The sequence below is a fragment of the Malania oleifera genome, chromosome 8, assembly GCF_029873635.1.
Source record: "Malania oleifera isolate guangnan ecotype guangnan chromosome 8, ASM2987363v1, whole genome shotgun sequence".
Lineage (NCBI taxonomy): Eukaryota > Viridiplantae > Streptophyta > Magnoliopsida > Santalales > Ximeniaceae > Malania > Malania oleifera.
This window is the reverse complement of record NC_080424.1, coordinates 64,709,562-64,853,740: the sequence shown is the minus strand read 5'-3', so window position 1 is coordinate 64,853,740 and position 144,179 is coordinate 64,709,562. Positions and strand designations below refer to the sequence as shown.

The window sequence follows — 144,179 nt, the reverse complement described above, 5'->3', positions numbered from 1 at the left end:
GCCGACTAGGTTGGTGTCTTGAGGCAAAACCATCAACTTTTTTGGAAAACCATCAACGATTTGGGTCATATTTCATAAAAGTGTTCTATTTTGCATTTAAGTGTGTCTAATGGCTATAAATGGCTAGTACACATTTTTGACTAATGAAATAAGGCTTCTAACTTGTTTAAGAAAACTATATGACTAGCAAAAAACTTCCTTAAGCTTCTTGAATTTTAGTTCATCAATTTAGTGCTCACTTTCACTTTTGCTCTCTAATCTTGTTTGTGATTCAATACTTTAGAGATTAGTGTGAGGATTTCTTAGTGTTGTGATTAGTTTATTCAAGGAGTATTGTCTACATCAACAACATCTTGTATTTCTTCTTCAAATTGTAAGGGTTCTTGGTGAACCTAGCATGAATGCTCTTTGTGAGCAAGAAGAGATTTGTTCCCTTGATGGTGTAAAGGCTTCTCTGTCTTTAAGGAGTAAGTACAGTGGATTTGGAATCCTTGAGCTTGGCTTAAAAGTGCAGACGTAGGCAAAGGTCCGAACCACGTTAATATCACTTGTTAAGATTCTCTTCCCTTCATTCCTTTACTTACGCTTTGTGTGTGGTTTATGTTATATATTGTGATATAATCACTAGTGTCTTGCCAAGGTTTTCATTTTGTAGAGAAAAACATAAATTCACAAAAGAGTCTATTCACCCCCTCTAGACTCTGCACTAGGGACAACATTTGGTATCAAGGCACGATGCTCAATTTATTGGAGTAACTTCTAGAGCGTAAAGATCAATGGTAGATATGCTAGACACTACATTTTCTCAAGGGCAATCCATGGATCGACCACCCAAGTTCAACTGCACCAACTATCCTTCATGGAAGAATTGAATGACCATCATCATTCAATTGTGTGATTGAGAGAATCTCAAAAATGGAAACTTCTCTTTCACCAAGAAAAATGACAAGGATGAGGATATTCCAAAGTCAAGAATGGAGTTGACACGGTTGAAAAGTGGTTAATACAACTAAACTTCAAGCCGAAGAATTCTCTCTATTGTGCTTTGAGTGATGATAAGTACAACCATATTTGTAGATGTGAAACCGCAAAGGAAATTTGGGACAAGATTGAAGTCACATATAAAGGTACATCTCAAGTCAAGAAGTCCATGATATATATGTTGGTGAAAGAATATGAGATGTTCAAGATGAATGAAGGTGAGACAATCACATCCATAGTCACTCATTTCACACACTTCATAAATGGATTGAAAGCACTTGGTAGGACTTATTCAATGGAAGATAATGTGCAAAAAGTTATCTGATCTCTACCCAAATCACGACATGCTAAATCAGAGGCTATTAAAGAAGCAAAAGATCTCACCAAGGTTTCTCTTGATGAGTTAGTTGGGCAAGGAACTATAAAGGATGGAATGTACAAAAACAAAGATAAGGAGGTGCAAGCAATTCAAGGACATCCTCATGGAGGAGGTAATGCCAAAATGAAAAGAATGTTCATTTAAAAGGGCACTAGAAGTGGTAGTGGAAAACTGAACATGTTCTTGAAACTAAGTGATGATAGAATCAGCGAAATCCTTCATTTTTTAAAAAGACAATTTCCTATAAATTCTTTTTGTTTAACATATATTGAATTTAAATGAAAGTTCATTTTAGTCTCATCTCATCATATTGATACTTTGACTTTCACCTTTAGCCAAATTTTGTCTGGTTTTGCTTGTGTTTTAGGGAATGGGTTTGCTAGTATGAAGGACCTAAAATCAATAATTGGTTTTGAGAATCCATTCAATAGGGCAAAAAAAAAAAAAAAGATGAAAGATGAAAAATGGAAAAATCATGATTGGTGGCAAGTGGAGCAATGAGTCCTTAATAATTTTGAGAAGATGAATTGGTCCAAAAGAGGACGTTGATGAGTCACAAGGATCCCCGTGGAAAGTGGACCCCAAATTACAAGGGACCTTATGTTGTGAAGAAAGCCTTATTAGGAGGAGCATTACTGTTGGTTGATATGGATAAAAATGATTTGTTGCACCCTATCAATTATGACACTGTAAAAGGATATTTTGCCTGATGTATTGTGAACCTCTCGATGATTTCTGAAGTTGTGGATAGTGTCTCATGAAAATTACAATCATATTTTGATCAAATGATGGGTGGCCATATTTGGCCGACCAGTGTATCCAAAAAGAACCCAATAATGAGTTACCACTTGTTAACGCCTGAATTTAAACAAGCTCTTTCTTAAAGTTAGTTTACCAAAAGTTTTAATTGAGGTTTGCATTCTTTAGTGTTTGACAATTCATTTGAAACAATAATTATCAGCTAGAAGGATGACAAGCCACTTTTCTACTACCCAAAAAGATAATCAAAGAAGAAATCCCTTGACAACCTAAGATCATCCCCCACATTGGGGAAATGATAGAAAGATTAATATAAAGCCCTGATAAAATCCAAAAGGATGAATGAACCAATCCCCTCACAAGAAAGAAAGCATAAAATGTAGTGAAAGAGGGGAAGTACAAAAAAAAGGGGGGGGGGAAATAATTAGGGGCATGTTTCATAGGTGATCCTTGGCCAAATATAACCTTTAACAAAATTGATGATTTTGGGTCTTATTAAATATTTTTCTTATTTAATACCCTTAGCTTACGTTATGATCCAAATAAAAGTCCTGATTGGATTAACACATATTATTGTCTCAAATGAGTTGTTAGACTCGTTGTTGAGTCTGAACTATGTTATGACCTAATCCTAACGAGGTACGTAGGCAAATTATCCAAATAACAAGTACGATCAATATTTTTGCAATATTAGGGGCATAAATGTTATTTTGGAAAGGGGTTTTAAGTCTTGGTTTCCCTTTTCTTTTGAAAAATCATATCCTTAGCCTATGTTTCTTCCTCGTGTTTGAAAATCCACCCTGAGATCAGAACACTAATGAGACACTTACTACAATTCATGACAAAAGGACCAAAATAAGGACGCAAAACTCGAATCAAGCAAATTTCATTAGAGGATGACATTAGACTTTCAGCAAAAATATGGTACAGTAGATGAGCAAAGTTGGTTATGCTCGTAATTCTTCAAGAAGGAAAGTGGTGGGGTGCTTGCTTGTTGATTTCTTCTCTAAATTTAGCATCAGATCTATGAGACATCAAAATACTGTTAAAGTCATTTCCTATTAAACCACCAAAGAAACCATGTAAATAAACAGGTTTGTACCTTTCATTTTCATCCCTAATGAGATCTTATTATCTGATTGCATATTTATTCATTTAAATTCAAAATGGTTTAAACAATAAAAGTGTAGTCCTAAAAAGAATGTCATGGTTATAAAAATTCAATGAAACCCATTTTTTACATTCTCAAGATAAATAAGTCCAGCCAAATAGTTTGGTCATAAGAAGCCTGAGGTAGATAACATGCCAATATGGAGGCAGCAAAATTTAGAGGCATTTGCATCCCAAAATACAATTGATATTTTCAACATGGGATCATCACTTCATAAACTAGGGCATCAATAGCAAAGTTTGAGTTTTCAAGATACAGTAAGGTTGGAATTACAAATTTTTGTTCTCTGATCAAACATGTGTCAAGTTCTAAAGACAGAATAGTTTGTCATGCATTGCATGCATAACATCAGAAATGATAGGAAACAACATGCAAATATATCATCATGACATGCACTCACGCATCTATGACATATATGTTTTCTTGTAGAATCTTTGCATACTCATTTTTTATTCCCGCTCATTCAAGTCCTTATTGCCTATGAATTAAAATGGTAAGAATTCTACTTTGAAAATGGGGCATCAGTCCTTAAATCCAAATGGTTCTTGCAAAAATGTTTTTCAAATACTGGAGCATTAAATCTCTAAAATGCCAAAATCTGAATGGTCCCATTCAAGTTGCTCTGGCCATCTCGGATGTTTGCAGCGATTAGAGTTCCCAAATCTGAGTAGTCACATTCAAGTTGTTCTGGCCATCTCAGATGTTTGTGGTGATTATAGTTTCGAAAATCTAAATGGTCCCATTCAAGTTTCTTTGGCTATCTCAGAGGTTTGCGGCAATTAAAGTTCCCAAATCCAAGTAGTCACCTTCAGGTTGTTATGACTATCTCAAATGCTTATGGCATTAATAGTTCCCAAAGTCTGAGTGGTCCCATTCAAGTTGCTCTAGCTATCTTGGAGGTTTGCGGCAATCAAAGTTCCCAAATCTGAGTAGTCACATTCAAGTTATTCTAGCCATCCCAGCAGTTCACAACAATTACAGTTCTCAAAGTCTAAATGTTCTCATTTAATTTGCTCTGGATTTTCTCAGAGATTTGCAGCAATTAGAGTGCCCAAATCCGAGTAGTGACCTTCAAGTTGTTTTGACTATCTCAAATGTTTACGGTGTTAATAGTTCGCAAATTATAAGTACTCTCATTCAAGTTGTACTAACCACTAACACTCCAAGTTGCACTGACTATTTCTCCAAATAGTCATTTTCAAGTTGCACTAATCACTAACACTCCAAGTTGCCATGGCTATTTCTCCAAATAGTCACATTTGAGTTGTACTGACCACTAACACTCCAAGTTACCTTGATTATTTCTCTAAATAGTCACATTCAAGTTGTACTAACCACTAACACTCCAAGTTGTCCTGACTATTCCAAAGGCATGAGATCACAGGTTCAAAAAGTCATGTTCAAGTAGTTTTTATTATCTAAAAGGTGTGTGGCTTTGGTTCATAGGCTTGAGCAGTCGTTGTTGTCACCATACTCGACGGGTTTATCGATTTGACTTGAAATTCCATGCATTTTCGTAAGTTCGCACTTTTTTCTCTCTTGTTATATTTGGCCTAGTCCAAGATCTACGTCTTTTGTCTTTATAGATTTGTTGCTGAAAGATTACAGAAGATGACTCTTCCTGTTATCTTAAGTAACAAACTTATAAAGAGAGATAGTTGTAGACACCCCATTTTGTCTAAGGGCCAAATATAACAAGAGAAGACATTTTTGTTATTATTGCACTGTTTATAAAAATATAGCAAACGAACACAAAAGAGGAATAGAACAAAAAAAAATACAAAAAAAAATGGAGAATACAACAAAAGGGAAATACAAGGAAAATTCTAAAATATAGCTGAAAAAGAAATAAATAAAAAGAAAAGTGGGGGGGGGGATGTAGGAGTCTTGATTCTTCTAGAACATTGCTAGCACCTGCACACAGAAAGAAAAATTGGTTAACTGTTAAAATTAAATGAAGGGGGTTAGCAGATGAGAGATTAGCAATAAAAAAAGTGGTTGGAGGATTAATTTTTAAATGATCACAATCAGTTCTCCATAAGCCTATAAATTGAGGCTTCCTGAAAAAGTAAAGGGGGGTGACAACACATAAGCAAAGAAACTCACAAGCAGGAAAATTCATAATCAGAGAAATTCATAAGTACAAAGATTCATAAGCTATCAAAGGAGGCAAGAGCAATCAGAAAGAATCTGATCTTCAGAAGCATACACCCAAAAGGAAGCACAAGAGTATCATATAATTTTCATTTAAAGGGTTGTCAACATTTTCTTCAAAGACTGAAGGAGTGGAAGACAACAGGTAAGTTATTTTAGATTTATTCTTATACATTTTTGGGTTATTTCATTTCATTTAAAAACAGAAAATAAAAAATGTCCTAAAATTGATCCAATCTGGATCCGACCCGTGGGTCAGGATCCAACATATTGACCCAACCCGTTTGACCTAGTCCATTAACTCGATCCATTGAACCTAGGCTAACCCGGCCCGTGGGTTTAGATCCTTGACTCGAATTCCCTAGGACCTAGGTCTACCCAGACCTGGGTCCATTGACTCGTTGACTAAATCCCCCAGCCTAGTTCGTAAAATAAAAGCCCAAATCCCCAAGCCTAGTTTTAAAATAAAACGTCCAAGCCCAGCCCATTGTTTTTAATAAAACCAATCCCTATTTTAAAATACAAGCCCAAACTCATTTAAAAAAAAAAAAAACGAGCCTAGTTTTAAAATACAAGCCAAAGCCTTTTTATTTTTTTTAAACAAGCCCATTGTTTTTTTTATAATACAAGCCCAAACGCATCTTTTTAAGCCCATTGTTTTCAAAATAGAAACCCCAAACCCAATAGTGAGCAAAAGCCCAAATACCTAACCAAAACCCAACTCGGTACGTTTGACTCACTCCCGAGCCAAACCACACCCAAATCAATGGGTTAACCATTCAGATTCCAAACAAGACCCAATGCAAACTCAAACCCAAACATGAACACGAATAAATGAAATTTATTTGAATCTAGCAAAAAATAAAGGAGATTTTAGGGAAAGGAACTTATCTTTGGGGAGATCGTGTTTGGATGAAGGGTCTTTGATCTTTGAAGATTCAACCTACAAAATAAGAACAAAAACAGGAATAAAAGGTTAGCAATAAAAAAGAGAGGAGTAGAGAAGGAGAGAAAGAGAAAAAGAAAGAGAGTAGAACAGAAAGAGTGAGAAAGAGAGAACACAAAGAAGGGGGGAGAAGAAGAAGAACGTAGATCAAGAGAAAACAAAGGAGAGAGAGAGAGAGAGAGAGAGAGAGAGAGAGAGAGTACAAGCCCTCTAGAAATATTTTTCTATGCATTTGATCAAGCATGGCATGTCACTTTGCATGTTTTATTGCAACATTTATTTGCATGTAAATATGCCTGTATAAGTATCCTTCGCCAGACATCGCATCATTGAAGGCGAATCCCCGAATCAAAAATCTAAGAGATGCAGGCATACACTGCTCAGGCAAATAAAATGAAACAATCGCCCATTCTGCAGAGGCCTTCCTAGTCAGTGCTTGCTTGCGGCCGCTCGTAGCCTCCATCGCCGAACCGCTCCCCGTCATTGCTTGTTCGTCGTCTCCCCCTATCCACAAGCAAACGTACAAATTTCTTCTGGATTTTTATTCTTCTTTCCCTCTCATTTGCATTTAGGGAGTACGGGACGAAAAAATGGTTAAGAAGGAAAGCAACGCCTTTGGTGGGAGACGTACTTTTGTGCAAGCACTTCAAAAACCTGTACCTCAATCTAAATTTTGATTACCATTGAGGAAACCTAAGATAATCAATAGAGAATTAGGATTCGTTTTTTCATATGTTGAGATGGACAAAGCAACTAAGGATCAAAAGTTTGCACTTGTTCTTAAATTCTTATCGAAGAGACCATCAAAAGATGTGCTACAACTTCAGATTATTCAGATGTGGGGTTTTAGTGAGGTTCCAATGATTAGTTTTATAGAAGAATATCATATGTTGTTGGTGCTTTATAGAGAAATGAAGGCCTTGTAGCTCCTCCTCTAACAATTTCCAAAAGTCCCATGAGTACCAAGAAGAGAAAATTCCATATGTGATCCATCCCACCACCAATTTCGAGTCACTTTCAATACAAATATTCTGATATCCCAACTCTTTACATAACCAAACACCACTAGTAAGAGCCTGCAACTCCGCTCCATTATTAGTACCTGTCTTAAATTTTTTTAGAGAAAGCGGCCTTAATATTACCTGATGAGTCGCGGATGATACCACCACCACCACAAGAACCCGAATTTTCTCTACAAGAGCCATCAATATTTAGCTTCAATCAACCTATAGAAGGCTTCTCCCATAAAACTTTTCAAGGATTTCTAACCTTCGGTGTTATCGATTTCACTTGAAACTCTTCCAACAAATTCTTATCAATAGAAGGCAGAGAACCCTTCACTCCTTCTGCAATTTTTGCGAGCCAAAACCTCACCAATAATCAAACTGCATTCCTCAACTCATACTTATCTTCCATGTGAGCTTTACAACGTTTGAGCCAAAGTCTCCAAGTAATTATAGTAGGTAACAAATTGATGATCGTACCTTTTTGGGTTGAGTTTTTGGCACATCTGAACCATCTACTAATTTTCACCCTCCAAGGTTCATCATCAAAGTTTAGAATTCCCAAGAAAGACATTGCTCTCTTCCAGACCATACTTGTGATGGAACTCATACTAAGAACATGATTGAGAGATTCCTACTTTCTAGCCATGCGGCAGTTGCAACATGAGACCATATCAATTCCCAGTTTCCACACTCTCTTATCAATATGAAGACATTGGAACATGGCTTTCCACATACACATTGAAACTTTCTTAGGGGGAAGTTTATGCTAGACCCACTCCATCCACGGGTGCTACTCCCCGTTAATTCTTATCACCTCCCACGCTGAGGCAGTTAAAAATTTTCCATCCATGGAAGGCTTCCAAATAAACACGTTAGGCCTCATTTTGTGTTTTATAGATGACAACATTATCTCATCCGTTTTGGGGACCCCTACAAAATCTTTCAGCATATCAGTATCCCAAGTCTCCAACACCTAGCAATCTTGAATCTTAAACTTAGGATGCTAGACTGTGTGAGAACACTCCACAAGGGGACCACTACTCAACCACTTATCAAACCAAAAAGAAGCTTTTCCTTCTCTAACCTTCACATAAATATTCTCATAGACTTCTAAAAAGATCTTTAAGATTGTCTTCCAAAAATGCGAGCCTGTAAGAGTGTAATTGATTAAAGTCATGTGACCTGATTTAACGTATTTAGCCTTAAAGAAATGAGTCCAAATATTATCTAACGTCATCAGTCTCCAAGAAAACTTCATGTGAAAAGATCTTTGAACACACCCCCTTCATCTAGGGGTTTGCAAAACCTTTGGCCAAGGACACCATTTCATTTTCTCCCTACCATTACTCTCTCCCTAGAGAAAATAAGAAAGAATGGGATTAATATTTTTTACCACCATCAAAGGAATTGAGAGAACCGCTAGCATATGTGTTGCCATGCATGATAAAACATGCCGAATAAGGATAAGGTGACCTCCCTAAGATAGCAACCTCATCTTCCAACTTGCCACCTTATTTCAAATTTTTGAGACCAATGGATCAAGCATTCTAGTAGTAAGGCGACCAAAAATTAAAGGAGCCCCAAGGTACATCGTTGGAAAATTTCCTTCCACAAAACCCGTCAAGTGTAATAGCCTCCTTCTTCTTGAAATGTTGATATTGTTGGACAAAAACAGAGCTGATTTCTCCTTGTTGATTATTTGGCTAGACCAACTTTCATACAAATCCAATGTATTCAAAAGAATCTTCAAAGATCTCCTTTCCCCATTAGTAAAAACAAGCAAGTCATCCACATATAATAGATGAGAGATTAAAGGAGCTTCCCTCAAAAGATAAAATTTTCCAATCCTGCCTTCCTAAATTTTTTTTTAATAATCTAGAAAGAATTTCTTCCAGAAAAATAAATAAATATGGTGATGTGATGCCTAGTAAAATGGGAGGTCTAATTCGGATGAATAAAATAAATATTCCAAGCCTTCGCTTTTAAATGTCATCATTTGATTCTCCTATGTTTTCTTCAGGTTTTGTTTTGCAGGTATTTGTCTTTAGTTTGCTGGTATTTTATTTATTGTTTGTGTTCGTTTAGGTTTGATCCATAAGATCTTGTTTATTTTGTTTTAGTTAGATAATGGTACGAGTTTTATTAGGCTTGTTTTGGTTTTGTTGCCTAGGTTGGTTTTTCTTTATGTTTTGTAAATCCTTTGTGGCATGTTTGTAACCACGGTTTTCCTCCACTATAAGTGAGGGCTATTAATAAAGTTGGGGGTTCTGTTAAAAGAAAAAAAAGAGTCTCCCATGGTAGAGAATGAGAGACAAGTTAATAGACCTTGGTTTATCTGGAATGTATTATCTAGCAAAACCTCTTCTACGGAGGTCTTGTTTGATATCTAGAGTGGTGTATTTCTTTTCCTCATTCCTATCATTTTTCTAAAACACTTAAAATCAATTTGGAGACGAAGCTTGGAAGTGGGCAGCTGTGTTCTTTTAAGATTTCCCTAGGTGAAATCAATTCTTTTGCTCTTAAATGAAATTCCAAATGGACATGAGGGCCTTCAATATTAAAACGGTTGATAATTGAAATAACAAAAGTTGATTAAATGTCATTTTAGTTAAACTTGATATTATTCATAGTTGATTAAGCATTGTTTATGGAACAAGTATCTTTGTGGCCTTCCCCTTGCATAACCTTCTTTTCGACCAAATTTTAGTTACGCAAATAAGGACAATTGAGTTCTTAAATTTAAGTTTAGTTTAGAGAATAATTAGTGATAGTAATCAATTGATCTAATCACACTTAGATTCGCATGTGGTGACATTAGAAAACATGTATTGTTACTATAGAATTATTGATTGAAAAATACATATCAAAACATTTGAATAAAAAATTGTATACTTTTGACTATTAAAATTTTCTATGGTTGAAGTTTTATGCTTTGGTAAACTATATTCATCCCTAAAAGACTTAAGTAAATGATTTTAGTGGATGGCCTTTAAAAAAAAAAAATGACCTTAGTGAATGATTTTATTTTTTATTTTTGTGCTCCTAAAGATTTTTAAGAATGAACTTTATTGTCACGACAACTTAACATAGTGACAAGCATATCTTACTATGAACAATTAGTAACTAATCCTATTTTTTGGAGACAAATATTTTGTTATTAAAGTCTTATATTCGGTTATGAATTTTCAACATTTGTTCTTAAAATATCTAGTGAGAATGTTTAGAAAGAAGTTGGAGTGAACGAGATTTTTGTTTTAAAAAATATTTAGTAACAAATATTGCACTTTCAAATATGAATTTTTTCATTCTTAAAAGTGATTATCATGATCTAATATTATTCATTATCAATGTAAATGCAATGACCCAAAAATGTAAAGAGTTGATAATATGTATTACGATATAGATATATAATATAAATATATATATATAAAATATAAAATAATCATATAATATAATATATATATATAATAATATAATAATAATAATAATAATAATAATAATAATAATATTATTAATATATGGCTATATATAAGGGTCTGTATATATATATATATATATATATATATATATATATATATGTTATAAATGATGCAAAAATTAATAACAAAATAAATAGAGATAAGCAGAAAATAAATGGAGACAAGACCAAATTTTTATGTGGTTTGGATATACCTACTCCACGGGTGGATGGGATCAGTATTTCACTATTTAGGAGGAATTATGAAACTGACCTTGTAAAATATATCCCTCAAACTTTCTTTTATTTCTCTTCTATTTTTCTATTCCTCTCTGTTTTCTTTTCAATTTGTACTTGCTCTCCTTTTTCTTCTTCTACTAAAACTCTCGCAATCTTAGCTCTTACACAATGGAGCAGGTAAATATTTTATTTCTTTTCTTACATGTAGCAACCTGCATGGGCAACTGGCATTTCCTTTTTACTTTTCTTACATGTGGCAGCCAACATTGGCAGTTGACAGCCACCACTCAAGCTGCCATTATTCATAATACTCCCCCTTGGTTGTCACTCATATATTAAATCCTTTTGCTAAGATATTTAAGATGTCTCATTCTGATGAGATGAACAATTTTCTTAAATGTAGTAGTTGGCAAAGCTTTGGTTAATACATCGGATAGATTATCTCTTGATCGAATCTGCTGAACATTTATATCATCATTCTTCTGGAGTTCATGTGTATATATAGATGAAATTTGGGAGAGATATGTTTCATTCTATCACCCTTTATGTATCATCATCTTAGTTGAGCTATACATGCAGTGTTGTCTTTATATAAAACTGTTGGAATATCTTTGATTGATTGAATACCACAATTATCTTGGATATGAGAAATTATTGATTTAAGTCACACTCATTTTCTGCTAGCTTCATGGAGAGCTAGTATTTCAGAATGATTAAAGGACGTTGTTGTAATCATCTGCTTCATTGATTTCCAAGATATAGCAGTCATAAAGAAATACATACCCATTTTGAGATTTAGCATTGTGAGGACCAGATAAATATCCAGCATCTGCATATCCTACTAGTTGAGATTTGGAATCAAAGGAGTAAAATAGACCCAAATCATATGTACCTATCAAATAGCGTAGAATGTGTTTAATTCCATTCCAATGTGGCCGAGTAAGAGCAGAGTTATATCTTACTAGTAGATTTACAGAAAATGCAATGTTGGATCCGATAGCACTTAAATATGGTACTTCAAGACCAAGTAATTCCTCCCCCTCATCATGAGGTCGAAATGGATCTTTCTTAACATCAAGTGATCACACTATCATTAGAGATCCCAAAGGATGAACTTTATCCATATAAAATTGTCTTAATACCTTTTCGGTATATTTAGATTGATGAACAAGAATTCCTCCATTTACATGTTCAATCTGTAGGCCAAGAGAATATTTTGTCTTTCCTAAATCTTTCATCTCAAATTCCGCCATTAAATATTTAGCAGTTTTAGTGAGCTCTTCAACAGTCTCAACTAAATTTAAACCATCAACATAAATAGCAATTATAGAAAATATGGATTCTGATCTTTTAATAAAAACGCATGGACAAATTAGATCATTTACGAATCCTTCTTTCACAAGATACTTAATTGATTATACCACATATGTCCAAATTGCTTTAATCCATATAAGGAATGTTGGAGTTTGACTGAATATAAATTACTCGGTTTTGCTTCAGGCAATTCAAATCTTGCAGGAATTTTCATATAAATTTCACTATCTAATGATCCATATAAGTATGTTGTTACTACGTCCATGGGATGCATGCTCAATCATTTAGCGACTACTAGCCCAATTAGGAATCTGAAAGTGATTCCATCCATTACAGGAGAATATGTCTCCTCATAATCAATTCTGAGTTTCTGCGAGAAACCTTGTGTCACAAGTCTTGCTTTATATTAAGTAATTTCATTATTTTCATTTCGCTTGTGCACAAATACCCATTTGTGTCCAACGGGTTGGAGGTCTTCTGGTGTCTGGACTACAAGTCCAAAAACTTCTCTTTTTAATAGAGAGTTTTTTTTGTTGTGATAGCCTCTTTCCATTTTGGCCAATCACTTCTATATCGACATTCATTAACAGATTCAGGTTCAGGATTCTCATTACTTCTAGTAATGTCAGTAGCTACTGCATATGCAAATGTGTTGTTAACAACAACTTTATTTCTATCCCACAATACTTTTATGTAATGTATTGAGATCTCATTATTATTTCCAAGTACCTGTCCCTTTTCAAGGGATGTCTCTTCAGGAGTTCTCTCTTCAGGAGATTTCTCTTCAGGAGGTTCCTATTCTGAAGGATATTTCTCTTTAGGAGATTCTATAATAGAGATTTCATTTTCAGGAGAAATGGGTTTGTGAATGTCGATTGGATTATTTACCTCTATAACCTCTTTTGGAGTGTTTACAAATTTCAATTTTATCCTTCTAGGAGTTTTATCTTTTGCACCAATAGGTCTTCCACGTTTAAATTATGGCTTATATTTATTAGTTGGCTATTTTCGAAGACATCAATACGTTCTGGAATATTTGTAGCAAGCATATGAAATTTTAGTATAACCTTGGCATCAGCAAAAGAATCAAGAAACTGATTTGCAATTCCTTGCAAATATCCAATCCTCTGAACTTCAAGTTCACTTTGATTTGTGTGGGAATCAAAATGAGATAAACTTATGGTATTCCACGTGATTTCGTGTTGTGCTTGAAAGGACTTGTGGAATAGCCCTAAGATCCGGTTGTAGTGCATATGGATAAAAAAAATAATCTGATCATGTAAACGCTAATTACGTTATTAGGATTATACATACGAGATCTATCTAGTTTGATCCAGAATCTGCACGTACAAAAACGGGCTCTGGAAGACAACCAGGAATCTTTTACGGTATTCTTTGAACACACCTTACTCCTGAGAAAGTGGGCTCGTAAGCAGCTACTAGGGTTTTCTTCTCTCACGATATATAGGCTATAGCAGGGACCTCTGGTCAAACGTGTGAGAGGCCCTAACAAAGCTGAAAAGCCCTCAACAAACCAACGGAAATAATCTTTCAGTCCCACGAAACTTCTGACTTCCTGCACGTTCTTCAGCATGACCCAATTCACCACTGCATCAATCTTGCTGGGATCCACTGAAATATCATCTCCTAAGGTCACATGGCCCAAAAATGCAACTTTCTCAAGCCAGAACTCACACTTGCTAAATTTAGCATAAAGTTTCTCTTCCCTGAGTGTCTCGAAACCTGTCTCAAATGCACCTCATGATCCTCAAAATTCTTCGAGTACACTAATATATCATCAATAAAAATCACCACAAACTAATATAGATACTGGTGAAAAACTCTATTCATCAAGTCTATGAACACAGATAGGGCATTCGTCAGACCAAAAGGCATAACGAGAAATTCATAGTGCCCGTACCTGGTCCTGAAGGCTATCTTCGACGTCCTCTAACCTGATTTGAGGTCGATCATGGTATACACCCATGTACCCTGGAGCTGATAAAAAAATCGTCTATATGGGGTAGAGGATATTTATTCTTAATAGTAATCTTGTTGATTTCTCTATAATCAATACACATCCTCAAAGACCCATCTTTCTTCTTTACAAACAGTACTGGAGCTCCCCATGGCGATACACTGGGTCGTATAAATTCCTTACTCAGCAAGTCTTGCAATTAATTCTTTAATTCTCCTAATTGAGCTGGAGCCATACGATAAGGAACCTTAGAAATCAGTGTCGTCCCTGGAGGTAAATCAATGGGAAAATCCACCTCGCGTTTGGGAGGCAACCCTGGTAGCTAATCTGGAAAAACATTTAGAAATTCAAGTATGACCGGGGTACTATCATGCTTCGATTCATTCTCTGACGCTTCCTTTACAAAATTCACAAACCCCTGACTTCCATCTCGGAGTAGTTTGCTTGCTTGTATGGCTAATACTCTACAACATAACATGTACACATGAACCAACAAACCTGAATTCTTGCTCACCAAGGGGTCTGAAAATTACTTCCTTCTGATGGTAATTAATATTGGTGTGATTAATTGCCAACCAATCCATTCCCAATATTACATCAAACTCACACATATCAAACATAACCAGATCTGCTGGTAGCACTCTCCCCTGAATTTCTATTGGATAACCCTTGAGTACCTTTTGACACCGCAACACTGACCCTGACGGCGTAACTACTGACAATTCTATATCTAATGACTGGGTCTCACTTCCAGATAATTTAGCATAGGATAAAGAGACAAATTAATGTCTAGCACTTGAATTTAATAAGATAATAACTGGATATGATAACACAGTAAAAGTACCTATCACCACATCTATGGTAGCCTCAGCATCAACCGACATCAATGCGTAAACTCTCATCGAGGCCACATTACTCTGCTTCCCAAACCACTTGATAACCTCCCTGATAGGGCCTAGGAGCTAGGACCTACTCTGGCGGACCTGGGCATGCACGTGCCATGTGGTCGGGTCTCCCACAACGATAGCACACATCTTTCCCTACCCGACACTTCCCCAAATGACGTCTTCCGCACGTTTGACATACCGGGAAAGTCGGCGTACCTTCGTTCTCGCGAGGTCCTATCACCTGCAGCTGATATCCCCTATCTCGACTTCCTCTTCATGGACCTCTACTGAAGCTAGCTTGAAAACCCTGAGGCGCCGACCTCTTCCTCTGACTCTAAGCTATTATACCCCTCTGTATACCACTTTCAATGATCGCAGCTCTGTCTACAACCTCCGTAAATGTCTGAACCCTGAAACCAATCACCTACTTAAACAAGTTCTGCCTCAGTCCCTCTTCAAACTTCTGTTGATTAAGGTGTAATCCTAAAAGGGGGGGTGAATTGGGTATTTTAAAAAATTCTTTGAAACTTATTTACCAATCAATCCCTATTATTATGTTTAACTAATTAATGGCTGGAATTTGATGCTGAATTGAATTACTAAATCAATGAATTCCCTTTTACCCAATTAAATGTGTGTAAAGTTATTCAGCATACACAAGCAATCAGGAAATTGAAATACAATGCAAAAAATGAAAAGGATAAGGGAAAAGAGAATGCAACCACGATTTTACGAGATTCAGCCAACCCGACCTACGTCCTCGCCTTAAGTAACCCACTCAAGGATTCCATTATAATCTCTACTCCTTAAATTGGAACAGAGCTTCCCTTACAATCCTCTGCTTACAAAAGGTACAACTCCCTCCTAATCCACTACTTACAATAGTTATAGCTCCCTCCTAATCTGCTGCTTACAAGAGATACAGCTCTCTCCTCAACCCCGGTTCACAAACCAAACCTTGAATACAATTTAATCTGCAAAACACTCAATATTGCTTCTAACAAAGCTAGTGAGTACAATTCAAAGTTCTAGTACATAATCATATGATGAAACTTGAAGCTCCGAATGTATGGAAACGATACAATCATTTTATGAATGATTATACTTCAACACACAATACTCTTTTTATGAAATCTCCCAAATAAAAATATATTTAAGCACTTTGGAGAATTTTAGGGTTCTAGTTCACTTGGTAAAAATGCACAAATACGTCTTTTTGTGAACTTATCAAATAGCTTTGAAGATTATATCAATTACAATAAAAAGGGTTCCTTTCAAATATTCAATCTCAACACAATCTTTGTTATATGCAAGTATATATATATATATATATATATATATATATATATATATATATATATATATAGATAATGATGTTCAACACTCACAAACTGAATATATTGTTGTTTAGAAAAATATCCCTCAATAAAATGTATATTTATAAAAACCAAGGATATTCAATCAAGCGTTAATATATTTAAAATATAGATCCTTTAACAACCACACACTAGAATCAAATATTTTAACCCAAAAAAAAAAAAAAAACTTAATCAAGTACTGAGATTATCCAAATAATCTATGTGAAAAAAATACTCACTATCAATCACCCCGCTTATTTCAACAATAGATTTGGAATGAGAAGTTCTCTGAAAAATAGATTTACTCTTGAATCAAACACTATTCAACCAATAGCTAAAACCTTTCTCAAGTAATGATCTTGTTAAAAAAAAATATTTATATGTATATGCACATTCAAGATCAATTTCTCTAATGATATTCAATAACAAGTAATGAGATGAGGAGTTGTTGAAAATAATAACTTGAATGATCAAACCTCAATACTAGAATGAAAAACTAGTTGAGTAAATGAGTTCCCTTCAAGATTCTGAGTTGATTTGCCCAAGCTCGATGATTAGAAGTTGAAGTGTAAGCAATCGTATAGCAATAAGAGCAAGTTTCTCAATATTCTTTCAATAAGATGTGTTCTTCTCTTTATTGTGTGTCTTAGCTTCATTCTAGGGTTTAGATATTCAGAATATATAGTTTCTTACCCTTAGGATTAATATTAGTTGTTGGATCAAAGAAATGGCTCGCGAGTTCGTTTAATAAAAATCACAATTTTAAGTTTCCCGCAAGTTCAGGCACCTGAGGGTAAACACCTAGGTGACCGAAGTTCCTTAACCCTTTGAAAATTTAACTTAGGATGCAAGGTCAGGCACCTAAAGATATGGTTAGGCTCCTGAAGTGGTTCAGGGGCCTGAGGTTCTAGGGTCAGGCGACCGAGTTGCCTCGGCCAACTTGCTGTGTTCTCCCATTAATTCTTTAGGCTATGGAACTTAATCTTCAGGCTACTGAGGATGAGTTCAGGCTACTGAAATCCCATTTTTCTCAATTTTTCTTTTTTTTTTTTTAATTTAAAAATCTATTTTACTTTCTTTCTTGGCTCTTTATAAAGGTACTTTCCAAGGTTTTAAGAATATTTCTAAGTCCATGAAAGTCCCCTAATGATATACATGAAATGCATGAATCCTAAAATCATTCTAAGTTATGTTGAGCCTCAAATTAAATCATATGAGAATGTAAATACATAAGTTCTAAACACTCATTCCCAAGATGTTCTTGAACTTTGCCGCTTGCATCTTGATTCTTGTACTCTTTGATTTCCATAGAGCTTTCCAAAATGTATCAGCTTTACTTTATGACTTCAATGACTCGTTATCTTTTCGTGCATGCTTAATATAGGTCTTGTTCACAAACTCAATGTACAAATCAAATACCAAGTAATTTGTCATTATCAAAACATGATTGGACTCGTAGAGTCAACAGTCTCCCCCTTTTTGATGATGACAAATACATAAGCAAAAATATACAATGAGTTACACCTAACAAGGCTCCTCCTCAATTAATGCATCAAATATTCAATGAATGACAGTATGCTCATGTTCATACACAAAGTGTTTAACCTGAATCCAAATGAAATATGAAATATGCTCATAATGAATATGCTCATGATGTTTCAACTATGACATCAATAACAGTTTCTCCCCCTTTGTATATCTCACCTTTTACAAAACATCAATAACAGTTTTTGCTCATTCTTCTTTGCTTTTGATTTTTGTGTGTTATTATTTTTGCTCCCGATTTTTCTCCCCCTTTTGACATCAACAAAAAGGTGTATAATAATAAGACACGAATGGGCATACCTTTATGTTCTTCTCCCCTTCGAAATTTTAAAGGTTTAATCTTGTTCAACCATTAGATTTTTAACAGACTTTACTTCTCCCCTTTTTACGTCAACCATCCCCCTTGCTAATGCATAAAATTCAACGATTATGTGAGGATACCAAATATTGATTGACGTGATATCAAATGTGGACTAATGTTATATCAAATGAGAACAAATGTTGATTGATTTGATACCAAATGTGAATTAATGTGATACTTACAGTTGATTGATTTGATACCAAGTGATTACATCTTAAGTGAAGTTGCTCCCCCTGAATTAAGCTATCTAATATAATTCTAGGCAACCATGTTTATTTTAGCTCAGAAATGCTCTCCCCTGTTTTATTTATTTAAGCTTATACACATTGTGGATTATGCAATAAAAAATCTCTCCACTTTAGTTCTCATCAAAGATTTACTCTAGTATATATCTCTCACCTTTTGGATCTTTAAACTAAATTATGCTACAGATATTTGCTTTAAGTACATTCCGAAAAAAAATATAACCATAAAAACTAACCATACTGATCCTAATAATATCAAAGAATATCAAGATGAGATCATATAGTTAACTCAAGCAATCTTCTGCAAAGCAATCTATACTTTTCATTTAGAATATTCAATAGAATCATCATAATTGAGTGCATGTTACAGAAAGTTCACTGCACATCTAAGCATAAGAAATATTGGTAAGCATAGTAAGATAGGAAATCATTTCGAGATGCTCCCCCTATGAATTTTAAAACTTGCATAGATGAGATGAAAAGCTTATACTTATCAAGGATTAATTTCACTACTAGTTCAAAGTCATATAAGCAATCATTGTAAACTATTTTAGACCAATCATAGCGATACTATGGTGCACATGAGTTCTTTATGCTCTTTCTCTAGGAATGGATCTTAGCTCCCCTAAATATTTTCAAGCATGCAACAAGTTTAGTTCAGTATAGTTTCAAAAATACAACATCATGTGATTAACATGTTGTATCAAATGTGCGCACAAGAATTTACACATATCATTCATGATTTGATACCATATGTAAACTCAAAATATGATACTAAATGTGCTTATGCTGATGTTTCAGAGCGATAGTATTTTCAAGTTTAGTATTCTCAAGTTAAATTGCTCCCCTTCAGTTATACTCTTATCATAATCTTATGTCTTTTCTTTGTAATCATTCTTCACTAGTTTAGCCAAGTGTTCTAAGATTTTTGAATGATTTATACTTAACTTTACCCAAGTTTAGCTTAGAAAACCGAAAAGTCATAAACCATTCTAATTCATAGTCATAAGCCTATACTGCTTCTTTTCTTATGCATCTCAATGCACAAGTTTCCTAGTCATTTGCATTATCATATAGATTGAAACCTATGGCATATAGTTTAGCCATTTGACACATTCAAACTCTTCTAATAGATTTGACTTGAAGTTTTAGAGCTCGGGATGTGATATTTTGCAAATACTCTTAACAATTTAATTTTCATTAGGTTCAGAAGAATATTCATTGTGTGTAGACAATATTCAAAATATTTTCGTGGGAGTGAATATATCCAACTACATAAGTCAAAGAGCAATTTTGAATAATATTAATTTTATAACACTGCTCTTTAGGTATTTCTGATTATCCAATTATTGGATGGTACTTTATAAGTATGTCTTCAATTTTTAAGTAAGGGTACTACCCTATAATGGATGAGTCTTTACCGGATATGATTAGGGTATGGTAAAGATTTCTTGTGGAGGAGGTTGCTTAATCACATATCAAACTTAGGGATTTTTACATTTTAAGTACAACGGGAATATTCATTAAAATTGTCTAGGTAACAATTTGATTCCCTTAGAGAATGCCCTGATTTGATAATAACGGGATGTCTTTTAATAAGCACTTGAAAGATGTAGAATTTATGATTTATCAGTGCTTGTGGCTAGAATGATGATTGATTTAGCCATTTGTGGCTCCAAGAATGAGTTTAGGATTAGATGATGTTTAATATCTGATTTATTCCTAAAGCTCAGTCTTATGCATTGGACATGATCTGCTTAACTTAGAATTTTAATATTTAAGCATGTGTTAAGCACTAAGTATTGTTCGTTAAACAGCAATGGTTTAATCCATTTGGAAGTGAATTTATTCTTCAATGTTATGATTTATGATACTCATTACACGGATATAACAATTAATTTCTCAGCCTTCACTTTGAATACATCAAGATTTGCAAGCTATTCAATATGTTTACATTTCACCCAATCATTACAATATACGTGGGAAAGCATGCTTATTTCTTTTTTTCTTACATAACGAGACATAGCTGTGGAATTTTTGAGATACATCCGAACCCATTTTTGAGATATACTTTATTTTAACTTCTAAGGGTTTATTTAAACTCTCGTCAGCATGTTCATCTATTTTTCTATCTAAATAGGTGATCTTCAGAATCTTCATGATTTTCTTCTTTTCTAGTATAGCATAATAATCTTTTAATTTCTCTAACTATTTAGCAGTCCTTTCATTCTCATTTTTCAAACAGATTTTCTCCTTAGCTATCCTAGCTAGAAGCTTATTCATTTTAACTATAGCTTTTTCTAGATCTCCATATGAAGACATGCTTTCATTACACAAACCAACACATGATTCAACACAAAATTTATCACAATAAACATTATATGAATCATTCCACACATTATTAACTAAATTATCAACAAATGATTCCACATATGATTCATTACACGAATTGTCATGATATCCATCATTTGAATTATTGCATGCATCAATAGCAATACTATCACAAGGAACACAACATAAATCATTATTAGAATTATCAACACATGATTTAACACAAGACTCATTACATAATATAATGCAAGATTCATCACATGAATTTTCATAAGATTTATCGCAAGATTCATCACACAAATCATCACATGAATCAATACGTGAATCATTATATGAAATGGGTTGAGATACATATACCTCCTCCTCAACTAACTCATTTTGTTTACAATTTGCCACCTCTTGCTCATTTGAACTTGTCATTCCCAGAGTGGTGGTTTCTTTCTCCTAGGTTTCTCCATACTTCCTATCAAGTTCTTCCCAAATATCTCTTGCACATGTACATGTCATACATTCATGAAAAATATTAGAATCTAAAGCACGATAGAGCATATCCATGGCATTTACATTTGCATGTATTAAACTAGTATCATTTTCATTTGTAGGTATACAAATTCCTTTAACTATTACTTGTCAGGCCTTCCAATCCATAGATTTTATAAAAACACTCATTTTTATTTTCCAAGCCAAAAAATTTTCACCGTAAAATATTGGAGGACTAAGATAAGATCGCCCCTCACCGAATGTGGTTACACCAATGTGTGCCACATGATCTTTTTACAAATGAACTATTAAGTCTATGTACACCTACTCTAATACCAATTGTTGATTTAGGTGTAATCCCAAGAGGGGGGGGTGAATTGGGTATTTTAAAAAATTCTTTCGAACTTATTTACCAATCAATCCCTATTTCTATGTTTAACTAATTAATGGCTAGAATTTGATGTTGAATTGAATTACTATCAATGAATTCCCTTTTACCCAATTAAATGCATGTAAAGTTATTCAACATACACAAGCAAACGGGAAATTGAAATACAATGCAGAAAATGAAAAGGATAAGGGAAGAGAGAATGCAACCACGATTTTACGAGATTCAGCCAACCCGATATGATGAAACTTGAAGCTCAGAATGTATGGAAACGATACAATCATTTTATGAATGATTATGCTTCAACACACAGTACTCTTTTTATGAAATCTCCCAAATAAAGATATATTTAAGCACTTTGGAGAATTTTAGGGACTAGTTCACTTGGTAAAAATGCACAAATACGTCTTTTTGTGAACTTATCAAATAGCTTTGAAGATTATATCAATTACAATAAAAAAGGTTCCTTTCAAATATTAAATCTCAACACAATCTTTATTATATGCAAGTATGTATATATATATATATATATATATATAGATAATGATGTTCAACACTCACAAATTGAATATATTGTTGTTTAGAAAAATATCCCTCAATAAAATGTATATTTATAAAAACCAATGATATTTAATCAAGCGTTAATATATCTAAAATATAGATCCTTTAACAACCACACACTAGAATCAAATCTTTTAACCAAAAAAAAAACTTAATCAAGTAGTGAGATTATCCAAATAATCTATGTAAAAAAATACTCACTATTAATCACCCCGCTTATTTCAACAATAGATTTGGAATGAGAAGTTCTTTGAAAAATAGATTTACTCTTGAATCAAACACCATTCAACCAATAGCTAAATCCTTTCTCAAGTAATGATCTTGTTAAAAAAAAATATTAATATGTATATGCACATTCAAGATCAATTTCTCTAATGATATTCAATAACAAGTAATGAGATGAGGAGTTGTTGAAAATAATAACTTGAATGATTAAACCTCAATACTAGAATGACAAACTAGTTGAGTAAACGAGTTCCCTTCAAGATTCTGAGTTGATTTGCCCAAGCTCGATGATTAGAAGTTGAAGTGTAAGCAATCGTATAGCAATAAGAGCAAGTTTCTCAATATTCTTTCAATAAGATGTGTTCTTCTCTTTATTGTGTGTCTTAGCTTCATTCTAGGGTTTAGATATTCAGTATATATAGTGCCTTACCCTTAGGATTAATCTTAGTTGTTGGATCAAAGAAATGGCTCACGAGTTCGTTTAATAAAAATCACAATTTTAAGTTTCCCGCAAGTTCAGGCGCCTGAGGGTAAACACCTAGGTGACCGAAGTTCCTTAACCATTTGAAAATTTAACTTAGGATGCAGGGTCAGGCGCCTAAAGATAGGGTCAGGCTCCTGAAGTGGTTCAGGCGCCTGAGGTTCCAGGGTCAGGCGACCGAGTTGCCTCGGCCAACTTGTTGTGTTTTCCCATTAATTCTTCAGGCTACTGAGGGTGAGTTTAGGCTACTGAAGTCCCTTTTTTCTCAATTTTTCATTCTTTTTTTTTATTTAAAAATTTATTTTACTTTCTTTCTTGGCTCTTTTATAAAGTTACTTTCTAAGGTTTTAAGAATATTTCTAAGTCCATAAATGTCCCCTAATGATATACATGAAATGCATGAATCCTAAAATTATTCTAAGTTATGTTGAGCCTCAAATTAAATCATACGAGAATGTAAATACATAAGTTCTAAATACCCATTCTCAAGATGTTCTTGAACTTTGCCGCTTGCATCTTGATTCTTGTACTCTTTGATTTCCATGGAGCTTTCCAAAATGTATCAGCTTTACTTTATGGCTTCCATGACTCGTTATCTTTCCGTGCATGCTTAATATAGGTCCTGTTCACAAACTCAATGCATAGATCAAATACCAAGTGATTTGTCATTATCAAAACAGGATTGGACTCGTATAGTCAAGAACTTCCTTACCTTTTTCTCTTCACCGGGTGCTAGATGTGGGCCAAAAAGCGACAACTCGATAAATCAAGCTGCGTACTAGGATACAATCATCTGCCCCTGTACCAGATGTATAAACTTTGCTGCCTTCGTGCTTCGAACGACAAAAGGAAAATATCGCTCAAAGAATAGCTCCTTGAATTGGTCCTATGTCATTGGTACTGGAACCGGCCTCTTCTCCTCCTCTATAAGTCGCGCTGATCTCTACCAGCGCTTCACCTCCCCTATCAATTTAAATGCTGCAAATACTACCTTTTGCTCATCCAAACAAGGAAGCATCGCCAACGTCTCTTCGATGTCCTGGACCTAATTCTCAACTACAATCGGGTCATCTCCTTCAGCAAAGGATAGGGGCTTCATCCACATAAACTGCTCAATAGCAGCCATTACCTGTTAGGTGACGCTGCGTAGTACTGCATCGGTATCCCCACCTATGTTGGAAAGTCCTGGTCTGTCTCCCCCAACATTCGTGCCACTACTTCCTGGGTCCATCCTGAAAAACAAGAACACACTTTAGGAATTTTATCTACTGTACCAACCCTATCTATTTCATTCTACTCAAATCCTATATTTATAATTAACTACTCTCCCCAATCTTAACTCATAATCTAGTTCTTCAACCTAGACACACAACCCAACGATAGTTTACTACGGTTTTCCTAAAATCGTCATCCCAGGAAAAACACAGAAACCACCATAGAAAATCCTATACCCTGACTACAGAACAAACCTTAAATCATTTCCAACACTCTGGTATTGCTTCTGCTGCACTCTAAAGTCTACAGAACCTAGCAACCTAGGCTCTAATACCAAATTGTAACGACCTGCTATATTTTCTATATATATTAAGTTTAACTACACTGATAACTCCTGATGGAACAAAACATCAACCTAAGCAGCGAGAAGCTAAAGTCAAGTATCTACAACCATACACATATACATTACAATACCAGAGTGCTAAATACTCCCAAAATATACATACAAAACTGAACTAGGGCTATACAAAAATACCCTTTTTTCCCAAAAACACTCACCCTACTGGCAGGGTAGCACTATAGCCCCCTCTATCTGTGAGCCTGTTCTGCTCACCTAACTGGATAACCTGAAAAATATCAACTAAATAGGATGAAACGATGCTCAGTAAGAAAAAATATGCTATTGCTAGTGTGTGGCAAGTGAGCCACATGCTTGTAAAATCTGATTTAGAAAAATACCATAAATAATACAACTGAATAAAACATGTATACCTGCTGCAAAATAATTCATACCGAGGTTGCTTAACATAAATTGATTTTTCTGAATATTATTCCATAATACTACTAATATCTATAGGTAAGACTATTTTCTGTAAAGCTGATCATACGTATATATAATAACTGAGAAAAATTTCCTGGATGGATAACTGAAAGTCATGATTTAACCCCTCAATTGTAACGACCTGCTATATTTTCTATATATATATATATATATATATATATATATATATATATATAAATATTAAGTTTAACTGCGCTGATAACTCCTGATGGAACAAAACATCAACCTAAGCAGCGAGAAGCTAAAGTCAAGTATCCACAACCATACACATATACATTACAATACCAGAGTGCTAAATACTCCCAAAATATACATACATAACTGAACTAGGGCTACACAAAAATACCCCTCTTTCCCAAAAACACTCACCCTACTAGCAGGGTAGCACTGTAGCCCCCTCTATCTTCGAGCCTGTTCTGCTCGCCTAACTGGATCACCTAAAAAATATCAACGAAATGGGATAAGATGATGCTCAGTAAGACGAAATATATTATTGCTAGTGTATGACAAGTGAGCTACATGCTTGTAAAATATGATTTAGAAAAATGCCAAAAATAACACAACTAAATAAAACCTGTATACCTGCTACAAAATAAATCATACCTAGGTTGCTTTAACATAAATTGATTTTTCTGAATATTATTCCGTAATACTTCTAATATTTATAGGTAAGACTATTTTCTGTAAAGCTGATCATACATATATATAATAATTGAAAAAAATTCCCTGGATGGAGAGGGTTGCGCGGCTCGAAGGTGGGACCTAACTTGGCTGGCTGACCAGGGTAAGTCAACTGAACTCCAACAGTCAGACCGGCCCCTTCAACCAATATCTAATGGGGAGCCTGTCCACAACATAGACACGATTGACTTTTGAATACCACCTATTATCTGAATAGGATTTGCACTTTGAACTAAATATAGCTACAGTACCATGCTCTGCTGCTGAATATGGTCCATCAGGGTCTTATACTATATACGTAACTGATATTTCTAAAAAAAATATATTTTTTTTACCATGATTTTGTAATAGCTGAAATAACCATAACATTAAATATACTGAGCTGAATAAACTGTAATAACTGGATATCCGAAATGTCTGCATAACTGAATAACTGAAGTATCTGATTAACTGCATAAACTGAACGTTATGGTTTTGAAATAGGTATAACATAATATTCTGAAAAATATTGCAAAATACTAGTTTCTATGCGTATACTGAAAATCATGGTATTATGAAATTATGGAAATCTTGTTCTGAGCTAATAATAAACATATGCCACGCAATTAAATATTGATATTATCAAGCTCTAAAACCGCATAAATAATCTAAATAATAATTTTCTAAAAACATATAATTTATACTGAATTATAATAAGTTTGTCTAGCATAGCATATTTCTCTTACCTGATTTTTGCTAAAATCCCCTACTGTATTGGGTCCCACACCTGCAGGGCTTCCTACTCAACACCCTGAAAACCATATATCTCAGAACAAAATATCACTATTTCTACATCCACTGCATTTCCTACAACTGCTAGAAAGCCAAATTTTGAAAAAAAAAAAAAAAAAAAAGGTCTTACCCTAAATTTGGGATGAAATCCAACTTCGTCCCACTGACGATTTGCTCTAGCAGACTTAGGGAGAACTTTCGCAGAAGCGTCGTGGTGGCTCAGATCGTCGATCCGGTGAATGACAAGGCCGAAATCGAAGAGAGAGAGAGAGAGATGAGGAGCCATAGGGAGAGAGAAGAGAGAGAGTTTCGCTGAATTTCTATGTAAAAATCCTCATTTAACACTATTTATACTACGGCCTCGTCGATGAGCCACGTCATCTCATCGACAAGGTCACGAAGAAGGTTCCTCGATGAACACCATCTCCTCATCGACGAATTTCAGAATTTAGAAAACAATCTCTCGGTATCTTCTCGTCAACGAAATATACCCTCGTCGATGAGACCCTATTTTATCCTCGTCGACAAATCCCCTGTATTTGTCGATGAGTCTTTGATTAAATTCCTGGATTTTTACACCCAAAGTGCAACGTCATCGACGAAGCTTGCTGCCTCCTTCTGTTTCTATTTTTGTTTCCATTTCTCTCCCTTTTATTATTTAAATACCGTTATTCTTCAAGCCACTACAGTTATTCTTTTGTTAAATCTAGTTTGGTGAGAGTGCCTTGAGTGATTCTACATTGATTCTACTTGCTTAAACTCTTATTGGTTTAGTTGATTGATTGATTTTCTATTGAGAGTTTTAGCCAAAGTTTTTCCCCCCGGTTTATTTAATAATTTCATTGTGTGGGGAAAACTTTAGAGCTTGCGAGTCTTGGAATTTTTATTGCAAGACTTCGAGGCTTGTATTTTGATTATGCTAAAATTATTTCTGACAAACTTATACTTCAAATATCTCTTGAGCTAATATTTTGAGATAATTATTTTTGAAATATTTTGAATACACTTGTTGGAACTCTTTGAAACCCTAGTTGTGGTTGATTAATATTGATACATAGTTTCAAAGATAGATTGATTATACACTCTTGGACTTGATTGCATATTGACATTAGATTGAGTGACAACACACATTGCACTGAGCATATAGTTCCTATCTTGTTGATGTGCATTGATGGATATTGGTACAAATCTGCTTGTTGGAGAAACACTCATTTTGTACACACTTTGTATTTTGAATTGGTTGTATTCTAGGCATGGCCTGAGGGGGTGTTAATCCAGCCCGGAATGATTAGTTGTAAAGGTTGAGGTCAGCCCTACTTTAATTTGACCTGGTTGTATTAGGTACTACTCCACTCGTTAAGTGAGCCGTAGTAGAATCCTTGTACTTGTGAACCAAGGCTGGGATGTAGGCACATTTGCCTAACCTCGATAACATATCTGGTGTTATCTCTCTTTACTTGCTTTGTTGTGCATGCTTGAATATTTTGTTTGCACAATTTAAATTTTAGCTGCGTTTATAAATTCATTTCATTATTTGCTTTAGATTGACCCTAGGATGTGTAATACTGTTACTGGATAATTGACCTAGGGGAGAAAAATTTTAAAATACCAATTCACCCCCCTCTTGGGATTACAGTAAAGTCAACACATACCCCCTCCCCCCTCCCACAAATGCTTTTCTTCCCTCTCACAGGCTGTGTACAGCCTTTTGGTTTCCTTTTTCTATACATTTTCTCCTTCCCTTTCTTGGAAAAACTCTCCTACTTATCTTCTTATCCCTTTATTAAATTCTAGAGGTAGAGAAATTCAATTGCTCTTCCTCCTCCTACAAAATTACAATATTACCCCTCTAACTATCTATAAATACTTAGTTCATTTTTTTTTTTCATAGAAAAATTCAAAAAATAATTGAAGGAAAGGTGAGAGAAGGATTTTGTGGGGGAATGAGACTTTTTATCTAGTTAAAATTTTCCCTCTTCCACTCTTTTCAATCTCATTTTCTAAAGGAAGAAATTCATCATTAACCGTTTAGAGAAGAAGATTAGGGTAAGTAAGTTTGATTGTGTTAATTCTTTTGATTATAAAATCTTCCCGAGTTCAATTGAGTTTGATTAAATCCATGAGCTTTTATTTAATATACTTGATTTAAATTAAAGTATGAGAAATGGATTATATCGGTTTTTATTAAGTATACCTTATTTAAATTAAAGTACGTGGATTTAATTATATTCGTTTTTTTATTAAATATAATAGAGTTTATTGTTTTTAAAGAAAGCATTTTAATCTACTCGAGTAATTTATAGCATCATAATTTTCTATTCAAAATAATTATTTTTAGCATAAAAATCGTGTGACATGAGCTTATTTTTATGTTATGGTACAAATGAGATTTTTATGATGTTATTTTTATTGCATAAATTATATTACTATGTTTTAAAACCCCTTATGACTCAAAGATTATAAGGTTACAGATGCTCGGTACCGTAATTTACAGTTTATAATTTATAGAGTGCACTCACACTGTTTACAACGTGGTTTTACAGAGTAATGGATTTCTCCTGAATGCATACCTGATTTTGGAGAAGGACTTAATAAGGAAAATCTCACTTACAGTTTGATTTAGTAGGTCGGTTAACCAGCTAAGTACAATAATCGGACCACATAACCCAGTCATGGGGGTAAACATGACTTACAGTTAACAAACCTAAGGGACATTTTAACAAAGTAAAGGAAAATATATGTATATTTATGTGAACAGGGTCACCTTGAGACGGCCTAAATGATGATTTACTGGAAGGGCATAAAGGAAAGTATATATATATATATACATATTTATAGTTACAGTTTACAATTATAGTTACCAAGATAGATTTATATATATTTTACGTCCTTTTCAAATGCATGTTAAAATTATAAATATTGAAAGTTTACTGGTACAACCGTATGATGCATTAAAACTCATTTTAGTCACACACTAATATAATCTTATTTACTTACTGAGCGTTGTCTCACTCCATTTATTTTTTCACCCTACAGATAGTTGTGAGGAGCATGCTGGAACTTAGGCATGGAAAGCTCATGAGTTGGATTAGAAAGAGAAACAGATGCATAATAAATACTGTTGTAGTACCAGTTAGAGTTGTAATCAGGTGTTATGTTTTGAAAGTTTTAAAGTTTGAAAATTTGAAGTTTTATGGAACTTCTATAAATACAGTTATTTAGTACTCAGGAATATTTGAGGTTTTATTTGCTTCAAGTGTTAATATTTATAGAAAGTGCACCCTGGGCCCTATCTCTTTTCTACAGTTGTAAAAATGCATTTGTAGGTTCTCTAAGGAATATATGAATGACTAAAATTTGAAACTTTCATGTTGAGGTTTTCGATTCAAAAAACATTTAGAAGTGTGTGGGGAAGGGTTTTAGACGAGAGATGATCGACATCCTTTCTTCTTGTTGTTTTTTTTTTTTTGGGATATACTTGAAAAAAAGAAAGATTAGATTAGTCAATGATGAAACTTAAAAAGAGTACTTGCCTAATATACATGATCTTTTCTTGAGCAAATCCTCTTGCAGACAGTTAGAAAAGTGTCTTTACCTTCAATTATAAGCAAAAATGGAACTTTTATTAAAAAAAAATTGTAGAAATTGTTTGAATAAATAAGATTTGATTTAATGATAACTTAGGTTGGTGGGCCTCCAATGAACCTGTTGGCCTTACAAGGTTTAAAATCTTGTTATCTTATTTTGATACTAACAAACAAGTGAAATTTAATGTATTTGTGTGAATAATGATATTTCAGGGCTTATATATGAGAAAGCAAAGGTCAAAGTGCTCAAAAGGATCAAATGAAGCTTAAAAGAGTTCAAGCATGGATTTAAAGATAATATATTAAATTTTGAAGAATATGAAGACATGAATGAGTTGTTGAAAGCCAAGAAATACTAAAAGATCCAAAGAAAGGCAAAGTGATAAAGTTCAAAGAAGATAGAAGCTTGAAGAAACAAAACATGAAGACTTAAGAATGAGAAAAGTTTTAAGAGTTTTTATGTAAGTACTTTAAATGTTTAAAATATCATTTGCAATATTTTGAAACTCTTAGGTTAACTTCTTGGACCTAAATACCTTTTAAAATATCTGTAAAATAATTTTATAGAGTCAAAAATTATTTTAAAAGGGTTAGAATCATTTTTGGAATAAAAAGTACCAAAAAGGGTTTTTCTGTTTGCTGTCAATTTTGATACAGCCATATTTAGATGTATTTTTCACTATCAAAAATTTATTATTTTAAAAAGTGATGAACATGAAAGTTTTAGGATTTTCTCTTAGCTTTCTTTTGACACAAAGAACACCTAATTTAGAGTTATACATAAAACGTTATGGCTAAAAAACTAAAGCGGGGTCACTACTATCAATCAACTAAACACTGTTCACGGGAGGGACTTCAGATGACTGAACAAATGTCTTCAGTCAACAGAAGATTAAGTTCAGTCAACTGAAGATTTTCTGGACAGAATATACAGCAGGCAGTAGCAGTTTAGTTGACTAAACTTATGACTTCAGTCAACTGAACACTGTTTAAAGGGCAAAAATTTTTTTTCTCATATTCTAAAATATAGCCGTTTGAGCTTTAAACTTTCTAAAATTTTGGGAAACTCTCAAAGGAAACTTTTACAACATGGAAACAAGTTTGAAAGCCTATAAATACATGATTTTGCAAATCAAAACACATCCAAGAATTGAAAAATCTGCTTGTAAAGCTAAAAGTATTCTTGTTCTTCCAAAGCTCTCTTGTTCACTCATTGAAAAATTATTTTGCTGAGAATTCTGAAGTGCTGATCCTTCTTTCTCTGAGTTCCTATTTCTAATCCTTATCTAATAAGGATATTGGTGAATTATACACTTGAGTTTCATTGAATTTCATGTTGGTATTTTACATTCAAAGTATATAGTGCTGAAATCATACTAACTTGCTCTTTGAGAAAGTATACTTGTATGCAAATCTTATCTTGTGTTTCTTATAGTTCTTTAACATTCCAAGGATCGTTTGGATCGTTGGCTAAGTAAGGGGATATTGCTTAGAGAGATGGACTCTAGCCTATGTAAGGAGTGACTGAACGAAGGAATAATGTTTGGAGAAGGCGGGCTCTGGCCTTAACCAAGGAGTGTTGTTATTGGTATTGTTCCACCCTTCAACGAAACTGAACTAGTGAATCCTTTGGTGGTTTGCCAAAGGCGAGGACGTAGGCTGGGTATAAGCCGAACCTCGTAAAAATCTCCGTCTCATTCTCTCCTTCCCTTACTTTTTATTTTCAGCATATTTAAATTGTGTGGATGGTTTAAAATTTGGGAATCATATAAACTACATATATTTGGAAAATCAAACAAACTTAAGGTTTAATTTTGATTTGGGTTGCGGAAACCGAAAGGGAGTACGTTGGTGACACCATATCTTGCGGAAACCTTATGAGAGTACGTTACTTGGTTAACATCCCAAAGATAAATTTACCAAGAGTTTATTTGAGTTCTAAATATTTGGAAAGAGTGATTTGATTCATCTATACAGGGCTTTACATCAGCAAGCATAAATTCTCATTCATTACAGGGCTTGGTTCAGATTTGGCAAATATAAACAAATAACCATCTTGAGTTGTTATATTACCAAAGTGCTGAATACTTTATATCTTGGTTTGATTGTTTGTTGTTTGACTTATACTTGGAAAATAAATTGATTGAAGATTGCGTTTAATTGATTGGTAGTTTAATTAAGTTGTTGTGTGATTGGTGAAATTAAACAAATAAGTTAAAGAATTGGTTAAGTGTTAAAAGAAGTTAAGGATTCTTAAAAGAAGTTAAAAGAAAGTTTTAAAAGCCAATTCACCCCCCCCCCTCTCTTGGGAAGCTATTTCTAATTTCAATTGGTATCAGAGCGAGGTTATAGCAACTCTTAACTAGAAGCTATAAAAAGATCGTAATGGCTAACTTAGGCGTAACTCCCTTTGGAGAGGGACAATCTTCAATTAGGCCACCTATCTTTTGTGGTTTGAACTATACCTTCTGGGAAAAGAGAATGCAAATCTATCTCCAAACGATGAATTGGAAAGTATGGGAAGTTGTTATAGATGGAGATCAAATTCCCACCAAGATAGTAGATGGAAAACAAATCCCAAAAGAGAAGAAAGATATGACCGATCAAGATTATAGAATGCTCCAAACAAATTCAAGTGCTATAAATGCTTTATATTGTGCCTTGGATGCTAATGAATTTAATCGAGTAATGGCTTGTAAATTAGCTAAGGAAATATGGGATAAACTAGAAGTTACTTATGAAGGAACAACGGATATTAGGGATAATAGGGTAAATATGCTCACAAGCGAGTATGAAGCCTTTAAAATGAACCCGGATGAATCAATTACAAATATGTTTACTAGGTTCACTCACATAATCAATTCACTGAATGCCTTAGGAAAAACTTACACTACTTATGAGATGATAAGAAAAATTCTAAGAGGTCTTCCCTCCATATGGGAACCAAAGGCTACTGCTATCACGGAAGGTAGAAATCTGAAAAATACATTCTTAGATGAGCTTATAGGTTCTCTCCTCACATATAACATGGCAATGAATGAAAAGAGTGGGAAAACCAAAGCCCAAGAAAAAGTAGACTTTAAAACCTCACAAGAAAACTCTAGTAGTGAAGAGATGGATGAAGATGAAGCAGCCTTTATATCTAAAAAGCTAGCAAGAATACTAAGACGGAGAAACAAATTCAAGAGAAGAATTCAAAAATCTGAATCGGATGAAGAAGAAGAAGAAGTTAGTAAGAAATTAAAGAATAAAACTCCTACGTGTTACAATTACAACAAAGCTGGACATATCAAACTGGAGTGTCCACTACTAAAGAAAGAATCTAAGAAGAAAAAGAAGAAAGCCATGAAAGCCACTACTTGGGATAGTACAAGTAGTTCGGAGAATGAAATAAGTGACCAAGAGGTTGCTTACATGTGCTTTATGGCATGGGATAACGAAGAAAGCTCCCCAACTAAATTTTCAAATAATTCTTGTAATAATGAATCAAGTGATGAGGGTATGCCATCTTATGATGAACTTCAAAATGATTTATTCAAAGTACATAAGATGCTTATCAAAGAAAATAAACGAAATACATCATTGAAAAATATGAATGAAGGAATAATAAAAGAGCTAGAATCCCTTAAGGCTGCAGAAAGAGAAAAAGAGTTTAGAATCAAGAAAATGGAAAGTAAGAATGAAACTTTGACAAAGGAGTTAGAAGTTAAAAATCTTGCTGAAAAAGAGAAAGACTTGAAAATTAAAGAATTAGAAAGCAGGAATGAAAAGATGATAGAAGACCTTCGATCCTTATCCTCTACCATATATGAGAAAGATATATATATTTATGGATTAGAGGATAGAATAAGAAAATTATGTCTAGCGTTAGAGAAATTACAAAAGAAGGTTGATAACAAGAAAGAGATAGAAAATTTTAAGAGTCAAATTGAAGATAAAGATAAGATCATTCATAACTTCACTAAAGGAAAGGAAAATTTTGATAAGATGATTGGCTTACAAAGAATGTCTCTAAATAAAGAATGCATTGATTTCAATGGAATTGAAAATAAAAAGAAAAAGAATTCTTACATGGGATATTTCTCGAAAGAATTCAAAGACTATACTTACACATCTTCTAATGCCTACACAAACACCATATGCTATCAATGCAAGAAAAAGGGGCATATAAAGTTTGAATGTCCATTTAAGAGGAAAGGTGTTAAAACAAAACAAGTATGAAAGATAAAAGAAACCTTCCTCCAAAAATCCTTCGGACCCAAGAAAATATGGGTACCAAAATGAAATAATGACTTCACACATATATAAAATAGAAAATGGCATTTTTGGCCAAAATCATAGGATGATTTTTTACAAGGCTTAACTTAAGAAGATATAAAGAAAATATCAAATCTGAACTTATTATATAAGCGCCTTGATACTATATGTTACATGCTTACTTGCTTATGTGATGTATTGATATGCTATATACATGAGTATGACTTGACTTGACTTGACTTATATTGATAATTTATGGCTCATTATATTGCAAACTTGAGCATGATTATGAAGTTAAATCTTGATATAAGAAGAATAGAGTTTGAGCATGAGATTATTGAGCATGAGCATGAATCTTGATATAAAATTAATTTTTGACTTTGCATGCTAATAATGAATCAAGTGGATAAATTTGATTTATGTTGATCTCTGTGTTGGTATCCATGAGCTATGAATGATTTTTTTTATATCCATGAACTATGCATGATGTGATATTAAACTTTGGTATCTATAAAGTATTTTTGGTTTCACATATTAAAAAAAATAAAAATTCAATGGATATCAAATCTTAAAAGCTCACTTGGTATCATAAAGTCAAATTATTTATGAGTATGATTATGTCTATGAGCATGACGTGACATTGATGATCTTAGCATGATATGGGTATTTGATGAGTATATTCGTGAGAACATACAGGATATGAATCAATATATGAAGCATGAATAATAAATTTAAAAGCATAATTGGTATCAAATCTGAATGTATTGAATTCAGGTGGAGTGTCATAAATCGATTAACATCATGAATTAAATTTTAAATTTTAAATTGATATCATAAAAACCATCAAATTATTATCAGCCGGTATCTTGAATAAATGCTGTGAGTTACACACTATCCATGCAATATTGAAAAACAATAACTTGAGTGTGTACATATGTTTGGAATACATGGTTATTGATATGCTTAAAACGATTTGTATTTGAATTTAAATCTCTTCTTTTCTTTTTGATTGATGTCAAAAGGGGGAGAAGTTATGAAGCAAAAATTGGGCATAAGTGATAAGCATGATTGATAAAATTAATATTGATTTTATTAAGATGAAGCTTATTGAAAGGGGGAACCTTTTTAAGGCTTACTCACATTTTTGCCTCCTTGTTTGTCATCATCAAAAAAGGGGAGATTGTTGGCCTTACAAGGTTTAAAATCTTGTTATCTTATTTTGATGCTAACAAACAAGTGAAATTTAATGTATTTGTGTGAGAAATGATATTTCAAAGCTTATATATGAGAAAGCAAAGGTCAAAGTGCTCAAGAGGATCAAATGAAGCTTAAAAGAGTTCAAGCATGGATTTAAAGATGATATATTAAATTCTGAAGAATATGAAGACATGAATGAGTTTTTGAAAGCCAAGGAATACTAAAAGATCCAAAGAAAGGCAAAGTGATAAAGCTCAAAGAAAATGGAAGCTTTAAGAAATAAAACATAAAGACTTAAGAATGAGAAAAGTTTTAAGAGTTTTTATATAAGTACTTTAAATGTTTAAAATATCGTTTGCAATATTTTGAAGCTCTTAGGTTAACTTTTTGGACCTAAATACCTTTTAAAATATCTGTAAAATAATTTTATAAAATCAAAAATTATTTTAAAAGGGTTAGAATCATTTTTGGAATAAAAAGTACCAAAAAGGGTTTTTCTGTTTGCTGTCAATTTTGATACAGCCATATTCAGGTGTATTTTTCACTATCAAAACTTCATTATTTTAAAAAGTAATGAACATAAAGTTTTAGTATTTTCTCTTAGCTTTCGTTTGACACCAAGAACACCTAGTTTGGAGTTATACATAAAAAGTTATGGCTAAAACACTGAAGGGGGGGTCACTACTATCAATCAACTGAACACTGTTCACGAGAGGGACTTCAGATGACTGAACATATGACTTCGGTCGACTGAAGATTAAATTCAGTCAACTGAAGATTTTTTGAATAGAATATACAGCAGGCAGCAGCAGTTCAGTTGACTGAACTTATGACTTCAGTCAACTGAACACTATTCAATGGGCAAAAAATTTTTTTCTCATGTTTTAAAATATAGCCGTTTGAGCTTTAAACTTTCTAAAAATTTGGGAAACTCTCAAAGGAAACTTTTGCAACATGGAAACAAGTTTTAAAGCCTATAAATACATGGTTTTGCAAATCAAAACACATCCAAGAATTGAAAAATTTGCTAGTAAAGCTAAAAGTATTCTTGTTCTTCCAAAGCTCTCTTGTTCACTCATTGAAAAATTATTTTGCTGAGAATTCTGAAGTGCTGATCCTTCTTTCTCTGAGTTCCTATTTCTAATCCTTATCTAATAAGGATATTGGTGAATTCTACACTTGAGTTTCATTGTATTTCATATTGGTATTTTACATTCAAAGTATATAGTGCTGAAATCGTACTAACTTGCTCTTTGAGAAAGTATACTTGTATGCAAATCTTATCTTATGTTTCTTATAGTTCTTTGACGTTCCAAGGATCGTTTGGATCGTTGGCTAAGTAAGGGGACATTGCTTAGAGAGGCGGACTCTAGCCTATGTAAGGAGTGATTGAATGAAGGAATATCGTTTGGAGAAGGCGGGCTCTAACCTTAACCAAGGAGTGTTGTAATCGGTATTGTTCCACCGTCAACGGAACTGAATTAGTGAATCCTTTGGTGGTTTGCCAAATGTGAGGACATAGGCTGGGTATAAGCCGAACCTCGTAAAAATCTTCGTCTCATTCTCTCCTTCCCTTACTCTTTATTTTCAGCATATTTAAATTGTGTGGATGGTTTAAAATTTGGGAATCATATAAGCTACATATATTTGAAAAATCAAACAAACTTAAGGTTTAATTTTGATTTGGGTTGCGGAAACCGAAAGGGAGTACGTTGGTGACACCATATCTTACGGAAACCTTATGGAAGTACGTTACTTGGTTAACATCCTAAAGATAAATTTACCAAGAGTTTATTTGAGTTCTAAATATTTAGAAAGAGTGATTTGATTCATCTATACAGGGCTTTACATCAGTAAGCATAAATTCTCATTCATTACAGGGCTTGGTTCAAATTTGACAAATATAAACAAACAACCATCTTGAGTTGTTATATTACCAAAGTGCTGAATACTTTATATCTTGATTTGGTTGTTTGTTGTTTGACTTATACTTGGAAAATAAATTGATTGATTATTGCGTTTAATTGATTGGTTGTTTAATTAAGTTGTTGTGTGATTGGTGAAATTAAATAAATAAGTTAAAGAATTGGTTAAGTGTTTAAAGAAGTTAAGGATTCTTAAAAGAAGTTAAAAGAAAGTTTTAAAGCCAATTCACCCTCCTTTTGGGAAGCTATTTCTAATTTTTGAACTATTTTCTTTTTTAAAGATACATAGATAGGTGATCATATATCATATAGCTGAATGAGCCGAGGGCCTTAGGACACCCGGTGTAACCCAAAAAAAAAAAAAAATGTTGAGAAACATGTGTGTAATGTATGGGATAATGAATTTTGAAACTTAAATTTAGAATTACGTGGACCTAAAAAAAAAAAAAAACTTAATATACTTTTACATTTTACATTACATTTTGTTTAAATCCATACAAATCTACAATCAAATTTCAAAAATTCATGTCTCTAAATATAATACTTCTATGATGGAGATTGAAACTACCTTCCAACTTGTGTAGCTATTTTTATTAATATAATATTTAATAATACTCGTAATATATTTGGTTTGAGGAATGTAGTAAGGTAGATAAAAAATTGAAATAAAAATTTGAGTACAAAGCGTGATTAAATTAAGTGATAAATTTAATTAAAATTTTTTTTTCAATTCAATTCTATTCCTCCATTGGAGAAACCTTGATTTTGAAGTTGTATTGAATTTAGACAAGATGATGTACAAAATTATATTAAAATTTATCCAAATGAACTCAAATCCAAATTCAAGATTTAAAATTCATGCTCCCAAACATTACATAAATGTATAATAAGAGTTCTAAATGTATAATTAGAGTATGATAGAAAGAAACAAAAAAAAGGAAAAATAAAGGACAATGAACGGTTTGGTAGGCCCAATCCACATTAAAAATCAGATCCATGACTACGAGAAGTCAACTGAGGCGGCCCTAAGTGCTTCCGGGACGGCCCAATCGAGTAGAGTTGCCCAATCCGGCCCATATCCAGATCCATACACCATATACACAGAGTCACGGTACTCGGCCAGTGCACGGAGAGGAGCGTGTACCCACCGCATTAAAGGGTCGTGGGACCGTTAGGCGGGCGATGGCCAATCAACGTGGACTCACTCAGCTTCCAAACTTTTCTATTTAATGGTTCTCTGCAGACCGATCCCTCTTCTTCCTCCCACATTCTCTAAGAATCCAACATTTGCCCTGATAAAATTTAGTACCCAAAGTTTCCAATTTTGGGTTAAAAAAGGTAATTCTCGGCTGATGTTAAGAACTTTGTTACTTTTTCTGATTTTATTTGTCCATTCCTCAATCTTTTGCGACTTGTTTCCTAAATTCTATTATTTTTGCGGGTGTTGTATTATCATGATTACTATTGTTTTTATTATTTTTTGCTTATTAATTATTTGTTTTTGCAGGAAATTTTGATTGATAAATTGTTCTTTTGCGGTTTTTTTTTTTTTTTTTATACTGGAATGGCAATTGAATCTGATCAAACCACAAGCATCTGCAGTCACTGGTAATTGATTTCTGACGAATGATTTGATTTTGTTGTTTCTGTTGTGGGGTTTTGAGTGGTTCTTTTGATTGGCATGTCAACTTTCTCCTTAGATGGAACTGCAAAGATTATGTTGATCTCTTTTCGCTTTGGTGTATTTGTGATTCTGTTTTTAGTGTTAGCTAAGATTATTACATCCCTTGGAATCCCAAAAATCACTATTTCTGTATCAATCATGGGAATTTCAGTGGGTTCGTACAGTGTGCACACACTTAATTGCACACCCTTTTACAGTAATTTTCTGAATTTAGTTAATGACATTTGATACGTAGTGTATAATAAAATTGACTGTTTTTTACCCTTAACAAGAAAAGCCACGTCTTTTATTAATTGTTAGATCATTGACAATCTCTCAGAACCTCGACTAGCTTTACTAGTTTCCTTCAACGTTTCCCTCTTTACCATTGTCCTTGAGGGTTAGGTTGACTGTGAAATGATAACCAACTTATACATCAGGTTCAAACTCTTAACACTATATTACTATTTTTTTAATCAAGGAAGAGATATTTCATAAATAGGGTGGGTTGCCGCCCAAGCACATGCAAAGAAAAGAGAGAAAAACAAATCAACTGTATGATAGTGTGTCCAGCAGGTCAAGATATGTCCAGCATGCACTGCCTTCTAAACCAGCTTGAAAAAATAGTCGGCCATCTATCTATCCTTGATGATTGTAGTAGTGGTAGTTGTTCTTTCAAAAGCTCTACATATCTTCCTCCCTCCCTCCCTCTCTCTCCCTCCTCACAATCTAAAAAATAGTGAGTGGGATCAAGGACAAGGCCCTTTTCCTTTCTCTATTCATAGAAATACCCTTCCAAGCCCAGATTTCTTTCCCCACAGTTTCAGCAGTGACCTAGTATTATTATCCATCTATCTTGAAATTGTGCAAGTGAGAGACTTTTTTTGAAAACTTGTGCTGGCTAATAACGTATCTAGCAGAAACTCAGGGCCAAAGTGAGGAACAACATCTTGACAAGTTGTTTACCAATTTGTGAAACACCAATTAATTTATACAATGTTGGAAATATGGCAGCCCCAGTGCACACGACTCCTTTCTTTATAGCAAGGTCTGGGGCTGGAGGATCATTTGCAGCCTTAAACTTTTGAAGTGTGTTGATGTAAAGTTTTTCATGTCTATGTCCCAAGTATGTACTATTAATTCTTTGCATGTGTTTTAATATTCTTCCAAATATTTCTTCAATTTTTTTTTCTCTGTTACATATTTTATTCTGTTAAACTACCTTACTATCTCCCTTACTCTTGGTGCTTATGATCCTTCCATCCCAAATTCAAGGGTTGTTACTGAGACTAAAATTTTTCAGCTGACATTAGAGTAAATTGGGTAAAATGGAGAAGTGTTTCAAGTGTGCTTTGTGATCGTAGAATAGCTTTAAAATTAAAAGGGAAATTTTATAGGATGGTTGTAATACCAAATATGCTATATGGATCAGAATGTTGGGCAACTAAGAAACAACATATCGAAAAGGTAAAAGTTTCCGAGATGAGAATGTTTAGATGGATGAGTGGTTTAACATTAAATGATAAATTTAGAAATGAACAAATTCACTGTAAATTAGGTGTAGGCACGTAACTCTTGTAGAAGATAAGATAAAGGAGAGACAACTAAGATGGTTTGGACACTTGCAATATAGGCCACGTAGTGTGCTAGTGAGGAAGAGTGAGTTATTGTGAGGGGTAGTAGAAAGGGTAAGGGTAGACTTAAAATTATTTGGAATGAGATAGTAAATAAGGATTTAATAGCCATTAATTTGTCAAAGGATCCATGATTGCATTAATTGGTGGAAAAGGATTCATATAGCCGACCTTACCTAGTGGGACTTAAGGCTTGGTTTGTTGTTGTTGTACATAAGAGTTCTTAGATTCAGTTTGACCCCCTCCTCCCTGTAAGTAGAAGTTCGGTACAACATAGAGGTAAATAGGTTTTTTAGCTAACATTTAGCTTTTCTAAGGTGCTAATAAAACTAATGTTTTGACGTTTTAAAAGATAAAAGGTGGTTTTTATTTATATATTAGTTTATTCCATGGGCGTGTTTGTTTATTTTTTTTTTGTTTTTTCAAATACTGCAAAATTATCCACACAATGTTTTTGTCTATTAAAATGATGTCCATTTTAGTATTTCAACATTTCAGCCATTTTGCAATTTTTTTTTGTCACGCTCCAGAGCAGCATTTTCTTTTCAATTTTTTGAAGTCACTAAAATCTAAACATTTAGATATTGTCATTACATATGTGCTTCTAATTGATAGAATAGGGTGACACGAAGGCTTTAGTGTGAAATGCTATGTTTTGCGAAATCATTGCTCTTTCCTTATTGTGTGAGACTTTGTAGTACTAAAAGTCCAATGAGTTACATATGCTGATCATTTATTTAATTCTATCAGTATCCAATCACCATAAGTGTACATGAAAGATCTGCTTTGAGACCTTATCTTTTTGATTTAGTGATGGACCAACTGACTAAGAGTATTCAAAATGAGGTTCCATGGTGTATGTTGTTTGCAGATGATATTGTATTGATTGATGAAATTAGGGGCGGAGTAGAGATTGACTTAGAATTATGGAGAGAAGTTTTGGAATCTAGAGGCTTTAGGATAAGTAGAAATAAGACAGAATATATGAAATGTAATTTCAGTAATGGTAGGAGGAATATTGGAGACAAAGTTAAACTTGATAATGAAGAAATAAATAGCACTTGTAGATTTCGATACCATGGATCTATTATGCAAGTTGAAGGAGAAATTAAAATGATGTAATGCATAGAGTTAAGGCAGGTTGGGTAAAATGGAGAAGTGCTTCAAGTGTGCTTTGTGATTGTAGAATATCCTTAAAATTAAAAAGGAAGTTTTATAGGAAGACTATAAAACTCCGCCTGTGATGCACTCAATGTCCCTAATTTTTTCACACACAGCCGGTCCCAAGCCCGGGGTAAGGAGGAGGGTTGCGTTATGTAGCTGACAGCCAGCATAAAATTTGTCATATCACTATGAGATGAATCCTTACCGAATATTTGCTGGGGAGTACCCTACGAGTGACGCGTTGCACATGAACCACCCGGGTGTAGCGAGGGTGGGATAGGTCGTTGCACCGAAGCGATGCGCCGTGTCGGCACCTAGGTACGGTGTCAAATATGTGAGGGTTCCTGCATCATTCTGGACGTGGGCAGGTAAAGACTTTAGTTCAGGAAATTAGGATTAGATTAGCAACTTGGAATATAGGGACACTTATGGGTAAAAATATGGAAATTGTGGATACAATGATTAAAAGAAGAATTAATATAATTTGCCTTCAAGAATCTAAGTGGGTGGGGGAGAAAGCTAGAGAAATCGATAAATCAGGATTTAAACTTTGGTACATTGGAAAAGAAAAACATAAGAATGGATTAGGCATTATTATAGACAAAAAATTAAAAGATAGTGTTGTGAATGTAACTAGAGTAAGAGATAAAATTATAAAAATCAAAATGGTATTAGGACAAGAGATAATAAATATCATTAGTGCTTATGCTTAAGAGACAATTTTGGGAAGATATGGATAGTATTATACAAGGCATACCTGGGACTGAGAAAATATTTATAGGAGGAGATCTGAATGGACACGTTGAAAGAGACAATAAAAATTATGAGAGAATACATAGAGGATATGGATATGGAGACAAAAATGAGTTGGGGAGATGATCTTAGACTTTGCCATGTCATATGATTTTAGTATAATGAATACTTGCTATAAGAAGAGAGAAGAACACTTAATAACCTTTAAAAGTGGACAAAATAGAAGTCAAATAGATTTTTTTTTTAAACTAGAAAGGTAGATCGTTTATCATACAAGGATTGTAAAGTTATTCTGGGTGAAAGCCTAACCACAGAACATAAAGTCTTAGTGTTAGATATATGTATTAAAAAAATGGAAGAAAAATGATAAAATAAACTAGTGTAGGAGAACTAGATGGTGGAACCTAAAAGGAGAAAATATAATAAAATTTAAAGATAAAATGATCAAAGATGGGGATAGGACCTTAGAAGATGGGATAGATACAAATACTCTTTGGAATAGATTAGCTAGCTCTATTAAAAAGATAGTAAAAGAGATTTTAGGTGAATCAAGGGGAATATTCTTGAATAGCAAAGAAAGTTGGTGGTGGGATAAAGATGTACAAAAAAAGGGTGTATGTTGTAGGTATACAGATGTCATTAAGGATATGTATGATGGAGTAATGACTAGTGTAAGGACTATAGATGGAGAAGCTAGAGAATTTCCAATTACCATAAGTGTACATCAAGGATCTGCTTTGAGTCCTTATCTTTTTGCTTTAGTGATGGACCAATTGACTAAGAGTATTCAAAAGGAAGTTTTATGGTGTATGTTGTTTGCAGATGATATTGTATTAATTGACGAAACTGGGGACAGAGTAGAGGCCGAGTTAGAATTATGGAGAGAAACTTTGGAATCTAGAGGGTTTAGGATAAGTAGAAATAAAACAGAATATATGAAATGTAATTTTAGTAATGATAGGAGGAATATTGGAGATAAAGTTAAACTTGATGATGAAGAAATAAATAGCACTTGTTGATTTCGATACCTTGTATCTATTATGCAAGCTGAAGGAGAAATTGAAGATGATGTAATGCATAGAGTTAAAGCAGGATGGGTAAAATGGAGAAGTGTTTCAAGTGTGCTATGTGATCGTAGAATACCCTTAAAATTGAAAGGGAAGCTTTATAGGACAACTATAAGACTAGATATGCTATATGGATCGGAATGTTGGATGACAAAGAAACATAATATCCAAAAAGTAAAAGTTGCCGAGATGAGAATGCTTAGATGGATGAGTGGTATGACATTGAAAGATAAATTAAAGAATGAACATATTCGTGGTAAGTTAGGTGTAGCTCCTATAGAAGATAAGATAAAGGAGGGATGACTCAGATGGTATGGACACTTGCAACGTAGGCCTTATAGTGCACCTGTGAGGAAGAGTGACTTAGTTACTGTGGAGGGCAATAGAAGGGGTAGGGGTAGACCTAAAATAATTTGGGAGGAGATAGTAAGGATTTAATATCCTTGAATCTATCAAAAGAAATGATCCATGATCGCATAAATTGGCGGAAAAGGATTCATATAGTCGACCTCACTTAGTGGGACTAAGGCTTGGTTTTGTTGTTGTTGTTATGGGACGACTATAAGACCATCTATGCTATATGGATCCAAATGTTGGGCAATGAAGAAACAAAATATCCAAAAAGTAAAAGTTGCCGAGATGAGAATGCTTAGATGGATGAGTGGTATAAACACTGAAAGTTAAATTAAGGAATAAACATATTCATGGTGAGTTAAGTGTAACTCCTATAGAAGATAAGATAAGGGAGGGATGACTCAGATGGTATGGACACTTGCAATGTAGGTCACATAGTACGCTAGTGAGGAAGAGCGAGTTAGTTACTGTTTTGGGGGGGGGGGGGAGGGGGAGTATTGGTAGACCTAAAATAACTTGGAATGAGATAGTGAGTAAGAATTTAATAGCCCTGAATTTGTCAAAAAGACATGGTCCATGATCGTATAAATTAGCGGAAAATGATTCATATAGCCAACCCCACCTAGTGGGACTTAAGGCTTGGTTTTGTTGTTGTATTCATGTGTCAATCTATAGAGTTTCCACTAGATCATTTGCATTTAATTCTCTTAGTAACTGAAATTGATGCTTTTTGGCTTCAACTCAACTGATACTTTATCCCAAGTACTTTGGATGGATGTATGATTCCTCACCATTTTGTTATATGAATGGTCTTTTTTCTGTCAAAATCTGAAAGATAATAGTATTTTTATTTTCCCCCGCATTGCCTTGATCATGATTATTTTGGACTTTTACTCATGTAGCTCCTTCAACTTTTACTCATGTAGCTCCTTCAACCTAAATCAAATCACTCACGTGTAGTCATGTATATATATACCCAGGAGAAAGAGAAACAAAGTCCCAATAAAAAATGCAAAGCATTACACTCAAAAGTCAAGCCAACTTGGCCCCCCAAACAGTCTTTTACAAGAAATAAGCATCATAAGCCAAGTAAAGCCATCAACATAAGCACATTAATATGAAAACAAATTATATTTGTCATACACAATTCAATATGTTTGTGTTTGGATTATCTTCACCAAGCTATCTGGTTCAATTTCTTTGCCTTCAAACTTCTTTTTGTTTTTGAAATGCCATAGGAGGTATACTGTAGCAGCCACACAAATCTTTTTCCCATTGGATTTTATACCTGTGCCTTTTGCTTCCTTGTGCAGCCATTTTAGAGCTGCTTTCAAAGTAGACATATTCCTTCTTAACCCCAGCCAATATCTGATAGTATCCTAAACCTGTTTGGTTATCTTGCATTTAAAGAATAGGTGGTCTATAGTTTCAGTTTCATCTCCACAGTAAACACAATTTTTATCCACACCATCCCCTTCTAGTTTGTCAAGAGTGAACAGTTTCCCTTTAATGCCCAACCACAAGGTAAATGCATGTTTAGGTAAACTCCCACACTTCCAAACCTCCTTATGTCATACAATTCTACTGCCTTTGTTTCTCCAGAAATTATAAATTTCAGAGGTAGATATCCTCCGCCCATCAACTACCAATTGATTCAGCATGCTCACTGCTGCATCTTGACCACCACAAGCTTGTAGGAACTGGTTCTTAATATCCATGATCTTTTTGAACAAAAGAGAGTCAACATGTTTTGGAAACACATTCCAAATGCTATCTTCCTTTAGATAATAATGGTTTACCCATTTAGACCAAAGGGAATCCTTTTTATCGTGTATATTCCACAGGCCCTTGATAATAAGGCCTTATTCCAGGTTTTTATATCAAACACCCCCAATCCTCCTTCTGATTTTGGTAGACATATCTCCTTCCAGGCCACTAGTGGCTTTTTCCTTCCTCCCCACAGAAAGTTTCTACATAATTTCACCACATGCTCCAAAACTGAATTAGGAATAGGGAAGATGGCAAGCCAAAAACATTCAACTCCTTGAATTACAGAATTTATCAGCTCCAACTTGCCTGCATTTGAAATTGTATGTCCAGGCCACCCACTGAACAGACTAGATACTCTATTAATCAAAGGAGAGTAGTGCATCTTTTTCAGTCTAGAAGCCACCAAAGGGATCCCCAGATATCTAAAGGGAAACTCCCCATCTTGGAACCCTGTGAAACTTCTAATTTCCTCCAAGTCATGAGCATTTATACCAGCAAACAATAGGCTAGATTTCTGGTTATTAGCAGAGAGTCCTGAACTAACTGAAAACTTTTCTAAGCAGCTCATAAGAAGTCTAACAGATCTGGGGTCACCTCTTGAAAAGAGAATCAAGTCATCTGCAAATGCAAGATGAGTTATCTTCAGTTTGTCACATCTTGGATGATATCTGAATTCAGAGTTTCCCTCAAGAGTCAACAACAATCTTGATAGGTATTCCATGCAAATCACAAATAATAGAGGAGATATAGGGTCACCTTGTCTTAGACCCTTTTTGCCTTAAAAAAAAACCATGATATCCCCCATTGATAGAAAGAGAATGTGAAGTGGAAGTCGCACATTCCATAATCCAACCTATCATTATACTTGGGAAATTCGGGAGCTCCAGCATTTCCTTCAGAAACTTCCAAGATAAAGAGTCATAAGCTTTTTTTATATCAATTTTCATCATGCATCTGGGAGATATTCTTTTTCTTGCATACTTCCTCACAATTTCCTGAACCAGATAGATATTTTCGACCATGCTCCTTTGTTGGACAAAAGCTGATTGAGCAGGATTGACAATATCAACAAGACATGGTTTAATTCTGGCAGCTATCACTTTTGCTATAACTTTATACATTACATTACAGCAACCAATATGTCTGTATTCTTGCACTGTAGCTGCATGGCAAGATTTTGGGATCAAAGCTATTGCAGTATGGTTGACCTGTTTCAAAAGTTTGCCTGATATGAAAAATTCTTTGACAGCTAGAGTGAATTCCTTCCTAATTATGCTCCATGATTTTTGAAAAAAGCAGGCTGTAAAACCATCAGGCCCAGGAGATTTCATATCATCTATACTAAACAAAGCTGTCTTTATTTCTTCATCTGAAATAGTAGACGTCATTATAGCCCTCTGAACATCATTCACTGACTTTCCTTTTGCCACAATCCTCGGGTCAACATGCTCAGTTTCCCTTTCACTTCCCAGCAACTCCTTATAAAATCTAAGGAATTCATCAACTACTTTTTGTTAGGAAATAGTCTGTTCATCATTGGTTTTTGTAACAGCTGTAATGTGATTCCTACTTCTGTTTCTCCTCATCAAGGCATGAAAAAAGGATGTGCTTTCATCACAATCCGTAAGGTATTTAGCTTTAGCAAGTTGAGCAAGAAATAACCTGTTAGCCTCATCTAATCTTGAAGCTTCAGTTTTCTTAGCTGTCACCCTTCTTTTTTAAGTCCTCATCATTAGGAGAGTCATAGAGAGATTGCTGGAGTTCCACAAGTTCTGACATGGCAAAATCTGATCTGGTGGAGATATGGGAGAAATGAAGAGAATTCAGGTTTCTCAAGGGGCTTTTCAGGGCTTTAAGTTTCTTAATAAATCTGAACTGACAGCAACCTTTAATTCTAGCTTCCCAACCCTCCTTAACCACCTCCTGGAACAAATTATGATTTGTCCACATATTATAAAATTTGAATGGTCTTCTACCCAGGTTATCTTCTTCAAACAAAGAAACCATACAGATAGCATGATCAGACATCCACCCAGGAAATTGGAAATCTGCATGTGCTTTAAACCCTGCCAGAATCCAAAGTGAATTGACCACCGCCCTATCAAGTTTACACCAAACCTTGCCATTTGACCAGGTGAGGAAACAACCAGAGGAATTTAAATCTGACAACCCAGCTTCAGAAAAACAGTCACATATGTCTTTTACATCATAATTTGTTACTGCACTCCCTTTCTTTTTCTCATCATCATTCATAACACAGTTAAAATCTCCCACAACTAACCAGGGATCTGTGATTTGAGTACTGAATTCAACAATATCCTGCCATAAAGGTCTCCTAGCTACAATAGAATTGAAGCCATATACAAAACTAACAGCAAACTTCTTAGAAGTAATAGCACATTTAACAGGACAGTGTAATACCTGAGCATTTTTCCTCACTGTCTGAAGCTGAACTTTCTGAGAATTCCAGAAAATTAATATCCTTCCTGCTCTGTGACAGTCAAAATTATTCTCCTGCTTCCATATTCTAAATTTTTTAGACATCAGGTCCCCAAGAGTAGTTTCTGACATTTCAGTTTCCAGTAAGCAAACAATATCCAATCTATATCTTCTAATGAGGTCCAATACCCCTTTTTGCTTCAGGGGTTTATTAAATCCCCTGATGTTCCAACTGGCTATCTTCATTTAGCTTTAGAAGGGGGTTTTAACCCCTTTCCAAACACTAGAGGATTGAGATGTGGAACTTTTCCTTTCTTCTTCTTCCTTTTTGGTATGAATTCTTAAACCTTCTCTTTCCCCTTGTCTTTCATCTTCGAAGTTCCCATTTGGGGGGATCTACAATTGGCCACTTCAACCCCATCTTCCTTTGCCCTACCCTCTTCATTATCACATCCTTCTCCTACTTTCTCAGTTTTTTCCTTCATGCCAGAATTACTGTCCTTCAAAACAAGCATCTGATCACCACCATATGACAGCACTGCATTATTAATTGAAGTGCCCTCACTGCCAGGACCAGGTCTCAATGGTAGAAAAGGCACACTGCAGATAGTATTTCCATCATCTGAGTTCTTAACTATACCCTGAGATTCATCCCTTTCACACAAAAGATTGTTTACACCCTATAACTGGGAAGAAGAGGATTTGTCACCAACATCATTAACATCCTCAGAAGGGTCAGTGTCGGTCCGGGTGTGCGTCTAGAGGGGGGTGAATAGACGTCTTTTGCGGATATATAACTCTTTTTACAAAATGAATTTGGACTAGAAACAAGTGAAATATATCACAATAAATAACAAGTAAAAAGATTCACAACAAATAAATAGTGAAGGGAGAGAAAATCTCAACACAACGATGTTAACGTGGTTCGACACTAAGCCTACGTCCACGCCTTGAGACCAACTCAAGGATTCCCAAAATCGGCTAAGCAATCCTCCTTCAAGACGGAGAAGCCTTTACAATCATAGGTACACACCCCATCTGCTCACCAAGAGCTACAACAAGATGCTCACCAAAAGTCACCTTACAAAGGCTCACAAAGAACCCCTCAATACAACAAATCAAAACAGCTAGATGCAACTTCAAAGTGCTCCTTTTTGAGCTGATAATACAAATCAAACCTCCCACTACTCTTTTTGTAAATGTGTGTAGGACAAGAGTAAAGAGCAAGAGAGTATGAGCAAATATGAAAACCTAGGAATGAATGCTCAATCAATGTGCTTAGCAACCAAGTGCTCAACTAGTATGAAATGAATGCACAAGACTCATATTAAAGGGCAAAGGGATGAGCAGCTCTCTGGAGAGCCGTTGGGCATTAATGGAGAAAAGACAAGTTGAAAACTAGCCGTTAGTGTGCATTAAATGTGTTATGCCGCCCGTCCCTCGTCGACAATTCCATGACCTCGTCGATGAGTCTTACACATGCATCCGTCGACGAATCCCCTGTGTTCGTCGATGAGTCTTCTCTGCTGAATTCAGATAGGTCTCGGTTTCTCTTCGTCGACGATTACCTTGTATACGTCGACGAGCCACCCATATATATTCATCGCAGAATCCCCTGTATTTGTCGACGAGTCTGCTTTGAGTTTTTAGGTGGTCTCGGGATCTCTTCGTCAACAACTCCCTTGTGAACGTCGACGAGTTCCCTTTATGTGTTCGTCGACGAACCCCCTGGTGTTTGTCTACAAGTCCATTTGTTTTACTTATATAAGGACCTAAATGGATGTAGACAAGTCCAAAAATGGTTTTTGTTCAAGTTAAAGTCCAATCTTGTCCAGAATTAATTTTTACCAATAATAAGATGTCTTGGTTTGACAAAATACGTTTGAAAGCCATTTTGATATCTTATGCAGTTAGGTGACTCGATATGCATGTGTGAGCTCGGAATTCATGTTCTAACCTATTATGAATTATATGCATATGTAGTTTGCTCTTCTCTTGCAAGATACTCTTGACCACACCATATTCACAAGAGTTGTAACCTATATCCTACCTCTCACACACACAACCCAACAAAGGTACAATTAATGTAGAGTTATATATATATATATATATATATGCTTTGTTTGGGTGGTTGAGCTCCGGATGTGCCATATGTGGAACTTTGTTGATGGTCATTTGCTCTTTGTTTATTCGATATATGTTTGATCCTTGTTCTTGCCTTGGAATCGTCCTGTATATCTGAACTGAACTTGAGGAAAAATGTTAGCATACTTAAGAACCACTGATGGGTTGTTGTCATCAAAACAAGCTGGAATGAGAATCCTTAGCTACTAGGGCTAACATTCAGCATTCTCATAAGCATTAGAATCATCCTCTTCGTTAACCTGGGCATTTTCTGAGGCAACACCTTCACCCTGAGGCTCCTTGATGTTACTAACAATCTCTTTTTCCTTATTTGCAGCTGTCACTCTGGTATCACCCCCTTCCTTGTCTGGTTTGGATGTCTGCGCAGTCACTTTAGGTTGATACTGGAGACCCCCTGGTCTTTTAAAATCTACCTTGGGAGTACAAAAAGCCTCCGTGTGACCCATTGTCTTACTTTTTTTAACAGAATCTCGGAAATCCTTCGTATACCACCTCTTGAACTATTTCAATATCATCTAGTAACAAGATCTTCACATTGTACTTAATTCCTTTAGCAATATCAACTTCTACCAAAGCTCTAGCATACGAAATTCTAGCCTTGTTAGTGGTTAACTTATCCATGCAAAGCGGTCTCCCAATTTCAGAGCATATCCTCCCCATAGCTACAGGATGCCATAGTGCAAATGGGAGATCCTTCAATTGGATCCAAACAGGGACCATTGTTCTTTGTTCAAGGCCAAACTGAAAGAACTTGGACATTCTCTTTAATATTGAAGTTCTACCATAAATTAAGTATGGCCCATTCATTAGGACCTTACAGAGGTCCTCCTCCTTCTAAAATTTGAAAACAATCCATCCCTTTTCATGCTGTATTGATTCTACCTGAACATTCCACGATCTAACCAGATTATTAAAAGCCACCTTACCAGGAAATTTGCCTGTGAAATAACCCACCAAGTGCTTGTCGGTTATCCCCTCAGAGCTGTACATTTCAGCAGCAGTTATACGAGCTCCATCTCCACTAGCAGCAAAAGCTGGCAGAGAACCACAGTTGGAGGGATCCCTGTTCTTGGCAAACAGTTCAGTCCATGGAACCCTCTTATTGTTTCTTAAGATGGTTCTCTCTTCCCCACTTGTTTTCTGATCTACCTTCCTTGCATCAGGCCCTTTCTTGTCTTCCCTTTGCTCATTCAATTTTTCACTAACCCGATCTTCAATGTCATTCGTGTCTTTCAAACCCCGAGTATCAGAGTCCGAGGGGTCTTCATCATCCCATGCCTTCATTTTTCCATCAACACGACCTCTGATTAGTTCTTCCATGCCTTTCAAGTAATCATCCAATGGCCCCGTACTATCCAGTTCTTTGTCATTCAAGGTCAAAGGAGTTTCCTTCACCTTCTTCCCTTCTTGGTTGCACTAGATATTTCCATCACTCAAACTACAAGTAGATGATCCACAACACACTCCCACCTTCTTCTGACTACACTTCTGCAACACTGAGGAGGTAGCCAAGTTCATTGTCTCATCCTGAGGAATCATTTTACCCATCTTCTTAGTATACCCAGATTCCATCTCGTTTCCAGTTCCCCGAGCACCTTGCATGCCCCTCTGAGTGCGAAGATCCTCCAGTAACTCCAAGGAAGACTTCAGACCACCCGAGCCACTACTGCTTCTCTGGCTCACCATTTTAGCCAGTCTTTCGAACTCTGCCATTATCTCAATATGTTTCTTGTTTACCCATTCATTCCGGCATCCACTTTGATTTCAATAAATCTCAATGCAAACTCTTCCTCCTCTTTCATTTCTGCCTCCCGATTTGAAATCCCAGCAACCCTAGGAGCCCTATGATGCCCCATTGCTGAACTGAAATTTCAAATTTCAAACTTCTCGCGTGAGCAGGAAAGTGAGAAGACAAAACTTCAAAAATTAAAATCACAGAATGAAGCTGAAAATCAGACTTCAAACAATCCAAACACCTTCAGACAGTCCAGACAATATCAAATCCAGCCCCAACCACAGCAGAATGTTGGGAAATCGACAGATCAACGAAGGAGAACCAACCAAAAGCACTCACCCACTGTCATGCATCTTCTAGAGAGAAGGGAGAGTTTCTCTCTCTAACATGACTTTCTTCCGTGTAGTCATGTTGTTGGATTCATCAAACTTCGTTGTATATGCACTACATAAGAAAAAAAAGAAAAAGGGCAGCTCGGTGCACAAAGCTCCCGCATATGCGGGGTCTAGGGAAGGGGCGGACCACAATGGGTCTATAGTACGCAACCTTACCTTACATTTTTGCAAAAGGCTATTTCCACGCCTCGAAATCGTGACCTCTAGGTCACTACATCTACCAAATTATTTCCTTCATTTTCTCCTCTCCAATGTATTTTCAAAAATATTTTTTCTTATTTTATTGTTTGTTGTGTTGCCATTCATTTGTCATAATTTTCTCATTATCATGGGTTAAAAATTAAAATATAAATTTTGATATAAATAAACAGCTCGATCAATATGGATGTCTTTATTAAAATTTTGGCCTTCTTCTTGTTATTGTGGTGCAGTTTATTAAGTGATGATTTTTGAAGAAAATATATCTGCTGAAATCCACTATGAACATTTTTGAGTTACTACTTTTTTTCTTGCTTATTTACCTTGTTTCATTCCACCCCTTGACGGTAGGTTGTGGTCAAATATTTTATTCTTCTGCAAGTGTTTAAATTAGAGATTATGGCCATCTATAAATGTTTAGTGGCTATTTCATATTTATGAGATTAAAGCATGTTTCATGTCTCTTCGTACTTTCCAGCCGTGTAATTTAAGAAATCTGCTAACAATCAATAATTTCTTAATTGCAGTGACAGAACTGTTCCTTCTTCAAATCTTAATTTGCATTATGTTTACTGCTCCCGCAATCTTGAACGATGTAAACTTTGTAATGATATGATTCCAAAAAGACATGCTGAGGAACATTTCTTGAACACACATGCTCCGGTACATGAGTTTATCTTAAGCACTTTATTTATTTATTTATTTGCATTTTGAAATTCTGTGTTTCAAAGAATTTACTCACATGAAAAATTTATGGGGCTAACTTTACTAGCTCTTTGAGTGCTCTTTTGCTGAATGATGCACAATATAGAGATGAAAGAGAAACTTGAAATAAATTACATGTCAAGTGGTCAAGAGAAGCAGGAGAATAAGAGGTTCCAAGTGTGTATTTCTGCCAAGAACGATGTTCTTTTTTTTTTAATTTCCCCCCTCCCATGTGTTGGGGGGGGGGGGGGTTTGCAATTTGCTTTGGCTCATGTGGGAGCTACGTGAACCGTACATGCCAAGGGTGGTAAGTTTAAAACTCTGAAAAAATACTGTCGGAGGCAAAAGACGTTTCTTTTGTAGTAACTTTATTCTTTATTAGGTTGGGGGCACACAGTCCTAGGAAAGATTTTTGTTATAACCACAAAACATAAACCTCAGGATTGTACAGTCATCCTTGTGTTTTTCATTTATGAGCAATAAATTCATATATAATGGAGGCACCAGGTCTGGGGAAGAAATTGTTTTGCAACATCATCATTTATCTACAAGTAAAAAGCAAGTTAAATACTTGTTAAAACACAAGATACATACCTATATTTCACAATGCAACCAAAAAGGTTTTACTTCCATTGACAAGCTCCTTACATTGTGCTGTACTTTATACACAATGGTTGCATTGTATTTCACTTTATTATTTCTTTTGATAGAAAAAGAAATTCATTTGATAAAGATAGAATTTACAAGCAAGAGAGAGGACATCTCCTTAACAAAGTCTGATAATCATCAGGAAAATAAAAAAATAAAATTGCAAAAATAAAAAAATGACAAAAGAAACTCAAGACGCCCTAAGAAGAGACTTCCAATCGCTCTGAACTTCCAAAACACACATTCCCTTGAATTTTTCCATGGCCATACACCATAAAGAAGCCATAAAAGGAATCTTTTCCCACACCAACCAATATGGTAACCTCTTGCCTGCAAATATATATGTGGATTACGTTCCTTCCACAAACCCCAAAACACTGCAAATATAACACAATTCCATAATGCAATTCCTTCCTTCCTTCCTTCCAAACCCCACAAAAGAAATTGCCAAGAACTCCTCCACTGTTCTAATGACAAACCCAACTTTCTTCAAAGTAATTGAATACCTTGTTCCAAACCTTCCATGCAAAATACATACAAAATGCACGCTTAGTGTCTTAATACCACACTATGGTACACAAGTGGGGCTTTCCTTCAATCCAAACTTGAAATTATTATGGATGTAGGAAGTAGGGGGAGCAACCAGGAGCTCAGTAGACATTCTTAATTCCCCCTTATATCTATAAAAATTTCACCATATTAAAAATGTTATTTCTTTACATGCACGCATGTTCATACTGTCATGAACACATTTCTTAGTCTAACCAATCTCCTTATCAATAGTTACCATCACAAGACATTCAAGTAGCACATATTTGAACATCATGTCAACATGGTAGTGCTATCTCAATGAGTTCCAATTTTCATCTCAGACAAGTGCCAATTTTCAGTTTGGCCAACCATCACTTAACGCGAAAATCTCCGAAGGTTTAGGGCCTTTCACCCAAGGGAGATGCAATCCTAGCTTGCTCAAATTTCACAATATCATGGCCACAAAGAGGAAACATAGCCCGACTATTTTATATAACAATGATTCAATAGATGCATGCACAAGCTATGCCGTAGCAAGTAAAACTATTGCCCTTACAAGATCAATATTTAAAAATGGGTAGCCCGGTACTCAAACCTTACCTTGCATTTTTGCAAGAGATTGTTTACACACCTCGAACCTGTGACCTCTAGGTCACACGGCGACAACTTTACCATTGCACCATATCAATATCCATCACATGTAAATTTCCCAACCAAAACAAAAACATACAGCTATGAAAAGTAGCCACATCTTAAAATCCTCCTTGTTTTTGAGAGGGTGTCAACTCTAAAAATAAATTTGGAGAAAAGTGGTCTAGCCAACATTAATATGCCTCTTGAGTGTGTTAGGGAGTGGGCTTCAAAGGAATTTGGAGAAAAGTGGTCTAGCCAGCATTAATATGCCTCTTGAGTGTGTTAGGGAGTGGGCTTCAAAGGTGGGGTGTGGTCTTTTAGAGTGGCCTTTGACTTACTTAGGGGTCCATGTAGGGGGCAAATCTAGATCATCCATGGATTTATGGAATCCGGCGGTGGAAAGAGTGGCCAAGAGGTTGGATGGTTGGAAGGGGGCACTTTCTTTCCTTGGGCGCAAAATTACCCTTATTCTGGCTTGCTTATCTAGCATTCACTTATATTATTTGTCAACTTTAAAATTCTAGTGGGGATTGCTAATAAGTTTCATAAAATAATGAGAGATTTCTTATGGTACGAAGTTGGAGGTTTTTAGGATCATTTAGTTTGGTGGGAGGAGGCTTGCAGGTCTTAAGAGGAGGGAGGGCTGGGTCTGGGAAATTCGATGTCTAAACACATCATTCTCCTAGATAAATAGTAATGGCGTTTTCCCTTAGAAGATCACTTCCTTTGGTATAAAGTGATTAAAAGTAAGCATGGGTTGGATGTGAATGGGTTACTACTGTTAGTTTGTGATGTTCTTCAGAGAGTCCATGGAAATCTATTCCTTGGATTTATCCCTTATTCACTCCTCACATTAATTTTGTTATGGGGCGGGGTTCTCGGACACTTTTTTGGAAAGATCCCTATTCGTGGTTGGGAAATGATGTTCTATCCATATCTTTTCCTCGCCCCTTCCGATTCAGCTCAAGACAAGATAGTATGGTTTCTTTCTCGATGGTCGATATGGGTAAACCTCTAGTTTATTGGAGTTTTTATTTTAGAAGATCTCTAAATGATAGAGAGATGATGGAACTTTCCTCTTTGTTGTTGTTATTGAATAATTGTCATCTTTCTTTAGATAGGGATACTCGGACTTGGGCTTTGGATCATTTGGGGGTTTATTCTTGTAAATCTTTTTTCGAGTTTTTGACCTGTTCCAACTCTTGTTTTCCTCTATTTTAATGTATTTGGAAAGCCAAAGCTCCTCCAAAGATTAAGGCTTTCATTTGGCTGACTGTGCTGAACAGAATCAATACTAATAGTCTGTTGCAAATTAGGAGACCTTTGAAGGCCTTACCTTAGATGTGTGTGCGTGCTTTGTTGTTTGAATTCTGGATCGGCTCCTCATTTGTTTTTACATTGTGATTTTTCTTGGAGCATCTGGAATAATTTATTTGGTGTGTTGGGAGAAGCTTGGGTTTGTCCAGCAATGTTGGATGGAATGTTGACTATCTCTTTTGAGGGCTTGCTTCGGTAGAAGAAAGGATAGGAGGACTGAACTGTGTTAGTGTGGAATATTTGCAGTGCTGTGGCTTCATGGTTGGAGCCCAAAGGACGGATTTTCAGATGGAAAAAATTGAACAAACAGCTGGTTTGGGAGAAGATTCATTATTTTGTTTCTTTATGGTGCGTTGGCTTTGGTTTCTTCAAGGGAGTGAGCTTTTTGGAAATTCAGTGTGATTGGAGTAATTTTTTGCTTTGACATTTCAAAGTATTTTTTCATTTTTTTTAAGGATTTTTTCCAGAATTTTGATGGGAGATGTCTTTTCTCCTTTTTGTAAACTCTTCTCTTTCTAATTAAATCTCTTCTTTTTTTTATCAGGAAAAAAAAACAAGATCTTCTTTCCTTATTTGGATTCAATTTCATACAAGTTTCCACCCCTTTTCCTCTTGAATACCCAAAATCTCTAGATGAATAAATGAAAATTAAGGACACCTACCTTGATCATCAACTTCTCTAATTCATTTTGAGGTTCCTCTGAATTTTAAGTATTTTTTCCCGTATATTCCATGAATATCTTGATTTTTGCGGAGTTTTCTCTTTAACTTAATTGTGTATTGAGTTCTTTCTGGTATGCATCTCTAAAAGTGGATCAGCATAGCAGCAACTTGCTGCGAGCTATTTGCCAAGTGTCCCCTTCTAGGTTGGAAACAGGACAGGGCAGTGGCAACAAGGGCTCTACAGTGCGATCACTTGTTTACCAGGTGTCTCCTGGTTTTAGCATGCCCCTCTTTTCCATTTCCATTTTAGGTTTTTTCTATTTATGCCCCAACTCCTATGTTATTATGTTTTGACATGGGCTTTCTTAATCTCTGTTCATCTACTCCTAGCTCTAATAAACTAAATGAAATTTCCAAAATCAATTAACATAATTAATGTAAAACATGCTTAGCATAAACTCATTCAATACAAAAGCAAAAACAACAACCATGCAATTTATGAAAATAATTTAAATTTACCATGGTGTCATGGTCTCATATCGGATGTGTACTAGGGAGATCTTGGACTTATAAGGATGGTTTGAGCTCCAACTATGTGAGGCGCTTTTTATAGGACAAACCTGTGAGTCCAATGGGCCAAAGCAGACAACACCTCACTGAAGTGGGGCCCGAGACTATTACATTTGGTATTAGAACCACCCTAGGTGCACTATTTGTGGGTGGATTCTACACAAATGTGTAAGCCACTTTGACGAGGGTGTTAGAGATTGAACAAGAGAATATGTGATGGTCACACATCGAATGTGTATTAGGGAGATCTTGAGCTTATAATGATGGTTTGAGCTCCAACTATGTAAGGTGCCTTTTATTGGACAAACCCGTGAGGTCAGTGGGCCAAAGCGGGGCAATACCTCGCCCGAAGTTGGACTCAAGACCGTTACACATGACTTAAAGAGTGTGGTTATCAAAGTTAGTGACTTTTTTCCCCTTTGGGTTGTCCTCCTAAGTGGATGTTCAACTTGTAGGGCAGGCAACGATATGGCTTAAAGTGCTAAGATTAGAGCATCACCTGCATGTTAATGTTAGATATTGAATGTCCTTGTCAATTGTAATTGTAAGCAAAAATATTGCAGATTGGTTATAATAGTCTGGTTTTAGCTGTCATCCCATTATGATAGATGCATTGGTTACCAAATAAGTTGGATTCTCTATGCGTGTGGATCGTCTCTAATGTAGGTAATTCATCTGTCACCTTTTGTGGGAATTGAAAGATGAATCTTGGGGGGTTTATGTCTATTCATTTTATCTTAAGGAAGAACTGTTATTGTAATACTTATTTCATTCTCATTTTTTGAAAAATGACTCTGGATGCATCTCTTTAGAAAAAAATAATCTCTTGAAGCTCTTGTTGCCATCTCCTTTGAAAAATAACTGCTACTATGTTATACTCTAGTAAGGAGACCTCCCTAGTGGAGGGCAAATGGACTTGACTGTTGCCATGTTGCACTCTAGCAAGGAGATGTTGCTCACAGAAGGCAAGTTGGAAAAGTCGAATTTGAAAATGGGATGTGATAAATAAAATTGAGAAAGTGAGAAACTAATTGGTTGAGGCATGTATCACTCTGCCCTTAGGGAAGATTTATCCCCTCCAATGCAGTGTAGAAGGCTTATTGGCGTCTACCCCTTGGATACAACAACCCTTTCGATTGACGTGCACTCACCAATTGGGTGACATGAGCAACATAGCTTGGTTAACCTAGACAAATAAAATGAAATAGGAAAACATAATCGGTTCAACAACATGAGAACTTTCAAAGAAGAGTTTGTAAGGAAGAAGGAGAAATCTGTAGCAAATCACGTTCTCAAAACATATCTAGCCTCGAGTATATATATATATATATATGGACACACACACACACACACACACATGCATACAAATAACTATTATAAAATGGTCAACAACGGTCATAAACCATTTTTATAATTGTTAATAAAATTAAACAAATTATTTAAACAACTGTTAAGAGGAGAGAAGTAGTAAAAACTTTTAAAACACCTTTACACAAAATACCAACTATTCCCATTCATTTCAAAAGACTAGAGAATATCTGAGTTAACTTGCTAGAATGTAATGTGTCATATCTGGTGCCTTTTGGGCTATGAACCAAACCAAGGAAGATAAGTTGTGACCAATGAAAGTATGGCGAGACATTAAGTCTCTATGAACCGTAATTCCTATTGTAAGTCAAACAAGCTTACCATCTGCATTACAATGTTAAATTAGTTGTTCAATGCGGATTTACGCAAATAACCCATGCACCTCACCGGGATTTCATGAGCGGCCCAACTCCTCACTCATATAGGTAAAACCATCAAGTGTGAATTGCAATTAAGCACAACACCCACAAGTGCTCAACCTCACACATTGCAGTCTTGCACTATCCTCACCATAAGAATGTATACAACAACAATAACAACAACAAAACCAAGCCTTAAGTCTCACTAGGTGGGGTAAGCTATATGAATCCTTTTCTACCAATTTATGCGATCATGGACCCTTTCTTTTGACAGATTCAGGGCTATTAAATCCGTACTCACTATCTCCTTCCAAGTTATTTTAGGTCTACCCCTACCCCTTTTATTACCCCCCATAGTAACTCACTCACTCTTCCTCACTGACGTACTATATGGCCTACATTTACCCACTGGCTAATTACAATCTGTATTAAAATGTAGTTGAATAAATTATTTTAAGAAATAGGCTATGTATTAATTAAAAGAAAGAGTGAACCAATGAATAAAGAAAAATAGAAAGTTTTGGAGGAAGGAAAGGAAAAGATGCGATGCAAACTCAGATTGTTATTCCAATACTTGCTTTCTCACCATCTTTGGACTATTTACATTTAAGTCGTCATTAAAGCAGTTGCACTTAATGGAGGGGGCTTTAGTATGAAAATTTGGACGGACTTTGTTCTAATAAATGGAGCCAACCTAAATCATTGGATCAAACATTGTTGAATTGGAAGAATTTATAGTCAATATGTATGTGCTCACCAAGTTAGTGATTCATTTGTGTTGGGGCAGGTATCCTGTTCACTGTGCAGTGCAACAATGGAACGTGAAAATTTAGCTGTCCATAAAGGTGAAAATTGTCCCCAAAGGATTGTCACATGCGAATTTTGTGAGTTCCCATTGCCGGCAATTGATCTATCTGAACATCAGGTATTTAAATTCCAACAACTTTTCAGTTAAAAATTTATTTTCCAGATGAAAATATTATAGTAACATTTGAGTGTAATGTGAATGTTGCTTTGTAATTTCAGGAAGTATGTGGCAACCGAACAGAATTGTGTCATTTATGTGGCAAATATATTCGACTGCGAGAAAGGATTTATCATGAAACAAGATGCAATGGTGTCCCAGATGAAACTGTGGGACCGTCCAGGTATTCTGCCATCAATTGTTTAAATTTCTAAGTGCATTATATTTCAATTTTTTAGTAGCATTTGTTATAACTTAATTAGTAAGCATACTAACCATGTTTGTCATGCTATCTTGTAGATGTTTAAGATATTAGGGGATAAGAATAGGATCATAAAAGTTATGATTGTTTTAGGACAAGAATAATTAATGTCATTACTACTCGCACTGCTATAGAAGGCAAATTTTTGGGAAGATATGAATAATAAGGCTCCCACACTATTGAGGATCTGTGGAGGGCATGATGTGTGTAGTCTTACCTTCCTGTTTGGAGGGACTATTTCTGCGATTTGAACCTCTGACATTCAGTTTGGAACTTAGGATGTAAGACCTTTACAGTTGAGTCAAGGCCTCCCTTCTACGAGCCTGAAGAGTAGGTATCCTACATGTCTTGGACACTAACTCCTGCCTGACATGCTGTCACATGTGTCAAACACATGTCAGAAAGTAATTAACTTTTATTTTTGGACATGGCTGAGACGCTTCCTTACAGGCCAAGGAGATGTTCAGGACTCTGCTTGCAGCAAAATGCTGCATTTTGTCCCCACTTAACACCCCCATTCCCCCACCTGCCACCCCCCGCCACCCTGAAAAGAAAATTGAGTGGAAGATTAGAGACTGAGAGTCAAGGGTTCATTGACACTGGAGTGGTTGGACTTTGGAGCCCTGGTGCCATTGCTCTTCCCTTGCTGAGCACTGCTAGATCTCCCAACCCTCAGATTCCCCCCTCTCCAAAGCCATTGCCAATTTGCGGCTTTCCATTAATCTTTTTATTTTGGTTGTGTGTTTTTTTTACTAGTTGGGTCATGCCCATTGCACACCATGTCATGCCATTGAGTTGCTTTTCTATTGTTGGAAAAACATTCTCCAATATGAATGTAGTTGATAACTGTGGTTTGTAAAATGTGCAATTGATTTTTTTTTTTAAAAAAAAAAAAGAGAGATTTGATTAAGGAGAAAATTATGTATGAATGATGCTTATATTTCATTCTAAATTAAAATTATCTCAATATTTGTCATTGAAAAGGAAAAAAATGCCTAAAAGATATGTATTTTTATATTTATTAATGTATCCCTACCTTGTCATATCCTTATTTTTTCAAAATTGTTGTAGCTTTGCATCGGAATCATGTTGGATCTATGTTGGAATCAACGCTTCTTGTAGTCTCGCCCTCAAAGGATATGAGAGGAATTGTGATTCTAGGAACCCATTAAATGTTGAATGCAGTTCTAAATCTATGAACCATGTTTTGAATGCAACTAAAACTGTTTTAAATTTGAATACTGGTTTATTTTAGTTGTTTTTAACTAATGGCTGAATATATGTGTGGTTAAGTTTAAGACTGTTAAAGAGCATTGTGTAAATTAGAAGTCCTAATCATAATGATACGTCTCTCTCCTTCTATTTATGAAATATGCCATGTACATATATAATACTCTTTTAACTCATGCACTAGCTTATGCTTACTAATACAACAATAACACACAGCACTAATACTGAATAATAAAGTCAGCAGAAATGTATCCCCTTAAACTAGAGCATAGACCTCACGTGCTCCTAGCTTGTTAGAAATCAATTTAACGTGAGCATCCCCTGGGCTTTAGTGAATAAATCAGCAAGATGGAATTCAAACTTCATACGAGTGGTTCAATGAGCTTCTACACAAGTTTCTCTTGTACAAAGTGACAATGAACTTCAATGTGCTTTTCTGTTGGTTTAGGGGAAACATGAATAGCAACTTGATTATCACACATTAACTCCATGAACTGAGAATTGTAAAGCTAAGTAGCCATTCGACATCACTATCAAAAATTGTAGAAATGGAAACTAGAAATGAAAATCAGAAACTAAAAACTAGAAACTAGCAACTTATTTGTCTAATAATGTATATAAAATTTTAATTTAAAAAAAACTTAATTTCATATTTAAATCAAATAATATTATAAAAATATGATTAAAATAATAAAATTGAAAAATAATACACATTCAAAGATACAATAATAAATATAAAATTTATTATAATTATTTTACTTTAGTTATACTTTCAAAATTTACTTTACAATAAAAATTTTATTGGTCATGACAATTGAAAAATAATGAAGATATAATTGACTTTATTGTTATTATTTTAAAATTAATGTATGATTTATTTTAATTATATTTATATTCGTATGATCATTTATTTTTATTTTTATTTAAAAGTGTATAAAATTAATGATTTAATCCAAAAGAACTATTTTTAGATATTAAATATTCTGGAAATAGGCTGTCAAAACAACTGAAAACCATAAAATTTGGTTTTCGGTCTTTTCGCAAACAATTGAAAACCAACAATAGAAACAAAAAGCTGGCAACATAAGCAAATGCATTTTTTATAATTTGTTTCTTCACTATGCAAAAGTAGAAATAGAAAATAGAAAACTGAAAACAACAACGATACCAAATTGGCCCTAAATTTTTCCAATGTGTTCTTTAGCCAAACAACACATTAGTGTAGGCCATGGCATGATTCCTGTACTCAACACTCAACTAGGCCACCAAAGTTCGAAACCCTAACAAGAACAAGTACCCAGTTGTGGATCTTCTCTCAGAACATGTGTGACCCTGTTCTTGATACAAGAGACCTCTTCGAGGTGCACCTGTAGGGTATCCCAAGATATGAATGACTGCATTCTAGTGACTTGTTCTTGTAGAATCAAGAAATTGGCTCACAACCCAAATATATTTGTTTGAATAACTATCAGATAATTCAACTTTTTAAATCTCCTCTAGGTTTAGCCAACAAATCATCCTCATCTGGAACTAGCTTGCTGTTAGGATCCATGGGTGTATCAACACGTTTGTATTCATATCCCAAACTCCATGTCTCAGCTAAAAGGTCTAGAACATACCTTCTTTGTTACAAAATGATCTGAATACTTCTCTACCCAAGAAGTATTTCAACAACTTCAAATCTTTGGTCTGAAATTTATTTTGTAGAAAATGCTTTAGGATTTGGATTCATGGGTGTATCAACACTTTTGGATCCCAATATCCCTATCTCAAACCTGCTTTTAGGATTCATGGGTGTATCCACACATTTGGATCCCGAGATCAAAAGGTCTAGAACATACTTTCTGTGTGACAAAACAATCTAAATACTTCTCTACCCAAGAAATATTTCAACAACCTCAAATCTTTGGTTTGAAATTTAGTTTGTAGAAAATGCTTTAGGCTTTGGGTACCTTGATTATCATCACTAGTAATCACCATTTCATCCACATACACAGGTAGAATTCCTACAAAAAGCACAATAGCAATAGAGTACAAAGTGCTATGCGGCTATTGTTGAAGATTGAACTCATATACTACAACAAAGAACCGACCAAACTATGCTCTGGGAGACTACTTCAAATCATACAATGATTGTTTGAGCCAACACACTAATCCTAACTACCCTTGAGGAACAAACTTTGTTTGTTGCTTCATATAGACCTCCTTGATCACCATGTTGGAAGGCCTTCTTTACATCTAAATGATGTAGAGGCCAATGACAAGTGGCTAAGGAAATAAACAAATGAGTAAAGGAAAGTTTGGCTACCAGGGAGTGCATATAAAAATGATCCAAAATGTACACGTAGAGTGTACCCTTTAGCAATGAGGTGGACTTTCAAACAAGCCATGGAACCTTTAGGATTGACCTTCAAGGTATATGCCCAATGACAACCAACCAGAGACTTAGGAAGAGGTTACTAGTTCCCAAGTGTCATTATTGTCTAATGAATGCATCTCTTCAACCATTGTTGTCCTCCATCTAGAATGGGATAAGGCTTTTGAGACAAAATTAGGAAGAGCAATAGTTGTTAGTGTACTAAAAAAAAACATGAAGGCAACAAGAAATTGTAGCAAAAGAAATTAGTGATTGGATATTAGCTACATCTGCGCAACTGCATTTACCTTTCTGAGCAACAATAGGAAGATCAACGGGAAAGAGGATCACAGGCAAGGAAACTAGTAGCGTTGAAGTAGAAACTGGAGGAGGCTCTCCTCCCTTGAATCACTGTTGCCTGTACACCTACAAATTAGGATTATCCAAGCAACAATGAGTTAAACTAGATGAATATGTAGGAGGATTGGACATAGTAATAGGTTAGGATCTAGAAAGCTAGATAGAGGAAGCAATTCACTAAGGTCAAGAATCAAAGAATGAGAACAATATGGTGTGTTCTCAAAGAAGGTAAGATGAGTAGAGACAAAAATTGATCTAAAAATGGGCAATAACATCAATAGACCTTTACTATACAAGAGTAGCCTAGAAGAATACATTTGATAGCATGGGGATCTAACTTATCTATGCCTGGGCTTAACTGATGGACAAAGGACACTCAATCTATTAGATAGGGAGGAAGTGAGAATGAAGGGTCCTTGGCGAAGATAATTGAATGTCGTATTTACCACCAAGGATAAAGGATAGCATTTTATTGTTAAAAGAACAAGCAGTGAGCACAACATCATTGCAAGAAACTTAGGGGACGTTCATTTGATAGAATAGGGTATAGATGGATCAATACTAGAATTAGTCATATGGGTGGTGAGTTGGGTACTACAATAGTCCTCAGAATTATGATTTTGAAGTATTGTGACAAGTACATCAAGTTGGGTCCATAGTTGAGGATAGAAAGTGCAAAAGATATTAAAAAAACTCAACAATATTTTATTAAATAGAAGGGGAGCTTAGGCGCAACGATAAGGTTGTTTCCGTGTGACCTAGAGGTCACGAGTTTGAGGCGTAGAAATAGCCTCTTGCTAAAATATAAAGTAAGGCTGCATACTATAGACCCATTGTGGTCCGCCCCTACCCCAGACCTCGCATACACGTGAGCTTTGTGCACCGGGCTGCCCTTTTTTATTTTTATATTTTATCAAATAGAGCAGAATCATCCTAGAATAGTTATCAACTATTGAGATTTTGATTAAATTAATAACTTAAAAGATAGGTCTCTCCATCTATTTATAATACAAATCAAATACATTCTAATGACAATAATACCCTTACTAACTCTCACAAATTAACATACTAACAAACTTAATAAGAATACTGAAAGACATAAATAACCTCTAACACTCCCCCTCAAACTATAGCATAAATATCATATGCTCCTAGCTTGTTACAAATAAATTTAACACCAGCACCCCCCAAAGCTTTGGTAAACAAATTAGCAAGCTGCATGTCAAACTTCACATAAGTGATAGTAATGAGCTTTTGCACAAGTTTCTTCCGAACAAAATTGCAATCAATTTCAGTGTGTTTCGTCCGTTCATGAAAGACCCAAGTTGGAGGTAATATGAAGAGAAGTTTGATTATCATGCATCAGCTTCATAGGCTGAGAATGTGAAAAACCCAATTCTTCCAGCATACTCTTCAACCAGACAAGTTCACAAGTAGTGTAAGCCATAGCTCTATATTCTAATTCAACACAATACCTAGCCGCTATAGTTTGTTTCTTACTCTTCCTAGAAACCAAATTACCACCAACCAAGATACAGTACCTGGCTGTGGATCTTCAATCGGAAGATGACCCAGCCTATTCTACATCTATATATCCATGAAGTGTGACCTTGATCACGATATAAAAAACCTCTCCTAGGTGCACCTTTGAGATATCTCAAGATGCGAATTACTGCGTCCCAATGACTTGTCCTCAGAGAACACTTGTTGCAAAAGATGTATCCTGCTAAGTGACTAAGATAATTCAACTTTCTAACAAATCTCCTGTATTGTCCAGGATTAGGTAGAAAATCACCCATATCTAACGCTAACTTGCTGTTAGGCTCTATGGGTGTATCAACCAATTTGGATCCCAACAATCTAGTTTCATTCAATAGATAAAAAACATACTTCCTCTGTGAAAAAACAATTCCCATGAGATCTAGATACTACCCAAGAAGTATTTCAACGATCCCAAATCTTTGGTTTGAAACTTAGTCTATAGAAAATGTTTGAGACTCCAAATACCTTTATCTTCATCACCTGTAATAACAATATCATCCACATAAACAACAAGAAGGATCCTAGCCAATGAAGTATGATGATAAAATACAAAATGATCCACTGCACACTGTCGAAGACCAAACTCAAGTACTACAACATTGAAACAACCAAACCATGCTTTGGGAGATTGTTTTGAACCATATAGTGTCTTCTTGAGCTGACACACTAAGCCTGACTGCCTGATGATGGAAACATGTTTTTGGGATGCATAGACTCTATCCCAACACTCACAAACTTGCAGCGGAACCAGTGTCAAACAAGATGAACAATCAAATCTAATTGAGACAATCGCAAACTATGTGAAGCTCCAACACAACCACAGACGAGGTGAATGACTTAATGACTGATATAGCACTGCCACAACCTCACAACTTAACTTACGGACACTGCCACTACTCCAAGAAACTCACAAAGAAGCCTTTACGAACACTGAACAACAACTAACAGATTACCACAAGTGCATGGTCAAAAAAGGTTGGATCTTTGGGCAAAAAACATTCCCAACAGCTTGATAATATGGTCTAGCGAATGAATCAAAACATATCAGATGGAAGAAGAAGAAGAATGGGGTTTGAGGGTTCTGTTTTTGGCTATATTGGTTTTGTGAAATAATGAAGGGTGAGCGAAATGATTGGTTTTGTGAAATAATGAAATAATGAAGGGTGAGGGGGAATGGGGTTTGAGGGAGAAGCAATGGGGTTCTGTTTTTGGCTATATGATTCATTTTTTTGAAATAATGAAGGGTGAGCTATAAGAATGGTTTTGTGAAATAATGAAGGGTGAGGTGGAATGGGGTTTGAGGGAGAAGCTGTGCAATCGGGTTTGAGGGTTCTGTTTTTGGCTATATGATTGGTTTTGTGAAATAATGAAGGGTGAGGTGGAATGGGGTTTGAAGGAGAAGCTGCGGAATGGGGTTTGAGCATTCTGTTTTTGGCTATATGATTGGTTTTGTGAAATAATGAAGGGTGAGGTGGAATGGGGTTTGAGGGTTCTGTTTTTGGCTATATGATTGATTTTGTGAAATAATGAAGGGGGAGGTGGATTTAACAAGAGCAGCGACGGGAAGGTGTCTTCCGGCGATAGCTGAGTATGATAGGGTTTAGGTTATCAGAGTTTGACCCCATGTTGAGATTTTGATTAAGTGAATGACCTAACTTGAGGATAGGTCTCTCCCTCTATTTATAATACAAATCAAATACTTTCTAATGAAAATAATACCCTTACCAGCTCTCACTAACAAACTTAATAATAATACTAAAAGACATAAATAACCTCTAACATTAACAAACGTTATTAACTTTGACGTGAAACAACTAGGAGCCCAAACATCAGAATGAATTGACATGAAAAGCTAACCACCCATTCATTGACTTGAGAAGTAAAAGGACCGCGACAATTCTTTCCAATTGACAAGGGTCACTCAAATTAGAACAAAACTTGAAGTAGGAACTTGTTTTAACTTGTTCAATGTAGGACGACCAAGGTGACAGTAGATTTGAAGTGATGTAGCATGCCAGAGCAGGAAATAGGAGGAGAGAATGACTCAAAGTAGTAAAATTCACCAGCTCACAATCTGTGCCAATCTTCGTCCTCATCATCAAGAAAGAAGATTAGAGAACAATTTAATGGCCTTGCAATCTTACTAACATATATGGGATTGAAGGGGGGTTTAGTAATATACAAAATGGAAGAAAAAGGGATCAAGGGAGTAAGATTACTGTTCCTATTCTCATAAGAATAGTAGTGAACCCATCAACTACTCAGGGTAGTCTTCAAAATATTAGAAGGGAAAGGAAAAGTTGGTCTCACCTATCATATGGTCAGTGGTGGCAAAGTCTATTGCATGACTGATGGGAAAGATACTTGATGACTTGCAAGCTGTGTAGGATTACCTTTTTGAGCAAAATATACTTTGTGTGAGATGCTTGTTTGGATGCCTAATACTGCAAGAACCTCGAATACTCCTTCGAGACAGATATTGTACATTGTTTGCCTATGGCTGACAAGTAGGCAGAGAACCTGCAGTGACTGGTAAGAAAAACATATTTTTGAGATTCATGGACTCCAGTCCAATCTCCACAAAAAACATCAATCACAAAAACACTGATGCAGCACTGCCAGAGCCCCAATTTTCAGTAATGAAGTGCTGCAAGTGGACTCGAAAGGGTTGGATCTTTGGACCAAAATCAATGACTATCAACTTGATATCATGCATATATGGATTCAAGACATAGGAGCAAATTGGCTGTCAAAAGATGCTTCACGATGCCTCACATGCTTGCACATGCAGTTGGATCTGTCAGCCTTGGGCTGGAGCGTGAGGGTGTGTAGCTAGGCTTCCGGCAATGGGATTTTAGGGGGCTACACATTACTGAGTATTACATTTGTAAGAGCCTAGCGTCTTTTCAAAGGCAATTAAGGACAAACAAACGAGGCCTTGGAATTCTTGGTCAGATGATCTTGGGACAAAGTATGGATGCTTTACTTAATAACCTTCAAGAGTCTACAAATATCTATATATATATATATATATATATATATATATATATATTTTAACGAGGTAGATTGTTTATTATCAGGTGAAAGTTTAGCTATGCACTACGCAGTGTTAGGTGTTAGATGTTATCATCAAAAAATGGAAGAAGAAAGGGTTACCTAGATGAACATAAAAAGTGGTGGCGCCTAAAGGGGAAAAAGAAAACATAATACAATTTACAGATAAAATGATAAAAGAAGATGATTGGGCAAGTAGGAGACAATATAGACACAAATACCCTCTGGAATGGGGTAACTAGTTCTATTAGAGATTTAGAAAAACATGTTTTAGGTGAATACAAAAGAAGATGCGTGACTAATAAAAGGAGCTAGTGATGGGATGAAGATATCTAGAGTTAAAACAAAATAAATGTGTTTTAAGATATTTTAACAATATATAAATATGGAAAAATTTGAAATGTATATAGAGGAAAGCGAAGATGCAAAAAAAGGGGCTTTTTGTGGATATAAACTTCGATTGTATAATACTTTGTATGCTAGACTAGGCACTAAAGAGATAAAAATGGGGCAAAAAAATATATTCAAACTTGCTAGGGCTAAAGCAAAGTTAAACTTGGTGTGTATAATACTTCATATATTAGACTAGGCACCAAAGAGGTGAAAATGGGAAAACCAAATATATATATGTGTGTGTGTGTGTGTGTGCGTGTTCAAACTTGCTAGGGCTAGAGAGAAAAAGTCGGGGAGCTTATTTTAATAACTTATTTAATAAAAATAAAGTACAAGGCATAAGCTTGGAATTAGGAAATGAGAGAACGGCCAAATTTTGAGATTTATCCATAAAATTAGAGTCAGTGAAGTCTAGTATGCATTGAATAAGATGAGAAATGGAAAAATCAGAGGACTAGATGACACCAAATGAAGTTTGTAAATGCTTAGAAGAGTTTATTTTACAAAATTAGTGGACTACGAAATTGTAAGTGGATGAAGGAAAAATACTTTAATACCTATATGAAAAAATAAAGGAGATTCAAAGTTGTAATAGCTACTAAGGAACTAAACTCATTAGTTAGTTTTATTTTCAGGAAAGGCAATTAAGCAAAGACTATGGTTAGAAACAAGGGTTTCAGAAAATCAGTTTGATTATATGCCCAGTGATCAACTGCATAGGCTATATATCTATCAAAAAGATCAATTGACAAGTTTAGGACAAAGAACAAACTCTTGCAAGGTTTTTAATAACATGATAGGGTACCTAAGAAGTTTTATGGTGGTTTTTAGGAAAAAACGGGGGGAGGGGTATATATATCTACAGTGGGGAATTAACTTGTGTTTGGATTATAGGGAGAGAATTTAGGAAATACCTAAAATGATGTTTCTTGGTGCATGTTTGCTGTCTTGATAGATGAAACTAGAGATGGAGTGGAATTCAAGTGGTATTATAGAGAGATCTCAAGGTTTCAAGATAGTAGAAGTGATATAGAATCCATATGTAATTTTAGTCATTCTATGAGGAATAGAGGAGTAAATATCAGATGATGGTCAAAAAGTTCTTGGTGCAAGTAAATTTTGGTACCTTGGATCTATTATGCAAGTTGAAAGAGAAAATGATGTAAAACAGAGGGTCAAAAAAATAGGTAGGGTGAAAAGTAGTTCTCCAAGTAATTGTGTGATTCTTGGACAGCTTCAAAATTACAAAGAAAGTTTGTAGGGTTGGATAACTGAGAAACATGTCCAAAAAATAAATGCAATAACTGCAGAAATGAGAAAACTAAGATGGGTGGATGGTAGAATTCTAAAAGATAAAATAAAGAATGAATGCATTATGGTAAGCTAGGTGTAGGACCTGTAAAAGATAAGGGGAGGTCATTGAGACGGTTTGAACACATGCAGTGTAGACCAAATAATGATCCTGGGGGTTGATTTAGTTTTTGGTAGTGACAATAGGAGGGGGAAGGTAAGACCTAGAATAGCTTGGACCAAGGTAGTAAGGATTTGACGGCCCTTCAAGTTTCTTAGGGCATTGTCCTAAATCTTGTCGAATATTGGAAGAGGATTCATCTGGCTGACTCACCTATTGGGACTTGGTTTGGTGGTGGTCATTGTAATTTTAAGATCTGTGCCTTTTGATTACCTATCTAAATTCCTTTCTACACTATCTATCATATATTCCCTGACGAAGCATAGTTCATATTGCTTTTTTCATTTCTTGATTTTTATTATCAGAGTATTGAGCTGGGCATTATCAGCATCATCATTATCATTATTTTTTCTTTATGCTTGTGTTATTTGAACAACTTTTCATATGCAGGCTGCCCCAAAAGTCTTTATTAATATAGATTTATCAATTTAGGGCATGGCTTCCTGGACTGCAGCACATTTTGGCTGTTCTTTCATTGTTAAGTGTTTCTTGGAAATATCTGGAATTCCAGGATCTTGCTAATCCTTTTCTTGTTCATTTGGAATGAGTCAGAAGGGATGCAAGGGCAGCTGAGAGAGATCGCGGTCCTCAAAGAAGGCAGCCACATGAATATTCACGGAGACGCCTTCTATTCACAATTGCAATAACTGGCATAGCTGTCCTATTGGGATCACTTTTTTTCCAGAGAAAAGCAGAGTATGGTCAAGTGCATTAGCACTGGAGAGGAAAACAATAGGGATACTTAAAAACAATGCTTTGAAGCTTTTTGTATTCCATTCAACCCGATATGAAACTATCTGAGAGAATACTGGCGTGATTATATTATATTAAGCTTGTAATCGTGTTGATATATTTGGTAGATTATCTGTTTCCCGCTACATACAACCGTATTGTTATTACCATTATTATTGTTGTTGTTTCCAAAGCTGCATATGAAAAGCTGATGACAAATATATAATGTCAATTTCTGCACCAAAATTTGCATATTTTCGCAAGGATAACACTGCTTAAGTCATGGTTTAAGCTGCTGGTTATGATTGTGCAAAATGTAGAGAAGAAAAAAAAGGAACATTCTGCAAATGAAATAACATTCTGATTGGTGAGGAGCCCAGAACAAAACCAGACACGCCTAGCCAACTAACAAAAGGTGACCAAGTGCTAAACACATCCAGGCTCACAATTTAAAATAGGGCATGTCTTCTCCTTCCATTGAGGGCTGGTTTGACTGGGAGAAAGAAAAAGATGACTAACAGCAAAATAAAAAATAAAAAAAATAAAAAATAAAAAAACTGAAAAAAATAGTCTTGCTGCATTTCTCTGAAAATTGCATTATTTGAGGTTTTGTTAATCAAGCCCCCAAAAATCAACCCTTGCAATACAAGCTGTAGGGATTTTCTTGTCCCTAACAGCTGCATCAAAATTGAATTTAATCTGGTTTGAACCCGAAAGGGACCAAACTGGGACTAGCTGGGAAGGGATTTGGTTTTGCTCTTCGGTAATCATGGAAAGTTGGGTTCTTCTTCCTTCTAAGAAAATCATTGAGGATAAAACGTCTTCATTATTTGCTTCAGCATCTCTGGAAGTCTGTGTTCTTGTGGCCAAAAGCAAACCACAAATCATCAACGTTAGGTAATGCAGTTGTGTGGATCACATGTAGTCTTGCTAAGACTTGACTCAACAGTTTCATGTTCATGTCTTCCAACAAATCCAAAAGGATTCCCCATCTATCAAACCATAACATTTTGGCCCAATGGCATTTTAAAAACAGAGTCGGTATCTTCGACCATAGTCCACAGAGATGACAAGAAGGATCAGTTCGCAGGGCATCTGCACCAAAGAAAGACCTTAAACCACTCCTGCGACTTGAATTTCCAATATGATTGTCCATTTCCCTGAGCTTGAAGGATAAAGTGTATTGGCAATTCCTTGACAAGTAACAAACTGCCCTGCTGATTTTGTAGGCCAGACAAGATTGTATACAATATTTATTGTATTTCATGTTTTACTTGAATTTTTTTTTTTATCAAAAATAAGACAGGACATAAGTGGATTGGATTTTTTTTTTTTTTTTTTTGGTTTTTTTTTCTTGCTTTTTTAGTCTAAATAAGACTCCCCTTCCTTCCCTTGGTATGTTACATTCTACACTTGCACTAAACATTTATATTCTAAGTGTGCTTAGCTGAACCTAGCTAACCCATAAAACGAATAGACCTAGATCTCTATGGATAAAACTACAACATAAAAAGTAATATAACCTCTCTTTTATCCTAAGACTCTCTCGGAAAATTGTTTGCTCTCAGTACCACCACTAACTTGAGCTAGCATTGAAGAGGTCCCCTTTGGGCAACTATAGACCTCCCAAAACTTGTACTAGTTTTTCCTCTATTGCTCTTTAATGGCTTTATTTTCTTCATAGAAACTGGTACCGTGTTGCCAAAGCAATATTGTTTCGAGGACTACAACATGACCAACACACTAAATTTAGATTCTTACATCATATTTACTTTGTATTATATTTTATTTAAATTTAATATTTAAATCCAATCAACTACAACATGATCAACTACTCTTGTCACACTTGATTCATGAGCTATTGTTGATGAGGAGCCAATTGGGTTCTCCACCAAACGACCCTTGCACGGCTCTTATCCATACACACCAAACCTACAGTGATCATCGGGTGAAGGGATCCATCAGTAAGGTATTCTTGCAGAAATGGAATGCTGCCTTTACCTGGCTTTACCCATAGTTCAAGCTAACCACACCAAACCATACCAAAGCAAAATGGATATATAAAGAAGCCAGCCTTCATACTTCTAACTTGTGTACCGTAGAGACTGCAGAAAGGTAAGAAGTGATCCGACTTTTATCTTTTATTATATATTTTTATTTCTCAAGGTCACCATAAGAGCATGAAAAACCTATGGTGGCGCTAATTCAATCTTTGGTACACAAGAAAGGGAATGGAATTAATTTTTATATTTTTACATGTTTTTCGTGTGACATTTCATTCCATTCCACTCCCAATCTACTCCATTTTAGTATGCCAAACAAGTCATAATATTATTTTCTCATGGTCACGATTTATTGAGACTTCTACTGTCGTCTCTCCTATCGTAAAACCACCAACTTTCTTGATCTACACTTTTGAGGAGACCTATGTTTTTGATAAACAGTTGGGTGAGCATGGTCACTGCAACCCCTTTGTCAGAGGACACCCCTTCTCCAGATGTTCTCGGACTATTTTTAAAATTTCTTTAACTCCCTATGCTTAATCTATTCTGATAAAATCCATACAATATTCATCACGTATTAAAATGCTTGCTTCTTTCTCATTTTCATATGTATCTTTTCATAAATACTTCATTATTGCCTTGATAGTCGGATTGAAATTTTCAGGCATGGCTATGCAATTGTGTGTTCAAGACCACTATGTAAGTGTTTGAATTATTATTTTAATTTTTTAAAGAAGAATCATGTTTTTGATAATTTTGTGAATGTTTCATTCCACTCATTAATTTAATTAATGTCATAATGAATACATGGGGTGTGCATCTTTTCATTTCTGTTTTCCTAGCAATTCAAAGATTAGGACTATACAATGGCTTCCATGAGAATAGATACCTATCTACTCAAATCCAATCAGTTCATCTCGCCTCTACTTCCTCATAACATAAAGAATATGAATCATTGCCACTCCTTTTTGAAGGACAACGACATACTATCAAACTTAATAGGCCCATGATAATGAGTAATTACATGTGTATGAGTATATCATTTTTTTCACTTTTAGGTGTAATTGATAATGAGCAATAGGCCTGTGATAATGAGTAATTTTATGCACATGAATATACTCTCTCTCTCTCTCTCTCTCTCTCTCTCTCTCTCTCTCTCTCTCTCTCATTTATGGAATTTGAAACCCTTTTAAAGGGTAGAGAGAGATCCCACCAAGCCCATAGGTTGCTGATAATGAGTAATTACATACATCTGAATATATTTTAGATGCTATTACTCTCTCTTTTAACTCTATCTACATGTAGTTACTTTTCTTACCTTAACTAAATAATAATAATAATAATAATATTTATTATTATTATTATTATTTAGACTAAGTTAATAAAGAGAATTAAGAATTATGGTGTACACTAAAACTAATATTTGGAAATGTATTCTTTACAGGTGGTTATCGATAATGGCATTCTACAAGTTACATTATCAAATCCTGATGGCTTTGTCACCAGAATTCAATATAATGGCATTGATAATTTGCTTGAAGATAGTAATGATGAAGATAACAGAGGGTATTACCTGATTTAAATTTTGTTCATTTTTTTTTTCTTTTTCTCAAAAATGTGTTGAATATTGATAGTGATATAAGAACTTTCTATCCCCCTCATAAAAAAGTTGACATAGAAAAAGTTTGAATGCTCTAGTTGATAAGTCTTTTTACCAAAAAAAAAATTTTAAAAAAAAAGGCATACATTAAAAAAAGTTGTTGATTGAATGTTGACATTGACATAAAAGTTTATTTACTTATTTATTTATTTTCATTGATTAAATACAATAATAAATAGGATCTAAACTGTTAAAATATGGAAAGTTTATTGGAGATATGAAGGTGATGATCAAAGTACAAAATCTTAAGACAAATCTTTTCCTAATCTAATTAACACTAAAATAATTAATTACCCACTATTCTGAAATATTCACTAAACAGAATGATACAAATTAACCACACAATAGCCATGGGAATACCAAATTTATGTAGGTGTGAAGGGAAAAACTATGGGACCAAAGTTTGCTTTCAGTCTTCCATTATGTCAAATAGTATATTGTAACATGTCTTCTCCAGTTAAAATTAGAGTCGTACATCAACTAAGTTAATAGAGAACAAGAAAGTTTTGGCATATGTCAATATGAATCATCATTAAGAAAAGGAAGAGTCAAACTTCAAGAATAGCAGAGAGGTCTCACTAAAAATAGAGGTTGTTGTCTAAATCACGAAAACTAAAAAGCAAATGGCCTCCAAATGATTATCAAACCAACGAGATTGAAGAAAAAAAAGTCATGAACAGGATGTCAAAAATTCAACTCAATCAAGCAACAAATCACTATCTGATTGTAACGATCAATCTGACTGTGTATATACCTCTAACCCTAACTTTAATCCTGTTTTCTTTTCTACTTTTCTCTCATCTCTCTCATCAAAATGCACAAAAATTGCAGCCATAATTCTCTTTAATTTGCTGCCTTTAATTTTTGCAAAGATGATCAATCATCTTCCAAACAATTTACAATTATATAATGATTCAATCATTTCATAACACCTAATCGGGCTACTTCAAAATTATAAAAAAACAAAAAAGAAAAAATATTCTTCCACTAAGGCATGGAATCCACATGGCATTAGCTAAGACATCCAAGCGGACCAATCACATGCGAGCCATCATTTATGTAGGAGGGAAACTCAGCATATTAAATGTAAAAATAAAGAAAATTATACGAATATAGAAATTCTATAAAATTTTGGAAAATACAAGAAATTCGTAAAAATCTAAAAAAAAAAATGTATATGCATAAAAATGAAAAAAATATAAATTCATAAAAATCATAGAAAATAAGAAAAATGCTTAAAATCAAGAAAAAAAAACAAAATATTGTTTAAAAATCATATTATTTTCATATATATATATATATATATATATAGATATATATGTATATATATTCGGATTATTCCTTAGAATTCATAAAATATACAAAATTCTATGTATTAATTCATTTAAAAAAAAAAACATAGCTTACAAATGCAAAGAGAGTTTTGGAGGGTAACTTAACGATAATTTTTCTTTTTCGGAATGCCAGTCTTTAAATGACATCAATTAAAATATTTCACACCCATTAGAGAAATTAAGTTTCTTTGGTAGCTGGGAAGATAATAAATAGGTTGGTATTGTTGGCTCATTAATCTCTTTAGAACTTTTGAATGACCCTATGTCTCACATTAGCTTAATTGATGGTCTCAAATCATTCATATTTTAATATTGGACATGAAATATTCATTTTAAGAGAAAATTTATTTCCATGCAAGATTTGGGACTTATTCATTATAAAATATTATGTTAGTATTTAGATTTTTACAAGTGAAAGGTGTAATTTGGTATGAACCAAAATGATGTGGACATCGCATTATTTTATAAAATCTAAATACCAATTGGATATCTTATAATTAGTGAATTTTAAATTTTATATAAAGAAACGATTCATTATAAATATTTGAGCAAAAGACACTGATCTCCTCTAAGGTTTGGGTAAAAAAGAGGAAGACCCCTCCTGAAATTTCAAAAATGTCATAGACTTCCGCTGATGTTTTATGAATTTTAAAGACCTCTTCTAAAGTTTCCTAAAACATATACAAATATTTCCTTATATTTTATAAAAAAGATAAGTTTTTTTTTAGGAGATATCTATGTCTTTTCAGTAAATTTCAAGAGAAGTCTGTGATATTTTTGAAATCTCATGAAAGGTCTCTGCCTTTTTACCAAATCACAAGAAAAGTCAGTATCTTTTGCTCTAAATATGTTAACTATTTTTTGAGAGTACAACAAATAACTAAATAAACTAGCCTTATATAGTCACATGTCAAAGTATAGTTTTAAAAAATGGACTAGACCAACGGGGCCGACCCAATTGGATCGAAATCGGCCAAGTTACCAGTTTGAACATGAGGCTTGAATCGGATTTTAAGCAAACCAATGTCAACGTAGTCAGACTTAGGTGACTTAATTCAACTCGGCAAAACCAAATGAGTCAACTCAATTTGACCAAATTTTTATTAAAAAAAGAAATTGTTACATTTTGCGAACTCCTACTGACATTAAAGAGTCATGCTACATGGAATGATTTATTTTGCATATTAAATGATTGCAACAAATTTATACACATGGAATGTATGCATCTAAAATATTAACTTCATCAAATTTAAAATCTTTTATCTTTAAATTTTTGTTTGAAACTTTAAAATATTAAAAATAAGTAAAATTGAATATAAAGAAATTTAAAATTTTTATATTTGAAGAAGATTACAAAATTATAACAAGTTAATTATCAAAATTTTGATTTTGTACACTATTGAATATTAACATTAATTTTACTTAATTTGAGTAATACTAGAATAATTTTTAAACATTAATATATAATAAAAGATGAAATTTCCTTTTTTTTTTTCTTCAAAATAAAATATTTTTTTAATCAATCAAAAAATTTACTCTTTTAAATAAATTTGAAATACGAATGCGCTCTCATATATATATATATATATATCACCAATTGAACAAACGATCTAATCATTGGTCTGACTGGTTGAACTGACCCGATGTAGCTATCGGCTCGCTCACCTATCCGGGTTTTAAGATTGTCAAAGTATGAGCGATTTGATACCGCCATTCATGGAGCCCTAATATTGACGATGTGTAATCTCAGTAACCCTGTTAATTTAGTCGGGTCCAAGCGGCTCGGGCTACCGGTTTGTATCCGGTCTGAACTTTTCAAGCTTGCCGCCATGCGAGAGGCTTGGACAACTTCAAGCGACCAAAAGAAGAAGAAGAATGAACAGCAAACCTCGAATTGTACTGAAGTGGAAAACCCAGAAGGCTCAAACTCGGAATTTGAAAAACTTGGAAGAGTTTGATTTAACCGAGTTCGCTTGCGGTGCAATTTGAAATTCAGTTAAAATTTTTAGCTAGCTGAGTACGTAGAGAAAATTGTGAAAGCATGTCGTGCAATTTGACGTCATACTCCAATGGAACATGCTTGCAGGTACTGGGACCTTGTTTGGAGCGAACCAGAGCATACAGGAACCACTGGGACATTTGAAAAGTTTCGCCCTCTCCCTCTCACTGCTGCAAAAATTTTCAGAAAGAAATCTAAATCACTCACGTTTCAAATTGGCAATTGATACTGAATGTGCAGGATCAAGGGAACGAGCTTTAGGGTTGTAGTGGAAAATGAGGAGCAGGTGGAGCTTTCCTTCGCAAAAAAATGGGATCCCTCCCTTGAGGGCAAGCTCGTCCCGTTGAATATAGACAAGAGGTCTCTCTTTAAACTCCTTCAGAAATGTTTGTTTCCGGAGAGTGTGAATTGATTCCCATTGATGGCGATGTTGATGATTATTAGATTTGTAATGCTTCGTGGTTCCTCTGGATTCTACTTCTACGGCATTTACGAACATCTCAAGGAATGGCCAGCTTTCAATCTCCCCGAGACCAGGATTGTGTTCAAGCTTCGAGAAGACAAGTACGCGAATCTCCTTCTCCCTTATTCATTATATTAGAAAATGCTTCATAAGTTTAAAAATTACAACGATTCCTCAAAAATTTAACTCTGGGGAATTAATGTATTTAGAAGTTTATGGATGGTAAAACCTACTTTACTTTTTAAATAATGGTAAATTATACCAATATTTACCGAAATATAATTCATTTTTCACAAGCTTTCAAAATGGTTTCAATTTCATCCAACCGTTAGTCTAAATTAGGAATTTCGGACAGAACTCTAAACTATTGCATAAGAACAAACGCTATGCCTAATCCGCCCTGGTAGACAGCCCTCACGGCCCCATCAAAGTAGACCCCAAATTATTGACTGCATTGCTAGTGCAATTTACCCTTGAAAATATTATTTTTTGCTTAAATTTTGGACTTTTTAGGTGAACTATATTTTTTTCTTTATTTTTTAGCATGTCCACACCAAATAAGGTTGCTCATAGTGCTGTATATATGATTGTATGTATGTATGAGTAGTCCAAAATCTATGTACAGTATCAAAGAAGAGCATACTTCCAACCATGTGGATTGAATGTTGGACTCTTGAGTTTTGGCCTATTAATATTTTACACAATTGCAAGGATCACATTTAGGGGTGTGACTTGGTTTTCTAAGACTTGGTTTTCTGCTTCTAGGGGTGTGACCGTGCGAGGCAAGGGGATCCCATTTCTCCCTTTCTTTTTATTTTAGTAGGTGATGTGTTGAGTAGGATGACTGATAGGGGCATTGATATGGGTTTTGTCTAGGGTGTTTCTATTACAGGGTGTGGTTGTTTCTCATTTATTCTTTACTGATGGTACCATTTTGTTCTTGTTAGATAAAGGAACTATTTTTGTACTATTTTCACTATTTTGTAGGTTTTTAAGTCAATCTATGGGTTTTAAGATTAATTTAGCTAAGAATGGTCTAGCTGCTCTGAGTATGAGTTCAGAGATGACTTCCAGATTGGCTGTTCTTTTATGCTGTGGGATTATTTAAGCCTTTGACTTATTTATATTTAGGAGTTCCTTTAGGTGAATCATCAGTCTAGGGGTTTTGGTTATTGGGATCCAGTGATTGCTAAGGTCTATAAACGTTTTGATAGCTGGAAGAGTATATTTTTTTCCCTTGGGAGGTCGCAATACTTCGATCCAGGTGTCTCTCTCTTTGATTCCCTTGTATTTTTCGTTCTCCTTTAATATTCTGAGGGGCTTTCTAATTGACTAGAGGGGATTATGAGATATTTCCTTCAGTTAGGGATTGGTGAGAGGAGAGATCATCTTTTCAGTTGGGAGTTTGTTTGTAGCTCTGAGATGGGAGAGGAGGCCCCGGGGGGGGGGGGGGGGGGGGTGGGCGCGGGGGCTTGGTCTTGGTATGTTGGTGTGCAAGAGCACTGGTTTGGTGTTTATCTGGTTATTGTGCTTCCCTTTGGAAACTGATTGGCATAAAGTTATCAAAGTAAATTTGTTCTGCATGGCAATGGGTGGGATGCTAATTTTATAGCTAGAGTTACTCATGAAAGCCTGTGGCATTTTACAGGCATCTTCTTTCATTTTTTTCCTTGTATCAAGTACAAAGTAAGAGATGGTGGTAGGTTTCAGTTTTGGAAGGATCTCTGGATGCGAGAATTCTGTTTTTCCAGTTTCCTTTCCTTCTATTTTTCATCTTATTTTGCATGTCCTGATGTGCATGCGCTTATTTCTTTTCTTGTTATTCTTGACACTGAGATTTCTTGGAATTTTAATTTTTTTAGAAATCTTAATGATGTGTGTGTAGTGGAACTGAGGAGCTTTCTTCTGTCCTAGGTTCACTGGATTCTTTTAAATATTCACATGTTGGGGGTGTTTGAGTTTGATGTTTGGATAATTCTAGTGTTTTTCAATGTAATTCATTTTACTCTTGTCTAAACTGTTCTTTCCATTTTTTCCTATCGCTAATCATTTGCAGAGAGCTAAAATTCCTTCAAAGGTAAAGGTTTTTGTCAGATTTCCCCTTCACCTAAAAGCTTAAGTTGTTAGCTTGTGGGCCAACAATGTATAACACTCCCCCGCATGTGCATTCGACAGCATGTGGATATATAAACAAACAATAAACGACACCCATTATAGGGAATAATTAATAATATAATTCTTAACAAACAAACAATAAAGGGCAACAAGACTAGTGAAAGAAGAAAAGATTGGAAAAAATATTTCTTTTTATTCATTTTGTTCTTACGTACAATCCAATATATAATACAATAACCTATTCTAATCAAGGAAATAATTTCCTATTAAATGAAATCAAATCCCCCATAATTACTCACTAATTACTCACTTTCCTAATTTGTTTTTTATTTACAAAGATATTCTAGGTTGACATTTTAACACTCCCCCTCAAGTTGGATCATAAATGTTAATCATCTCCAACTTGTTAATAAGATCATCAAAACTCTGTCGTCCCAAGCCTTTAGTGAGAATATCTGCAGTTTGTTCCTTGGTTGGTACATAAGTCATACATATAATTCCCTCTTCAATTTTTTCTTTGATGAAGTGTCTATCTACCTCCACATGTTTAGTCCTGTCATGTTGGACTGGATTAAGAGAGATGCTAATAGCTGCCTTATTGTCACTGTAGAGTTTGATAGGAAGGTTTACCAGTACCCGTAATACCTCCAATAGTTTTCGTAACCACAATCCTTCACAAATCCCTTGAGCGATTGCCCTGAATTCAGCTTCAGCACTACTACGAGCCACCACATTCTGTTTTTTGCTTCTCCAAGTCACGAGATTTCCCCAAACGAATGTACAATATCCTGTGGTGGACCTTCTATCTTCCACTGATCCTGCCCAATCTGCATCTGTAAAGATCTGTATTTCCTTGCTCTCACATTTCTTGAAGAAGAGTCCTCTTCCTGGGGATCCCTTGAGGTATCTAAGAATCTTGTATACAGCATCGAAGTGAACTTCCTTTGGTGAGTGCATGTGTTGACTTACTACACTAACTGCAAATGCAATATCTGGTCTAGTATGTGATAGGTAGATCAGTTTGCCAACCAATCTCTGATACCTCTCCTTTTCTACTGGTTTTTCACAATCTTCAACCCTCTTTACTGTTTCTATCGGGGTTTCGCTGGGTTTGCACCCTAGCATGCCAATTTCAACTAGGAGGTCAGTAACATACTTTCGTTGAAAAACACTAATCCCCTTTTTTGTTCTTGCCACTTCCATGCCCAAGAAATACCGCATCTGTCCCAAGTCTTTAACTTCAAATTCAGTAGCCAGAACCTTCTTCAATCTCTCCATTTCTACAGTATCATCACTAGTAAGAATTATATCATCAACATACACTATTAGAATTGTTTTCTTACCTCCTTGAGACTGTTGGAAGAATAGTGTATGGTCTGATTGCCCTTGTCGATACCCTTGATTCTTTAGTACCTTTACAAATCTGTCGAACCACGCTCTTGGAGATTGTTTGAGGCCATATAATGATTTCTTTAGTTTACACACTCTGTCTTCTTCACCTGTTCTACTGAATCCTGGTGGTATAGTCATGTAAACTTCCTCTTCTACTTCTCCATTTAAGAAAGCATTTTTGATATCAAGCTGTTGTAGTGGCCAATCTAAATTGGCTGCCAGGGACAAGAGAACCCAAACTGTATTTAAGTTTGCCACTGGTGCAAATGTCTCAGTATAGTCAATGCCGTAGGTCTGTGTAAAGCCTTTTGCAACAAGTCTGGTTTTATATCTTTCAACTGTTCCATCAGATTTACATTTCACTGTGAAAACCCATTTACAACCTACTGGCTTCTTCCCTTTCGGTAGATCTGTCAACTTCCAAGTTCCATTTTTTTCTAGGGCTTGGATTTCTTCCAAGACTGCCTCTCTCCATTCTGGTATTTCTAGAGCTTCCTGAATGTTTTTTGGTACTTTCGTTCGGTCCAGATTAGAGACAAATGCACGATATCCTGTAGACAAGCTTTTATAAGACATGTATTTCGACCAAGGATATTGAGTACACGACCTGGTTTGTTTTCTGATTGCAATAGGTAGATTGATATCATCAGGGGCAGAATTGTCAGAAGAGGACTCAATTACCAGATCATGATTATTTGGAGCCATCACCGGGTCCAACGCTATTGGTGCTTCACATATGAGGTTCTCCTTCTCCTTTGTTTTCGGCTTTCTTGAGTAAACCAGTATGTCTGCGTTGTTTTGTTCTCCTGCATCTCCCCCTGAGGGTAAGTGTTCAGTTGTGTTTGGCAGATCAAGAAGTACTATAATGGAAGACTCAATAGACGGGTCAGGGAATGAAGTAACTGGAGTAACCGCAGATTCAATAGTAAAAGGATCAAAGAACCGATCTTCACTCCTCCATTTCTCCCCCTGAAGAGAGGAGTTTGAGAAATAAGGAGTGGTTTCAAAAAAGGTAACATCAAGACTAACGAATAGTCGTTTTGAGACCGAGTCATAGCATTTGTAGCCTTTTTGGGTAGGTGAATAACCAATGAAAACACATTTAATGGCACGAGGATCCAATTTATAGCGGTGGTGTGCATGGACATGAACAAACACAGTACAGCCAAAAATTTTCAGTGGGAGACTGGAAGGGAATCGAGAGTTAGGAAAGTTTTCCTGAAATTTCTGTAGAGGAGTGACAAATGAGAGTACTCGACTTGGCATTCTATTAATGAGATGTGTGGCTGTTAAAATGGCATCGCCCCAAAAATAATGTTTCATGTGGGTAGTAAACATTAAAGCCCGGGCGACTTCAAGTATATGTCTATTTTTTCGTTCAGCAACCCCATTTTGTTGACGGGTATCCACACAAGAACTTTGATGAACAATCCCATGATCTTGAAGATAAGTTCCCAGGATGGTATTGAAATATTCCGTACCATTATCAGTACGTAGGATTTGAATATGAGTCTGGAACTGTGTATGAATCATGGTATGAAAATTGATAAAAATGGAACGGACTTCAGTTTTGTCTTTCAGTAAGTAGACCCAACAAAGACGAGTATGGTCATTGATAAAGGTCACAAACCATTTTGTATTGGTGCGATTTAGGGAACGTGAGGGACCCCATACATCACTGTGAAACATAGCAAATGGGCGAGATGGTTTGTATATGGATGATGGAAATGAAGTACGATGATGTTTAGCAAGTTCACATACTTCACATTGAAACTCAGAAGCCATTTTATTTGAACAAAGAGAAGGAAACAAACGTTTTAAATATTGAAAATTGGGATGACCCATCCGTGAATGCCATAACAAAAGTTCACTATTTTTAGAAGTAGATGCAGAATCACAAATTGTAGTATTACATAATTCACTCAAACTTGCCTCCTCAAAGTAGTAGAGTCCCTCATACGCTTTAGCAGTGCCAATCGTCTTCCCCGATGATAGGTCCTGAAAAACACAATGGGAGGAAACAAATTTAGCGGAACAATTTGAGTCTTTTGTTAATTGACTGATAGATAACAGATTGCAGGATAACTTGGGGACATGTAAGACTGATTGTAAAGTTAAGGAATCAGATATGCGAATACTTCCTTTTCCAGCAACTAGTGAGAGAGATCCATCTGCAATTTTTACCTTCAAATTCTCGGCATATGGGGAGTAGGATGAAAAATATTGATATGACCCAGTCATATGATCGGACGCACCCGAATCAATTATCCAAGGGCATTTGTAACAAGATGTGGTTTTTAAAGCTATCAGAGGATTACCTCGATGAGCCAGAGAACTAGAGGAAGACTGACCCGATGTTTGCATTGATGAAAACATCTTATATAACTGATCCAACTGTTCAGAACTGAATACACTGCTGGATGGGGTATCATTGTTCTCTCCTTGTGATCTTTCATTTGACCCACCAGTGTTGGCCTGGTACCCACGATTTTTGTGGTATTGTCTCGGTTTCTAGTCTGCCGGTTTTCCATGAATCTCCCAGCAGGTATTTTTTGAATGACCTGTTTTTCGACAATGTTCACACCACATTTTACCTCTTTGTGGCCGTTGACTAGGTCCTCCTGGGCCTTTTAATGCAAGGGCTGAAGCGTCCGGCCCGGTGTGCGGCCCATCTAATTTTTGGGCAGATCCACGTGCAGCCGGGTCCAGCCCAGCGGAATCACTTTGGGGTCGCAACATTACCCGTCTCCTGTTCTCCTCACGCCTGACCTTTGCGAAAACTTCTCGAGTTGAAGGGAGAGGGCGCCGGCCAAGGATCCGTCCTCTCACATCGTCGAGCTCTCGATTCAGGCCGGCAAGAAACTCGAAGACCCTCTCGTTTTCGAGCCTCCTTTGGTATCGCGTGCTATCGCCGGAGCACTCCCACTCTTCGTCGATGCTCAGATCGAGCTCCTGCCAGAGATGACTCATCTCCATGAAATACTCGGTAACCCCTCTCTCACCTTGCCTCATCTGCCACAATCGGGTCTTGATGTCGAAGATTTGAGAGTAACTCTCGCCATCGGAGTACGTCTGGCGTACGGCTTCCCAGACCTCCTTCGCCGTCGGCAAAAACAAATAAATTTTTCCGATTGATGGTTGCATTGAATTGACGAGCCAAGCCGTGACCATGAAATTTTCGGACCTCCATCTTTGCAAGGCGACAGCGTCGGATGGATCTGGTTTCCTTCGCTCACCGGTAAGGTAACCAATCTTTCCTTTTCCCTCAATTACTAGTTTAATTGACAGAGCCCATTCACGGAAATTTTTTCCGTTTAATTTTTCCAGTGAAAATGGAAAAACTGTGTTATCATTCAAACTCCCACCGGACGTAACCTCTGAATCACCGGTGATGTTTGTGGCAGAGATAGAATCTCTGCTGTCAGTCATTGTTTTAGCTGGGTTTAAGAAACCCTAGCTCCGATACCATGAAAGAAGAAAAGATTGGAAAAAATATTTCTTTTTTATTCATTTTGTTCTTACGTACAATCCAATATATAATACAATAACCTATTCTAATCAAGGAAATAATTTCCTATTAAATGAAATCAAATCCCCCATAATTACTCACTAATTACTCACTTTCCTAATTTGTTTTTTATTTACAAAGATATTCTAGGTTGACATTTTAACAACTAGAACCCATGGCCTCCTAGTAACCTGCTTTAATGCCATGTTATATTACCACTTTGCCTAAAAGCTTAAGGGGCCTTTTGGTATCATTGTCAAAATTTATGAAAACAAAAACTAAAAATTAGAAACGGAAACTAAAAATCAGACACCAACAACTTGTTTGGTCAATATTTGTAAAGCTAAAATAAATTAAAAACTTAATTAAAAAATGTTCATTTTCATCTTTAAATAAAATAATATTTTAAATTATTTTAATTATAAAAGTGCAGAATAATCAAAATTGAAAATACTACAATAAAAATAAAAATTATTATAATTATTTTACTTAATTATTATATTTTCAAAATTCACTTTACAATAACAATCTTAGTGTACATGACCATTGAAAAATATAAAAAATATTTTGTAATTGACTTTTTTTTTTTGAAATTTATATATAGTTATTTTAATTATATTTAAATCAATATAATCATTTTAATTTTTTAATTAAAAAATGTGTATAAAATGAATGATTTAATCCAAAAAAAAAAAAATTTAAATACTAAAATTTTCTAGCAACAAGTTGCCAAAGCAATTGAAAAACATAAAATCTTATTTTCAGTTTTTTCAAAAATAGTTGAAAACCGACTACAAGACAAAAAACTGACAACATAAACAAATGAATTTTTATAATCTATTTTTTTCCTATGCAGAAATGGAAACAAAAAATAGAAAACAGTAACAACAAGCAGCAAATCCTAAGCTGTTAGGTTGTGGGATAACAATGTATATCGGGCCTTAACAGCTTTTGTGTGGATTGCGATTGTTAATAGAGTTAACTCCAACAATACAACTGTTGCTGATTTGTAGACCATACATGGCCCTTCCCGTGATGCATGTGTTATTTGTTATGCTAATAGTGTCATGTGCATTTATTTCTTTATCGATCCATGGCATGTTATTTATGGAATAAGCTTTTTGGTTTGTTGGAAGAGTGTTGGAGGATTTCTTGTTGATTGATTTTGTTTGCTTTGGGAAACAAAAGAAGGTGAAAGTTTTGTTGCAGTTTGTTGGCTTTGCAGCTATTTGGTTAATCTAGTTAGAGAAGAATGATAGGATTTTTCATGATCATGCTTCATCAGTAGATCTTATTTGGGACAGGGTTGTTTTTTTGGCATCATTGTGGGTGTTGACTGCTGGGTGTTTTGGTAGTATGGCCTTCTCTGATATTCAGCTTGATTAGTTGGGCCTTTTAGCTTAGTTCCTTGTTTTTTTCTCTTTGTAATAGTTTTAGTTTTTTGCTTTCTTTTGTTTTGTTAGTATTTATCACCCTCTTTGTATATTCTTCTTCTTGTCTTAATGAATTTCTTCCTGTTCTATTAAAAAAAAAAATGGAAGCTCGTATTTAAAGCATAATGTATGCCAACTATCAAATTGCAATTAAAATATGACAATGGTTATTTGGAATTGGAGCAAATAGGTTCCACTTCATGGCTGTGGCTGATAATAGGCAAAGGTGTATGCCGCTGCCGGATGACCGGTCACCAGAAAGATGCCAAGTCTTGGCCTATCCAGAAGCAGTCCTCCTTGTCAATCCCTTGGAGCCAGAATTCAAAGGAGAGGTGTGCATGCTTCTTCCACCCTTACCCCTTCAAGTTCAGGATTAATGAGACTTAGATTACATACTCCATCACTACACATCTTAGGAAAATGTCTCAACCAGATTGTTATTATCTTCAAGCCAAATTCTAATGGTTATTTGACTTATTTCTTCTGTAAACTATTTTTTGTTTTCGATAAAGAAATTTGTGAACTAGATAAAATGATTGTGAAGGGACAGCTTAAGACTTTACCTTCTGTCTAACCAAATGGTAGGTCTTATCCATTTTTACAGTTACATATCAAAGCTTGAGTGACCGCTGTTTGGTTCCTGGGTGTGCAGGTGGATGACAAGTACCAGTACTCATGCGAGATCAAAGATCTCCGTGTTCATGGTTGGATCTGCTCTAGACCACTCTTGGGGTTCTGGCAAATCACACCCAGCAATGAGTTTCGATCTGGTGGACCCATCAAGCAGGAACTGAGCTCCCATGTCGGTCCTTATAACCTTGCTGTAAGTGATTGATGATGATATCATGATAATATATGAATTTTTAAAATTGACCTTAGACTGATGCAGTCATGTCAAGGCTATAGAGTATGGGAATTACTGGGATAATGTATGTGCATTTTGTGATTTCAATATTACATGTAAGCAGCGTAATGATGTAAACACCTAATTATGTTACTGTGATTTAAACTGGTGTTATCAGATGTTTCTCAGTGCTCATTATGCGGGAGAAGATTTGGTGCTGAAATTTGGAACCAATGAACCATGGAAGAAAGTTTTCGGCCCAGTTTTTTTCTATCTTAATTCGGTATTTGATGGAAGTGACCGGCTTTGGCTCTGGGAGGATGCCAAAATGCAGGTTTGACAGATGAATTACCTGCAAATTCACTCTAGGGGATGTTTGGAATGGCTTGTGAAAATAATTTCTAGTACTCAACGACTCATAAAAGTTACTTTTTTGAGTGATATTTTTTAAACTTGTTAAATTATTAAAAACTAAATTTTTTTCAAATTCATGTCAAACTCCCCCTTGCATACAGATTATGAATTTTTTGTAGACTAGCACTGATACAAACTGAACTTCAGATGATGGTTGAGGTCGAAAGCTGGCCCTACAGTTTCCCAGCTTCAGAGGATTTCCCCCAATCATATCAACGGGGGAATCTACGTGGTAGATTACTTGTCCAGGACAGGTTGATCTCCTGTTTTCACCTTCCTCAACTTCTAGCTCTCACTCTTCGGAATTTTTTTTTTTTAGCATTGTGATTTGGCAAATTTTATCTTAGTTTCTGTGAATTCACTTATCTAGGTATATAAGTGATGAATTTATAATTGCAAAAGGTGCTTATGTGGGACTGGCACCACCAGGAGATGCTGGATCATGGCAAAGAGAAGGCAAGGTGATTAAGATGTGTCAGTACTACGTAATAAAGATCCTGTTCTTTACATGTTTCAGGTCATTAGTTAGTGTCATTTTCCAGATAACTGATTCTGCTGAGGTAGCAGAAACAAGAGGCCCAAGTCTGAGATTCAATGGTATGCTTATTACATATTATTTGCTAATCTTGGTGATTATTTCTTGTCAGGAGTACCAATTTTGGACCAGAGCAGACAATGAAGGTTATTTCTCCATTAATGATATACGTGCTGGCAATTATAATCTTTATGCATGGGTCCCTGGTTTTATTGGAGAGTACCAATATGATGATGTTATCACCATAAGCCCAGGTCTTATTTTCTCGCATTCTGGTATTATTTTGAGGGCCTGTTTAGTCCTGAAAATAGGTTTATTTTCCATTTTCATTTTTTTTTTAAATTACAAGAAAACGCCACATTGTTTTTCAATTTTCTGGATTTTGTATGGAAATTTTGAAAAATATCTTTCTATTGTTCTTCACATTTTCTATATAAACGTTAAAAAAATGAAATTTATGATGGCATTTTTTTAATTCTTTAGAAAACTGAAAATGGAAAATAAAAGTTATTGTTGGCAACTGAGCAGACTCTGTTATTCTACTGTGTTATAAACATTTTCCTTATGGCTTGATAGGATTAAATGCAAACCAGGTTGTGCTGTAGATATGGGTGACCATGTATATGAGGCTCCTAGAGATGGGCCTACATTGTGGGAAATAGGTATCCCTGATCGTTCTGCTGCAGAATTCTACATTCCTGATCCCAATCCAATGTATATCAATAAACTTTATATCAATCATCCTGACAGGTTAGCTCTCTCTGTATTGTGAATTTTTAAGGAATTACTTTTTGCTAGTGCCGGTCTTTCTCTTTGCGTATGCATGCGTTCAGCTATGCTGTACTTAAATGCTCTCACTCTGGAGTTCAGGAGTGTTTGAGGAAGATTATGAGGGTTAATGACAATTAAAATCTTGGTCGTCTTCTACCATTAGCAGGTTTAGGCAGTATGGTTTGTGGGAGAGATACACAGACCTGTATCCAGATGGAGATTTAGTTTACACCATTGGTGTCAGCAACTATAACAAGGATTGGTTCTTTGCTCATGTTACCAGGTGGGCAGTCTATTATTACTCTCTCTCTCTCTCTCTCTCTCCCCTCCTCCCCACTGGAATTGTAGTAGTATTGAATGTCTAATCATTGAAGGTCATGATAATGAAAAGTGTGAATAGCGATCCATGACCGTTGTCTCATTTCGGTCACCTTCCTACATGATAAAACTGCATGCTAGCTTATATTTATAATTGAACATGAAAATTGCCAAACATATAACTGTCATGCAAATTTTTTGGCTTTTTTTTTTTTTTTTTGTCTTTTTTTGCCATTTTTAAAGTTCCTGATTCTGAAAAGTTTTGGCTAATGGTTTGTGATTCCAATGAACCAATTAGGAGAATTAGCTGTTCGATTATTTCTCAGTGTTCAAGCCTTCTTGCATTGCAGGAAGCTAGATGATGACACATATCAAGGAACAACATGGCAAATCAAGTTTGTTCTGGACACTGTTGATTGGAGTCAAACCTACAAGCTGCGGTTGGCACTTGCATGTGCAAATGTTTCTGAATTGCAGGTATTGAACTTTATGATTTGACATGGAATACAAGAAACACAAGTGAGAGACAAGGGAGAAATTAACGTAACATTTTACAGAACATGCTCAAATGTAGATATTTTGCCCTTGATTTATAATTTCGTTTATGATAATATATATTCATCTGTCAAGCTATAGATCTGAACTCCCCATGCCCTTTTTGAGCAGGGAGCCCTTTTTATCCCTCTGCAAACTTCTATTTCTTTGCTTGTTTCTTCATTTTTCATGCAAGTAAACCAGTAATTAAACTTTTTTCTTGAAGGTCCGAATTAACGACCCAAAAGCAGATCCTCTATTTTCTAGTGGATTGATAGGGAAGGATAATGCAATTGCAAGACATGGAATTCATGGACTCTACTATCTCTACAATGTGGGCATCTCAGGTGCTCAACTCATGGAAGGGAATAACACCATTTTTCTTACACAACTGATAAGCACCAGCCCTTTCCAAGGGATCATGTATGACTATATTCGCTTAGAAGGTCCCCCCTTCTAATTCTGTTTCACAGAAGAGATTTGACTTTGTTTTAATAGAAATATGAAGTATTTCCCAGCTTGAGAAATCTCCAGTTACGCAGAAAAGAACCTCTACAAGGAAGACTCGTGTTTGAGAAACTGTAGAATGTTTTCATGTGTCATTTGCCTAGTGCACAATCCAATTCTTATAACCAAATCTTATAACCCTCTTAATCCAATTTGTTTCTTCTTTGTCTTTTATCCTTTTTATGATAGGGTAATGTTGTTTACATCATTGCTCTGCTGCCTCCATTTCTCACTGCTTGTGCTTAAAACCATGACAGAAATACTCTGCAGGGCACGTTTTGAACATTGCTAAGCTTCATTGGATCAGGGTGAGTGGAAATGATCTTCCCTGGGCCAAGATTGATTTAATCAAATAGAATGATGGATTCATTGGTAATTCTACAAAAAATGAGTTCAGCTAATCCTGGGTACCATGCTCTTGAACTAGACTGTCTGTGCCCAAGTGAGGTAGCTTTCAATGCTTCTGCCAGTGTAATAAGTCATTTCATAGACCCCAAGCGCAAGCTTAGAGTTCTCTGTCATGTTTTCACACTCCAAACCATGAGCAATTGGCTTAAAAAACCAAACAAGAGAGAGTGGCTACAGGTGGAGATAAAACTCCAGGGAGCAGACTTTGGGGATCTTCCTGAAATTATGTTTCCAAAAATGTATTGGAAACTCTCATATGTCAGGATTACTCTATTATGAGCTTCATTCTAATCCAAGTTAATTAAGGATAAGTATCGCCAATATCCTAGTTATAGGATAACTCATGGAGGAGCCACAACCCATGTGGATGCCTCGACATTCGATCCAAGTTTATATATTTCCTATGGCATTCGTTTGCAGACGGTAACAATTTCATGAACTTTCCTTCCACCACCATCTCTTACATAGGTAATGAAGCGCATAACCAAATGAAAAACAATTTGCAGGTGTCATGTTAAGTCACCTTCAAACCTCTATGGCACAACTCAAAAAATTTTCCAATATAAAACATCGTTCATACTAGATCCAACATTTCTAATCCCTCTATAGATTCAATGGCAAACTTTCTTCGATGCATTTGAACTCATGATTATGTTAGGAAACAAATATTGACTCAATCACTCATGTTGTTAGTCATGCAGAATGAATTTGATATCAAATGACTTCTCTATTCGAAAGATCTTGACCATATAAGGACAGATTAAGTTATCATTTTGGGAGTTGCATTTTGTAAAATAAAATCATGAGACTAAGCCGAAGTAGATAATATCTCATTAGAATTGGATCAAGACTAGTATATTTAGTGTTTGCGCCATTCTAAGGAACTGCTTTAAGTGTATTAACACATAAGGTAAAAGCCACTCTAATAAGAACATCAAAGATTAAAAGGAAGACGCCTATTGCAAAGCCACATTATTAGGCATATAACAGAGAGATTTTGGTCATATAAGAATAAATTGTTGGTGATATTTCAAATTCTAGACAATTTTTTCCTAATTTAATTTTTTAGTGTTTGGCACTAGTTTATTCTTAAATTTTATGCAACAGTTATATTATTTTATGGATGCATTAGATATTCAAATATTATTTTTTGCTACAATAACTAAGGTTGGAGGTTAGCCATCTGTATAATCTATAAATAGGCTAGCTTGAGCCTATTCCAAGATAGACAACCAACTCTCTCTTCTCTTCCTCTTACATTCTTCATCCATTTCATCATCTAGTAGTTGCCCACATGCTTTTGGTAGCAAGCTTGCAAATTTTTCAACACCCTATATTTTTTCCAAGTTTGTTTGGAAGCTACTTTGAAAAACTAATCATTTTTTTTTTTTTTTTAAATTGATTCTTTTTCATTGGATAACTAAATACTGTAATTTGTAGAGCTTAAGAGTTTGTGAGTAAATACAATGAGTCACGTTGAGTAATTCTAAAAATCTTGTAAAATTATTCTTCGTAGGGACAAAATTAATTTAAATAGCAGTAATCCTTTCACGCCTCAACTCCAATACAATAATATTTTTACTAATTAAATTTAATTATTTTCTTGTTGCACTTTTTTTTTTCTGCACGGAACATGTTTCAATCTTGTGACACATCTATTATTGTATAAAATCATAAATCCTAATGAGTTAAAGCTAATAACACCTCACTAAAAATTGAGTCGAAATTGTTTAACTGAGAATACCTGACCTTAACTTCATGATTTATATATAGTGCATGAATGCTCACATTGACGTTAGTTATTGTATATTATATCAAACTACCAATAAATTAGATTAATTAAGGGTGAATTTGGCTCTCTTTTTCTCCCTACTTTTCTTTTTTAAAAGTAAAATTTGGGTATTACACATTTGGTTAATAACCTTTTTAATTTGAAAAAAATTAACTTTTATCTTTTTAGAGAACTTTTAAAAATTGTGAATTTAAAACTTTTAAAAGTTGAAAAAAAAAAAGAACTAACTTTTTCTTCAACGAATTATTATTTCATTGTTGTCCATTTTTTTTTTTTTTTTCAAATATTACATAACTATCAATGTGTTAATTATATTTCCTAAAAATACATATCCACTTTAGTTCTTTTAAATAGTTTTAAGTACCTTATAGTTTTTTTACTGAACACCTAACACCAGTTTTCTTTCTAACTCCTTTTTCACAAGAGGGATAAAATAATTATAAAATAGTAACAAAAAATTCTTTTCTTCACTTTTTTTAAAAGATTCTTTTAAAAATCCACTAAGGAGGAGGGAGCTTTGAGGTGACCCTCAACTTAAAGGGTCAATCCTTGATCTCTAAATACTCAGCCTTCTTCTCCTGTGTAGTGTCAAATATTGGACTAAGGTCGATATAGAGTTCATCTTATTATGAGCGGTCTTAAGTTCATTTTCCAACCTCTCATCTTTTTGAGTATATCTATATTGCTAGTCACAGAATTGAAAATATTAGGTTTGAAGCAATTCCAGGTTAGACTCAGAATATGCATCAACAGCTAGCTTTTCAAATGAGGATTTGCACACAATATTTATGTTAATCTGGTTAAGCACCTAACAAGGGAGTGAATTGGGTGGTTTTAAAACTAAAAACTAATTCAAATTTTGTTATTGGTTTACAATAAAGAAGTGTAAAAATCCCGTGTATATTGGAGAGAACCCGTGTATATTGGAGAGATTTAGGGGGTATTGTGATTTTTGCTGTAATTCCAAGAGGAGGGGTGAATTGGGTATTTAAAAATATATGGTTCTCTTAATCTCTAACTTTGAAAACCCAACCACACAAGCACAAGTTTGGAGATACATAGATTTTAGTATTACACAACCTAATAGATTTAAGCTATGTATATCTCAAACAATGAAGTATCACCCAATCAATCTCAAGTGCAAGAAATATTTAATACATGCACAATAGGTAGATGTAAAATAAATAATCAAACGCAAGCGGAAATAAAATGAGATAAGGGAAGAAAGATGCAAACTCTAGATTTTACGAGGTTCAGCCAAATCCGACCTACGTCCTTGCCTTGGGCAAACTACCCAAGGATTCTACTAATTCACTCGTTTAATCGGGATGGAGCTTCCCTTTACAATCCGCTGCTTACACGAAGCGTAGCTGCCTCTTTACAATCCGCTGCTTACACGAGGCGTAACTTCCTCACCATGATTCATACACCGAACCGCAAATACAATAGAGATAAGAAATAACTTTACGTACAATTGGATGCTTCTTAACAAGCTTATGTGTACAAGTGAAAACCAAAACACTCTCACAAGATATAACTAGAAGCTCAAGAGAGAATAGATGTTTTCTTTTCAATGAGGTATTCGTAATAGAATGTGTGATTTTATATATGAATATATATGATGAGTTTCTTCAAAGATCTAAACCCAATGCAATACATCTCTAAAAAATGACTTTTCAAAAAAATGTGTTGGAGAATCCAGGGTTTGCTCACAAATAGCTTTTACCAAATAAGAGAAAAGAAAATCTTTGAGTAAAAAATATACAAGTGGATGCTTCAAAGATACAAGCCCTAGTATAAACTTTTTCCCAAAAGATATTTTTTAAAACAATGAAAACATGGAGAACTAGGGTTCTTGCTCTCAATAAAAGTTAAAAAATATAATAGTAGGAGAGAAAAAATACTTCGAAAATAAAGATTGAATACCCAAAAATAAAATCTTGTTTACCAAACCTCAATACCAATGATGCTTGCAATAGATGTGAGTGAATGCTCTTCGAATGTTGAAAATACGAGTAGAGAATGCCCAAAAGAGTTTGAGTGTGATAGAATAGAGGCAAAAGGAATCTCTATTTTCTTTTAGGGTTTTTAGGGTTGATATTTATAGGCATGGTTGGCATATAGCCGTTTTCTACCCATTGGATCAATAATAAATATTTTATAAAAAAATTTTTGATCGTTGGAGTGCTGAAACGTTAGGTTTGCCTGACAGACTCGTCAATGAGTGGACACACTAGTCGACGAGCGTCCTTCACTTGATCGTCAACGAGACCACAACATTAGTGGATGAGTCTCTGACTGAGAATATTGAGGTCTCGAAATTTTCTCGTCGACGAGGACAGGCATTAGTCGACAAGTTACATTCATGTGTTCATCGACAAGGCCAGGGCACTAGTCAATGAATCCCCTGTTTTTCAGCCTTATTAGCCTTCAAAAATGCTAAACCAACCTAGGACAAGTGTATGTAAATTTTCCATGAAATGCATGAGTCCTAGGGTCAGTCTATTTGTCATTTTGAGCTTCCTAACATATCTTATGAGACATGTAAATAAAAATAAGACTAAATACAAATTACAATTGAAAATGAATTATCTTCATCCGTTTGCTCTTCTACGTCCATGGAATGAGCCAAGCCGTATGCACTTAATGTTCCTCAAGGCTTCCATAGCATCCTTACCATCCATGCCTGCTAAGTAATGATCCTATTCCAAAGCTCAATGTACAGGTAAGATACTATGTGATTTGTTATTATCAAAACAAGATTGGGCTTATAGAGTCAACAAGTATTTATTGTATATTATTGAGTGAGATTCTTTTAGGAGATTGTTTCTATATTTAGAGTAGAGATTGTATTATAAGTAGTTTGTATTGGCTTGTACAAAATTATTTAAGAAATACAGAAATTATTCATTTTGATTTCATGGTATCAGAGCTAGGAGATTAAGCCTAGCTATCAATGGCGGAAATCGCCGGCCAAAGTAGAGGTTTGATGACCTCTAAATCTCATGAGGTCCTCCAACAGAGTTTCATGAGGTCCTCCAATAGAGTTTCAGTCTGCGATTCGCCTCGTCTCTACATCATAGGGAAGACCTCTCGAGTTAGGGTTTCGTACTTTCATTTTTCGTCATCGTCGCCGACTACCACCCATCACTCGCTCACGAAGCCTTGTGAGTCTGTGATAACCCTCGCCTTGCGGTGTCGCTGTACCTTCGCCTATTCGTCAGTTAGCTATTCGCGCATCGCTCACTCACTTGAGTCGCTCGCCATTACATTCTTCGCGAACCACGAAACTAGATCATATGGAGGTTACTAATGAAGAACACATTGACTATGATTTAAGCGAGCCAATTATGGGTGAGAAAGATGAAAGATTAAATTAACTTAATAATGGTAACATTAGAGGCCATGAAAAAAAAGATTCTTCTCCTCACACAAAGCTTCCAAGTGCCGACTCTATTCATATTCTTCTTAAGCAAGCCCTACACGCTGATGATCGTGCACCTTTGTTAGATTTCCTTTACACAAGATGAAAAGGTTATCTCAAACTCCACAAATATTTCTTCGAGTTCTTTAGCCCAAAGAGTTCATTTTTTGCAAGCCTTGAATATAACCTCTAAATCCAAAACTCCTTGGATTATTTATTTTGGTGCTTCTGACCACATAACCAATGCCTATCATCTTTCCTCATCATATTCACTATGTGCTGGAAATATGAAAGTTAAAATTGCAGATGGATCACTCTCGTCTGTCGTATGCAAAGGGAATATCTGACTCTCTTACTCCATCACACTAGAGTCTGATATTCATGTTCCTAATTTATCTTGCAACTTACTATCCATTAGCTAGTTGACTAAGAATTCCAGTTGTTCTGCTAAATTGCTTCCCTCTCATTGTGTTTTTTAGGACCTATCATCAGGGAAGACGATTGGCAATGCTAAGGAGTGTAAGTGACTCTACTACTTTAAGGAGGCGAATGTGAGTGAACAATGTAAAACTGCTATTTGTGATTCTGCATCTATTTTTAGGGATAGTGAAATTTTGTTATGGCATTCTAGGATGGGTCATCTAAATTTTCAATATCTAAGACGTTTATTTCCTTCCATTTGTTCAAATAAAATGTCTTTTGAATTTCGATGTGAGATTTGTGAACTTGCAAAACACCAGAAGAATTCCTTTCCAAAATCCACATATAAACCATCAAGACCCTTTACTATGATTCACGGTGATTTATAGGGGCCCTCACGCTCTCTCAATCGTACTCACACGAGATGGTTTGTTACTTTTATTGATGATCATACTCGCATTTGTTGGGTTTACTTGTTGAAAGATAAAACTTGTTGATTTTTTGAGTCTGATCCTTATTTTGATGCTGAAAAAGAACTTCGATCATTGATGATCATACTTGCATTTTTTGGGTTACTTGTTGAAAGATAAAACTTGTTGACTTTTTGAGTCTAATCCCTGTTTTGATGCTGACAAAGAACTTGGATCTAATGTGTGTGGCTAGTACTTGAACAGGTTAATAATTCAGAACACACACATAGAAGAGGAAAATGGACTTCTAGCTAATACACTTGGCGCATCCATAAAAAATCAGAAGAGCAAAAGAAGAATAAGAAGAAGACTTATATTTTAAATTGTAAAGGAATTTTAGTTTTATATTTTGGTATGTAATAATGCATGGCATGCATGATATGATTAAAAAGCTCGGGACGACCATAGACCGACCGTAGGGAATCAAAAACGACCATAGACTGTCCTTATGGCTCCTAAATCTTCACCAAAAACCTTTTTCATAAAAATTTAAATCATATAAGGATTTTTGAAATATCTTTACAGTAAAAAATAGGGCAAAAATTTAATTCTTATTGACATCGGTCGACCGGCCCTTACGAGTTATAATTGCCTTAGTCGACTGGCCTAAGTTTTTGACCAAAGTCAAAAGGTCAGCCAACCGTACCTTCTTGTGCCATAAATTGTAACGACCTGCTTAAATTCCCGTATAATTAATCACATATAATATATATAGTCAACCCGAACACGTGGGTAATTGGGACACTCATGTCATACACAACGGAAACCTAAACAGTAATTAGTATAAATTACATTCTCCAAACCAAAAAGTACATAATACCAGAGTAAACTACAATCCATCATAGTAGTGTGTTATATACAATCCCCAAAACATTCAAAAATATACTTAGGATCCCGCAACCAAAAATCACCTGATCCTAGTACAAAACTTACCCTCCTTACGGGGTAGCACCAAACTAACTCGACAGCGGCCTCGATCCACCAGTCTTTTTGGGTTTCCTGAAAATTTATTTAAATTGGGGGTGAGACATCTGTCAGTAAGGGAAGATAAATTAAATACAACTATGTGGCAACATGAATATTTAATACCATAGTAAATATACAGTACATTTTACATACTAGAAAACTTTGGTCATAACATAACTGAATAAACATATAATTTCATAATTCTCATAAATCATACTCTTCATGAATCTTCTGATATAAGTAATAATACTGAAATTTACCCAGGATGTATAGCTAGCTAATGTCATGTATTACCCCCCATGATGGGTTGTGCAGTCTGAAGGCGGGACCTGACAATGGCTGGCCGACCACTACCGAGTCAAAAATATATGTAAGTACGATGGGCCCGCCACACCTTGGTCTGGACTTTCAGGTGGACGTCTACAACTCTACACTAAAAGTCACATCGACTATCCATCTCCCGCCCCCTCTACTAGAAGGGGCGGTTAACACAAGTCTGAACTGTAATAATCTGATCTGTATAGCTACGGTATCGTGCTCTTGAAACTGAACTGAACTATCATCCGAGTTCTAATAATATATAATATACGATAATATAGTGTTTAACACAAATGGATTGATAGCATTTTCTATAATATCATAAATACAAACGGCCTTGTGTCGTTTACTTTTATATTTGCGGCCTTGTGCTAGAATCATACATATATATGGCCTTGCGCGAACATTTCATACACATTGATTTGAATAAATAATTTGTTTATCATATATTTTAAAATCTTAATGTACAACATTATTTCATAATCTCTGAAAATCACTGAAATATACTTTACTTACAAAATTACCTTGACATCATATAATTTGCGTAAAAATAATATCCATGTCACACAATGCTGAATAAAATCATACATTCTATACTGAAATCATATTTTTTGACATTTTATATTAAAAACATACATTCTAGTGTAATAGTAGTATTTTCCCAAATATACATTTTCTTAGTGATACTCACATATAATACATGCTTTTTGAACATAAATCTTCTAATAATTTCATAATCATTTTCATGGAAAAAGTACTATGTTAGTTTATTCCCTTACCTGATTTCCAAAATGAAACCCCCTAAAATATACTGGTCCTGCACCCGTAGGGTTCCCCATTCAATACCTTGAAAACGACATCTCCTAGAACCAAACTTCAGTATTTCTTCTTGAATAACATTTCCTACAATTATAGAAATACCAAATTCCGAATAAAAAGTCTTACCTTGAATTTGGGATGAATTTCAAAGTAGCCCCACCGACGATCCACTCTAGCAGATTTGTATAGAACTTTCCTAGGAGTGTCGTGATGGCTTCAGATTGTCGAACCGGTGAGAATCCATCCTGAAATCTTAGAGAGAAGGAGGGAGGGATGAATCGAAGAGAGAGAGAGAGAAGAATTTTCACACAATTTCCAGCCAAAAAATGAAGGTTAGGCCTATTTATACACTAGCCTTCGTTGACGAGTCACGACACTTTGTTGACGAGGCCAAGAAGGCAATTCATCGATGAACTCTCACCCCTCATTGACAAAATTCAGAATTTCCAAAAACATCCTCTCAGTATCTTTTCGTCGACGAGACACGTCCACATCGACAAACCCCTCATGTGCTCTCGTCAACGTATCCCATGTCTTTGTCGATGAGGCCCTGCTTAATTACCTTCTTTAATTCCTTTTTCCTTCTTCTTCCATTATTTAAATATCATAATTCTCTAGGTCACTACATTCTTCCCTCCTTATAAAATTTCGTTCTTGAAATTTACTATCCATATAACTTATCATCCTTTAAAGGCAAAACGGTCTACTTATTTTATTATTTACCCTCAATTATGGCGGAGGAATACTGTGGTTACATTCCAAGTTCTTGGAGATTAAATATATAAAATAAAATTCCCCCAAAACTAAAAGACTACTTATTAACCTAATTATTACATGTACTCGCAAAAGAAATACTGCATAATTACTTACATTTTCTTGGTTATATCTGAACTTCTTGGAACAAATGTAGGTATTTTTGTCTAATTAGATCCTCAAGTTCCCAAGAAGCCTCTTCTATTGCATGATTCCTCCACAGAACCTTTACCAAAGGAATCTTTTAATTACATAATTCATGTTCTCTTCTATCTAGAATCTGTACTGGCACCTCCTCATAAACCAGTGAATCACTAAGCTCTAATTCTCCATAACTGATTATATGAGAAGGGTCTGGGACGTATTTCCTTTACATGGAAACATGAAATACGTCATGCTTCCTGGATAATATAGGTGGTAAAGCTAACTTGTAGGCAACCAGTCCCACTTTCTCTAGAATCTCAAACGGACTGAGAAACCTAGGGCTAAGTTCATCCTTTCCAAACCTCATAACCTCCTTTAATGGAGCTATCTTCAAAAATACATGATCGCCAATATCAAATTCCAGTTTCCTACGGCGTAACTCTTCTGTCGACTTTGAGCTGCACTGATTCTATCTTTGATGAGTCGAACCTTATCATACGCCTAATGCACTAGCTCTGGTCCCATAACTCGCCACTCACCCATCTCGTCTCAATATAAAGGAGAACGACGTCTCCTACCGTACAGAACCTCAAACGGTGACATACCAATGCTGGCCTGATAACTGTTATTATACGCAAACTCTACCAGCGGCATGAACTGAGTCCAACTACCCCCAAAGTCTAACACGTATGTTCGAAGCATATCTTCTAATATCTATATCATTCTCTTAGTTTGCTCGTCTAACTGAGGATGGAATGTCGTGCTAAAAAATAACTGAGATCTTAGAGCTTCCTGCAAGCTCCTTCAAAAATGTGACGTGAATTGCAAGTGCCTATCTGACACTATAGACGCAGGCACTCCGTGAGAACGAACTATCTCCTGAATGTAAATCTCTACCAAACGATTAAGGAAGTAGTTGATCTTGATAAGAAGGAAATGGGTGGTCTTAGTCAACCGATCTACAATCACCCAAATCGTATTCTGACCATGTAATGCCGATGGCAGACCTGAAACAAAATCCATGGATATATGATCCCACTTCTATTATGGGATAAATAGTGGCTGCAACAGACCTGCCAGCCTCTAGTGTTCAGCTTTTACCTGCTGACACATCAGACACTGTGCTACTTACTTGGCAATTTCATTCTTCATACCACTCCACCAGTAAAACTCTTGTAGATCCGTGTACATTTTCGTACTGCCGGGATGGACTGTGTACAAAGATCTATGAGCCTCCTCTAAAATGGTCTTCCTAATGTCAGGATCAGCAGGAACACATAATTTGGAATGGAACTGCAAGGCTCCATCATCTGTATTGCAAAATTCCTCTCCCTAACTAGTTTGTATCCTAACCATCACCTCTGCTAATTCTGGGTCTTCCTTCTAAGCAGCTTTTATCCTTTCCTATAGAGTTGGTTGTACCACCAAACTGGCAATGCATACTGAAGGATCACTCTCCACCAACTCTATGCTGAGTCTCTCCAGATCCATCATGATCGGATACTGGATCTCAATAGCTGCCAACACTGGTCTCGCGGACTTTATGCTCAACGCATCAGCTACCACATTTGCTTTTCCTGGGTGATAACTAATGGTACAATCAAAATCTTTAATAAGCTCCAAACACCTTATCTACCTCATATTCAATTCCTTCTAAGTGAAGAAATACTTCAAACTTTTATGGTCGAAGAAAATTTCACACCGCTTGTTGTACAGATAATGCCTCCAAATCTTCAATGCATGTACCACTGCAGCTAATTCAAGATCATGGGTAGGGTAATTCTTTTCATATTCTTTTAACTGCTTGGAAGCATATGCTACCACTATGTCATGCTACATCAATACACAACCAAGTCCCTTCAAGGACACATCACTGTAGATAGCATAACCCTCGCCCCCTGAGGGGATGATCAGTACTAGTGCTGTGACTAACTTTTGCTTCAATTCCCGAAAACTCTGCTCACAGCTGTTATCCTATTCAAACCTGACGTTTTTCCTAGTCAGTCATGTCAGATGCCTTAATAACGTTGAAAATCCCTCAAAAAAACAACAGTAATAACCAGCTAACCCCAAGAAACTCCTAATCTCCTGGACGTTCCTCGGTCTAACCTATTCACTACCGTATCAATCTTACTGGGATCCATAAAAATTTCGTCCCCCCAGATAACATGCCCTAAAAACACAACCTTCTCAAGCTAGAATTCGCATTTACTGAATTTAGCGTACAACTTCTTTCCCTGAGCATCTGCAAAACTTGCCTCAAATGCATCTCATGCTCCTTATAGCTCCTTGAATAGACCAGTACATCATCAATAAAAATAATAACAAACTGGTCTAAAAATGGATGGAAGATCGTATTCATTAAATCCATAAATATTACAGGAGCATTCGTCAGACCAAATGGTATAACAAGAAACTCGTAATGCCCGTACCTGGTCTTGAAGGTCGTCTTTGATACATCTTCTGCCCTTACTTTCACCTAATGATAACCTGATCTGAGGTCAATCTTAGAATACACCCGTGTACCCTGGAGCTGGTCAAATAGGTTATCTATACAGGGTAGAGGATACTTGTTCTTGATTGTCACTTTATTAATCTCCTTATAATCTATACACATCCTCATAGACTCGTCTTTCTTCTTCACAAATAATACTGGAGCTCCCAACGGAGATACACTAGGTCCTATAAAGCCTTTATCAAGAAAATCTTGCAACTAATCTTTTAATTCTACCAACTCTGCTAGCGTCATTCCATAAGGTGCTTTAGAAATTGGCATTGTACCTGGAAGCAGATCAATGAGAAAATCTACCTCACGATCAGGTGGCAAACCCGATAATTCATCTGGAAATACATTTGTGAACTCCTTTACTACTGGCGTACTAGTGAGCTTCACTTCATTCCCTATTGTTTCCTTCACAAAGACCACGAATCCCTGACAACCACTCAGAACCAGTCTCTTCACCTGAATAGCTGAAACTATCTGAGGTAGAGATTACACTCATGACCCTATAAATATGAATTTTGGTATTCCTGAAGGTCTGAATATCACTTCTCTCGAATGGCAATCTATACTAGCAAAGTTAGCTGCTAGCCAATCCATGCCAAATATGACATCAAACCCATGCATGTCCAGCACTATCAAATCAATAGATAAAATTATTCTCTGGATATCACCTGGACAGCCACATGGCACTCTACTACACCTCAGTGCTAACCCAATTGGTGTAGTCACTAACAGTTCAATATCTAATAATTGTGTGGCTGCCCCACATAGTTTAATACACCCCAAGGACACAAGTGGCACCTGAATCAAATAATGCATTGACTTTAAATGAAAACATACTAACCATACCTATCACCACATTATCGGCTGCCTCAGCATCACTTGGCGTCAAAGCAAAAACCCTGGTTGGGGCCATATTCCTCTGTTGGCCTCTACGTGGCACCCGATAGCCTCCTCGAACATGTCTAGGAGCAGGAGTAGCACCAATCTGAGCCTGACAATCTCTCATCACATGCCTTGACTCTCCACACTTGTAGCAAATACCTAGCCTGGCACGACACTCCCTCGGGTGTCTCTTCCCACAAGTTAGGCAAGCTGGAAAAGGCTACACACCCTGGAAACCAAGATTCCCCGTCTCCTGCCTCCGGTCTCTGTAGTAGCCACCTCTTTTCCACGAACCATGACCAACCTCCTACTGGGAACCAGATGGTGTAGATCTTTTCCTCTGTCTCTAGTCCTCAACCTTCAACAGCTCTCTAATTTCTGCTATAGTGGCTTTATCTACCAACTCAGTAAAATCCTGCAACTTCAATATTGACACATGTTTATATAGTTCTCTCCTCAAACATCTTTCAAACTGTCGTACCTTTTTCACCTCATCTGGAATAATGTACAAGGTGAAGCGAGATAGTTCAATGAACCTCGTCGCGTACTGCTGCACTGTCTACTGTCCCTACTTCAGATTCAAGAACTCCTCTATCTTAGCTTCCCTGGACGAGGTCGAAAAATACCTATCGAAGAATATCTCCTTAAATCGCTCCATGTCATTTCCATAGGCACTGTCCTCTACTGCTCTAGGAGTGTCACTGTCGTCCACCATCTCTCGGTCTCTCCAGTCAATCTATATGTAGTGAACAACACCCTCTGCTCCTCTGTACACTGCAGTACTGCAAATACTTTTTTGATCTCCTACACCTAGTTTTCAGCGATAGCAGGATCAGTTCCTCTTGAGAAAGCCGAAGGATTCTTCATAATGAACTTCTAAATCGAGCTGTTGTGGCCTGCTGACAGACCACCTTGTTCTCTAGAGCTCCTGGAAAATTCAGCCATGACTTGATGTGCCACGCTACGCAATACGACATCTGAATTACCACCTGTAGCGCCTGAAGGCCCAGCACCCTCATTCCCACTGGCATAGGCACTATTGCCACCAGGGTCCATCCTGAAAAACAAATAATTTAACTTCGAACCCTATCACCATAACACATCATCCAACTAGTATAATATAGCCTTAACTAATTCATCACTCCTCATCTCAATTCAAGATTTAGTCCTACAATCTAGATACCTAACCCAACGATAGTTTAACATGGCTTTCCTGAAATCGTTACCCCAGGAAAATCGCACAAACCATCACGGAAGCCCAGCATCTAGACTACAAAATCAAACCTCAAATTCCTTTATCCTTTACTCTGGTATTATTACTGCTGCATTCTAGAGTCTACAGAACCTAACATCCTAAGCTCGGATATCAAACTGTAACGATCTGCTTAAATTCCCGCATAATTAATCATATATAATATATATAGTCAACCCGAACTTGTGAGTAACGACGACACTCCTATCATACACAGCGGAAACCTAAATAGTAGTAAGCATAAATTACATTCTCCAAACCAAAAAGTACATAATACCAGAGTAAACTATTATCCATCATAGTAGTGTGTTATATACAATCCCCAAAACATTCAAAAATATACCTAGGATCCCGCAACCAAAAATCACTTGATCCTAGTACAAAACTTACCCTCCTAATGGGGTAGCACCAAACTAACTCAATGGTGGCCTTGATCCGCCGGTCTTTTTGGGTTTCCTAAAAATTTATTTAAGCTGGGGGTGGGACACCTCTCAATAAGGGAAAATAAACTAAATACAATTGTGTGGCAACATGAATATTTAATATCATAGTAGATATACAGTACATTTTGCATACTAGAAAACTTTGGTCATAACATAATTGAATAAACATATAATTTCATAATTCTCATAAATGATACTGTTCATGAATTTTATGATATAACTAATAATACTGAAATTTACCTAGGATATATAGCTAGTTGATGTCATGTATTAACCCTTATGACGGGTTGTACAACCTAAAGGCAGGACCCGACAATAGCTGGCCTACCATTGCCGAGTCAAAAATGTATGTAAGTACGATGGGCCCACCACACCCTGGTCCGGATTGCCAGGTGGACGTCTACAACTCTACACTGAAAGCCACATCGACTATCCGTCTCCCACCCCCTCTACTAGTAAGGGCGGTTAGCACAAGTCTGAACTGTAATAATCTTATCTGTATAGCTACGGTACTGTGCTCCTAAAACTGAACTAAACTATCATCCGGGTTCTGATAACATATAATACATAATAATATAGTGTTTAACATAAATGGATTGATAGCATTTTCTGTAATATCATAAATACATATGGCTTTGTGCCATTTAATTTTAAATCTGCAGCCTTGCGCCAAAATCATACATATATACGGCCTTGCACCGACTATCAATCACGGCCTTGCGCTGACAATCATGGCATTGCGCCGAACATTTCATACACATTGATCTAAATAAATAATTTGTTTATCATGTATTTTAAAATAATATTCATGCTGTAGACATCCTATTTTTGCTCTAGCCAAATAGAACAAGGGGTCCCCTCTTATTATTTTTATTATTATATTATTATTATTTTCCTATATTATTAGTACTTTACTATTATTTTGCTTGTATTTTTATTATCATTATTATTATTATTTTTCATTTTTATTATTATTACTAGTACTTTTACTATCTTTATTTTCTTTTTACTTTACTATAATTATTTTATTTATTTATTTTATTGTTTGTGATATATTATTATTATTATTATTATTATTATTATTATTATTATTATTACTGTTATTTGTTTATTATTATATTATTATTATTATTACTGTTATTTGTTTATTATTTATTACTATTATTATTATTATTTATTTTCCTACATTATTATAAGTAATTTATTATTATCACTATTATTTATTTATTATTATCATTATAATTATTTTATCTTTATTATTTTTATTTTTACTATAATTATTTATTACTATTTACTATTTAGTAGTATTATTATTATTATTACCTTATTGATATTTATATTATTATGATTATTATTATTATTATTATTATTATTATTTCCATTTTCATTATTACCATAAGAATAAAAAAAAAGGAGAAAAAGAAAAATAAAATCCAAAAAGGAAATGTTTTTAGGGTTTTCAAAAAAAATTTTATAAGAGGGGAGACCAAGACAGCCAAGGGGGAGGACACGGAGGCTGCGCACAGCACGCAGCAGGAACCAAAACAAAAAAAAAAAACCTAACCTTTCTTCTCTCTCTCTCTCTCTCTCTCTCTCTCTCTCTCTCTCTCTCACACACCCAACCCCCGGCCATCCATCCTCTTCGCAACTCACCCTCACGTCCCGAAAAAACAGCCAAGAGGCTACCTCACGGCCAAAACCACAATAGCCCAGGCCAGCTTCCCTCCGGCCACTCACAGCCCCATCAATGTCGCCGTGTCTACAACTGCTGCCGCTGCAACCATCCGAGAACTACACAGCAGCAGCGGCAACTCCTTCCAACTCCGGCTGTCACTCGTCCTCACCACAAACCACCCTGCAGCCTCTGCAACTCTCTCCGGTGACCACTCCAGCACCAGTCCCAGCCGCGGCTGTATCCGACCATCTCACAGGCAAACCTAGCCCCCTCCAGCCACGACTCCCATCTCTAGCCCCCCTCTGTAAGTACCCACTGCTGTCCCTCTTCACTGCACACACACACACAGCACGCAAGCCACACACACAGCACGCACACACAGAAACGCACACACACAGCACACACACACTGCACACACACTGCACACACACACACAGCACACACACTGCACACACACACACAGCACACACGCAGCACACACACACAGCACACACACTGCACACACACACACAGCACACACAGAAACGCACACACACAGCACACACACACTGCACACACACACACAGCACACACACAGCACACACACACTGCACACACACACACAGCACACACACTGCACACACAGAAACGCACACACACAGCACACACACTGCACACACACACACAGCACACACATGAATTTTGTTTTATTTTTATTTACTTGTTTATTTATTTATTTTACATCTTTATTTGTTTTGGAATATTTGAGACACTAACATTGTTGCTTACTTTTTTTTGGGTTCGTCCCGGGTGTCCACCTACCGTCAACGACGTCCGTTTTACGGTCCGTCGCACCGGCCAGTGACTAATCCCACGCCCTGCAGTGCGGCCCCACACACCACAAAGATGCAAATTTCAGGCGCCCAGCAGCAGACTCGAACCCGGGGTGCCAGGATTAGGCTCACCTCGTGAAAGGAAACGCCCGAAGTCCGCTCTGCCAACTGAGCTCAGCCCTGGGGGCTACATTGTTGCTTACTTTTGCAGGCACATATACATGTCTATATATATATATACATATACATGTAAAGCTTAATTTTCTTTTATATACATTTAATTGGGTTTATATATATACGTATATTGGTTTTATTTTAAGTCTTAAAGCTCAAGTTTTTATTTTTATTTTTTTTCTCTTTTCTCTTATTTGCATGTGGGTATGTATTAAAATAATATCTATTATGGTATTTTGTGTGTGTATATTAATATAATACTTGTTGTAACTTTTAGTTAAATATTTGCATATAGGCTATGTGTATATATGTATATTAATACATTATTTGCTGTAATATTTAGTTAATGTTTATATCTAGGCTATGTATGTGTGTATGTTGATATAATATTTATGGTACTATTTAGTTAATATTATTACTATTATTATTATTGTTATTTTTGCTAGTTTTGGTTTGTCCTAATATCTAATGTCTTGATTTTTGTTTTTTTTTTCTTTGCGTATGCAGGTACATAGGTTTTTATAATTTTTATAATCATTTTAATTTTTGATACGCAGGGTAAGTTTTGATTGTATTATTCAGTTAATTTTCTTGAGTGCGGAATTTTTATAGTCGGAACTTGTCTAGATATTTAAAGTTTAATTTCATTTTATTCATTGGATTGTTAATATTATTGTTGCATGTTTAATACGTAGCTAGAATAGTTATTGTAATTATTTACTTAATCCATATGTTTAGGGCTATTTAGGGTTTTCATGGTTGATGCATGTTCAATTTTAATTACTTAGGGTTTTCTTTATGTGTTATCTATACTCATATTAACATTTTCTGATATTTAGTATTCGTATTCTAATATTTTATCATGTTTACATATAAAGGTATCAATCATTATGGTAAGTTTAGTGTTTTGGTATATATTTTGCTTAGTATGATATTGTATATAATCTTATGATATAATTATTATTTAGCTTCACTTATTAAGGTATTTTTTTTATTTTTTATTTATATAGATGGTATTACCTTGTATAGTATCTTGAGTGTTTGAATATATATATATATATATATATATACACATGGTATTTTATTGCTTGTTTTGAAAGTTGTAATATTTTAATAGATATGCTTATTATCATTACTATTTTTATATGCATTGTGATAATTTAATATTTTAACTTATTATCTTATTAATATATAGTAAAACCTCCCATACTAGTATTTTCCTATAAAAATTTTATATACAATTTCAAAATTTGGGAGCGTATTTTCTTAGATATTTTATTGATTTTTATTATCCCTATGATTTTAATGCTAGGGTATTAGCCTTCGAGTTTCGTGTACCCCTAAGCTCTGACTGAATATATATGTATATATTTTATTATATTTATTTATTTATTTATTTTCCATGTGTAATTATAAATTCATAAAAAGGAGCAATTTAAAGACTTATTAGATTAACTTAGGGATAATTTCAAATTAATTAGGTACCGTTCGTAAGAACGGGCGCGTAGGGGGTACTTGTACCTTTCCCTCGCGTAACCGAACTCCCGAGCCCAACTCTGGTAATGTAGACCGATTCTACCCCTAACGAGGTAGTAATCATGTGTTCTAACCGTACTAAAGGTTAGTGGCGACTCCGACATTCCAATATTTTCCCTTGAATATTAAAAATAATTTTAATTTCGCCGCCCGGGGCACACGCGCTCTTGGGAGGTCGCGACAGCTTGGCGACTCCGCTGGGGACTTAGAGAGTCGAGCCATTAATTAATTAGAAATTATCCCATGTTCTAATTTAATAAATCTTTTAATTACTCCTTATTTTGTGAATATTGTAATTTGTAAGTAACTTTGATGAATTGTAGATATTTTACTTCCATAACTTGTAAATAACCTTAATTAATTAAGAATATTTTGTTTCCTAATTTTTTTTTTGAATATTCATTGTAGATATTTTGTTTCTAAATATTCTGAATAAGCATATTAATGGTAGATATTTTGAATAAGCATATTAATTACAGATATTTTGTATACTAATCGTAAATATTTTGTTTCCTTTTTTTTTTTGTTTCCAAATTTTTTGAATAAACATATTAATTGTAGATATTGTGTTTCCATATCTTTTGAATAAACATATTGATTGTAGATATTGTGTTTCCATATCTTTTGAATAAACATATTGATTGTAGATATTGTGTTTCCATATCTTCTGAATAAACATATTGATTGTAGATATTGTGTTTCCATATCTTTTGAATAAATATATTAATTGTAGATATCTTATTTCCTTATTTTAATAGCATGTGAATAAATGTGGGAATAGTGGGATTAGGTTAAAATTTGAATGCACACACTTTCACGCTCTATACCCGAGCTTTCCTTACTAGGATTAGATAGGAGTGTAATAGCGTCAGTCCCTTCGTGAGCTTGATGGGACCCGCGAACCACTCCACTCAGTACGGGTTTTATCCGGACCCCAATGGGGGAGGATGGAATTCCAAACTGGGGACTTTTTGTCAATAGGGATAGAGCCTACCCACACATACTTGTATATAGTTTTCCTTAACTAGGATAGTGCCATGTCGAACCCTGTATATACATACCTACCCTAGGTTGGGACATCCTTATCCCCATACCGTCTATTGTATATATGTTGTGAGATACCTTATATTATACCATGCATTCTCCATCCATTTTAGACTTATATACTACTTAGCCGGTATTCTGAAAAAGCCCAATAATGAGACCATGACCCATCTTTTCAAAAAATGAAGCACTTGGCCCAAGCATTTTAAAATATGGGTCGACCCAACCCTTTTCAAATAACCAATTCTTTAAAAGCAAACTTGGGCCCGACCTTTTTCTAAGCAAAAACTTGGCCCATGCCTTATTTTCAAAAAGGGTCAAACCCAGATTTCAAAAGAGGGCTTCAACCCCATTGCCTAAAAATTCGGGCCAATATTTTTTCAAATAATCCAAGCCCAATTCCTTTTCAACTAGGGCCTCAGCCCATCAGGAAATATGGGTCGACCCAACCCTTTTCAAATAAATCGGACCCAATTCTTTAAAAACAAACCTAGGCTCGACATTTTCCTAAGTAAAAACTTGGCCCAAACATGATTTCCAAAGAGGGTCAAACCCAGATTTCCAAAAATGGGCTTCAGCCCTATCACCTAAAAATTCGGACCAACATTTTTTCAAGTAATCCAAGCCCAATTCCTTTTCAACTAGGGCCTTAGCCCATCATGAAATAGGTCGAAGCCCATATTTTAAAATACTTGAGGTCCAAGTGCACACTAAAGTCCACAAGTCCACATTGAATAAATCTAACAGGTTGACTAGCCTAGGTCAACCCCAACCTCAGAACATAATCTGACCCTTCATAGAACCTGAGGTTCATGGACCGTTAATTAGGAAAGGAATGGTTAAGGGAAGATTTGAATTGAAATCGCGGCCCATCAGTGGTCATGTTAATCTTGAAATCTCTCATTAGTGGAATTTTTCTAGAATCCTGGCTAAGTTGTCATTTAGGTTACATTGTATTCATGCACTTCATTTCATACATAGTCATGCATGATAGGCTGCATGCACGCTCATGTCTTTGTTTATATAAGTACATTAATTGCATCCATACATAAACACCTATTACATATCCTGATCATGCATCAAAACACATTCACTCATGTAGTACATAATTATGCATTCATGATTCTAAAAGGAAGTTTGTTGGTTTTCAGTTCCTAATCAAAGAGGTGGTTTGAGTAATATAAAGCAATAATTGAGACCACCGCGCATCAGTACAATACCAGGCGAAGAGCGAGAGAAATGAGTGAACAATGGAAAATATAGTCCTGGGTCTAGAATAAGGACAAGAAGAGATAAATGACAAGATAAGTAAGGTTCTGGAGTTACTGATGAACAAGGGAAAGGCAGTGCATGTTGATCCTGAAGTAGATATGGACCCCGCTCATCCCCCAGGGTTCACCCTAGATCATGGACAAACATCAATTCCACCGCCTGGTGTCATGGGGGGTCCATCGCCAAATATGCCTCCTTTCATCCCTGCTATGCCAGCATAGGGGTTCCTAGTAGTAGGAACTCCTCCATTAGTACCTTCTGATATGGGGATCAGTAAATCTGATGCTGAGCGTCGCTGTGACGTAATAGAAGAGCGCTTAAAAGCAATGGAAGGTTCTAATACTTTCGATTCAGTTAATCCAAATGACCTTTGCTTGGTGCCTTTATCACTCACTACCGCCATGTGACGGAAATGGCACCTGATCGAATGACTCTACAAGAAATGGAGAAGAAATCCACCGAAACATTCAAAGAATATGCTTACAAGTGGAGATATATGTCAATCCAAGTGGACCCCCCGGTGAGTGACCGAGAGGCCATCTCCTTGTTCGTGAGCACATTAAAAGACCCCTATCGTATGCACCTTCGGGGAGCAACTCTCCACGATTTTATGGATATTGTGGCTGCGGGAGGAAGAATTGAAGGCGATATCAAGGCAGGCCTAGTCAAAGATAGTGGTTCGGAAACTGGTTTAGGCAAAAGGTGGACTAATAGGAAGAAGGAGGAAGAGGCACAAATGATACAGGGGTAATTTAATTGGAAGAATCAGTATACCAGAGGTAGGAACCAAAGGCCCAAGAGAAACTTTGGTTTTGAGCCCATGGTAAATCAAACGGCGCATACAGGCACAAGGCCCCAGATTGTTCACTCTGGTCCTACGTTCACCCCGCCAAATCAGCAAGCACAAGACAGGAATGTGACTAGAAACTTCCGAAGGGTGGACCCCATTCCCATGACATATGCCGAATTATTTCCTCAGCTGCGGGAAAGGGGGATGGTATCTGCAATCCCTGGGACGCCCGTTGTGAACCCTCCTCCACAGTGGTATGATCCTAGGGTTCGTTGTGAGTACCATGCTAACTCTCCCGGCCATACTATTGACAGATGTTGGGCCTTCAAGCATAAGGTGCAATCATTAAGAGATGCTGGATGGTTAGCATTCGACGACAAGCAACCGGGAGTCCAGGGGAATCCTTTGCCCAAACACGAGGAAGGAAGTGGTTAATATATCCAGGAGGTTCCCAAATCAATGGTTCCAGTCGTTATCCACCAAGGCTAAAGTGATGGAGCAACCAGAAGTCTAGGGGAATCCTTTGCCCAAACACGAGGAGGGAAGTGGTTAACATATCAGGGAGGTTCCCAAATCAATGGTTTCAGTCGTTATCCACCGAGGCTAAAGTGATGGAGTACCAAACTTTTGACTATCTAATCCTTTTCAGTTGATGTTCTTTTATTTTCCATTATTATTTGCTTTTTGTAATCCGTGGACGCCTGTGTTTCGGAATAGTTTCTATATTCAATAAAATGAATTATGCATTTCGTTATCTCACTTGCATCATGAGTTCATTTGCCAAATTTTGTTTACTTATGTTTCATGCCAGAATAGGGAAAGTAATATTGCCAGTGTTCATGAGTTAGAAAGATATGTTAAAGGATGAAACAATCATTGAATTTAGACGTTATGAAGAAGTTTTTTTACTTTCCAAGGAATTCAACAAAGTGGCTGCGCTGTTCTGATTATTTCCTATCAATTAATCACTAATGTTTTGATCAAATGATGGATGGCCCTCTTTGGCCGACCAGTTATCCCTAAAAAGAACCCAAACAATGATTTACCATTTGTTAACCAAATTGAGCCTGAATGTTAAACCAACTTTTTCTTAAAAGTCAGATCACCAAAAATCCAACCTGGGTTTGGATCCCTTAACGTTTGACAAATCATTTGAGACAATAGTCATTACCAAAAGGATGGCAAGCCATTGTTCTGCTACCCAAAAGAAAGTCAAAGAAGAAAATCCCTTGCAAACCATTTTTGAGCCTGAAAGATTCATTTCTTGATTAACCCGTCAAAGGATCACACCCCACATTGGGGCAGTTTTCAAAAGATTGGTCCCAATTGAAGTTCAAATGAAAATGAAGTCAAGATTCCTTTATAAAAGAAAAAGTAAAAGTTGCAGTAAAAGAAGGAAAAGAAGATTAAAAGGGAAAGAAAAAAAGAAAAGCAGGAAGAAGAAGAAAGTGAATAAGGGACTTACGACATATGTGATCTTTGACCAAATTACCCTTGATGGAATTGATGATTTTGAGCCTTATGTAATTCCTTTCTTCTTTAACCCATATCCTTAGCCTACATTAAGGTCCAAATGAAAGTCCTGACCAGATTGGTATACATTGTTGTCTTAAATGATTTGTCAAACTCAATATTGAGTCTGAACTACGTAATGACCTGATCCTGAAAAGGTACGTAGGCAGCTTGTTTAAATAACAAGTTCGGTCAACATCTTGCAAAAGCGCCTCAACTCGAACTGGGGGCATAAAACATTATTTGGGGTGGTATTGTTGAGCCTTAGTTTCCCTTTTATTCTGAAATCCTACATCCCTAAGCCTACGTTTCATCCCAAGTCTTAAAGACCATCTTGAGATCAAAGCATGGGTTGATGAAACTGGGGCAGTTGAAGAGAAGGACAGTCATCTAGGCTAGGAAATCAATGTTATACGACTTTTGAATACTGGTATGAATTTTTCCCTATAATAGCATTAAAACATGGTAAAACATTTATTTTGTGCAGATGGCCTTTTGATTTAGCAAGTTGACGTCATAGTTGCATAATCATTCCTCGTTCCTTAAAATCACAAAAAAAAAAAGGACCTCTTCTTATTCTTTAGAGCATTAAAAGAGAATGGATAGTCAAAGAGTTTCAGAATCACCAAAAATTTCTATATAGAAGATCCTTGTGGAGAAAGAGCAATCAAACTGGGGCAAATGTTATGTCAAGTTCGAAAGGAATCCAACAATAGAGTCAAGATCGGTGGCAGATGAATTTAACTGGGGCAAATTCCGAGTTGAGTCTCAGTAGGTCCCATTCAAGCACTTTCTTATCAGATTGGAATAGGAAATCAGAGTCAAGATTAGCTGTAGGTCCATTCAACTGGGGCAGATTTTGTGATTTTTGAGCTGAGTCAATCACTTTCATGACTGGATGAATAAAGAAGATTAAGCCAAGATCAATTACAGATCCATTCAAATATGACGAGTTTCATGTGGAGACCAAAGATGAGGTCATTGACCACAAGTGCATTGGGAGAAAAGATTTATGCATTGTCATGCATTACCCCAAATTTCATGCATTGTCATACATTTCATGCATTACCTAGATTTCATATATTGCCATGCATTCCATGCATTACCATTCATCTCATGCATAACATGCATTATCTACATTTCATGCATTATCATCCATTGCATGCAGTACTTACATTTCATGTATTACCATACATGCATTGTCATGCATTTCACGCATTACCATACATCTTATGCATTGCCATGCATTTCATGCATTACCATACATCTTATGCATCGCCATGCATTTCATGCATTACCCTATATTTCACACATTACCACACATCTCATGCATTGTCATGCATTTCATGTATTACCATGCATCTTATGCATTGTCATGCATTTCACGCATTACCATACATCTCATGCATCGCCATTGTGCGTTTCATACATTACACAAAAAATAAAAATGCATACATATAATCACAAGTTAGTAACATGCATATTAATAGCAACATATCACTGCATTATAAGTTAGCAACATGCATACATATAGCAGCATATAATTGCATTCAAGCATCACAAGCAGCAATAGAACACTATTCACACTTGTCTTGAGCTTTCAAATGATTATTTGACATCCTTGATGGAGAGGTTTCAGTTGTATTGGGGTAACTGACCCCAAGCACACATTGATTTACTTGGAAAACTAGGGCAAGTTGACCCCAGACACACGTTGATTTATTTTGAACTAGGGCAACAAAATCCCAAAGATAGGGGATTCATTCATTGACATTCAGACGTTACCCCAAGTGCATTTTCCAAATAGAGTAACAACTTTCCAAAATTTTCTTTCATACCTTGTTATTGGTTGAGGTGGCTTGAATCATCGTGTCCCTACGGCTCAGATTCTTACATTCGAAGAAAGCCATCATTGTGTCCCATGGTTGGATCATCGTGTCCCTACGGCTCGGATTCTTACATTCGAAGCAAGCCATCATTGTGTCCCATGGCTGGATCATCGTATCCCTACGGCTCAGATTCTTACATCCGAAGTAAGCCATCATTGTATCCCATGGCTGGATCATCGTGTCCCTACGGCTCGGATTCTTACATTCGAAGCAAGCCATCATTGTGTCCCATGGCTGGATCATCATGTCCCTACGGCTCGGATTCTTACATTCGAAGCAAGCCATCATTGTGTCCCATGGCTGGATCATCGTGTCCCTACGGCTCGGATTCTTACATTCAAAGTAAGCCATCATTGTGTCCCATGGCTGGATCATCGTGTCCCTACGGCTCGGATTCTTACATTCGAAGCAAGCCATCATTGTGTCCCATGGCTGGATCATCGTGTCCCTACAGCTCGGATTCTTATATTCAAAGCAAGCCATCATTGTGTCCCATGGCTGGATCATCGTGTCCCTATGGCTCGGATTCGTACATTCGAAGCAAGCCATCATTGTGTCCCATGGCTGGTACATCGTGTCCCTACGACTCGGATTCTTACATTCGAAGCAAGCCGTTATTGTGTCCTATAGCTGGATCATCGTGTCCCTACGACTCGGATTCTTACATTCGAAGCAAGCCATCATTGCGTCGCATGGCTGGATTATCGTGTCCCTACGGCTCGGATTCTTACATTCGAAGCAAGCCATCATTGTGTCCCATGGCTGGATCATCGTGTCCCTACGGCTCGGATTCTTACATTTGAAGCAAGCCATCATTGTGTCCCATGGCTGGATCATCGTGTCCCTACGACTCGAATTCTTACATTCGAAGCAAGCCATCATTGTGTCCCATGGCTGGATCATCGTGTCCCTACAGCTCGGATTCTTACATCCGCAGCAAGTCATCCCTGTGTACCTCAACCTGGATTCTTACATTCAATGCTGATCGTTTCTGGTTGGTAGAAATAAACAGCTCTTGATTAACCTGAAAAGCCATAGAGAGTTGAATGGCTTGGCTAAAATAGGTGTCTTTTATCTTTGCAGGCTTGTTGCTACAAAAACGTAGGAGAGTTCCTACCGTTACATTGAAGCAACTAAGCCTACAAAGAGGGGCAGCTGTAGCACCCTATTTTTGCCCTAGCCAAATAGAACAAGGGGTCCCCTCTTATTATTTTTATTATTATATTATTATTATTTTCCTATATTATTAGTACTTTACTATTATTTTGCTTGTATTTTTATTATCATTATTATTATTATTTTTCATTTTTATTATTATTACAAGTACTTTTACTATCTTTATTTTCTTTTTACTTTACTATAAATATTTTTTTTTATTTTATTGTTTGTGATATATTATTATTATTATTATTATTATTATTATTATTATTATTATTATTATTTGTTTATTATTTATTACTATTATTATTATTATTTATTTTCCTACATTATTATAAGTAATTTATTATTATCACTATTATTTATTTATTATTATCATTATAATTATTTTATCTTTATTATTTTTATTTTTACTATAATTATTTATTACTATTTACTATTTAGTAGTATTATTATTATTATTACCTTATTGATATTTATATTATTATGATTATTATTATTATTATTATTTCCATTTTCATTATTACCATAAGAATAAAAAAAAAGGAGAAAAAGAAAAATAAAATCCAAAAAGGAAATGTTTTTAGGGTTTTCAAAAAAAAATTTATAAGAGGGGAGGCCAAGACAGCCAAGGGGGAGGACACGGAGGCTGCGCACAGCACGCAGCAGGAACCAAAACAAAAAAAAAAAAAAACCTAACCTTTCTTCTCTCTCTCTCTCTCTCTCTCTCTCTCTCTCTCTCTCTCGCACACCCAACCCCCGGCCATCCATCCTCTTCGCAACTCACCCTCACGTCCCGAAAATACAGCCAAGAGGCTACCTCACGGCCAAAACCACAACAGCCCAGGCCAGCTTCCCTCCGGCCACTCACAGCCCCATCAATGTCGCCGTGTCTACAACTGCTGCCGCTGCAACCATCCGAGAACTACACAGCAGCAGCGGCAACTCCTTCCAACTCCGGCTGTCACTCGTCCTCACCACAGACCACCCTGCAGCCTCTGCAACTCTCTCCGGTGACCACTCCAGCACCAGTCCCAGCCGCGGCTGTATCCGGCCATCTCACAGGCAAACCTAGCCCCCTCCAGCCACGACTCCCATCTCTAGCCCCCCTCTGTAAGTACCCACTGCTGTCCCTCTTCACTGCACACACACACATAGCACGCAAGCCACACACACAGCACGCACACACAGAAATGCACACACACTGCACACACACACACACAGCACACACACACTGCACACACACACACAGCACACACGCAGCACACACACACAGCACACACACTGCACACACAGAAACGCACACACACAGCACACACACTGCACACACACACACAGCACACACACTGCACACACATGAATTTTGTTTTATTTTTATTTACTTGTTTATTTATTTATTTTACATCTTTATTTGTTTTGGAATATTTGAGACACTAACATTGTTGCTTACTTTTGCAGGCACATATACATGTCTATATATATATATACATATACATGTAAAGCTTAATTTTTTTTTATATACATTTAATTGGGTTTATATATATACGTATATTGGTTTTATTTTAAGTCTTAAAGCTCAAGTTTTTATTTTTATTTTTTTTCTCTTTTCTCTTATTTGCATGTGGGTATGTATTAAAATAATATCTATTGTGGTATTTTGTGTGTGTATATTAATATAATACTTGTTGTAGCTTTTAGTTAAATATTTGCATATAGGCTATGTGTATATATGTATATTAATACATTATTTGCTGTAATATTTAGTTAATGTTTATATCTAGGCTATGTATGGGTGTATGTTGATATAATATTTATGGTAGTATTTAGTTAATATTATTATTATTATTATTATTATTATTATTATTATTATTATTATTATTATTTTTGCTAGTTTTGGTTTGTCCTAATATCTAATGTCTTGATTTTTGTTTTTTTTTTTCTTTGCGTATGCAGGTACATAGGTTTTTATAATTTTTATAATCATTTTAATTTTTGATACGCAGGGTAAGTTTTGATTGTATTATTCATATAAGTTAATTTTCTTGAGTGCGGAATTTTTATAGTCGGAACTTGTCTAGATATTTAAAGTTTAATTTCATTTTATTCGTTGGATTGTTAATATTATTGTTGCATGTTTAATACGTAGCTAGAATAGTTATTGTAATTATTTACTTAATCCATATGTTTAGGGCTATTTAGGGTTTTCATGGTTGATGCATGTTCAATTTTAATTACTTAGGGTTTTCTTTATGTGTTATCTATACTCATATTAACATTTTCTGATATTTAGTATTCGTATTCTAATATTTTATCATGTTTACATATAAAGGTATCAATCATTATGGTAAGTTTAGTGTTTTGGTATATATTTTGCTTAGTATGATATTGTATATAATCTTATGATATAATTATTATTTAGCTTCATTTATTAAGGTATTTTTTTTATTTATTTTTATATAGATGGTATTACCTTGTATAGTATCTTGAGTGTTTTAATATATATATATATATATATATATATATATATATATATATATACATATGGTATTTTATTGCCTGTTTTGAAAGTTGTAATATTTTAATAGATATGCTTATTATCATTACTATTTTTATATGCATTGTGATAATTTAATATTTTAACTTATTATCTTATTAATATATAGTAAAACCTCCCATACTAGTATTTTCCTATAAAAATTTTATATACAATTTCAAAATTTGGGAGCGTATTTTCTTAGATATTTTATTGATTTTTATTATCCCTATGATTTTAATGCTAGGGTATTAGCCTTCGAGTTTCATGTACCCCTAAGCTCTGACTGAATATATATGTATATATTTTATTATATTTATTTATTTATTTATTTTCCATGTGTAATTATAAATTCATAAAAATGAGCAATTTAAAGACTTATTAGATTAACTTAGGGATAATTTCAAATTAATTAGGTACCGTTCGTAAGAACGGGCGCGTAGGGGGTGCTTGTACCTTTCCCTCGCGTAACCGAACTCCCGAGCCCAACTCTGGTAATGTAGACCGATTCTACCCCTAACGGGGTAGTAATCATGTGTTCTAACAGTACTAAAGGTTAGTGGCGACTCCGACATTCCAATATTTTCCCTTGAATATTAAAAATAATTTTAATTTCACCGCCCGGGGCACACGCGCTCCTGGGATGTCGCGACACATGCCACACAATGCTGAATAAAATCATACATTCTATACTAAAATCATATTTTCTGACATTTTATACTAAAAACATACATTCTAGTGTAATAGCAATATTTTCCCAAATATACATTTTCTTAGTGATACTCATATATAATACATGCTTTTTGAACATAAATCTACTAATAATTTCATAATAATTTTCATGGAAAATGTACAGCGTTAGTTTATTCCCTTACCTGATTTCCAAAATGAAACCCCCTAAAATATACTGGTCCGGCACCCGCACGATTCCCCATTCAATACCCTGAAAACGATATCTCCTATAACCAAACTTTAGTATTTCTCCGTGAATAACATTTCCTACAACTATAGAAATACCAAATTCCGAATAAAAAGCCTTACCCCTGAATTTGGGATGAATTTCAAAGTAGCCCCACCGACGATCCACTCCAGCAAATTTGTAGAGAACTTTCCCAGGAGTGTCGTGGTGGCTTCATATCGTCGAACCGGTGACAATCCGGTCTGAAATTTTAGAGAAAATGAAGGAGGGACGAATGGAGGAGAGAGAGACGAATTTTCACACAATTTCTGACCAAAAAATGAGGGTTAGGCCTATTTATACACTTGGCTTCATCGACGAGCCATGTCACTTCGTCGATGAGGCCAAGAAGGCAATTCGTCTACAAACTCACACCCCTCGTCAACGAAATTCAGAATTTCCAAAAACATCCTCTCGGTATCTTTTCGTCGACGAGATACGTCCACGTCAACGAGCCCCTCATGTGCTCTCGTCGACGAATCCCCTGTCTTCATCGACAAGGCCTTGCTTAATTACCTTCTTTAATTCCTTTTTCCTCCTTCTTCCATTATTTAAATATCATAATTCTCTGGGTCACTACATTAATGGCCAACCAACCGACCATAGGTAAGGCTGACCGGCTCATGTGCTAAGCTAACCAACCCTTGTTTATTGACTCATTTTTGAATGCTCAACCAACCGGCCATTTAGTTCAAATTGTCCACGGCCGACCAACCTTCAAGAACAATCATCCGGCCTTGAGCCTCAGCCAACCGAACCTATGAAGGGTTTAAGATCATCTTCGGTTAGTTGACTAGCACCTCCCTTATAATGACCCCAAAAATTATATGCATGGAAGTGTAAAATATATATATATATATATATATATATATATATATGAAGGGTTTAAGATCGTCTTCGGTTAGTTGACCAACACCTCCCTTGTAATGACCCCAAAAATTATATGCATGGAAGTGTAATATATATAAGAATCACTTTTTGATGAATCAGGAAAGTGATCCAAGACATGCAATCTCTTTCTGCTCCCCTCCCCCCCTCACGGCTCTCTCTCTCTCTCTCTCTCTCTCTCACAGATTTCTTGGCTATTTTCTGACCAAATCGAAAAACGAACATCATATTCGGGTCCCAGCTTGGCTCCTGAACAATTTAACCAAAGTGGATTTGTCGTTTGGATGTCATAGGCACCACTCTAGGGCTAAGGTAAGGGGTGAAATTAGGATAGCTTCCCAAGAGGGGGGTGAATTAGGATTTTAAAATTCTTTCCTTTTTAATACTTTGTTTTATATCAACAATCACAACAAGCAATCACAAAATCAAGTCAACCACAACCAATCAACAAAATAATCAAAATCTTGATCTTTATATCAATAGCCCTGTATCAAAATGTAAAGCATGCAAAATTTATATAAGCCCTGTGTTATTTCACAATCACACTTCTTCTTTGTGTTTAATTATTAAAAAAACTTTCATATTAATAAGTTTATGATGATCAACCAACGTAGTCCCTTTCAGTTTCCGCAATCAATGCTGATCAAGCCAAAAGGAATTATCTTTTGGTCTATTTAACAACCATACACTCATAATTTAACAATTTAAAGTATACACATAGGTTGTAAGTTTTGCTGAAAAATAAAGAGTAAGGAAGAAGAGAGAGACACAAGATTTTACGAGGTTCAGCTTATACCCAGCCTACGTCCTCGCCTTTGGCAAACTACCAAAGGATTCACTAATTCAGTTCCGTTGACGGGTGGAACAATACCAATTACAACCATTCCTTCCTTTAGGCTAGAGCCCGCCTCTCCAAACGATATTCCCTAGTTCGGTCCAATAATTCTACAACCTTGAATCGTCTATAAATAAGAAACAAGATAGAGAAAAGTTTGTGTACAAAAGACACTCTCACAGCAGAGTAGATCAGTACAAGATTCAGCACAAGTATACTTCAAAGTAAATCAAGTATATAAAAGGATTGAAGCTCAAACTGAATTTAGATCACCAAATATCTTTCAAGTATTGAAAGATTCAGACTTTGAAGGCTCTACTTCAGAATTTGTATCAGCAGTAACTTAGTAGTTGAAGTAGGATGAACACAAGAGAGTTTGAGAGCTTTTAGGGAATTTTGATAGCTGGAAAATTTCTTGATGTAAAAATCTTTGAAGTTTGGGGTATTTATAGAAGTTTAAAAGTAATTCCTTGCCCCCCAAGTTTATTTGGAGTAATCCCCAAGTTTTTTAAAAGAGTAGTGCCCAAGAAATCCATTTAAAAAATCTTCCCATTGGAGTATTTTTAAAAACTGTGCAAGTGGCAGTCGCCTACCACGACCTGGCAGTCGCCTGCCATAGAGGAATTTCAAAACTCAGAATACTGGCAGTCGCCTGGCTTGACCACCCAGGCGCCTGACTGTGCTCAGGCAGTCGCCTAGCACTCTACTGCCTTTTTTAAAAAAACTCTTCTTATTTTGGCAGTCGCCTGCCACAAGGAGGCAGTTGGATGGCCTATCAGATTTCAAAAAATTTCTTCTTTTGATCCCTCATTCACTTTGATTTTTTTAAAACATTCTTTATGGTTTTTCTAACACCACTTTTTTAAGTTTCCTTTTGTTTTATAAGAGCTTCAATTCAGTTTATATTTGAAGTTTACTTGAAGTACTTACATTGAACCATTCTTAAAACTATATTATTTTGATCTTCAATTGATTCTTTGTTCTTCAATCATCTTTGAGCTTCTGATGATCTTTCTTTCTTGGTCTTTTTGAATAGTACTTTCATCATAAGCTTTATCATCCTTTTGAGCTTTACCTTCTTCCTGAAAAACTTTCATTTGAAACAAACCATATTAAACATATCATGATTTGTTATCATCAAAATAAGAATTGTAAGCCTTGTTAGGCCTACAAGGGGAATAGATTATATCAGGTTTTTATTTTAAAAATATTCTCGATTAAATTTGAGTACATCAATTTAATTAGATTTATGTTAATTAAGATATGCCCGATTTAAATTGAGTATGTGAAATTAATTATATCTATGTTCAGTTTTTATTTTAAAAATATGCTCGAGTTAAATTAAATTGCCGAGATTTGGTTATATAAGATTTTTTGGAATATTTGAAATTAAATTAAACTGCAAGGATATGGTTATATCAAATTTTTGGAAATATTTTGGAATTAAGTTAAACTGCAGGGATTTGATTATATCAAATTTTTTGTGAATAATTTGGAATTAAATTAAACGGCAAGGATTAGAGTATATCTGGTTTTCTTGGAATATAATGGAATTAAATTAAATAGGTGAAATTAATCATACCCTTGTTTTCAGAAAAATATATTTTTCCCAAACAGTTATTATATTATGATTTATTAGTCAAATCGTGTGGCATGAGAATAATTATTATTGTATGATTAAAAATGATGGTTTTTATATAGTAATGAAATGACGGTATTATTTAGATTTATAATATGACAGTATTATTCAAATTTATGATATGACAGTGTTATTCATATTCATGATATGACAGTATTCAGACATAATAATGATATGACAATATGAGATTCCTTTTCTTTTTCAGCTAATTTAGAAGATTCTAGTTGATTTTTTAGATTTTCATGTTCTTTCAATGCATTAATTCTTTTGGACACTTTAATGAACTTATTGTGTAAGGCAAATAATTCATCCTAAATTTCTTTGTATGATGGCATACTATCACATGAATTGTTACATGATTCTTCACTAGACTCTTCTGATGAACTATAGTAGTAGTTTACCTTGTCATTGTGAGCCATGAAGCACATGTTAGCAACTTCTTGTTCACTTGATTCATTTTCGGATTCACTTGAGCTTGTATCATCCCATGTAGCCTTCATTGCCTTCTTTTCCTTGTCTTTCTTCAACTGTGGATAGTTAGGTTTAATATGTCCTATCTTTTTACAGTTATAACACGTAGGAGGTTCATTCTTAGTTTCCTTTTTGTTTGTTTCTCCTTTGTCAGGCTTTGGTACTTTAAATTTCTGAGTGAATTTCCTATTCTTTCTGAAAAATTTTCCAAGTCTTTTAGTAATGAAGGCTAGTTCTTCGTCGTCTAATTCATTATCTTCATCTTCATCACTAGAGCTTTCTTTGATAGTCTTAAGGGCTATTGATTTCTTATTTTTATTACTATTCTCGGAATTTCTTTTGTTTATTGCCATCGTATATGTGAGAAAGGATCTAATTACTCGTTAAGGGAGGTATTTTTCAGGTTTCTTCCTTCAGTGATTGTTGTGGCCTTAGGTTCCCATATCGGAGGAAGTCCTCTAAGGATTTTTCGAATCATTTCATATGTTGAGTAATTCTTCCCTAAAGCATTTAAGGAATTTAGTATGTGAGTAAACCTAGTATACATGCTAGTGATAGTTTCATCTAGGTTCATCCTAAAAGCCTCATACTCACTTGTGAGCATGTCGATTCTACTATCTCTAATATCTACCGTTCCTTCGTAGGTTACCTCTAACTTATCCCAAATTTCTTTGGCTAACTTACATGTCATGACCCTATTAAACTCATTTACATCTAAGGCACAATACAATGCATTCATGGCATTTGAATTAACTTGCAAGAACTTAAAGTCATTATCGATCATGTCTATTTCTTCTTTGTGCACTTCTTTGCCATTAACTAATTAAATGGGGATGTGGTCACCATGTGTGAAAACTTTCCATGCCTTCCAATCCATGGTTTGTAGATAGATTCTCATTCTTTATTTCCAAAAAGTATAATTTACACCACAGAAAATAGGAGGTCTAGTTAAGGATTGACCCTCAGCAAAAGGGGTTACGCTTAGGTGTGCCATAAAGATCTTTATATAGCTTCTAATTAAGATTTACTATAACCCCACTCAAATACCAATTGAAAAGGAAGGTGTATTCTTAAGAGGGGGGTGAATTAGGTTTTTAAAATTTCTTTATATCTTTTTAAGTTCAGCAACCACACATACAAAATTGATTTTTAATCACAAGTTCAATAGAAATTTATTTAGTTATAAATATTTATGAAAGAATATTTCAATTTTAATATCCTTTAGCAATTTAATTCAATCCAACCAAGATAACCAAAACACAATTCACAATGAGTTCAGCAATGTTTCAAAGATTCAGCACTTGAGCAACTCAAAGTAGAATTTAAGTATGTAGCTGATAAAATCCTAGTATTAGTGAACTTGATTTCTCAATATGAAACACAATTTCAAATTCCAAACTCTTCCAAAAACTCAAAATTTAAATAAACTTACAATTAATAAGTCTTGGGTGTTAACCAATTGACGTACTCCCTTAAGGTTTCCGCAATAAATATTGATCAACCAACGTACTCCCTTTTTGGTTCCCGCAATCCCAAGGTCAAATTAATTTTTAGTTTATTTAATATCTAAGCCACATAGTTATTATGAATAGAAAATTAAAATCCAACCATGCAGTTTGTATGAATTGAAAATTAAATGAGAGTAGGGAAGAGAGCGAGACGCAAGTTTTACGAGGTTCAGCTTTACCCATCTACATCCTCGCCTTAGGCACTCCACCTAAGGATTCCACTATAACACTCCTTTGCAAGTAGGAGCAACCTTACACACTCCTTTGACAGGCAGGAGCAGCTTTTACAATCTCTCATTCAATAGGCTAGAGTTTTCATCTCCAAACAATATCCCATGCTTGGTCCAATAATGATTCAAAGACCTAAACCGTCTACAAAACAAGAAACAAATTTGGTGTACAAAGACACTCTCAACAAGAGCTTATTAGTACAACAATTAAGCACTAATATACTTCAATTAAAAATAACAATTGAAAGAATTTGAAGCCTTAGAAGTATATCATCGTGAGCTTTCTTTCTAGATTGAAAGAATTTAGAGTAGGCTCAGAATTGTGAGAGAGTTTCACAGCAAAACTCAATAAGGCACTTTAGAGAGTTTGAGAGAAAGAGAGCTTTGAATGCTTGTGAATTTGCTTGGTGTCTTGAATCCTTAGGCTTGGGGGGGGGGGGGTATTGATAGATGTTTAAACAAGATTATTTCATGTTCCCCAAGTGACTTGGAGTGTTTCCCAAGTTTTCATGATGTTTAGAATTCAAAAAATCAAATTTGGAAACTTTCTGTTATATTTAAAATTTGAAATCTCGAAGAGTCATTCGACTGGGAATAAAGAGTTAGTTGCTTGGATTCATTAAAACATTGAGATTTTCAAAGGCAGAAGAGAGTCAGTCGATTGGAAAAACTTGTTCAGTCACCTGGATCCTCTCAAGTTGTTTCAAAAACAGTTTATTTATGTGTTAGTTAGCTGGAAAAGCTTTGTTAGTTGCTTGGGTCCTCTCAGATTGTTTTAAAATCAGTTTTCTTATTTGTCAGATGCTTGGGTTGGTTTTGTCAGTCACCTGGGTAGACAATAATTCTAATTTTTCTTTTTGTTTCCAAAAAATTTTTGTTCTTTTGCTTACCCAAATTAATTTAAGACTTTTGAAAAATATTTTCTGGGGTTTTTCAAAACATGGTCTCTAAGTCAATGAGTTTCCTAATGAGCTTCAATTCCAATCAAATCATCATTTGAATGAAGTACTTACATAGAGACTCTCTTAAAACTTTAAACACATTCTAAGCTTGGAGTCTTCATGTTTTGTCACTTGCTTAGTCCATCTTGCCTTTTTGTTTCAATTCTCTAAGCTTTCATCAAGTTTTCTTTGAAATATTTCTTTTGAGCCTTCATTTCTTTTTCATGTAGACTTGCGGTAAGCTTGGTGATAACTTTGATCTTGAGCTTAAAAACCTAAATAGTGAAGTATCATCACTTTCAATAAAACATGTTAAATGACCTTTGATTTGTTATTTTCAAAACAAGATTAATAAGCCATGTTAGGTCAACAAAACTGTTATACAAATGTTTGTGTCATGAAATTTATATTTCTTATTTATTTTTTATGCCCAAATGCTATATCAAAAAGGGGGGAAATTTCTTTGAGCTTAAATGCCTAACAGGGGAAAGTTTTCAAAAAGGGGGGGGGGGTGTTTCTCTTCTAGCTAAAAGTTTTTTTTTTTTAAATCAATCTTTCTACTTAACTGAACCCTTTTGCTAATGCCAAAAGGGGGAGAGATTTGGTGAGCAAAATGTTTAAAATATGGTTTGAACTTAAAAGTGCGATAAATATGGTTTGAGCTTAAAAGCGCGATAATGTCAAAACTAAATGCATGTGATTTGAAATGTCTTCTTTCATAAATATGCTTGTGATATATTGTCCATGTTTTTAAATTAAGCATATTGTTAGGGGGGGCCTTTTCAGGCTGCACCCATTTTGCTATTATGTGTTTGTCATCATCAAAAAGGGGGAGATTGTTGACTTTTTGAGTCTAATCCCTATTTTGATGTTGACAAAGCACTTGAATCTAATGTGTGTGCTTAGTACTTGAACATGTTAATTATTCAGAACACACACATGGAAAAGGGAAATGGAAGCCCGTGTGGACTTAAAGATTATGCAATTTTGGCACATTCCATAAAGAGAAGAGGAAAAGATGACATATTGTTTATTATTGTAATGCCTTTTAGTTATTGGTCTGTAATAATGCATTTCATGCATGATGTGAATGCCAAGCTCAAATCATGACCATGGATAGACCCTAGGAAGAAACATTCTCAAAAACCTTTTTCATAAAAGAAATTAAAATCATATAAAGGTTTTTGGAAAAACTTTAGGGTCAAAATAAAGCCAAAAACTCAAATTTTAGCTAGGCCCAGCCGATCGACCACTCATGTACTTAAACTCTTAGTCGACCGAACTTGCCACATGGGGCGGTTCTTTATAGCCTCATCTGACCAAACAAAAAATGAACATATCGTCCACGGTCGCCCGACCATTTGGTAGGATCTTTTTAGCGTCCTCAGCCGACCGACCAAATGAACTAAAAATAGCCTCAGTCGACCGAACCTATGAAGGTTTGCAAATTGCCCTTAGCATGGTCGACCAGCCTTGTGCTCAGCTGACCGAGCCTCATATATTTTTGAATATCTTAGAGGGCTCAACTGACCGACATTATGCTCGACAAACCGAACCTCTCAGGATGACGTTAATTTTTGCATGTTCAGTCGATCGACCCTTTAAGTCAGTCGATCGAACTTCTCGGGTTGGCCGAAATTTTAAGCGCTAAATAGGGTTATTTTTTAATTAAACATTTCTAAAAATCCCCACCATGACCCTAACATTTATTTTTCTTGGAGACTCTATATATACCTCCTTCATAAGCAAGATTAATAATAAGAATAGCCCAAGAATTCTCTATAATTTTTATGCTTAATTTTTACTCTTTTTCTCACTTTCATTTGAAAAATTTTGCTTGAAAGAGAGCTTTGATTCATTTTCTTTACACTCCTCATTAGCAAATTCATTGTTCTTTAGGATTGTTTAAGGAACTTTTCATTTGGACATTTTTTTTTACTATTCAAAGCAAAATACTCTCATTTACATTTTATTTTGATCATCAATTTTTGAGAGTATAGTTATAGGTTCTCCCATATAGTTTTCTTGATAAATATTTTTGGGAGAAAACTTCATATAGGTTTGTGAATCTTTGGCACACTCTTTGCAAGATTCAAAAACGCATTTGTTTTATTAGCAAAAATCTTTTTGAGCATAAGCCTTTACTTCCCTTGACATTTATTTGAAAAATTATTTTGGGAAAATTTCTTGGGATATTGAAAAGAGAACCTTGAGCATATTTTCATTTATAAATCTTTGCTTGAAAGGTTTCTCATTGTTATTCTTGAGAAAATTATTTTTCACACTTTCTGTTTTGATTGAAAAATATTATTGTGAAAAATACACTTACTCATTGAGCTCAATTCATATCCGCATGAGTGCATCTAGTGCTTGTTGTTGTACACATCTACTTAGTGAAGAAGTGCTTTATTTGTACGTAAATTTTTATATCTGTTTTATTCCCGATGTGAGATTGTTGGAAGAGGATTGCACTGACCTGTAATGTGCACCAGATTGGTTTAGACCTGGTTCAGAGAACTAGTGTAGAGACCTGGAAAATTTTTATTAATGAGAAAATAAAGAAAAAAAAAAAAGAAAATTTGAAAGGGCAACGCAGTTGGGACTCATGGACAAGTGCTGGCCTCATCAACTAGGAGATCCTGAGAGCTAAGAAATCTCATATTTAAAGGCTCGTAGACGAACCCCCTATTCTCGTCAACGAGTGTCCTTCTTTGACTCATCGACGAATACTTTATTCTCGTCGACGAGTACGGCTGGGACGGTAGCCTATAAATAGGCCTTAAGTAATTTTTTTGTTAGAAAATTAAATATACTCTCTCTCTCTCTCTCTCTCTCTCTCTCTCTCTCTCTCTCTCTCTCTCTCTCTCTCTCTCTCTCTCTCTCTCTCTCTGTGGGCTGTGAACCCTCCCCCTTCTCTCTTCGATTTCTCTCCGATTTTAGCCCGATTCGATGATTAGACATCACTACGAGATTCTAGGGGCGATTCTCTGCAAGTTAATTGGAACGAATTCGTGTTTTGGGGTTCCTAGGCATCGCTCTAAAGTCGAGGTAAGGGTGAAAAATGTGTTAACTACTTAAATTTTAATTGATTAAATGGAATGTATGGGCCTAGGGATGTTTAAATGATTATAATGCAAAAGTTTAGCTGATTGAATTGGGAAAAATATGATTTCAGGGTTTTGAACTCCGAACGTCATGGGCATTGGTTTAGAGATCCTAGCAAAACACCTTCTTAGTAAGCAAGTAAGGGGAATAAATTATAACAAATATTTTGGGAAATTAATAGGTTGATTAAAGTATGTGAAAATGAGCATATGGTATATAGTTTTGAAAACTATGATATGGATATTTTTCCTGTGATTATTATATTATGATTACCAGTCTAAAATTGTGAAACATGAATAATATGAAATAACTGTTTTATATTGGGAATGAGCTTTATACTGATATATATATAGGATTTGCATTGAGAAACAATTATATGAGTTATAAAGATGCTTTATATGGAAATGAAAACATGAGTTATTGATATATTTGATACGGATATAAAGATATGTTTTTATAGAAAAGAGGATATATGTATTTATTCAGTAATGAAGAAATAAGATACATAGATATGTTTTTTTTATTGGGAAATGATGAAAATGTGCTATATAGATATGTTTCCAATGAGAAACGATGAAATATGATATATAGTTATGTTTCTATTGAGAAATGATGGTATATGAGAAATATATATATGTTTTATACTGAAAATGATGATATGTAACATATATAGAGACGTTTTACACAAAAATGATGAAATGAGAATTATACAGACATGAAAAAATATAAATACAAAAATGTGGAAATAAGAACCCTGATGGACCAGAGTTATTCAGAGCACGGTACCGTTGCTAGCATATGTATTATTGCAACCACACGTCTTGTATAGAGTGTGGCAAGACAGTCGATTAGGCCTAAGAAGGGTTGTGTTACCCCCTGGGATCTGTACTAGGGTTAGGTAGGCCAATCGTACTACAGACGCGTTTAGTTATTGATCTAACTTGGTAGGCCAACCACGGTTAGGTCCTGCCTACGGGCCACACAACCTAGTCATGTGAGGTGAATACATAACGATGTGGCATGAATATCCTCAGGATGGTTTATCATTACAAACACGATAATTGTATGCCATGAGTTATGGACGTGTTATGCTATATGCTAGTGGATACTCATGGGCTAAAATATGCATATAAGAAATGAAATGATAAAATGAACAACCATGAGCTATAGACACATGGTGCTATATGATAGTGGATGCTCATGAGCTAGAATATGATTATGAGAAATGAAAGCCTTTGAAAAGATGTTGATATACGATTATGAGAAATGAAAGCTTATGAAAACATGTTGACATATGAATATGAGATATGATTTGAAAGCCTATGAAACTATGATATATTTATATATGATTATGAGTACATATCTATATATTTTTTCCAGTTGATATAATTATTTGTGATGAATATGATATGATATATTAAACTCATGTTGTCACACACTGTGAATAATTTATTCCGTCTTACTGAAAGGTGTTGTAAAGACTCGAAAAATTAAAATGATTAAAATAATTAGGAAAAATAATGAGTAAAATATCAAATAAATAAATAAAAGGAATAGTGTGAAAAAGAAAAAAAATTGAAATAAAGATATATATATATATATATATATTATATTAAAATAATATAGTGGATTGCATTTAATGCAATCTAATGTACAAATCCATCAAAGCTTCTCGAGGAAGCTTTTGCAATCAAGAATTGAATTGGATTTCAGTACTGCCTCTCAATTTCTCTCACGCCATTTTCTCTCTCCTTCTCTCTCTCTCTCTCTCTACTCTCTCTCTCCTCACTCTCCTACTCTCTCTCCTCATTTTCTCGGCCAATATTCAGCCGATCGTAAAACCAAAGATACCGCTGGGTTTTTATCTCCGCTACCAACATTTCTACTAAAACAAATTTGTCGTGGGAGCGGTGTAGGCACCACTCTTGGGGAAAAGTAAACCCTCACTCTTTACTCAATTTCTCCTAAGATCTTCAGTTAAATCGACGATTGGGCACCACCACGGGGTCCTAGTTTCGATCATCGTCATTTTGGCCGAAGTAAATTTTCAATTTTGGTTTCCTAGGTACCACTCCAAAGCGAGAGTGAGATTTGGGAAATTAAGTAAATTGGTTATATTTGAGAGTATAATTATTTATTTGAAATTTATGGGCTTAGGAAATGTTAAAATATTATTTTATTTAGGATCGATTTGACGAAATTAGGATTTTTGATTTAGGGTTTGGGTGAGCGCCACAAGTATCTTTTCGAGGTCCCTATTGGCGTAGTTCAAGAAACCAGGAAAGAGGGAATACATATATTAAATCAGATTTTTATGAATTAATTGGAAAATGAAATATGTTATGAATATATGTTTTTATGTTTTTTTATGGGTTTAAAATGCCAACCGTTTAAATTACATTTTCTGAGCCTAGGGCTGTTTATTTAGATACGTATATGTGAAAATAAACTGATGTAAGTGAATGACATTTTCAAGATAACAATGTAAAAAGGAAAGGTATATTTTTAGTATATAAATGTTAAATGTAGGTTGGTTTATTTTACAGGAAATATATATATATATATATATATATATATATATATATATGAATTTTACTGCTAAATAGTGTGGCGTGAGTAAAATAGAATTTTTTGTGGAATTATGTTATATGTATGAGATGCAGGATATACAGGAAATGAACTGACTATGAAAACAATATAGGAAATATGCTGCATGTGAGTATTAATACAACCATGGAAACTAAAACATCTAAAAGATGCTGGATAATTACGTGCTTAAATTGCGTAATTAGGCGTTTTAATCCGAGCATTAGGGCTTATATTTTTAATTAAATACCTAATTACTCTCAATATTCTAAAAAAGTGTCATATTTACGATTCCTGATTTTTATTGAGAAATTTATGAATTTTTGGCATTTTTTTGTCGCCGAAAATTCTCGGGAGCTAAAACCGGCATTAGTTCGTAATTCACACATAAATTTCTCATACGAGCTCTGATTGAAACAATTTGAATTTCTAGAGAAATATGAGAAGATTATCTACAACTTCCATGTTTTGAGCTTTGAGAGAAACGGGTTCTAAGAGAGTCAAAACGGGTCATGTTCGCGTAGAGAAAAATGAAAAAAAAAATATCAAACCAACTTGATGTGACCTGGTCATGCAGGCCGAGTCAGCTTAGTCGGTGGGTCCTTCACTCAGGTCTTGCTAGGGCAGCATCCCCCTTCTTTATTTAAGCTCTCTTTTCTGTCCCTTGTGTGGGTGTGCCTCCGCGCACCACCTCTACCCTACTCCCTTTCCCTTCCTCTCCTTCTTCTTCCCTTGTCTCCCTCTCTCTCCCCTGCCGTTCTCTTTCTCTCTCTCTCTCTGTCTTTTTGGATCTTTCCCTCTATTTCCCTCTCTTCTTCACTCAATCTCTCCCTCTCCCTCGAACTCCCACTGCTCCAACCACCTTTCAGCTCTTGCAGCCACCTGACACCAACCTCCAAGCACCTCAACTGCAACTCGCGGCCTTCACCCCAACTACTGCAGCTAGCAACTGCCGCTCCTTTGCAACACCATTCAACAGGCATGGCCCCAGCATAGCCGAGGAGATGAACCAACCGCTCCGGCCAGCTGTGCCAGCCATGAAGCTTCTACCAGCTTCGGACCTCATCAACACTAGACCCTGGCCACCGACCACAGCTGCTGCAGTCGAGGAGATTAGCTACGGCCAGCCACCCAAGCACCACACCCTCGGCAGCCACCTGCAACCACAGTAAACTGGGGATCATATCTCTCTCTCTCTCTCCCCCCCCCCCTCTCTCTTTCTTTTTTCTTTTCTTTCTTTTATTTGTTTGTTAGTGAACATTGATAAAAGTAGTTCTTAAATTGTTTTTTTTTTTATTTGTTTATTAGCTAGCTGGATAATGATAAAGTCTAGTTTTTTTTTTTTTTTTTAGTTTATTTGCAATTTTAATTGTTGAACATTGTAAGCTATTTAAGTTTTATTTAAATTCTTTATTTATTTATCTGCTCTTAATTAGCGGTAGATTTAAATTAATCTTTTATATTAAGTCTGATTATTTTTTTTTTCAAGATTTAATTTTTTTTGTTGAAGCTCGATTTAGTTAGAGCCAGTTTTATTAAAGCTCGTATTTTTATTGTGTTCTGTTATCATTTAAGTCGTTAATGGTTTAATTTTAGTTCGAGTTCTTGATTCTTGTTAAAGGTTCGGTTTTTATTGTCAGCATATGTGTTTGATTGAGTTTTCATTCATGCGTGTTTTAATTATGTGTTTAAAATTATCGTCTTTAGTTAATGCGTGTTTCGATGTTTGCTTAATTAGACGTAGGGTTTCTGTTCTTGCTAATTAGTTCAGTGCATGCTAGGATTAGGGTTTTAATTCACGTGTTCGTTTAATTTATTGAAGGAAATCTCGACCAATCTTGAAAGTCCCGAATCTGATCTGAGTTCAGTAACCTCTTATTTTTCGATTGGGAGAACATAAAACTTGAAGATTAAACCGCATTCCCTAAGGAGACGATCTAACACTTGGGTTGAATATTACACGACATAACTCCTATACTTGGAATAGCTTCCGAGCTGCTCATTTTTCAAGTGAGTCAAGTTTTTGGCGCCATTACCGGGGAATGTCGGTCTTAGTCTCAAATTAGCATTTTTCCCATCACTTTAATTATTTTTATGAAAAAAATACAAAGAAAACAAAAAAAAAAATTAAGCTTTGGAAAAAAAATAAACAAATAAATATGGCTGCACCTGCACCACGCACGATGATGGACTTTTTGCAGCTTCAATACACCACTGCACCATCTTCCATTGTTTTACCTACTGAAGAATTTGATTTAATGATGCAACATGGGAGGACATCATTGCTACCCCAGTTCTATGGGACAAAATCTGAGTGCCCTTATCAGCACCTGTCAAAGTTCAAGTTAACCTGCAATATGTTTTTCTCTCATGCTAGAACTGATGAATCTACTAGACTTCGTTTATTTCTTACTTCTTTGCAGGATGGGGCATAGATGTGATTTTATTCCTTGAGACCTCACTCTATCACTAATTAGGCTGATATGGAGCGCGAATTTCTGCATATGTTTTGTCCCTCACAGAGAACTCAATTTTTGTAGGGACAAATTATTTAGTTTGTGCAGCAGGGTGATGAGACATTTTGGGCTTGCTGGAGCGATTCAAGGATCTGCTAAGTACTTGTCCACATCATGGGTTTGACTCATGGAGGTTAGCTGATTGTTTTTATACTGCTCTTACCCCTGATTGCAAGCACTTTTTCCAGGCCATGTGCAATGGAGAACCCTTCAGCAAGGATTTAGATCAAGTACTATCACTCTTTGATTACCTAGCTGAAAGTGTCCCACAGTGGAAGACACGATACAATCATAAACCCATGACAATAGACCTTGTTAGCACAACCAGTGGTGGAGATGCATATGAGCCAACAACTACCTAGACAATCTTCTGCCTCAATATCAGCCACAACAGATCCCTCAGAGTTGTGCGCCGTCATGACTTTTTGATGATAGCATGACACAAATGACGAATATGCTCCAACAGTTCATGCAAACTCAAGTTAATCATTATAATGAATTGTGGGACACCATTAATGCGATAAGCATATAGTTGGACATCTTAGAAAAATAGGAATTGTCCGTGGAACCCCAGTCTAGTCGTCAGGAATACTAGCAGCCACAACAACAAATACACTATGTTTCTCTTGAGACAAAGGAGGCTGCCATCACTTCGAGAATCGGGAAAGAAGTTCCCCAACTTGAGATGCTCATTATCGGACAACTAGTTGTCCCGACACCTAAAAGTACGGCTAAAACAGATGAAGTCCAAGAAAAATCAGAGGAAACGGGCCTAGAAGTGAAGCAATCAATTAATAAGGAGGCTGATATTAATAAGGAATACCAACCTGTGGTAAATCATCCTTAGAGTTTGGCAACCGTTGAACCATCACTCCCAATTGAATTAAATGTCAAAGAGCCCAATGCTGAAGCAAATCCCTGTAGTGGTAAGATAATTGGTACACTCGTTAAAGAGGGTGAGCAGACTGGTAAGTGTCTAATTTTCAAGGAACCAGGTAAAAGTTTTAATGCTAATGCCTCTGAAGAACTAAAGTTAATTATTCCAATAACTTTCCCTCAAACACTAGTTCGTAAAGAAGTAAATTTCCTAAAAAATATGCTGAATAAAGACTCTTTCTTGTTAAAACAAGAAAGTTGATCTGCACACGTACTGTCTGGTATTTTGACAAGTATTAATTCATTCGAGGTTGCCTTTCATGCAGGTATGAAGATTGACTCATTGTGGCGGTTCAAATTTGGATACCCTCTAGTTCAATTTATAGACCTGCACCCACCAAACGAAATTCCTTCAGAGCCTCTACCAGACAACTGTGATGTTTTTCTTTCCCTTCTTTTCCTTTTTTTTTTTTTACTTTATTTTATTTTTAGTTAATTTTTAGGTACATTTTCTTGTAGCTCAGTTTTCATTTTTCGTTACTTCGCCACCCAGGTATGCCCTATTTCTCCCGTGCACAGGTTTTCTATTTCCCCTATGATTTCACATTGAGGACAATGTTCCACTTTAGTTAGGGGGGTGAGCACTTGCATGTGACACTGTGCACATATACTTACTAGGTTTTACATATTAATTTGAAAAAAAAATATTTCAAAAAGAGAAAAGAAAGGAAGAGTAATGAGGAATTACATTGAATTATGTCATCACTAACACTGACTCATACCCTTCACATACTTGCATATAACCTAAGAATTACACACTTGAGTCATTTATGCGTAGTTTCTCTTTATATGATTTTGTAACTCCATGAAAAAAAGAACTGATTGGTAGTACACTTGTGTTAATCTAGTTATATAATTTCTTGTATTTACACAGTATCTCACGAGACTGAATAAACACATTCATGTGATTCATTGCACTTAGGGTTTCCTGTGAGCACTGAGAGAACACCTGTGGCGACTATGACACCTTGTGAGATATCCTTGAACTATTTATCGTCATTTTGAGTGTTAACATCAAATCAGAGTTCATGGAACTCAAATTCTCCTTTCTTCTAGATGATTCTTTGTACACTAGTCTCTGTTTTTGAATTGCTAGCCTAGAGGTGACATCTAGTGAGGAGATAGAAACCTAGGTCTTATAGCCTACTCAAGATTTAAAAGCTGAGCCTCCCCTAGAGATATACTTAGTTCATGTACCACTGTTCAAGCTTAATTCCCATTGATGGTATGAAGATAGCAAAAGTGTAATGATTGTCCTAATTGATCAAGAAAAGAAAGAAAATGAAGAATGAGCAAAAGAAAGAATAAGAAATATAAATGCACATGAAATGAAATGCTAATGCCTGCTCCACAGAAATACCACAAAAAGTCAAGGACACAACACATATTCTTCACGTATGAAGATTCTTCAACCGGTTAATGTCTCAGATGTATTCATGATAAGTTTGTGAATAAGTTGATCTAAGGTGGTTTCGGTTAGATATGGCGAGTAGGTGAGAAGATGTTAGGGTGAAGGACCTAACATATCATAGATAGGCTAAATCCTTCTCAAACTAGTCCACTTTATATACTTAGTGGTTGTTCCTTCCAATATATGGGATGTTTGATTGCAACACTCCTCCTCACATATGACGAGTGAACCCATTCCTTTTGAGTGTTCTTGAGGGTATACCAGTTAAGCCGAGTCAAAGCGACCATTTTGTAGGTGTCCACTGGTATCCTAGGTGTACTGAGTCTCACACACACACACACACACCTCGAGATTTTACCTCTTTATACTCGAACTTATATGACCGCATTAACTCTAAATTGTACCGCTAGTTAACTTCATGTGAGTATACTATTCTTAAATGCTATACAATAATGGAACTTGCATGAGTGACGTGCTTCGGAGTTGTGTGTGTTGAATATGAATGAGCGTGTGTGAAATTCAGTTATATTCTTGTATGTGAAACGGTATGGTTGTATCGCATGTGCATTAATTTCATGTCGTTGGAGTTCGTAGTTGTGGGCACCACCCTAAAATTCATTCACGTTATTTGCTAGAGATTAGCAAAACGTTAGTTGGGGGGTGTGATTACGCACTTAAATTGCGTAATTAGGCATTTTAATCCGAGCATTAGGGCTTGTATTTTTAATTAAATGTCTAATTACTCTCAATATTCTTACAAAGTGTCATATTTATAATTCCAGAGTTTGATTAAGAAATTTATGATTTTTTGGCATTTTTTTGCCGCAGGAAAATTCTCGGGAGCTAAAACTGGCATCAATTTGTACTTCGCACATACCTTTCTTGTCTGAGCTTCGATCGAGATGATTCTAATTTCTAGAGAAATACGAGAATATTATCTACAACTTCCATGTTTTGATCTTTGAGAGAAACGGGTTCCAAGAGAGTCAAAACGGGCCGTGTTCGCGTAGAGAAAAATGAAATATATATATATATACATCAAACCAACTTGATGTGACCTGGCCATGTAGCCTAGGTCGGGTTAGTCGGTGGGTCCTTCACTCTGGTCTCGCTAGGGCAGCATCCCCCTCCTTTATTTAAGCTCTCTTTTCTGTCCCTTGTGCGGGTGTGCCTCTGTGCACCCCCTCTGCCCTACTTCCTCTCCCTTTCCCTTCCTCTCATTCTTCTTCCCTTATCTCCCTCTCTCTCCCCTGCCGTTCTCTTTCTCTCTCTATCTCTCCAGATCTTTCCCTCTTTTCTTCGCTCACTCTCTCCCTCTCCCTCAAACTCCCTCTGCTCCAGCCACCTTTTAGCACCTGCAACCACCCGACACCAACCTCCAAGCACCTCAGCTGCAACTCACAGCCTTCACCCCAATTGCTGCAACTAGCAATAGCCGCCCCTTTGCAACACCATTCAACAGGCACTGCCCCAGCACAACTGAGGAGATGAACCAGCTGCTCCAGCCAGTTGTGCTAGCCACGAAGCTTCTACCAACTTCGGACCTCTGCAACACTAGACCACCAACCACTGACCACAGCTGCTGCAGCCCAGGAGACCAGCTACGGCCAACCACCCAAGCACCACACCCTCGGTAGCCACTTGCAACCACAGCAAACCAGGGACCATCTCTCTCTCTCTCTCTCTCTCTCTCTCTCTCTCTCTCTTTTATCTTTTCTTTCTTTTATTTGTTTGTCAGTGAACATTGATAAAAGTAGTTCTTAAATTGTTTTTTTTTATTTGTTTGTTAGCTAGCTGGATACTGATAAAGTCAAGTTTTTTTTTTTAGTTTATTTGCAATTTTAATTGTTGAACATTGTAAGCTATTTAAGTTTTATTGAATTTATTTATTTATTTATTTGCTCTTAATTAGCGGTAGATTTAAATTAATCGTTTAAATTAAGTCCCGTTGTTTTTTTTCAAGATTTAATTTTTTTTTGTTGAAGCTCGATTTAGTTAGGGTCGGTTTTATTAAAGCTCATGTTTTTATTGTGTTCTGTTATCATTTAAGTCGTTAATGGTTTAATTTTAGTTCGAGTTCTTGATTCTTATTAAAGGTTCAATTTTTATTATCTGCATATGTGTTTGATTGAGTTTTCATTCATGCGTGTTTTAATTACATGTTTAAAATTACCGTCTTTAGTTAACGCGTGTTTTGATGTTTGCTTGATTAGACGTAGGGTTTATGTTCTTGCTAATTAGTTCAGTGCATGCTAGGATTAGGGTTTTAATTCGCGTGTTCATTTAATTTGTTGAAGGAAAGCTCGACTAATCTTGAAAGTCCTAAATCTGAACTGAGTTCAGTAACCTTTTATTTTTCGATTGGGAGAACGTAAAACTTGAAGATTAAAATGCATTTCCTGAGGAGACGATCTAGCCCTTGGGCTGAATATTACACGACGTAACTCCTATACTTGGGAGCTTCCAAGCTGCTCATATTTTGAGTGAATCACTAGACAAAAACAGCTAAAAGATGTTGGGTAGCAGACTAGCGCATTTCTATGTGGACTAACACAAAAATAGTTGAAATATGCTGGGTATATTATGAAATGAAATGAAAATGAGAATGAAATGGAAATGAAATATGAAATGTGAACGATGTGAAATGGGAAAGAGCCACGTAAAGTGAAATGTTATGAAATGTCAAAGCTGAGAATATAAATAGATGAGAATTACAGAATAATGATAGAAAAAATAATGTATTATGGTAGTATAATTATTTATGCTTGTGGAACATGTTACGTTTGGGCGGGGCAAACTCTTCACCCGAGGGCTTCCTAAGAAAGGCGAGTGTCTTGGTTAGTATCAGGTGTAGCAGTAGGCTACATAACATACTAGGGTAGAGGGAAACTACTTGTATGGGCGGGTAGATTTCCCTATTCTCAGGAGCCTTCGCTGGTAAACCTTTGGATGAACTGTGTGAGTACGAGATAACTTCTTCACCTAAGGGCTTACTGAGTAAGGTGAGTGTCCTAGTATGCTTCAGTTGTGACATTCAGGTTGCCTAAAGTATCAAAGCAGAGGGGTGCTACTTGTATGGGCGGGTAATCACCCTTATCCTTAAGTTTTTCTCGTGGGTAAAATATCTTGCATGTGATTGATTAGGTTTAGAAAATGATTTCAGAAATTATATTAAAGATCTGCAAATGATGAATATTATGTTGATTATAATTTCATGTTGGCCACACGCTGATTTAATATATTGTTTGTTCCCTTACTAAGATTTGTCTTACCCAAATACGAATTTATCTTTTTTAGGGCCTCCACGAGATCGAGCTTAGAGAGTTCGAGGTTATTACAACATTTTTGGGTTATAGAAAAGGGAAAGGGTATAATTTTGATGATATTTTTGGGATGTAAATATTTTATGATTTATGTTTTATGTTTTAAGTCTTTTGGTTGTGAATACTGGAAGCTGTTGGTTATGCTTTTGGAGATATATATATATATATGGATGTAGATGGTTGGATGGATTATTATAAAATGTAGATAGAAGTAGAATACTTTGGTATATTATTGATAGAGAACTGTAGTTATGTTTTCCACTGCGTAATTATTATGGAATAACAGGTACAAGAAAATGAATGACGTGGCACTTGGGTCCCAAAAGGCGGGTTCGGGGTGCCACAAAGCACAGTTAATCAAGTGTAACACACCAGACCGAATTTGGGGGGTTTAGGGCGTTACAGTTTGGTATCAGAGCAATAGATTTTAGGTTTTGCAAACTTAGGGATGATTTATACCAAAATATAGGAATTAGTTAAGATAAGTATACTAGATGGATAGGTTAGGTGTTGAGAAGTATAGGATTTTTTTTTGTAGTTTAGAGGCAGAAATACATCGATGATTTCCTGTGATTTTTCAGAAGCAATCGACGGCCTCAAAAAAGCCACGATAAACCTTAGAAAATTTTGTTTCTGAGTTGTGAGACTGGTCTTTATATGGAGAACTTGGATGTACATTGGATTTAAATTATATTATTGTGTTATTGGGGTTATGATATGGAATACTTATCTCTTTCCTGTCCTATTTTCAGGATGTATAGCCCGGCAAGTCAAGGCAGAAATGGGGAAGGATCCTAGAGAATAGAACTTCCCAACTACAGATAAGGGCAGTAGCATCAAGGAGTTTATAAGGTTGAACCCTCCTAATTTTGAGGGAGGACCTGATCCGGTGATTGCAGAGAACTGGATTCAACAGATAGAAGAGATATTGGAGATACTCAGCTGCACGGATGAGCAAAAGGTCCGTTATGACGCATTTAAGATGATTGGAGATGCAAAACGCTAGTGGCTTTCTGTGAAGTTGCTAGAGGAGCAGAGATTGGTAAAGATAGCTCTGACCTAGAAGAGATTTAAGAAGTTGTTCTTTGATAGGTATTTTCCTTCATCTGTCAGAGAGAAAAAGATTGAGGATTTCACAAAACCTGACCCAGGGAAATATGACAGTCAGAGAATATGTGGCCAAGTTTGTTGCATTGTCACATTTTGCTTCGTTCCTGATTCTGAATGAGGTAAGGAAGGCCAGAAATTTTGAAAAAGAGCCCGAGATGCAGAATTTATGAATTGGTGGTGGGATTCCAAGTTCAGAATTTCTTAGATTTGGTAGATAAGGTTTCGGTGTTGGAGAAAAGCATCCAGAGCAACACAGGGCCTACAGAGTAGAAAAAGAGGCCTACACCATCTAGTTTTCAGACTGAGGTCAATCGGGGATCAAGAAAGAAAGGGAAAGAGGCAGTCGACTCGAGGCAGGAGGCAAGAGATCGAGGTTATCCCGGTTATCAGAATAGTCAGTATCGCCCCATATACTAGATATGTAATAAGAGGCATAGGGGTGAATGCTAGTTTCAAACTCCTAGTTGTTCAGGTGTGGTAAACCAGGGCATATTAAGAAAAATTATTGGGAACCATTACCTGTTGTACCTACACAGAATCAGGATTAAGGAAAGCAGCCAATACCACTTGACAGAGGTGGTCCAGCATAAGTTTACTCGTTGATCCAACCCGAGCCAGAGAATGCCAAGAGAGTAGGTATGGGTTTATGTTTAAGATAATAATGATTTAATTTGACTATGAACAATTGAGAAGTTTATGTGAT

General features: G+C 35.5%; 2 protein-coding genes across 6 annotated transcripts; both read left to right on the top strand.

Moving 5' to 3' along the window:
* Nucleotides 1-38,777: 38,777 nt before the first annotated feature.
* Nucleotides 38,778-72,443, top strand: LOC131162331 (uncharacterized). The gene is made up of 6 exons (XM_058118685.1): nt 38,778-39,060; nt 39,230-39,330; nt 53,567-53,702; nt 60,621-60,758; nt 60,860-60,981; nt 72,018-72,443. Exons 2-6 carry the CDS (start codon nt 39,287-39,289, stop codon nt 72,178-72,180), a joined length of 603 nt encoding a protein of 200 aa, XP_057974668.1. The 5' UTR covers nt 38,778-39,060; nt 39,230-39,286; the 3' UTR covers nt 72,181-72,443.
* Nucleotides 72,444-74,283: 1,840 nt separating this feature from the next.
* Nucleotides 74,284-92,199, top strand: LOC131162530 (probable rhamnogalacturonate lyase B). 5 transcript variants are annotated; one of them, XM_058119120.1, is made up of 16 exons: nt 74,284-74,312; nt 74,865-74,899; nt 75,645-75,766; nt 79,281-79,340; nt 79,434-79,553; nt 79,638-79,757; nt 88,295-88,436; nt 88,757-88,927; nt 89,127-89,282; nt 89,510-89,616; nt 89,733-89,823; nt 90,010-90,043; nt 90,491-90,647; nt 90,832-90,951; nt 91,337-91,463; nt 91,747-92,199. In XM_058119120.1, exons 2-16 carry the CDS (start codon nt 74,867-74,869, stop codon nt 91,978-91,980), a joined length of 1,794 nt encoding a protein of 597 aa, XP_057975103.1. In that variant the 5' UTR covers nt 74,284-74,312; nt 74,865-74,866; the 3' UTR covers nt 91,981-92,199. The 5 variants fall into 5 exon arrangements, with proteins under 5 accessions (XP_057975103.1, XP_057975100.1, XP_057975104.1 ...); XM_058119117.1 differs by having other exon boundaries at nt 74,289-74,312; nt 90,010-90,151; XM_058119118.1 differs by having other exon boundaries at nt 74,301-74,312; nt 90,010-90,151; nt 90,835-90,951.
* The last annotated feature ends 51,980 nt before the right edge of the window (nt 92,200-144,179 follow it).

Excerpts from the sequence above, each read along its gene's own strand:
- LOC131162530 (XM_058119117.1), top strand. The coding sequence starts at position 74,867 with ATGGCTATGCAATTGTGTGTTCAAGACCACTAT. Across the intron at positions 79,758-88,294 it reads TTCAAGCTTCGAGAAGACAA|GTTCCACTTCATGGCTGTGG; the intron begins GTACGCGAATCT and ends TGGAGCAAATAG. Across the intron at positions 89,283-89,509 it reads GGGAGGATGCCAAAATGCAG|ATGATGGTTGAGGTCGAAAG; the intron begins GTTTGACAGATG and ends ACTGAACTTCAG.
- LOC131162331 (XM_058118685.1), top strand. The coding sequence starts at position 39,287 with ATGGCAATTGAATCTGATCAAACCACAAGCATCTGCAGTCACTG. Across the intron at positions 39,331-53,566 it reads ACAAGCATCTGCAGTCACTG|TGACAGAACTGTTCCTTCTT; the intron begins GTAATTGATTTC and ends TCTTAATTGCAG. Across the intron at positions 60,982-72,017 it reads GAAACTGTGGGACCGTCCAG|AAGGGATGCAAGGGCAGCTG; the intron begins GTATTCTGCCAT and ends GGAATGAGTCAG.